The sequence below is a fragment of the Salmo salar genome, chromosome 15 (assembly GCF_965601325.2).
Source record: "Salmo salar chromosome 15, fSalSal1, whole genome shotgun sequence".
NCBI lineage: Eukaryota > Metazoa > Chordata > Actinopteri > Salmoniformes > Salmonidae > Salmo > Salmo salar.
In genome coordinates, this window is record NC_138305.1 from 87,374,454 (window position 1) to 87,481,183 (window position 106,730).

General features: G+C 43.5%; 2 protein-coding genes across 9 annotated transcripts; one reads left to right on the forward strand and one right to left on the reverse strand.

Moving 5' to 3' along the window:
* Nucleotides 1-10,330: 10,330 nt before the first annotated feature.
* LOC106572367 (twist-related protein 2) lies at nucleotides 10,331-15,225 on the forward strand. The gene is made up of 2 exons (XM_014146444.3): nucleotides 10,331-12,675; nucleotides 14,779-15,225. Exon 1 carries the CDS (start codon nucleotides 11,937-11,939, stop codon nucleotides 12,516-12,518), a length of 582 nt encoding a protein of 193 aa, XP_014001919.1. The 5' UTR covers nucleotides 10,331-11,936; the 3' UTR covers nucleotides 12,519-12,675; nucleotides 14,779-15,225.
* Nucleotides 15,226-15,675: 450 nt separating this feature from the next.
* On the reverse strand, nucleotides 15,676-84,847 carry LOC106572365 (histone deacetylase 7). 8 transcript variants are annotated; one of them, XR_014380676.1, is made up of 27 exons: nucleotides 84,525-84,846; nucleotides 69,406-69,474; nucleotides 35,609-35,790; nucleotides 35,241-35,328; nucleotides 33,634-33,754; nucleotides 33,019-33,119; nucleotides 32,272-32,394; nucleotides 32,002-32,126; nucleotides 30,655-30,756; nucleotides 30,311-30,482; nucleotides 29,765-29,967; nucleotides 29,367-29,567; nucleotides 28,890-29,100; nucleotides 28,504-28,637; nucleotides 28,248-28,368; nucleotides 27,562-27,611; nucleotides 26,632-26,739; nucleotides 26,448-26,503; nucleotides 25,271-25,358; nucleotides 24,457-24,576; nucleotides 24,125-24,222; nucleotides 21,011-21,129; nucleotides 20,209-20,342; nucleotides 19,910-19,991; nucleotides 19,417-19,555; nucleotides 16,626-19,289; nucleotides 15,676-16,560 (listed from the first exon to the last, which is right to left on the reverse strand). XR_014380676.1 is itself a non-coding variant. In XM_014146438.3 (26 exons), the coding sequence occupies exons 1-26, from the start codon at nucleotides 84,541-84,543 to the stop codon at nucleotides 19,247-19,249; spliced, it is 2,982 nt and encodes a 993-aa protein (XP_014001913.1). In that variant the 5' UTR covers nucleotides 84,544-84,847; the 3' UTR covers nucleotides 15,676-19,246. The 8 variants fall into 8 exon arrangements, 7 of the variants coding, with proteins under 7 accessions (XP_014001913.1, XP_014001909.1, XP_014001914.1 ...); XM_014146438.3 differs by having other exon boundaries at nucleotides 15,676-19,289; nucleotides 30,311-30,455; nucleotides 84,525-84,847; XM_014146434.3 differs by having other exon boundaries at nucleotides 15,676-19,289.
* Nucleotides 84,848-106,730: the final 21,883 nt, after the last annotated feature.

Consider the following 106,730-nt stretch of genomic DNA (forward strand, 5'->3'; position numbering starts at 1 on the left):
GGAGTCATGCTGAGACCAAGGTATTTTTTATAGATGAGCCCTGAGTAACATAAATGACAGAAAATACACACATGAAAATATAAATACAAAATGCAAGCAGAAAGAAAAATATGGTCATAAAAAACAAACACATTAATCAGCAATAAGGTCCTCAGTCAGCTTTCTGAATTGGCCTAGAAAAACCAGAACATAAAATGTAAGAACATTTTGAAGATTGTTCCACAAATAAGGTGCAAGAAAACTAAAAGCTGATTTCCTAACTCAGTAGAGACAAAAGGAATTTCCAGAGTTAACCATCCCTGAGACAGGGTGTGGTGATTTGTATGGTACAGTGGGACTTTTTGTAAAAGGGCTTTCATAAGGATGAATGTCTGTTTTGCTCTTCTGAAATCAACAGAGAACATTGAGGCAACCATAGGTTAACAATCAAATGTGATTATTCTTCATTGGAAGTTTTAGTACATTGTAGCCTTAGGACAATCACCAGCATATGTCCCTTTAAGAGATTATTTTTGCCTGCCAGGTCCTTTTAGTGTGAGAAATGTTTAGTGAACAAAAATATAAACGCAACATTCAAAGATTTTGCTGAGTTACAGTTTATATAAGGAAATCAGTCAATTGAAATAAATTAATTAGGCCCTAATCTATGGATTTCACATGACTTGGCAGGGGCGCAGTCATGGGTGGGCCCGGGAGGACATAGGCCAGCCAACTTGGGAGCCAAGAAGACCCCACAAGGGAGCCAGGCCCAGCTAATCAGAATGAGATTTTCTCCACAAAAGGGCTTTATTACAGACAGAAATACTCCTCTGCAGATTCTTCATATGCCACACCTGTCAGATGGATGGATTATCTTGACAAAGGATACAATGCTCACTAACAGGGATGTAAACAAATTTGCGCACAAAATTTTAGAGAAGTAAGATTTTTGTGCATATGGAACATTTCTGGGATATTTTATATCAGGTCATGAAACATGGGACCAACACTTTACATGTTGCATTTATATTTGTGTTCAAATCAATTTGTCACATGCGTCGAATACAACACGTGTAGACCTTACCGTGAAATGCTTACTTACAAACCTGTAACCAACAATGCAGTTCAGGAAATAGAGTTGAGAAAATATTTACTAAATAAACTAAAGTAAAAAATAAAATAAAAGCTAACACATTAAAATAACAATAATGAGGCTATATACAGGGGGTACCGGTACCGAGTCAATATGCTGGGGTACAGGTTAGTCAAGGTAATTTGTACATGTAGGTAGGGGTAAAGTGACTATGCATAGATAATAAACAGCAAATAGCAGCAGTGTAAAAACAATGGGGTGTGGGGGGGTCAATGTAAATAGTCCAGGTGGCCATTTGATTAATTGTTCAGCAGTCTTATGGCTTGGGAGTAGAAGCTGTTAAGGAGCATTTTGGAACTAGATTTGGCGCTCCGGTACTGCTTGCTGTGCGGTAGCAGAAAGAATAGTCTATGACTTGGGTGACTGGAGTCTTTGACAATGTTCAGTGTATTTACGCTGGTTTGTCAAGGTCGATTTGTTGTTCTAATTGAAGATGGGTACAGCATGTGAAAGTGACAACTGTTAAACTGTTTTGACCTTTCAGAGTGGGGCCTCATGGGATGTTATTCCTGGAAAGCATTGTTAGAGTCATCTCTTTCACACCCTCTGTCCTACTAAGTTACTGACTTCAACATTTGAACTGTGGACAGACATAATTTTGCTCTTTTAATTTATACAGGTTAAGTCTTCTGAAGCCTTGGATATCTCTTCATACAAGTTCTACTTCAGTTGTTTTTTGGGGTATCTGTACTTTTTACTTTTACTCCACTAGATTCCTAAGGAAAATATGTACTTTTTTCTACCATACATTTTCCCTCACACCCAAAAGTACTCGTTACATTTCAAATGCTGAGGCAGGACAGCAATATGGTCCAATTCATGCACCTATCAATATAACGCATTGTCATCCCTACTGCCTCTGATCTGGGAGACTCACTAAACACAAATACTGAGTTTGTAAATTATGTCTGAGCGTTGGAGTGTGCCCCTGTGCCGTCTGGTTTGCTTAATATAAGACATTTGATGTATAGCATTTACTTTTACTTTTTACTTTTACTCAAGTATGTCAACTGAAGACCACTGTACATGAGTACATTTAAAAACATATATTTTTAGACTTACTCAAGTAATATTTTACTGGGTGACTTTCACTTTTACTTAAGTCATTTTCTATTCATGTACTTTATCTTTACTTTTACTCAAGTATGACATTTGTTTTCCACCACTGTTTATTTGTAAGATAAACATTCAGCATTGTGTCTCCCCCGAAGATCAAGTCTTTCCTCAACAACCACTTTGAATCAATTCACAAAGTACAATATCATAGCCTTATAGCTGTTCATTGTGTATGAATCTAAAGTGAACTGATTTTCAAATACAATTACAAATCACACATGTTTGTTTAATCTTGTCCCTGATACAAATATAAATATAAAGTATCTAATATTCACATGTGCTGTAGGCCTGGCCTACTAACTGCAATGTAAGATGGGTGAACTCAGTATTGTACATACAAACATGTCCCCCATCTTAGCGTGTTTACTGTAAACACTTCACTTTAAATTACAATTCCAGTGTCTCCCAATTTGTGTTTTTTGTTTTGTGTTTTTACAGAAGTGGTGGAAAATTACAAGTTTTAAGCCAGGTCAACAGCGGATAAGAAGAGGTCTCTATTTTTTTGGTTTAGTTTAGTTAGGACAGCTAAAAACAAGCCAACACAGAATTCAGTGCAGGCTTAAAGTCATACTTCAGTCTCCTTTTCAGCTCATTTATCATGTGATTTACTTAACAAAAGGCACATCTCTATCGCTCCTTTATTGTTCCTAAGGAAAGGGGGGGGGGGGGGGAGATGACATCTCATGTGATCATACAGCATGACTAAAACGTATGGCCTAGATAACAAACAACAGACAGAGCAGAGTTGGGACATTGTCTTACATCAGATCGTGCGACGATTCCGCCTGCACTGATTTAGGGATGAGCGTTGCGTAGGAGTGACGTCACCTGTCGGTGGTTGTGGTCAATTCTATTTAAATTCTAGTCAATTCAGAAAGTAAACCAAATTCCAAGAATTTGAAGAATTTCAGTGTACTTCCTGAATCGACAGGAATTTAAATGGAATTGAACCCAACCTTATATCATGGAATATTGCAGATTAAAATTCTCCTCAAAATGATAACAAAATTCAAGGTGTTATGTAACGCTAAATAATAAACATACTGTTGTTTTCATGCAATTAATTGTATCTTGGATGTTGACATTTAACTTTTATTTATTCAGGGAACCCATTGAGACCAGGGTCTCATTTACAATGGTGACCCGAGGACAACAATACAACAAATTCAAAATGATCAATAAAAATAAAAGTAAACAACAAATTACAGAATCAACACTTACAACTTCAAACACCACAAGTACAGTTATTTACATTCAATCAAAACAGTTGTGATTCTCATTAAATTCATTCAACATTAAAGTCTTAAACTGGCCAAGAGGCACCAGAGTGTCAAGATGTAGGGAGTTTGGTAGGCTATTCCAAAAATTGGAGGCACTAAAACTGAAGGTGAATTTACCTTTTATCGGTACGTACTAGTGGAATGTCGAAAGTTGTGAACCTTGAGACCTGTGAAAGGGTTTGGTGTCTCATATTTTAAAATGTTAAGAGTAAAGTGAGGTAGGTTGGAATATTGTGTAGTAGAGATTTGTAAACAACAAGGGGATAATGAAGTGATCTACGGGACTTCAATGAGGACCAGACCACCTTTTGAAACTGGATGCAGTGATGCATATTAAACCTGTCGCATGTGATAAAGCAAAGGGCGCAATGGTAGACGGCATCCAAATGTCACCATAGTCAAGAACTGCCAGGAAATTTGTACAATCTGCTTCCTGCTGTTTAGGGAGATGCATGATCTATTTCTATAAAATAAGCCTACTTTCAATCTCAGCTTCTTAACTAGCTCATCTGTATGCTTTTTAAACTCCAAATGATTGTCAATCCAAAAGCCCAGATATTTATAGGTGGGAACCTGCTCAATGAAAGAACCATCCAATGCATAAATGTGGAAGCCATCTAAAATATTTCTATGAGAATTAGAAAACAGCATACATGTAGTTTTTCCTGCATTAAGTACCAATTTAAATCAACAAGGACTTTCTGCAAGGCAACATCATCAGATTACAGCTCCAACATAGCCTGGTCAGACATTGGGGAAATACCATACATAACAGTGTCATCTGCATACAGATGAATGTTACAGGTTTTTGCAGATAAACCAATATTATTTATATAAATAGTAAAGAGGAATATCGAGGTAACTTGACTTGACACCATCAGAGAGCACACAGGTGGCCTATGTCAGGGAGAGTACCCCAAAAACATTCCAGGCCACTAGCCACCCACTACTAATTCACTACTATAGTGCCTTTGGCATCCTCTGCTGGAGAGTTGGACTGGGACTTGACTTTGCTGTGCTACAGTGTGTTTGGAGAGAATCATTTGGTGCTATTGTGGCAGAGATTTGAGTTGTAATTTATAAATTGCCATTTAGTTATTAAGAGGCAGATTGGTTTACCTTTAGAGGCAGAGCCTGACTTGCGAGGGCGTGTGCCATTTCCCAGTGCATATTAAAACTCCTTTGGCACCACAGGTAACTTTAAACTCCTGGTAATATGCTGGGCTTTGAAGAGGCACCACTTTTTTATTCATTTCATTGCACCCTTTTCTCCAAAATACTGTAGCAATTTTCAATCAGACAACGAGGGAGAGACAGACAGACAGACAGACAAGGCAAGAAGGGCCTTCTATACCATCAAAAGGAACATAAAATTCGACATACCAATTAGGATCTGGCTAAAAATAAGTTAAATCAGTTATAGAACCCATTGCCCTTTATGGTTGTGAGGTCTGGGGTCCGCTCACCAACCAAGAATTCACAAAACGGGACAAACACCAAATTGAGACTCTGCATGCAGAATTCTGCAAAAATATCCCCCATGTACAACGTAAACACCAAATAATGCATGCAGAGCAGAATTAGGCTGATACCCGCTAATTATCAAAATCCAGAAAAGAGCCGTTAAATTCTACAACCACCTAAAAGGAAGTGATTCCCAAACCTTCCATAATAAAGCCGTCACCTACAGAGAGATGAACCTGGAGAAGAGTCCCCTAAGCAAGCTGGTCCTGGTGCTCTGTTCACAAACACAAACAGACCCCACAGAGGCCCAGGACAGCAACACAATTACAGTAGACCCAACCAAATCATGAGAAAACAAAAAGATAATTACTTGACACAATGGAAAGAATTAACAAAAAAACAGAGCAAACTAGAATGCTATTTAGCCCTAAACAGAGAGTATACAGTGGTAGAATACCTGACCACTGTGACTGACCCCAATTTAAGGAAACCTTTGACTATGTAGAGACTTAGTGTGCATAGCCTTGCTATTGAGAAAGGCGGCTGTAAGCAGACCTGGCTCTCAAGAGAAGACAGGCTATGTGCACACTGCCCACAAAATGAGGTGGAAACTGAGCTGCACTTCCTAACCTCCTGCCAAATGTATGACCATATTAGAGACACATATTTCCCTCAGATTACACAGATCCACAAAGAATTTGAAAACAAACCCAATTTTGATTAACTCCCATATCTATTGGGTGAAATACCACAGTGTGCCATCACAGTAGCAGAGAGAGAGGGGGTGGGGGTAGAGAGCAAGAGAGAATTATAATTTGTCAATCCTTAGAATCAGTAGGCCGGCATATTTTTGGGGATTATGAACTTTATCCATAAAAAAGCATTCTAAAGCCCCCATCTTGGAATAGTAAAGAAACAGAGTCTTTTTCGAACATAAGGTGGGGGGGGGTTTACAAGAGCCAACTTCAAAACAAATATCCCACCGCTTTTCAAGCAATGTCAGATATAAAGGACACTTTTTATGGATTTACTCTAAGACAGGTCTCTAGAACGGCCGTAAGATGTCTTAGATGCCTAAATATTCCTACTAGCTGTATATACTGTTTACTATACAGTAGTTTAATTTACACAGTGTTACATTTGATGTCTTACTGTGGCTCAGTTGGTAAAGCATGGTGTGTGCAACGCCAGGGTTGTGGGTTCGATTCCCACGGGGGGCCAGTACAACAACAAAAAATGCATGAAATGTATGTATTCACTCTGGATAAGAGCGTCTGCTAAATGACTAAAATGTAAATGTTACTGTATTTCTATCAAACAACACTGCTCTACATTTACTAAAATATTAGGAGAAAGTTGCAACCAATAATGGTCTGTCACTGTAGACTGATATTTTGAAACTTTTAAAAATGTTAAGGAGACAATGAGATTTCAGTAATATTCTTTACTGCAACCGTCTCTTATCCAGGCCAAGCCCATCCTGCTCTAACCATAACATTAGTTGATACCCCTCTGACCCTGAACTGTGTCCAAATCTATATCACCTCTGCCCCTGCTGCACCCTCAGCATATCCAAACATTAGACATGCAGTCCCTTTCCCCCTCAAACCCTGCCCACAGGAAGTGTCTCTTCGCTGGAGGAAATGGAGGCCAGATGTGGGGGTGTCCCACAGCTTTGGGCAGTGGGGTGAAGGGTGCCTGTGTGACAGGAGGGAGGGGAAAGTATCCCTGTTGGAATTTGTGCAATTCATCACTTTGTTAGCTTCCATTCTTTGGGATTGGTTTGAGTGTTATTTCAAAGTATCTGGCATGTGGGAAAATAATACGAATTTAACATGCAATGGAGTTTTTCTTCAAGGCTGCCAATGTTTCACACACAAAATATTGTAAGAATAATTGAAAAAACCCTGTGTAGAGTCATAACTCACTCACCACCGTATAATAGATCTATTAAATAGCAATTCTGAGTCCAAAATAACCTGTCGGGAAATTAGATATTAAAGCAGTGTGTTTGCAGTCATCATTAAAGCTTTGGGTTACACCATTGGAGATCTCTGCTTTACTACTGCTCATTTCTCTTGTTGAATTAGAATAGATGTGGACTGAGGTCATAGCTAAAGTATAGAACATTCCGGTGGATGTCAGCCATGCTATAACAGACATGTTCCCTCACACACAGCAGTTTCACTGTGTCTTATTATGACACGTTGGCTGTGAACTGCTTCATTACGAGTAGAACTGGAGGGTTCAGAACTGGAGCGTTCACAACTATTTCCAGTCAAGTTGTCTTTTTCCAGCATGTTTGATTTCAATGGTCAGTCTTTTCATTGTTTGGTGTGTTACCACTGCAGAAAAAAGAGAGATTTAGTAAAAAAGAGAAAATAGTGGCCGAAACATTATGTCACATCCCTGACAAGGAAATGAAATGTGCAACATCAATCAGGCAGAGTAGAGGAGATCAAAGAGCGCCCCCACACCCTCCATCTGGTTCTGTTTGGGGAGACTTTTTTTCTCCCTGCTTCTCTCCTTCGTTCATTCCCTTTTTCTACTCTGAGACAGGGTTCTTCTTGTTTTTTCTGTCAGGCATTTCTCCATGTTACAGAGACAATGACATAGTGGCACGCAAGGTAGAACCAGTCAGAAGACGATACCTGTCTCAGTTCTTATGCACCCCTCCGTTTTATATCTGAGCTGGAGATGATTTACTGTTTCTCTGATTGAGTAAAGGTCTCAGGTATACCCATATGCTGTCATCACATCTCTATATCCAAATGTGGAGTAATGTTTGTGTTACAGGGATGTTTGTGTGTATATGCGTGTGTGTCTATTCATGTGGTGCATGTGTGTGTCTGTGTGTATAAGGGCATGTAGGTGTGTATGTCTGTGCATATGCGTGAGGGTGTGTATATAACCTCCACATGTGATAACATTCTGCCGTCTCTCTCAGTGGAAATATTTAGGCTAAGTCCTCGTTTGAGCGTGCAGTTCAAACAGGAGAAGGCAGAGATTTCTTACCTTTTCCAGACGTCGGCTATCTCCAGGGGGCTTTCCATACAACACAGGGTATTGTGAGTACGCTTGGCCCCTCTTTGGAAATGTGCTGTGTATATGTGTGTTTATATCAACCCTGATATCCATTTTCCATTATTCCGTTAGCTCTGAGATATTTATTTTTACGGTGAGGGTGTTCAATGGAATTGTAATGTATAAATAGTTTGATCAGTCACAGGCGTCTCGATGACTCTGAGGAGGACACACTAACAATGCACTCCATTGTACCAATTAAAGCTAGAGTCTTTCATTGAAACAATAACAAAGCGGTCACCCCACCTCTGTTTTGGTAAAAAGCTAAGGGATGGGCCTGGAGAAATGTATCCACTCTCAAATTCATAGACGAGGTCAGCACAGGTGCATCAAAGCTGGGACAGAGAGACTGAAAAACAGCTTCTTTCTCAAGGCCATCAGACTGTTAAATAGCAGTCTCTAGCTGGCCTACACCCAGTAACCTGCCCTGAACTTAGTCACTAGCCGGCTACCACATGGTTACTCATCTCTGCACCTTATCGGCTGCTGCCAAACTCTATGTACATAGACATGGAACACTGGTCACTTTAATAATGGAACACTGGTCACTTCAATAATGTTTACATACTGTTTAACCCATTTCATATGTATATACTGTATTCTACTCAAGTCTATCCTATTCAACTATTGCTGTACATATACTATTCTATCCACGTATTCTTCAAATATACTATATATTCTATCCACATACTGTCCATAATGCCTACACATTCCATCACATATATACACTACCGTTCAAAAAATGTTGGGGTCACTTAGAAATGTCCTTGTTTTTTAAAGAAAAGCACATTTTTGGTCCTTTAAAATAACATCAAATTGATCAGAAATACAGTGTAGACATTGTTAATGTTGTAAATGACTATTGTAGCTGGAAACGGCAGATTTTGGGGGGAATATCTACATAGGTGTACAGAGGCCCATTATCAGCAACCATCACTCCTGTGTTCCAATGGCACGCTGTGTTAGCTAATCCAAGTTTATCATTTTCACAGTTGGTCGCAGTTGTAAAGGAGAACTTGTTCTCAACTGGCCTACCTGGTTAAATAAAGGTTAAATAAAACATTTAAAAAATGTAAAAGGCTAATTGATCATTAGAAAACCCTTCCGCAATTATGTTAGCACAGCTGAAAACTTTTGTTCTGATTAAAGAAGCAATAAAACTGGCCTTCTTTAGACTAGTTGAGTATCTGGAGCATCAGCATTTGTGGGTTCGATTACAGTCTCAAAATTGCCAGAAACAAAGGAATTCCTTCTGAAACTCATGTCTATTCTTGTTCTGAGAAATGAAGGCTATTCCATATGAGAAATTGCCAAGAAACTGAAGATCTCATACAACGCTGTGTACTACTCCCTTCACAGAACAGCACAAACTGGCTCTAACCAGAATAGAAAGAGGAGTGGGAGGCCCCGGTGCACAACTGAGCAAGAGGACAAGTACATTAGAGTGTCTAGCCTGAGAAACAGACACCTCACAAGTCCTCAACTGGCAGCTTCATTAAATAATACCCGCAAAGCACCAGTCTCAACGTCAACAGTGAAGAGGTGACTCCGGGATGCTGGGCTTCTAGGCAGAGTTCCTCTGTCCAGTGTCTGTGTTCTTTTGCCCATCTTAATCTTTTATTTTTATTGGCCAGTCTGAGATATGGCTTTTTCTTTGCAACTCTGCCTAGACCCTAACATCATTGCAAAAGGGTTTTCTAATGATCAATTAGCCTTTTAAAATGATAAACTTGGATTAGCTAACACAACGTGCCACTGGAACACAGGAGTGATGGTTGCTGATAATGGGCCTCTGTACACCTATGTAGATATTCCATAAAAAAATCTGCCATTTCCAGCTACAATAGACATTTACAACATTAACAATGTCTACTCTGTATTGCTGATCAATTTGATGTTATTTTAAAGGACCAAAAATTATATTTTCTTTCAAAAACAAGAACATTTCTAAGTGACCCCAAACTTTTGAACAGTAGTGTATATATACTGTATATATAGGATTAACCATCTAGGACATCAAAATGAACACCGTGTTTTGACGCTATACAGTGTTTGTTTACATTTTCATTGTTTACAAACATTGGAGTAAAACAAGCTTATATTTGGGGTACTGGTGTGGTACGACAGTTGACGTTTATTAGTTATATCTTTCAAGAATCAATGGGTATATATCATTATTGATGTCCAAAAATGAAGGATTTTAAAGGTAATGTTGCTTGTTATACTAGGCCTATACGCTGACCACTGTTGGGTATTCATTCAGGTCTGTTTCCTGATTATACCAAGATAATTATTTTAAATCAACAGATCACCGATTCCACCGCCTTTACTGCCCATCTGGACCGGACAGTGGAAGTCTGGCATGTGTTTTACCTAGAAAGTTTGGCACGTACTTAATCTTGGTAGGTAAAACAGATGTAGGTGAATTTTGTTTGTGTACTGTAAGTATGTTGACATGAAGTCTCTTTCCGCAGGTCCACATTTCTTCAGAGAATAACCCACACCACATACAAAATGCACTCAAGTGATTCCACGTATAAACATTGTACCCTAGTGCAACACAACCCAATGTCCCTGATGCATTCAGTGCACTTTTACATTGGAGGGCATTCATGGAACTGTTTTGGACTTAGGCATTTTCGAATCGAATCTCAAAAGTCAAGCAATAGATTTTGTTCTGGTGTTGTGGATGTCCGCAATGTTTGAGTGATGGTGGTAGAACTGAAGGGTATGTTCGTGTTCTGGCACAGAGGATGAAACAAATGTTCCCAGAGGCACCCCTTAGATTCAGAACCTCTCATTCTTTCCTTTACTTGAGCTAATTTTGCTATTAGACTTCACTGCTACTCTGGTATGCCAGTTTCCCCTTTAGCCTACCGCTCAGAAGACTGCGCCAGGTCTCCAGTAAAACAAAGCAAATCTGAACACACTGTCTCTGAGGCTTTTTCTGACTCACAAAACAATGGAACTGTGAAACTGAATGCAATGAAACTGTACAGACGATTCAGTTCGATGAAAGGCTAAGATAATGACAGCCTAGTTCTATAGTATCTATCTCTCTAGTACTACTAAAGAGTGTTTTTTCTCTTCCTCATGCAAAGGCTCTAATTATTCTTAGAAACCTGGGCACACTAATGAGGTCTGTCCTGAGGAGTTATAGTACATCATGTGAGGAGAATATTGTCTAGTTCCTACTTTCAAAATCCAAAGGAATTGATGATGGTGTTGAGTTGTGGAGACTTTAAGAAGGGAAAAGGAGGTATGGGGGAGGGGAGCTACTTGTTTTGGAAGAAATCTGGAACCTATAAACTTGGACAACTTATACGAAAAAGAACGGCAGAATATCCTCATCTGATTGGTCAACCCACGTGCCTTTGTCTCCGCCTCATCCCTTTACCCTTACCAATCACAAAACGCATTCTCTTCCTGTTATGCTTGGCCTGGCTGTGCCTTAGAACCCAGCTGGACCAATCTGTGGAACAGATGGGTGGGAACTTACAAGTTACATCCTCTTTCTTCTTTAAAAAGCCAGATGCAGGTTGGCTGCTGTCTTACATTGAGCTAGGATACTGGACGCAACTGCCGTTCTGAATGTAGCGAGCAGATTGTATTGTTACATTGTTGTCATGTCTAGATGTAGGCAACATATGGATTTCCAATACTGAGAATTGATTATTTTTCCATTTGCTTTCTATTGCTAGCAGACCTGGCAGATCACTTCTGGTATTTCTATATACAGGCTTGCCATAGAACAGAGAAACTAAAGGAGGCATAGCCCATTAGAGGCCCTGAATGAGATAACAGAGGAGTGGTATTGAAACAGTGTAGGTGTAGAAACAGGGTTAGGTAGATAGACTGCCATGAGAGAGGATCCGTCAAGCTGTGGTGAATACCCTGAGGGAGGGGTGGTGTCCAGCGAGGAAGAGCCAGACTGCGCTCCAAACAAATGCCCTGTGGTGGTGGTAACACCAGGGGCTGGCGGGCGTAAAAGGGTCACCAGGAAAGACAACATTTCATCGCCAACAGAGGACAACAAGTCAACAACAGGAGGGCCTCCCAGTCTGATCCCATCAGGACCAAAGAGGCCTAAGAAGAGTCCCCAGCCCTCCCTGTCTCCTCTCCCCATCCCAGGCCAGCCCCTAGAGGACCCTCAGCACCAGCGGGTGGTCGCCAATGTACGGGAGCGCCAACGGACGCAGTCCCTGAACGACGCCTTTGCCTCGCTTCGTAAGATCATCCCCACGCTGCCGTCAGACAAGCTGAGCAAGATCCAGATCCTGAAGCTGGCCTCGCGCTACATTGACTTCCTCTACCAAGTCCTGCAGAGTGATGAGATGGACGCCAAGCTGGCCAGCTGTAACTACCTAGCCCACGAGAGACTCAGCTATGCATTCTCAGTGTGGAGGATGGAGGGGGCCTGGTCCATGTCCGCTACCCACTAGCCCTCCCACTTACCTCTCTAACACCCTCTCGTCCTCCCCTCCTGCCCCCGCGCCCTCCCACAGCTGCGCCCTCCGGACCAAATCTCCCATGACCTCTGACCCCTGCTCTCTGACCCTCATCCTCACATCATCTAACTCCTTCACCACTCTACACCAGGTATGCACCATACAAACCATTCATACTCAATAGTATCTTTCCAAAACAAAATGTCACTGTTTTATATTGCATGCAAAGAAGTAGTAATTCAACAGATCTGCTGAAGGTGATCAGTGATTAACCTGGTGTTTTAATAAAGTATCAAATGCAATGCTGGACATTTGCTAGAATGAAACCTAATAACTTTGCACAGTAAATAAATCACAAGGGAGGATCATAGAACAGTACATCTTAGGTTACCACAAATCTCTTTTTACATTCAAGGTATACTGTAACTATTCTACAAGATCAGTTTGTCCTGAAAATTGATATACGATGGTAGCTAAATGTATCCCATGATTATCATCATGATTATGGACCTAATAGGAGGCCATAGAGCTGTTATTTCATACATTTTGTAAGAAATAGCCTTTGAACCCTAACAAATCACACCATACATAATCTTCTTTGTTTTCTAGTTTCTATACATGTACAAATTGTATTTGGACAAGAAATCATGAAATTAATCATATGCAACTTCTCAATAGACTTTATGTTTTTTTATATATATATTTATACTTATGTGAAAGGCATATAAGAATACATTCCTCCAGAGAGAGAGAGAGAGAGAGAGTTTTACCCAGCCAGCCATAACTCATTGTACCTCATAGTCTCATCATTTTAGATAATATTAATCGGCCTTTGAAGCCAAATGATTGCGGAAAAAGTAACATTACAAGTTTCACTTTCCTACGCCCAAACCAAGTCCCTTTTTTATTATTTTGGTACTAAAACTTTCCTTTGAAATTCTTTCCTTTCGTTTTGGCTTAAACTTGCTACACTGGACGAAAATGAGATAGATCTTGACGAGGCTCAACAAAAATAACCTGGTTTTGAGAAACCATGCAGCAGTTAGCCATCAAAGGAGAAGTGATGGCTGTCTACTGCACTCCCACAAACCACTAAGTTAGATGAAAGAGGTGCCATTGATGCTTCCAGTTCCACATCTCCATGGTAAAGATGGCTATCAGACGCCTCATCAGTGGCCGTGCCTCCCTTCACCAGTGGCAACACATTTGCCATTTGAAACCACTGCTTTAGCCACTTCACAAGAGGTACCGTTACCACGCTTCTGAGGGATATCTTTTTCATACTACAGTCAGCACAGTGTGTTCATACAACCTAGCCCACGTTGACATGTTACTCGCTGTGACATTCTCAAACACTGTCCTCTAGAAATTGTGTTTGAGGTGAATGAAAGCGAAATGTCCTTTGACCCTTTCTTAAATACCAGGTGAAATGAATATAGGAGAAACGGGCGGTTAGACATGAGAGATGCGTTCTCAGTGTTTGTGTTTGCTGGGATGGCCGTTGTTGTTGTGTCTGCAATCTGACTCTGAAGGAAGACATGCTTTGCTCCTTTCTCATTAGGGTCCCGTTGTATTCTCCAGTTAAAGTCTTCTTAACCTTTCTCATGCGAAGGTTCTCCCTGCTATTCTATGGGGTTGCTTCGGGATGTGTGTGTGTGTGTGTGTGTGTGTGTGTGTGTGTGTGTGTGTGTGTGTGTGTGTGTGTGTGTGTGTGTGTGTGTGTGTGTGTGTGTGTGTGCGTGTGTCGTGTGTGTGTGTGTGTGTGTGTGTGTGTGTGTGTGTGTGTGTGTGTATGCCACATGAATGATGTGTATTCTGTCAGGGAGGCGTCATTGTTCATCCCTGTCTTTCAAGGAGATCAAATATACATTGGTGTTTTAGCCTGCTTTGTTCTTGTTGCTGAACTTATTGCCACACTCTGGCTTTCGATTGGACATTTATACTTATTTATTGAGTTTACTTTTGCCTTTATATGCATGTTTATTGATATTGTCCAGTTGCATTTAATGAAAATACCACATTTTACAAGGACATGTTCAACAAAACACACAGCCCTGACCTCCAGTGAAAATGGACATGAACATTTTAATACTGGAGGGAGTTTACGCCCATTACCAGTTTAACTGTTAGAGAGTACAGAGATTTCATTAGGCATCATGAACTAAGAGTGTGTTTTCTTTAAAGCAAAAGGAAATAGCATATTTAGCATTTTGTTGTAGCACTTACAGAATGTTTCTATCTTGTGTCTCCCCAGCATCCGACCAAGGCGATTGAGAAGCCTTCGCGTTGGTCTGCAATCCCTTTGATTACTGGTTTGTACTTACACCTCTGGACCAACTAAATCACAGGTCTCAGCCCTGCCCTGCCTCTGGAGAGGTACTGTAGAGACACGGCTTCCTCGAGCGCACACAGAATCAGCGGGACAACAATTTTGAGCTACCAGCAGGCCTGGAAGAGGGACAACTATAGCTTTTTATGACCTGGAAATTGCAACTTTGACTTAGAAACAGTTTTGTACACAAATGTAAGTCATGTGAATGTTCCTATTCTAGTGTAAATACATGTAGTCACAACCAATAGAACATTCTTGATTAAAAGGGAATCAGTTGCTGTAAAGAATGTATTTTTATTACAATTGTAGATATGTGGATAAAATATGCCTTGTGATTTTCTTGTCCATATAATAAAATGTGTATTTGAGCATCTTTCTCAGTGTCGTCTTATAACCGGTCTCACCTTAAACCCTGTACTGCGACTACACCAGCATGGTCCACCATCAGCAGTCAACATTTGGAGATGGACGATGACACAGCAGCATTTCTAAACACCAAATACATATGAAATACATAGATTATTATCCTTCTTTGTGTTTGTGTGTGAAATAACCTGGGTTACCAGGGATCTATCGACGAGTTACCCTGTCAGCCTTAATTAGTGCTCTAGAACATACGCCTCGTTAAGAAGTCTGCTCTGGCAGACTAAGGTATAATTGCACATAAAGCTGTTGTTCTTTTGGGGGAAAATAAGGCCTCTAAAATATTTATTGGTTGGAAAGAAATCTTATCATATACCCAACCACAGAAGCACATGTGGATACATGCATTAATGGACCATGAGACTGTATATCAAACACGTCACACCTACACATGTACACACACAACATTTTCAATTTTAATTAAGAGAAAAACAGTACAAAATAGACATTCTTTCTATACATACATAGGAAATATGGAGGAAACAAACAAGGTGAAATAAAAGTATGAAAAAAGATTCAATGTAATTTTCTGTTATTCTAAACTTGTTAGTGAAGGCTACCAATACATGATTCAAGGCACATGTGTGATGCATTTTGGTCTTGAGTATCTATTTACAGTGACTTTAGCAAGTAGATCATAAAAAAGACAGCAAGTAGATCATAAAAAGGACAACATAAAAAGAAATGGAGAGGAGTGGCCCACTGGCCACTAAGACAAAATGAGCGTGGCCCATAGACCCCTGGAAAACTTTACAGGAGAGTTAATGTACAGTATTCAACACACTTTAACTCTAACAGAGTTAAACCCTTCATAGACAACAGATACCCACTGGTGCACTACGAGACAGACACCGCAGTCACTGTCAGTTCTAAGAGACAGACAACACAGTCATTGTCAGTTCTAAGAGACAGACAACACAGTCACTGTCAGTTCTAAGAGACAGGCACAACACAGTCACTGTCAGTTCTAAGAGACAGGCACAACACAGTCACTGTCAGTTCTAAGAGACAGACACCACAGTCACTGTCAGTTCTAAGAGACAGACACCACAGTCACTGTCAGTTCTAAGAGACAGACACCACAGTCACTGTCAGTTCTAAGAGACAGGCACAACACAGTCACTGTCAGTTCTAAGAGACAGGCACAACTACAGTCACTGTCAGTTCTAAGAGACAGACACCACAGTCACTGTCAGTTCTAAGAGACAGACACCACAGTCACTGTCAGTTCTAAGAGACAGGCACAACACAGTCACTGTCAGTTCTAAGAGACAGGCACAACTACAGTCACTGTCAGTTCTAAGAGACAGACACCACGGTCACTGTCAGTTCTAAGAGACAGACACCACAGTCACTGTCAGTTCTAAGAGACAGACACCACAGTCACTGTCAGTTCTAAGAGCGTTTGAATGATGGTGGCTGCTTCTATTTAATTTTATACAAGTCTTTGAGGCGACCTTATGGGCAAACATTGCCCAGAGTCTTGAAAACAAAACATATAGCTAGTACAAACAATAATGAATAATGAACAATGAAAACTGGCAATAGTTATTACTTTCTTGCACATACACGGTCTCCTAGACACACATAGCTATCCACAGTGGTTGGTACAGAGTATAAGAGGAAAGGGCTAAAAGACTTGTTAGCATGGTTACCATTCTCTCTCTCTCAATGCCAACTAGAGGTGAGGATGCAGCTGAGGTTAGAGAAGAATGTCTAGTTAAGACAACATTGATGTGTGTCACCAGTCAGAGCACCAGCACAGAGAGCATGTTCCTTTTAAAAGACGCCTTGTAAATATTGTTTTAGACAGAAGTGGATGCTCTCAGTCTTCTCTTTGATTTTGGATTAAAAAAAAGAACATGACTTCTTCAACATGGAAAACGCAATAATACGCAGTAATAGAGAGCGTATGATACATTTAAACATTTAGCCACACTCCAGAGGTACGGGGTCATATACAAAATAATATTGTGAATCTTAAAACACATTTCATAACTATGTCTTCTGAATTTGATGGTGGCCAGTCTCTCTTCATTCAGCGAATAGCTTCCAACAATGAGCGCAATCTAGATGAAACGCTCATTAAGACAAACTACATAACATCTAGAATGAATGTAGAAAATGGAACTGTGGAAAGTGGAATGTGGTAAACATTTCAACTCACAACAAAAACGATCTAAGTTGGATGTCATTTCATGAACACACAAAATAGGCTTGAGGAATTCTCACAAACTAGTTTCAGTTTGGAGCAGGCTTAGCGTGGCTGTGTATAGGTACAGTATATCTGAAAATGAATAATCAGCATGATGTCAAGTACTGTATCATACATTCGAGTGGAGATGGACTCTCTCCACAAGGTCTATAGGAGAAGTACGCACCATCCTAAAGCAACATCTCCATAGTGCGAACAGTAATAGTCTGTTGGATGGTCCATAAAGAAGGCTTTCATAGAATAACACACCAAACCAACCGTATTCAGCTCTACTTGATATAACCAACCGTATTCAGCTCTACTTGATATAACTGCTTGTGGATAACAACAAGGCAACTGAACTGTGAAATGAATGTACACAATAAAATAGGCATGTCTACAGGTCAAAATGCTGGTCCTGAAAAAACAAACACCAACTTAACACTGTAACCTCACTGGTCCACTGCAGTAATATGGTCACACTGCAGACATATTTAAGACAGTTTTCTTTGGGAGATGTCCATTAAGTGCATTAGAGCCTTTGACTAGCATAATAAAACGATACAATATAGCTACCGTAGGAATGAACATACATTTAGTATTTCCTCCCAAACAGTGGTGGGTCTTCAGCTCTTCATAAGATTCATTGGTTTATTTGTTTCAGTTTGGTCCTCATCATGTCAGTAAGACATAAAGGGAAATAGTGTGCGAATGAAATGCATTTCTGACTGTGTGTGTGTGTGTGTGTGTGTGTGTGTGTGTGTGTGTGTGTGTGTGTGGTGTGTGTGTGTGTGTGTGTGTGTGTGTGTGTGTGTGTGTGTGTGTGTGTCCATGCGAACAATGTATAAAGACACTGGTCTAAGAACAGCAGTGGAATAATCAGAATACAATCTGGGCAAACAGGAAGTTTTTGCAAATGCACTTAGAAATACTAATTTGTGTATACATGCATGAGTCTTCTTAGAATGTGAGTGAATTTCAGAGGAGAAAAATATCTTCCAATCCTCAAAGTTGAACAGATAATTAAATAATCTAGAGCCCCCCCCGAGGTTTGGAATTTTCAACGGTTCACATTACGGAATGCACAGTGCAAAAACGACAGATAAAACCACATCTTCATTTTCTTCTTTAGTGGTTCAACTGAATATTAATGACATCATCAAGGATTGACTGAGCCATTCAGCAGTTGCCAGGTGCTGGCCGGTCTCGGTCTCTCTCTCTCCAGGGCCATCCTCAGAGCCACTGACTGGTGTCTGCTCTGCTCACTGACACAACAACAGACACCCACAGACCTGGTGCTAGTATTGCTTTACTGTAAGTGCCTCAGTAAGACCTAGGTCGTCTGTACTTTTTTTTTAAAAAGGCCAAAAAGTGGTCAATATCACAGCACCGGGCTGGTATCCTTCTGACTACACACAATATAAATGACTCTGTATTGCTGGGGCTAGACCATGGACAGAGTTAATTTAATCATCAGTTGTATGAGAACATCTTTTATCGCACATATACACTGACAGGGCTTTGGTGTTGTGTCAGAAGGATACATTAGTTCCACTGTGTTGAGTTCATTCTTCACTGTGTTAAGGTGCGCTGCATATAGTCTGAGGAGAATGGACGGTGGTCTTTGAGGCACTGTGTGGTTTTAGGGCCTCATTGGTTAAGGCAGAGATCCACAATCTACACTCCTCCCCCTCATCGTGTGACAGGGAAGGATCTCCAAGGCTATTGGGATGTCCTGAAGGAGAGGTCTGTGAGGTCAAAGGTCAGCATCTTCTACATGGAGTCCTCATCTTGCTCCATAGGCTCGTCTGGGTGGCTGGGGGAAACACAGAGACGTTGGTTAGGGAAAACATCATGCATCACATTTGTAACATACTGTACAGGGGAGTCTGCCCTTTACTGTGAACATTTTGGAGTGTTGGGTACTGGTGGTCAAGTCATACCTCCTGCTGGTCAGGACCCCCACAGACAGAGAGGCCAGAGCATTGACAGCATCAGTCTCCTCACAGTCTCTCCTCTGAGCACCCAGGTAGGACAGTCCCACAGAGCTACTGAACAGCTTCAGGGACTGCCAATACTGACCTGAAAAACAGGTCACTTTATTTGCCTAAACCAAAGCCAGTAAGCACAAACACTTGGATGAGAGCAGTGGGCACTTCGGCTGCAGTCAGAAGGTCTGAACGTCCAACTGACAAATGCTAGTCCCTCCTACTACATGGGTCCATATAGTGAAAGATCAATATGATTAATAGCCTCGTAGCCTACTGTATTAAATCATTGTGTGTACTCAGGAAGTCTCTGCATTTTACAATAATTAGGATCAGACAAGAATAAAGGGATAGACAAGAATACAATAGAGAGAGAAACAGAGAGGGAAAAGGGGGACAGAGGTGTCCTTTATTTGAGACATGAGGAGTTGAATGACTGTTTACCTACCATGTATCTGTATGACTCTCAGTAGCGAGCGAACACTGTTAGCATTGGGCTTCTGCAGCAGCACCTCCTCTGACAGAGGCTCCTGTATGGACAACACCGTGGGACAGGAAGGCATCAGACCACTCATCAACAACATTCACCTTAACAGCCCTCCATAGATTTCCTCTTACTCATATCATTGAATATTCCTTATGAGGGAATACACTTCACATACACCTGTGTGGTGTACTTAACATGATTTAGGAAGGGGTTTTAAAGTCGTTTATAAACTGCTTTAATGCTCCTTAAACCAGTCTCACCTCAATACCCAGCAGAGCACTGACGCAGGCCTCAGAGGCGTCACAGATGGCCGTGAGGTCGTGACCTCCCTCCAGAGCCATGATCACCCGGCCTCCAGCCAGACCCATCAGCTGCCGGGTAAGGAACCCAAAACCTGACGGACACATCCACATCAACAGTCAATATGGGATGTGGTGGCCAATTAAGCACGGGAACTTTGCATGTTAAACTAGCCTAAATCATGTTCAATACGGCATGTCAACCCCTTTTCTAGATTGACAACATGGGAATATACTGCAGGGCATGTATCAATCTTAATGATATTTACAGCGCAGATTAACATACAGTAAATCCCTAAAGACACACACTTACAACACTAACAAAAATACAACTACAAATGTAGGATCTTCATTTGAGCCAGTTTGCTACAGCAGGAAAATAATCCTGCAGCAAAAGGGAAATGTAAATGATTATGTGGATTTTTGTAGATGTTGATCCATTTTTTCGCGAGGGGAAAATCAAGTCTGAAATTTCAAAGTGCAAAGTACTAACTTTAGGAGCCTTTTTAAACTTCAAATACACTACAAGTTGAACATTTCCTAAATTGCAGAAAAGCTATCCTGCAACAGGGGGATTACAGTAAGATCCAACATCTGTATTGTCCCTCCTACTTGATTTTTATCATGCCATTTTATATTGTGTACCAGGTCAATGCTTATAAATGTCTTACCTTCCATTTATCAAGAACTAACTAGCAAAGCTCTAAAACCACTTTATAGGCTAGCTCGGGGTCTAAAGTGTACTGAGGAAAACCTTGCTTACATTTGGCGGTGACCTTGTAACCCCCTAGAGGTGCAGGGTGTCCCTCTGCTGCATCGAACCCTGAGGAGACCAGGACCACGTCAGGGGAGAACTCCTGAGCTATGGGCATCACCACCGTCCTGCAGGGAGAAACATTAAACAACATCTATGTCATTTAGTCCACTAACAGCCCTGCCTGGCTGTTTCAGACAGTGAGGAGAGCATGGTTGGGGTTGAGCTGCTAGGGAGTGGGCCTCCTGTTGTTTTCTGGGCTGGTGTCCATCACCCCTCTCTGTCAGAGTCAACCAGCACAGTGCAGAGCAGAGCCGCCAGCTAGCAAGGAAGCTAACGCAGGCATCTCCGCTGCCGCCCGAGTTCAAAGCCGCCATAGGCGCGTCTGGTTCCCATTTGGAGCTTGTCACTCTCCTCACGTCACTGACAGCATGCCATCTGGGATCCATTTGGGTTCATTATCCTGCGTTTGGATTCCTCCAGCCCAGACCCCCCCACTCCCCACCGCACTAACTAACCCTGCCTCCCCTGTAGACCAATAAAACCTCCATACTCCCCTGTGAGCCCAGCTATAGACAGACTACAGGGAGAACAAGAGAGAGAGGGAGAGGGCTCATTAAAGATCAATCAGAGAGAGGGAAGGAGAGAGGCGAGGAGGAGAACAGGAATGAGAGAGAGGAGACAGGGAGGTGGGGAGGGGTGTAGAGGTATGTGGTGGATGGCAGCATTCCCTACCCCTGGAGTTTAGAGAAACTGACCGACAATATTTCACCAACAAATTTGTTGCGCATTCTAAATCTGTGTGGGACAGACGTGTGGCAACAAAATATGTATTTTCAGATAACAAAAACAGAGTTATAATTATTATTTCCAAGGATGGTGCATTATTGTGTGGAAAAGTAAGGTATATTAGGAATACTCTGGTTTGTTACTTATTAAGTTGAAGTTAAAAACTTTTGTTGAAACTTTTCCAGTACTATGTTGTCATTCTCATTTTGTTACGCTGGCTTAGAGGTGGGGCCCACCCACTTGGTTGTGTGCCTGCAGTGTGGACCCTCTTACGTGTGGTTGCTACAGTTTCCTATGGTTGCCACCAGACAGCAGACCAAACCAACATACAGAGACTTCATTAGAACTTTAAACTACCCACCGGTGGCAATTAAGTGCCATGGAGGAAGTGTCAGTGAAATGTCTGTTTAATACAACAACAACCAAACCTGGAGACAATTTAATCTTACAAAAAATCGTATTAAAATGTTAAATTGGGACCATACACATGCACTTCAAATTACTGGGATTCAGAAGTGCGTCAATCAATTTACAGTATATTGACAGCAGTGCTCGGTAAACTGGAGTGAAGGACACTGTGCCCCATGTTGTTTTGCCGGATTGTAGAGCAAACTCTCCCCAGTGAGCAGTAGACTGAATCACGCTGACACCCAGATGGTTACTACCAATATTGCAATTTATTTCTCGTGTAGGCTGCTATCCTGGGGATAAAAATCAAGTGGGATAGAACAAAATGGCCACGTTAGCTACGCCACGTTAGCTACCGCCAGCGACATGTCACAGTGACATCCAGATGGTGACCAAGATGTTTCTCCCTCACCCATCGAAATAAACATCACTTCATTTTACACCTTTTAACTAGCGTCATGCTGCATCATAAACTAGCTAGCTGGGAACACTGGCTGGGAAGGGGTTAACAGGACAACTGACGAAACTAACCATTCGTCTCCACCCGACTTTTAACTCTGAGACACACATCATTGATTTGTATCGTTTTGGAACTTGTGGGTGATGTCACTTCTTGCCACTGGGGGGCAGTAAAACAATGTGATGGGTCAGGTCAAGTTACATTAGGTTAAAATGTAGAGTCAGCGAGATGACAAAGACGCACCAAGTAAACAGTAGTAGTGGGTCAATTTCCTCAACAACCAGGAGCGTTGAAACGTGACGCTGTTTTGGTCCTGAAGCACCATGTTGTAGGAGAACAGTCTTGCATCACACTTAACTCAATGGGTACGTTGCTCTACTCAGACGTTGCTGGCGCCTGCCAGATCTTACAATACCTGGATAGGTATTTTACCTATCAGCTAATTACATCATGGTCGCATTCCCCTGCTTACACGCTGCATGCATCAACCAATGGTTGTGTGCATGTCATCGAATGTGGAGTCAGGCACCAGACTGCTATACCATATGATGTGGTTAACTGATACGTATATCTATCTATCTATCTATCTATCTATCTATCTATCTATCTATCTATCTATCTATCTATCTATCTATCTATCTATCTATCTATCTATCTATCTATCTATCTATCTATCTATCTAGGCGTTGTAAGATCTGGCATGCGTCAACAACGTCTGAGTAAAGGAACACAACCAACATGTTATCGCAATCTGGTGCCCGACTGCACAGTGGATGACCTGGTTGATTCATGCAAGGTCTGAGCAGGGGAACGCGACCAATAGCTGCGGCGCTCACCATGGCAACGTCATTTCACTGAGTCTACCTGTAACCCTTTCCTGCAGTCAATGACCAAAAACGCCCTCTTTGACCCTATGGGTGGAATGTTGTTCATATTGTTCATAATAAAAACACGACAAAAATCCGGTGTTTCTATGTCAAACAGTTTTGTTATATTTATATTCTGTGATTTATATAAAGTGTAATATTGGGATGCAAACTCAAAATGTTATACATTTCAACTCTATATCTGACATGGTACAAGTGTCTTTGTTTTTTTTAGGTCTATACTTTTATTTCAAAGTAGATTTGTTTAAGACTACCAATTATTCACTCCGTGTGACCCTGATTTAGCCCGCTGCAGTAAAAGTGAATCTCAATGTGACCTTGCTTGAAAACCCCATTACAAAAAAAGCTAGAAACCCCATTGAAAACTCCATTACATTTTTGCCAAAACTTTCAAGAAAGAGAACAAAAACTGAACATAATTCATCATGGTTTTTATTTTGGTTGGTTTTGGAGTCAGTCAAAGATAACAGTTTTAGTATTTTCTGTTGGTTCATTATTTTATTTCAGTTGACTTTTTTCATGATTGGTTTTAGTTTTAGTTTCTGTTCACTAGAATAACCTTGGTCGGAGCTGTCTTACCTAAAAGCAGTGATGTACTCAGCATTACTCATAGGGGGGTCCAGACCTCCAGTCCAGGCCACATTGACATTGAAGCCCTCTCCAGCACCAGATCCCACCTACAACACAGACACACACAGAGACCTACTGAGACAAAGCATTCTCCATGGAGAGGAGGATACAGTCAATAAGAGTAACAGAGGTGCTAGAGGCACAGCACATGTAGTTTAATCTCGACAGACGTCTCTCCACTGTAACTTTGGAACCTAGCTAGCTCTTTGAGTTTCTCTTGACGTCGTCTGGGCCTACTAGCAGAATTCCCCGTGTAGAGCTGAACCAATGATGTCAATTACCTCAGCCGGCCCGCCGCTGCCAGGGAAGAAGTTGCCGTCGTCATAGCGATGCAGTGAGATATACAGCACACTGGGATCATTGTAAAACACTTCCTGGGTCCCATTACCATGGTGAACATCCTAGCAACAGGACAGAGATGGAAGAGAACATTTGGTATCATTAAAACCAATAACTGCTGGCTTGTGTTATGTCATATCCTAGGCCTAATCAATAGTAACCAGTAACTAATGTGAGACAGAACTCATGTGTATACTGTACCTGTGTTTACATACATGTACACATACAGGTAACTGCCAGAATAAAGGAAACACAAGTAAATGAGGGATACAAAGTATATTAAAAGCAGTGCTTCCACACAGGTGTGGTTCCTGAGTTAATTAAGCAATGTAAACATCCCATAATGCTTAGGGTTATGTATAAAATGTTGTTAATTATTTTGGCTACCATGGCTAGAAGAGACTTCAGATCTCAAAGGACCATAGGGGGTTTAAAGGGATTCTGGAGTGGCGCCTGAGACAGTGTTTTCCACCTCCATCAACAAAACTAAATTATTGAATTTCTCATGGAAGAATGGTGTCGCATCCCTCCAATAGAGTTCCAGACACTTGTAGAATCTATGTCAAGGTGCATTGAAGCTGTTCTGGCTCGTGGTGGCCCAACGCCCTATTAAGACATTTTATGTTGGTGTTTCCTTTATTTTGGCAGTTACCTGTACATAATTCATGTGTTTATACATACAGTACATCATGAAGGTCAGTACTAGTAGTTATTGTCAAAATAGTACTAATTCAACTGAGACGAGGACACCCTTACCCAGTCAACGATGAGGATCTTGTTGGCACTCAGTTTCTGTTGCAGCTGTTTGGCTGCGATGGCCACTGAGTTGAAATAGCAGAAACCCCTGTATCAGAGAGGCAGAGAGAGAGAGAGGCAGAGAGAGAGAGAGGCAGAGAGAGAGAGAGAGAGGCAGAGAGAGAGAGAGGCAGAGCGAGAGAGAGGCAGAGCGAGAGAGAGGCAGAGAGAGGCAGAGAGAGACAGGCAGAGAGAGGCGGAGGCAGAGAGGCAGAGAGAGACAGGCAGAGAGAGGCAGAGAGGCAGAGAGAGAGAGAGAGAGAGGCCGAGAGAGAGAGAGAGAGAGGCCGGGGAGAGAGAGGAGGCAGAGAGAGAGAGAGGCAGAGAGAGAGAGAGAGGCAGAGAGAGAGAGAGGCAGAGAGAGAGAGAGGCAGAGCGAGAGAGAGGCAGAGCGAGAGAGAGGCAGAGAGAGGCAGAGAGAGACAGGCAGAGAGAGGCAGAGAGAGACAGGCAGAGAGAGACAGAGAGAGAGAGAGAGAGGCAGAGAGAGAGAGGCAGAGAGAGAGAGAGGCAGAGAGAGAGAGAGGCAGAGAGAGAGAGGCAGAGAGAGAGAGAGGCAGAGAGAGAGAGAGAGAGGCAGAGAGAGAGAGAGAGAGGCAGAGAGAGAGAGGCAGAGAGAGAGAGGCAGAGAGAGGCAGAGAGGCAGAGAGAGGCAGAGAGAGAGGTAGAGAGAGAGAGAGGTAGAGAGAGAGAGAGGCAGAGAGAGAGGCAGAGAGAGAGAGGCAGAGAGAGAGAGAGGCAGAGAGAGAGAGAGGCAGAGAGGCAGAGAGAGAGGCAGAGAGAGAGAGAGGCAGAGAGAGAGAGAGAGAGAGAGAGACAGGGTGGAGGGCAGAGAAACATACATTATCAATACAAGATGATAGTGGTTAGGATAAGAGAGAAAATGGTGGAATTCCTAGGAGCCAACTCAGCACACTAATCGGAGGAGAGTAGAGAAGAGGCATAAATCTTCTCTGTTCTTCTCCTTCCCAGCTTCACTATCAGCCCATAAATATCCATCGTCAGACAGGCTGCTGACACTGCAAAGCTCAGCAGAGCCCGCTGTGGTTAGCCTGGGCACGCACCACCACAAGGAGTATAGTATACACGAAAATCAACACACACACACAGTAGATATGAGAATATGAAACAGACTCACATTGGGTTGGAGGGGTCAGCATGGTGGCCTGGGGGTCTCACCACTGCAAAGCCATTCTGGAGAGAAACAGTCAAACAAAACAAAGCATTATCATTCAGTATTCTTTGTCAAGTGGCCTAAGGCAGCTGGTGAGGCAGACCAGAGTGTGATTGGATGAGGAATGGAGTCCAGATCGGTGTCTTACCTTGAGTTCTCCTTTGGCCACTCTGAAGGCCAGCTCTGTGACGCTGCCTGCAGCCATGCGCGATGCCGTGGACGTATGAGACTCGTTCCAGATTGTGTCATTATCCACCTGCCAATCAAAAACCAAAACAACATGAGGGTGAGTGACAGGACAGCAGTCAAGCTTGATGGAAGAGGTCATAACCATGTGTTTAGAATCTGCTAGCATGCTATAGGGAGTTACAGTGTATCAGGTGAGGTGTTTTTCTTTCCATGGTTTAAACAACACCGTCTAATAGTACTACAGGCACACTATAAACCGACCTCACCTCCATCATTTACCGGACTATAAAATAGCTGTCTGATATATTTACACAGACACACTCTGTGCCATAGAGATTTGCTATCCAAGCAACAGAGAAACAGGACCACGCATTCATGGTGTTGTATATACAGACCTGAGGGGTTGGCATTCCCTCAGGGACTTAAACATTCTCCTGTCCACTCCATTTTATCTATCCTTTCATTCTTTTTTTCTGTTTGTTCACAAACTCGCATTTCTAGCCGTCTGGCGCAGACAATGAAATTGGAGGCATTTCTTTTATCCCTCGTCATGCGCATATTGTTTCTATTAGTTTGAATTGTCACGGTCCGATGGAGATCGTCAGGCAATTTATTGACATGTCCCAACGCACTCATGTTTTCCTCTTTCATTTCCACCGCCTCGTCTTCTCATGGCCCTCTCCTGGAAACAACATCAACAACTACCATCACTCTAATCAATCTGAATGGACCGTATCATATAACCGTTGTCAAGGACTTGGAGGGAAGAATTGCCAACTGAAATCGAGAGATGTTGTGAGTGTTGTGAGTGAGAGAGAGCTAGGGGAAAATGTGTGTGGTGTGTGTGTGTGTGTGTGTGTGTGTGTGTGGTGTTGGGCCTCTCACGTACCCCTACTCCTCCACATGGCAGCATTACAAACATCCTTTGAGAGAGAATGCCTGAGGGAGAAAAATGCAAAGAGGTTTTATTAACCAAACAATCAATGTTAACAGCTCCTTTTCATACAATCTTACATTAGAAATGAGTATCACACATTACTGTACGTTTGTGTACCACCACTGTAGTGACAACTTAAATACATAAATGAGTTGACTACTAAACCTAACGGATTCCTAAGTGCTATCACTATCACTCAGCTGTAACTTTAACCAAAGACAAATCCCTAGTTACTAGGGACACCAGAGTTACTAGGGACACCAGAGTTACTAGGGACACCAGAGTTACTAGGGACACCAGAGTTACTAGGGACACCAGAGTAAGTAGCTTTACTTTACAGTGCTGTTGCCAAACTGTTACCAGTTACGTAAAGCAGTGGTTCCCAACTCCGGTCCTCGAGTACTCCCAACAGTACACATTTTTATTGTAGCCCCCGACAAGCACACCTGATTCAACTTGTCAACTAATCTTTAGGCCCACAATGAGTTGAATCAGACATGTTTGTCTAGGGCGACAACAAAACTGTGTGCTGTTAGGGGTACTCCAGACCAGCGTTGGGAGCCACTGACCTAAAGGCTTCTGGCACAAGGCCTGATGCAGTCGACCAGTACATCATAACATCTGTAGTGAGGACGTACCGGACAGCTTGCGGTTGTCCAGTTTGAGGCGGTTAAGAGGGTTGGTGCCATAGAGAAGGACATGACGCTCTGAATGGACCGACTGCAGCTCCTCCAGAGTGGCCTTCCTACCTCGGATAGTCTGTTGGAACACGGACCAGACAGAGCAACAGATAATGGACCAGTTGGAGACAGCTATGGTGTCTTCTAGTAACTTGTAATCAGTGATATGGATGTATGTGTAATACGTGTGTAATGATAATGATGATGTTTGTACCTCACACTGTCCCCTGAGACCTCTCTCCTGGAGACGTGACCAGATACTCTGGATCCTCCCAGCATGCTCTGGGTGGCTGCTGTTGTCACCACATGTGCACTGGTGCTTCAGCATCTGAGAGTCATAAACCAGACCTGCAACCAAACACAGACATTAACGTGACTATTTCCCGTGATTACTACCCATTTCCTCCAAATCAACAGCTATAAGACAGATCTAACCACAATGAGGAAGCTAATCAAACAAATGCAATGAAATAATATCAATTGATCAGAGAATCCCTGAGCAGGCCTCAGATTGAAATACGGCCACAGTAGGGTTAATAACCTACACCTAGGTAGGTCCTCGTGGTGGCAGTGTGTCTGTGTGTGTGGTTCACTTCTTACCTGTGGTGAAGCGTGGTTTGCTCTGTGGTTCTGGGGTGGACAGGGGTAGGGGTTTGTCTGGCAACGTGAGGGATGTGGAGGCTGGCGAGGACTGGGTACGGGAGAGGGGGCGGTGGGCACCGCCAAGCATAATAGGTACCGCCAGTGTCTCCATGTGGGCTGTCTGGCGACGCAGCTGCTGCAGCTGTTTCTGTTTCTCCCATAGCAACGACTAGAGAGAGAGAGGGAGATAGAGAGAGAGGGAGATAGAGAGAGAGGGAGATAGAGCGAGAGGGAGATAGAGAGAGAGGGAGATAGAGAGAGAGGGAGATAGATGGAGAGAGATTGTTGTGATTTTCAACCCACAGAAATCTATATACATAAGAGTATGCCAAACCTGCACCAACAAAATATCAAACCCTTTGCTGCTCTCTGCTGGAGGTTCAAGGAGACATGTTCTAGTGTTCCTCTACCATCCTCTGTGTGTCTGTATCTTACCTGGTTGAGTATGAGTGTGTGTTGCAGGTTGATCTGTCCTCCCTGGCTGTCTGCCGCAGACACGAGCTCCGCCTCCCTCAGTGACTCCGCCCTTGCTCTGCCCTGATAGATGTCGCTGGGCGCTGGCCCCACCTCCTCAGAGTCCATGTCCTCTGAGGGGATCTGTTTAAGACGAGGCTTCTCACTGGTCTTAGACATCAGCTTGAACACACATATAATGATCCATTTAGCTTTATTCATTAAATTCTATCGATGTATTTTTGCCAAAAAAGACAGCTGCTGGCAGATGAAGCCCTCCTTGGATTGTACAAAAATCGATAATCCATTACAACAGAGTGAGTGAGCATGAGAGTATATGTGAGCAAAGAGGGATTTGTGAGGGTGTGTAAGTCACTCACCTTTCCCAGATGTGTCTGCTGTTTAAGTCTCTCCAAAAGTTGGCAGTTGTGGTGCTGCTGCAGCAGATGGGGGTGAAGGGATCTGGGGCTCTGGGGCAGGGGCTCTGAGCGAGTCCGGCTCAGAGGCTTGTGAGGGCCCCCTTCCGGGGCCAGATGATCCGTCTGGGGGGAAAACTGCAGAGGAACAGGGCCCAGGCCTGGAACTGAGACCAGAGGAAACAGGCAGTGTGGCTGTAAGTCTGACTGTTTGTCAAGGCCACAAGGTGGCAGTGTCACAATACCTATGGCAGCAGCATAAACTTTTTCTCCATTGCTCTTTCACAGGAGGCTGAAGAAAAGTCCTAATGGCGACAGAATCCACCTTAGCAATTCAGTATTGTTTCATACTTTTATAACTAGCACATTCCTGGCAAGGACTTCTCCTGTTCTATGTCAAAGTCAAGTTTCATGTGAAAGGAATTTTCACTACCGTATACAAAGGCAATGTTTATTGGAAGTCAAACTTCTTACAAGCCAGAATTGTATGTGAATGCTGTGGTGTCTCACCAGCGAGCATTGGGGCGTGCACCAGTCCGGAGGGCTCCAGGATGAGGACAGGCTGGAAGTGAGGGGACAGCGACCCACTCTGCTCCTCCGTCCCCAGGGGAAGGTAGACAGACTGCCCTCCCGCCACCATAGGCACCCGGCCCACCTTCAGAGGGGACAAGTCTCCATCACTCTGTACACATACGCATAGAATGTGGCGGTAAGTTAACTAGTTGCTATCAAAGAACAATCTTAGTGTTGTTATTTTTTACAATTGCTCTCTCTCATTATAATTATGAAAGGCATTGAATTCATAACCTCCATAACATCTACATCTTTTTCTTCAGGTTGTGTGATATGCTTACCCTGGCGTTGGCTGGCAGGCCCAGGGTGATGGTGGGTAGGACAGAGGAACTCTGGACGGTGAAGTGGGCTAGAGACCCATCCTGGAGCAGTAGTCTCTGGGCCTGAGGGGACACAACAGTAACACATGACTGTGTTACTCTCAAACCTGATGGGTACCTCAGCAGGTGCAGGTCTTGTGTGTACTGTACATGTATGTGATTATGTGATTTTATGTTAGTGAATACATAGTGAGTGTGTGTGTGTGTGTGTGTGTGTGTGTGTGTGTGTGTGTGTGTGTGTGTGTGTGTGTGTGTGTGTGTGTGTGTGTGTGTGTGTGTGTGTGTGTGTGTGTGTGTGTGTGTGTGTGTGACAGAGAGAGTGTGTTTGTGTAGTGTTTAAGTGTATACACAAGTGAGAGTATCATACAAAATGCATGTGGGACAGCCTGCTTATTCTGATAGGCCAAGGCTAGACGACGAGGTGGAGAGAGTTTGATTAGGTGATCTGGTGTTGTGTTCAACGAGGTGGAGAGAGTTTGATTAGGTGATCTGGTGTTGTGTTCAACGAGGTGGAGAGAGTTTGATTAGGTGATCTGGTGTTGTGTTCAACGAGGTGGAGAGAGTTTGATTAGGTGATCTGGTGTTGTGTTCAACGAGGTGGAGAGAGTTTGATTAGGTGATCTGGTGTTGTGTTCAACGAGGTGGAGAGAGTTTGATTAGGTGACCAGATCTGGTGTTGTGTTCAACGAAGTGGAGAGAGTTTGATTAGGTGATCTGGTGTTGTGTTCAACGAAGTGGAGAGAGTTTGATTAGGTGATCTGGTGTTGTGTTCAACGAAGTGGAGAGAGTTTGATTAGGTGATCTGGTGTTGTGTTCAACGAGGTGGAGAGAGTTTGATTAGGTGATCTGGTGTTGTGTTCAACGAGGTGGAGAGAGTTTGATTAGGTGATCTGGTGTTGTGTTCAACGAGGTGGAGAGAGTTTGATTAGGTGATCTGGTGTTGTGTTCAACAAGGTGGAGAGAGTTTGATTAGGTGATCTGGTGTTGTGTTCAACGAGGTGGAGAGAGTTTGATTAGGTGATCTGGTGTTGTGTTCAACGAGGTGGAGAGAGTTTGATTAGGTGACCAGATCTGGTGTTGTGTTCAGCTATAGGGCTACAGACAGATGTCCTTATCCAGTATCACTGTTTTAAACATTTCATTACCCAGACCGCATAGCTTAGAGAAACACACTGAACAAACAGTCCAGAAACTAAGGCTCTACTGGTCCCATCTCCACACAAACACACTAGAGGAGAATCAAAGCTTCATGTATATGTATAGGTGTATGTGTGTGTAGGGGAAGGGGAAGGGAGGCTGGGTAAATACCAATCGGATAATAACCTCATGGGACAGCCCGCCAATAGACTGCAGCACTCCGTTCTCATTGGGTAGACTGTCGTTAGGCGAGCTGCAGCCAGACACTGGTGTGCTACTGCTGCTGGGGGACGAGTCTGCAGAGAGAAAAGGGGGGAAAGGGAGGGAGAGAGAGAAAGGGCGAGAGAGAGAGTTCAAAACACAACATGTCCCAGTCATTCTATTAGCCCTGGCACCACAGAGCCTAGCGGGCAGCAGTGTTAGGGGGAGTGAGGGACTTACCCAGAGTGTCGGGCACCCGGTGTTTGATGGGGGAAGGGGCACTCTCCTTGCGTGTCAGAGGACTCTTACGAGTGTTCAGGTGTTTCTTCAGCTTGTGTTTCACCTTCAGGTTGGGCTCTGAGGCTGCTCAACGACAGAGATAACGTCATTAGTATACATTTACTGTCTCCGAAAACTATCCAATACAAAAGAAAGTTACTAGCCGAGCACAATGTAGAAATCAGGATCAATACCATTGAAAGAAAGAATTTCCTTTCCATTCATACATTCTCAGCAGTTTAATTCTGCTGATGTACAGAATGTACCATATGTAGGAAACATCTAGATTTACCGTGAGCTTCTTTAAAACAGGTTCTACAGGCATTGTGAAGCCTAGATCCGATTCCAAACAGGTATTATGAACAGGATGACAGTGATGAAGTAGTGTGCAGCCACGTGGCTAATTAACTGCGTGTCAAAACTGTGTTATAATGAATACTCTGTCAGTCATCTCTCTGGGCTGTGTGTAGGGCAGGGACCGTGCTTCAGCTGACAGCATTACAGCTTTGCAACAAGGATCTTATGGGCTAATTATAGAGTGTAACCTCATAGCATCAGGGCCTGAGGCACAAGGCATGTGAGAACTAAACATTTGCATGGCAAACACCTGGTTTAGTGTGTGTGTGTGTGTGTGTGTGTGTGTGTGTGTGTGTGTGTGTGTGTGTGTGTGTGTGTGTGTGTGTGTGTGTGTGTGTGTGTGTGTCTCACCTGCCCTGCGTAGAGGAGTGTCATCTGAGCCGTCGCTGGAACCCTGTGCGGGGGGGGACACTAGAGGCTGGGGGGGCCCACTGGGGTCTGGAGCCAGCTCCCTACAGAAACAAAACACAGACACACAACACAGTCAGTCGGATAATCAATTGGAAACTGAAATCAAGGTGAAATGACTCAGCACAACACACATACTGACACATATGTAATGGTAAAAAATGAAAGCATGCTACTGAAGGTGTAAAGAGTTCTCACCTGTAGCCCACATGCTACTGAAGGTGTAAAGAGTTCTCACCTGTAGCTCACATTCTACTGAAGGTGTAAAGAGTTCTCACCTGTAGCCCACATTCTACTGAAGGTGTAAAGAGTTCTCACCTGTAGCCCACATGCTACTGAAGGTGTAAAGAGTTCTCACCTGTAGCCCACATTCTACTGAAGGTGTAAAGAGTTCTCACCTGTAGCCCACATTCTACTGAAGGTGTAAAGAGTTCTCACCTGTAGCCCACATTCTACTGAAGGTGTAAAGAGTTCTCACCTGTAGCCCACATTCTACTGAAGGTGTAAAGAGTTCTCACCTGTAGCCCACATTCTACTGAAGGTGTAAAGAGTTCTCACCTGTAGCCCACAGGGGGACCACTGAGAGGGTTGGAGCTGGTCCTCTCCAGGGCTTGTTGTTTCTGCTTCTTCAGAATCACCTCCTGGAGTTTCTGCTTCACCAGGGAACTGGCCACGGCACCTGTCAATCAACACAGATATAGAGGCCATCAGACCAATCACACTGCAGGGTCTGGTAACTGAAGATAGGAGGAGTGTCATACTGTATATAGTCTATAACAACTACCTCATCCCCATACTGTATTTATTTATTTATCTTGCTCCTTTGCACCCCAGTATCTCTACTTGCACATTCATCTTCTGCACATCTACCATTCCAGTGTTTAATTGCTATATTGTAATTACTTCACCACCATGGCCTATTTATTGCCTTACCTCCCTTATCCTACCTCATTTGCACACACTTTATATAGACTTTTTCTACTGTATTATTGACTGTATGTTTGTTTATTCCATGTGTAACTCTGTGTTGTTGTATGTGTCGAACTGCTTTGCTTTATCTTGGCCAGGTCGCAATTGTAAATGAGAACTTGTTCTCAACTAGCCTACCTGGTTAAATAAAGGTGAAATTAAAAAAATTAAATAAACAATGGGAATGGCCCTCTATTAGTCTCTCCCTCTATCCACAGATGGACCTGGCCTTCCCAGTGTGTGTGTGTGGTGTGTGTGTGTGTGTGTGTGTGTGTGTGTGTGTGTGTGTGTGTGTGTAAGGCAACGGGAACAGTGGGCTCTGTGTGAGGACGAGGTAACACGTGAAGTCTAGCATGCCTCAGCTCCAGCCCACAAAACACAGAGATAAGCAGCTCAGAGCCACAATGGTCCATTGACAGCCACTCACAGAGAACCAGGTTTGGGACCCACAGGGCAGAGGTCAAAACAACATTACTCAGCTCATCCCCTCCCCTCCTCTTCAGGGCCCTACCAGATACTGTCTGACTGGAGGAGTGCTCAGAGACCACACAGATGTATTTATGGCCACACAAAGACAGAGCACAACATTACTGTTTTAATTGATAATTGATGATGACTCAGTTTGCTGGGAAAAGGCAGAGGGAAATGCCTCTCAAATGGGTGGGTTTACATGGTTTTTCTGCACAAGGCATTCTTACGTTAGTTGGGGTGAAAATGTACATTTGCAGAGGTGTGTGTGTGTGTGTGTGTGTGTGTGTGTGTGTGTGTGTGTGTGTGTGTGTGTGTGCAGGATGTTTATCTTGTGAAAGTGACATTGATGGATCTATTTCTCTTTACACCAGAATGTGCAGAACATTTTCAAATCAGGGCAACAATACTACAATGTACAAGCGCACACACACACACACACACACACACACACACACACACACACACACACACACACACACGTATGTTTTTCTGTCCACGTGGGGACCAAACAATTGATTCCCATTCAAAATACTATTTTTCCTACACCTAACCTACCCTTAACCACTAACCCTCATTTTAAATTTGCCTAAAATAGCCTTTATCCTTGTGGGGACCAGCGAAATGTCCACACTTGTCCGAGTTGTCCCTTGTTTTCCAGTCTTTGTGAGGACTTCTGGTCCCCACAAAGATAGTACAACTAAACACACACACACAGTAAAACTCACTCTGTTGGCTCTTGTCCTTGTGCCACAGCTGCTGCAGCTCTTGCTGTTTCTCCTGCTCCTGCTCACGTCTCCGTTGTTCCATGTTGAACTGAAATACGATGAGACACTCAGTAAAGTATGTGTGGAAACAGGAAAAAGTGCCCCTCTGGACTGGGAATGTGTGACATATGGGTGACAGAAAGACTTGGACTAATGAGCTTGAATGGAGCATGAAAGTCATTACTAATATGATTTGCACAAATGTAAACATTACAGGCATTAAACATTAAATACAGTACATGTAATGAAATGCATGGATTCCAGTGGCATCAGGGTGAGAGTGTTTGGGGACTGTGTGCTGGGACTGGGCATAGCCATACAGAACATACCCGTATGTGCTGGTGCAGCTGCTGCTGCGAGAAAGGGGTGCAGGCCTGGGGGGAGAAGGGGCTGAGGAGCAGCGGGGGGTGCAGGGGCGTCAGCAGGGCTGTGTCCGAACCCGGCCGCATCACACGCTCCGTCACACGCAGGTCCATGGGGACTGACCCCAGGGGCGCCGACACCGAGGACTCTGATAGTGGGAGGGAGGGAGGGAGGGAGGGAGGGAGGGAGGGAGGGAGGGAGGGAGGGAGGGAGGGAGGGAGGGAGGGAGGGAGGGAGTTGAGTTTCTCAGAAAATCAATTTCTTACTACCAACCTCTGGACTTCAGTTCAAGTGTTTTCTTACAGTACAGCAGTAACACTTAACTCTCCCAGGGCTCTATTTTCTTCCAATGGGCTGCACTCCTCTCCTAACTCTACATTCTTCAGTGACATAAATGGCAGATGTTTATGGCTTTGCATGCTGCTCCGGGACATTTGCATTACATGGGGGAGTCAGTGGGAAAGATGCCTCACCACGTTCTACAACAGGATCCAGGAAGGGTTTGGGAAAGAGATGCAGGTCTTCCTACACAGTATTGACACGTGCACACGCACTCGCATACAGACAAAAAATAAAATAAAAAGACTTGCCATGACATTTCCCAGCCAGTCTTGGGTAGAGAGTTTATAACTACATGCCAGGTCTCAAGTGTCTGAGTCAAATTATGTACATGTCACTCATGAAAGTTGACTTGGCCTGTGTCCAAATTATGAGCAGCACCAGTAAAAAAAAAGGTGAAAGGGGAAAATCCTGTATAAACACTGAGTGTTTCTGTCTAGTGTAAAGATCTGCAGGCAGTAAATCTTCACCTCACAGCTGGGTTAAAGAGGTTGTGTTGTGACTGAGGGTGAGAGACCGTAGATTCCATTAACACTGCTGTTGAATTGTGAGACTCGCAATATATATTGTCATCGCCACCTAAGCATTGTGATAATATCGTTTCGTGAGGTCCCTGGCAATTGTCAGCGTTAGTGTTTAGCGTGGTGCACACTGTGTTTGAGGAGAAAAGCCTCCTTCATACACACTGCTATAGCCAGCTGTGTGCTCTCAACCCCTGAATGGGGAAACGGATGATGTAACTCATGCTTTAGTTCGGACGTCCATGGAAATCAAAGGGCTGTTTACAGGCCCTCAGTGCACAGCATCAACATATACTGTATCATTACACAAACAGTCCATTGTTCACTAGACTAGTACTGTTACATCAATCACTCCCCACTGCTAATGAACCAACAATAAAACGCTGCGTTTATCAATAGAATGAAAGATTCGCTTTTCACGACCCTGTTGTACGAATGAAAAGGAGCTGATGAGGTGTGTGAGTGTGTGTCTGCGTGAGTGTGTGTGTGTGTGTCTGCGTGAGTGTGTGTGTGAGTGCGCACGCTGTAGTGTGTTTCTGTGTAAGAATGTGGTGGTGGGGGGACGTTCTGATAGACATTTCTGTCTGTCAAAGTCCAGTTGTTGTTTGTGTGTAAATGCAGCTGTAACACCTGTGCACTAACATGTTCTGACACAGCCTTGGGTTTAGGGCATCCATATTAGGAGGCTGGAGTGGAGGGAGGAGAAAGACTTGGCAGGGGCTGCATGAACGCCATCAATGTTTGGAATGATTTAAATCCTTCTTGACGAGGAGTCAACAGGCTCTGTGGATGCGATCAAATGGCACCCTGTTCGCTATATAGTGCACTACTTTTGACCACAGCCCTATGGGCCCTAGTCAAAAGTAGTGTACTATATAGCGAATAGGGTGAGATTTGGGAGTCAGAGGAACACGTGGATTATTCCAGGAACGTAACAGCAGCGTCTCATACAAGGAAACAGAGGGGCCACTCATCAGCAGAAAACACCAGTGTCTTTCCTGTTTCCATCTCTCACCCACTACCAGCTATATTTAGAACACAAAGAGAGGGACCACATTTACCTACACAACTAGTTTGTTTCTCACAAGAAAGACACTTAAGACTCGCCTTTAGTTTCCACAGTAATGGATCCTACTGGGAAAGGGGGTGAGTGTGTGGGTGTGTGTTTGCCTGTGTGTCAGGTGAGAAAGAGACCCTGTTTGTCTGACCATGGCAGTCATGACATTTTGTCATCTGGTTATTGTCATGCAAAAGATTGCCGCTCTCACGGTAATTGACCGTTAATGAACATAACACGTTTAGCATCTCCAGGCCTCCAAACGTACAAGCAGCTGACGCCTGCCTCTGGAACTAATACATTTTAAAAAGTATAATAAATCAATTGAAGACACACCATCACAATAAATCCATTATTTATTTTAGGCAGGTCTAAACAAACATTATGATATGAATAAAACGTATTTCAGAAGAACAGAAAATGAGTTGGTGTACTGTATGTTATCTGGCTATGCTCCATGCCATAGGCTGTAGACTTGTTCATTTAGCAGAAAATATATACTTACAAGTCCCTTGCCTCTGTTATATTATATGATTTTATAGTAAGAAAAATATAATTGAACTTAGCTGAATAAAATAGAAAGGCAATTTTTCCCATTCCGGAGCAAGTGTGCATATGAATTGTCTATGTCGACCATAAAAGTGATCATTTGAAACAGGTCCAATATGCTAGAAACTTTAGTTGTGAATGATACAAACCTTACAATGCCTTGGAAATCAAGAGATACACTACCGTTCAAAAGTTTGGGGTCACTTAGAAATGTCCTTGTTTTTGAAAGAAAAACAAATGTTTTGTCCATTAAAAAAACATCAAATTGATCAGAAATACAGTGTAGACATTGTTAATGTTGTAAATGACTATTGTAGCTGGAAACGGCTGATTTTTAATGGAATATCTACATAGGCGTACAGAGGCCCATTATCAGCAACCATCACTCCTGTGTTCCAATGGCATGTTGTGTTAGCTAATCCAAGTTTATCATTTTAAAAGGCTAATTGATCATTAGAAAACCCTTTTGCAATTATGTTATCACAGCTGAAAACTGTGCACAACTGAGCAAGAGGACAAGTACATTAGTGTCTAGTTTGAGAAACAGACGCCTCACAAGTCCTCAACAGGCAGCTTCATTAAATAATACCAGCAAAACACCAGTCTCAACATCAACAGTGAAGAGAGTTTTCAGCTGTGCTAACATAATTGCAAAAGGGTTTTCTAATGATAAACTTGGATTAGCTAACACAACGTGCCATTGGAACACAGGAGTGATGGTTGCTGATAATGGGCCTCTGTACACCTATTTAGATATTCCATTAAAAATCAGCCGTTTCCAGCTACAATAGTCATTTACAACATTAACAATGTCTACACTGTATTGCTGATCAATTTGATGTTATTTTAAAGGACAAAAAGTGTGCTTTTCTTTAAAAAACAAGGACGTTTCTAAGAGATCCCAAACTTTTGAACGGCAGTGTAAATATACTGCATGATGTGACTATAGGCTATTGATGAGCCTCAGGCTGCACACGCTGTTCTCTCATCAAGTGATCATATTTTCACCCATCAGACTATTCTCAATTTAATCTTGTCTTTACTGAAATGTCAAATTAGTTTAGATTTAGAATGGCCCATCATCCAATGGGCAGGAACAAGGGCAAAAAGAGATATCGTCTGTATGCACTGGAATAGTTAATGGAGGCTGCTTTCCCATTGGTTCATTTCACTCATGTCAAATCTAATCAAATGTTATTAGTCACATGGCTGAATACAGCAGGTGCAGACCTTACAGTGAAATGCTTACTTACGAGCCCCTAAACAACAATGCAGTTTAAAAAATACGGATAAGAGTAAGAAATAAAAGTAACAAATAATTAAAGAGCAGCAGTAAATAACAATAGCGAGACGATATACAGGGGGTACCGGTACAGAGTCAATGTGCAGGGGCACCGTTTAGTCGAGGTAATATGTACATGTAGGTAGAGTTATTAAAGTGAATATGCATAGATGATAACAACAGAGAGTAGCAGCGGTGTAAAAGAGGGGGAGGGGAGGGGGGCAATGCAAATAGTCTGGGTAGCCATTTGATTAGATGTTCAGGAGTCTTATGGCTTGGGGGTAGAAGCTGTTAAGAAGCCTCTTGGACCTACACTTGTCACACTCCGGTCCAGAGTTTTTTTCCCCTCTGGTTGCACATTTACATGCGGATAGAAATTTGGTAAAATAGATTTCAGTTTCTCTACATTAAAGTCCCTGGCTACTAGGAGCGCCGCCTCTGGGTGAGCGTTTTCTTGTTTGCTTATGGCGGAATGTAGCTCGTTCAATGCAGTCTTAGTGCCAGCCTCAGGCTGTGGTGGTATGTAAACAGCTATGAAAAATAGAGATGAAAACTCTCTAGATAGATAGTGTGGTCCACAGCTTATCAGGTAGGCTACTCCGGTTAGTTCACGTAAGGCAGGTGATATTCCTCCCACACTCTGTATGCCATGGGCTCTCCACCCTGTTCCTGCAGCTCCCCAGTGCTTAATTTGGGAAAATAAGTGACATCTGTTGGGGAACATCGATAGTAACATGTTTTCACAATGAAACATATTTGATTAAACTGTTGACAGCCCCTCTCTCTGCGCGCTGGAAAAAGGAATGAAGGAGAGAGAGGAGATGAAAACACATGGTGGTGAGATATTCAGTAGCTAAAAGGTCATGTGTCAGCGTATTAATTATACACATAAATTCTAAATAAAATACAAATTCACTGTAATTGTGGAATAACTTTGAATTTGTTTAATTTAGGCTAGACCAATTATGTGCCAAAGATATCTTAAATCAGTATTTTTGTTTTATTTTTCTGCCATGTGTAATACGCAGTAGGCTATCTATCGTATAACGGCACAATCATTCATTTAATTCAGGATTTCTGGGGGGGCTTGGACTCATATAGACCAATGCTATGTATATGGGTGTTTTAAATGAAATCATCACCTTAGAAAGCACTGTCCATTTCATTGTGTTTGGCTTTGAAACAACATCCACAACGACCATGTTTTCCACTCAGTTTCAACCTGCTGTTGAACTTCTTCAAATTCTTCAATCACAGTGAGGTGAGTTTTAAAAGCATGTACTGTTCTGATTATGTGTTTGATGTGCTTTTCGATGGCATTTGCATTCATGTCAGAGTGGTTAGAGGGACAATAGAGCCCTGAGTACCAGGCCATTAGGACCTGATGGAGGGACAATAGAGCCTTGAGTACCAGGCCATTAGGACCTGATGGAGGGACAATAGAGCCCTGAGTACCAGGCAGTTAGGACCTGATGGAGGGATAATAGAGCCCTGAGTACCAGGCCATTAGGACCTGATGGAGGGACAATAGAGCCTTGAGTACCAGGCCATTAGGACCTGATGGAGGGACAATAGAGCCCTGAGTACCAGGCAGTTAGGACCTGATGGAGGGACAATAGAGCCCTGAGTACCAGGCCATTAGGACCTGATGGAGGGACAATAGAGCCCTGAGTACCAGGCCATTAGGACCTGATGGAGGGACAATAGAGCCCTGAGTACCAGGCCGTTAGGACCTGATGGAGGGACAATAGAGCCCTGAGTACCAGGCCGTTAGGACCTGATGGAGGGACAATAGAGCCCTGAGTACCAGGCAGTTAGGACCTGATGATCGTTAGTGAGTTGGGTACTACTAACGCATGTCCAGAGTGCATAAGAGGACATTTCCGTGACTCAACGGTCACCTAGAATTTTACTGCGTTCATCAAAGCAAATCAAATTTTATTTGTCACATACACATGGTTAGCAGATGTTAAAGCGAGTGTAGCGAAATGCTTGTGCTTCTAGTTCTGACCATGCAGTAATATCTAACAAGTAATCTAACAATTTCACAACAACTACCTTATACACACACAAGTGTAAAGGAATGAATAAGAATATGTACATAAAAATATATGGATGAGTGATGGCCGAACGGCATAGGCAAGATGCAGTAGATGGTATAGAGTACAGTATATAATCAAATTTATTTATATAGCCCTTCTTACATCAGCTGATATCTCATAGTGCTGTACAGAAACCCAGCCTAAAACCCCAAACAGCAAGCAATGCAGGTGTAGAAGCACGGTGGCTAGGAAAAACTCCCTAGAAAGGCCAAAACCTAGGAAGAAACCTAGAGAGGAACCAGGCTATGAGGGGTGGCCAGTCCTCTTCTGGCTGTGCCGGGTGGAGATTATAACAGAACATGGCAAAGATGTTCAAATGTTCATAAATGACCAGCATGGTCAAATAATAATAATCATAGTAGTTGTCGAGGGTGCAACTCATCTCATATACATATGAGATGAGTAATATAAACATTATATAAAGTGGCATTGTTTAAAGTGACTAGTGATACATTTATTACATCCAATTTTGAATTATTAAAGTGGCTACAGATTTGAGTCAGTATGTTGGCAGCAGCCACTCAATGTTAGTGATACATGACCGTCGGTGTGGCGATAATACGGTCAGCCCTACTCACAGGTCAACTGTGCGTCTTGACAATGAGTGTCTGAAATCTGAACCTGGCCGATGGACAAACTGTTCCTCAGAGCCAACAAGTCATGGTGTGATGTGATGATGAAGATCAGATGTGTCTGTTGAAGTCTGGTTCAGGGCTAGGATGAGTCCCACTGGACACTGAACAGACAATCAGTCACTCCTCCTCATCTCCTTCCCAGAACTCTATCGTTCTTCGCCCTAGATCGGTTCTACCAGTATGACCAGTGTGTACGGGAACTTCTATCCCTCTGGTCCCTCAAGATTATTAGGCAGAACACAGAATGACTGATTGAGAAAGTATGAAACCGAGAGTCTTTCTGTAACTTGACCCACTTTACCTCTTATAACCTCTATCACCACTCATGAGCTGACGTGTTCATTCTGCATGAACAAGTTATTTGTACACCATCATAACTGTAGTACGAACCTGGAGTAAGTACACACATCCAGGGGAAAAAACGAACAGATGTGAACTGCTGATTTGTGTCCTTATTTTGGGGTTAAAAAACAAGTAAAGTCTGGTAAAAAGATAGTTGTGGCAAGTCTGTGGTGATGGAGGCAGGCAGACAGACAGACACACTGAGCTGAAGCTGAGTGATGTCCTCTGTGGTCAGGTCTGCTAAGAGAAAAGGGAAATGGGAACAATGGGAGCCAAAGTGTCAGTGTAAATCTCAGGCCCAGCTCCACACAGAGCCAAAGACTCAGCGACTGGTTGGCCCTCCAAATTAGCCGTCTCAAAATAAAAAGGCCAACAAAACAGGAAGTGTTGACCAAGTGACATCTGCTCCACTTTGGTCAGACACCTCCCCCTCCATCCCCCCTCCTCCCACTCCCCCTCCCCCTCCTCCTCTTGTTGATCCTGACTGGAATGGAGGCTCTAATTGGCATGGATTCCACATCTATTTTGGGGTGGGAGGAACATTTCTTTCAGGCTTTGCTGCTAATTTCAATGGTGACTTTTGTTTGTCCTCCTCATCAGAGGTCCTGATCCATCGGCCGAGAGGATATGTAGCACAAACCACATCCTCCAAGGAAAAAAAGGCTTGAATATGTCTGAGCATAACGTGTACGCAGTTTTTAAAAAGTAACCTTGCTGAAGATATTCGCAGTTGAAATGATAACAAAGCGAACCACAGTAGAAAGCAACAACAACAGAAAAGGAACAGTCCATCCATGACATAAAAATATGTTGAGGCTATACAGTGTGTTTACATTGACTTTGTTTACAAATATTGGAGTAAAACAAGCTTATATTTTGGGTTCTGATGGAGTATGACAGTTGAACTAACTCATGAGGCATTGTGGTGCTGTAAAGGGCAAACCCTCTTACCACGCCCTTCTAGAACCTTCCCAGTTAGGAGGCTAATAGAGTCCAGCTGGGGTTCTGGAAGGGCGTGGTAAGAGGGTTTGCCCTTTACAGCGCCACACTCATTAATAAGTTATATCCTTCAAGAATCAATGGGTACATGTCATGAACAAGTTATATCCTTCAAGAATCAATGGGTACATATGATTAATACGTCCAAAAATGGATGTAGCAACTGCAAAGGAGTGTGTCTGAGTGTAAGTGTGCACAGTTCCTTAGTGTTTGTAGATAAGTCTTGTCACTCACATTAAAGTATTGAAGGCAGTCTACAGAATTGTGTCAGTGGTGACAGCCAGGTGTACAACCACCACTGTATCCTCTGGTCTACATTCCAGTGTATGCTAATGTATCAATTATCTGACTGTCTCTTCCAAAATGTTCCTTTTTAATACAAAATGTACTCTACTACGACACACTACACTTGCCCAAGCTGAAAACACAAGTCAAGTTCAACAGTGGAAGGGTTCAGTTCCGTTCACGCTGTGATTATTATTTGACTCTGCTGGTCATATATGATGGTTTGAACATCTTGAAGAACTATCTGGCCTTAATGGTCATGTACTCTTATAATCTCCACCCAGGGAGAGAGGAGAGGAGGAGAAAGGAGGAGAGGGGAGAGAGCAGAGGGGAGGAGAGGGGAGAGAGGAGAGGAGGAGAGGGGAGAGGAGAGGAGAGGGGAGAGGAGAGAGCAGAGGGGAGGGGAGGAGAGAGCAGAGAGGAGAGGAGGAGAGGGGAGAGGAGAGGGGAGGGGAGAGAGCAGAGGAGGAGAGGGGAGGGGAGAGAGCAGAGAGGAGAGGAGGAGAGGGGAGAGGAGGAGAGGGGAGGGGAGAGAGCAGAGGGGAGGGGAGAGGAGGAGAGGGGAGAGAGCAGAGGGGAGGAGGAGAGGGGAGAGAGCAGAGGATAAGAAAAGGGAGAGGTCGAAGCAGGGGATTGTTATGACAACCTGACACCCCTGAGAAAGTCACCGTGTTATTATGATCCCACCCTCTATGTGTGTGTTGTACTTTCACCATCTCTCAGTATAATTCAACACCTCCTTTCCTCTTCCCTGTTCCTGCAGGCCCACCTGTTGCTGTGTGTGTGTGTGTGTGTGTGTGTGTGTGTGTGTGTGTGTGTGTGTGTGTGTGTGTGTGTGTGTGTGTGTGTGTGTGTGTGTGTGTGTAGTGCATTAGGTCAACCCTGGCATGCCATTCCTGTCTGCAGCACAGGATTTCCTGCAGGGTTAGCTGTGCTGTGTACGTCTCGGAGCTGCCCTTTGTTTTCAACATGTGGAAACATAACGGAACTGTTCCAGCCAAGCTACAACAGGTAGCATAGCCCTGCAGTAAACTTAAGGACTGAATAGGGCTGTGACGGTCTTGGAATTTGAGGATACGGTACTTGGCCAGGCCAATGTACACGTTCACCGACATAACTATTCAGAAAGAAACAAGTGGCTTTTATCTCTGCAACTTTACTTTTACCATTATTATCAGTAACATCGAAATATAAGTATTCAAGTTATCACCTCTAAGTATTAGTCTAGTCTACTGATTAAGAAATGTAAGATTGGAGAGGATTGTCACTGGCACAACGTCACGCATAGGCAATAAGACTCAAAAGAAACATGCATTTCACTATTGTATTACACCTTGTTACTGGTTTTTCCTTTTTGTTGAAATGTTAGTTGTCTTAGGCCTATAAGGCCCTATGTAAAAACGGGAGGTAACAATTCTGTTTTTACACTTTTATATGAATTTACTTCCAAATATTTTATTTTAAAACAAGCCATTACACTTTTTTATTATCATGGCATTTCATTATTATTATTTAGGTTATTACTTATAATTTATATTAATATAGAAAGTAAGAAATGGCAGATTGAAGAGGATCTGTTGCATTTTCGTATGTCAAAATAAAGATATGTCTACCTTTTCTACATATAAAAAAAGTATACTTATTCTATTTTGACACACCGAACAAAAATCACTCTCACTTCTAACGTCACAAACCCTGCTGCTGCGGTCATTCGATGGCAGTGTAGAGAGGACACCGTAATGAGAGAAATTGTCACACCCTGATCTGTTTCACCTGTCTTTGTGCATGCCTCCACTCCAACCTGATCTGTTTCACCTGTCTTTGTGCATGCCTCCACTCCAACCTGATCTGTTTCACCTGTCTTTGTGCTTGCCTCCACTCCAACCTGATCTGTTTCACCTGTCTTTGTGCATGCCTCCACTCCAACCTGATCTGTTTCACCTGTCTTTGTGCATGCCTCCACTCCAACCTGATCTGTTTCACCTGTCTTTGTGCATGCCTCCACTCCAACCTGATCTGTTTCACCTGTCTTTGTGCATGCCTCCACTCCAACCTGATCTGTTTCACCTGTCTTTGTGCATGCCTCCACTCCAACCTGATCTGTTTCACCTGTCTTTGTGCATGCCTCCACTCCAACCTGATCTGTTTCACCTGTCTTTGTGCATGCCTCCACTCCAACCTGATCTGTTTCACCCGTCTTTGTGCTTGCCTCCACTCCAACCTAATCTGTTTCACCTGCCTTTGTGCTTGCCTCCACTCCAACCTGATCTGTTTCACCTGTCTTTGTGCATGCCTCCACTCCAACCTGATCTGTTTCACCTGTCTTTGTGCATGCCTCCACTCCAACCTGATCTGTTTCACCTGTCTTTGTGCATGCCTCCACTCCAACCTGATCTGTTTCACCTGTCTTTGTGCATGCCTCCACTCCAACCTGATCTGTTTCACCTGTCTTTGTGCTTGCCTCCACTCCAACCTAATCTGTTTCACCTGCCTTTGTTCTCGTCTCCACCCCCCTCCAGGTGTCGCCCATCTTCGCATTATCCCCAGTGTATTTATACCTGTGTTCTCTGTAGCCAGTTTGTGCTTTCTGGTCAAGCCTACCAGCGTGGTTTTCATATTTTTAACAAGAGTAATAGTTAGTATATTACATTTACGCAAATCATGAATGCTTTATATATATATATATATATGTTCCCTTAATTTTTTTGAGAAGTATATATATATATATATATATATATATATATATACTGCTCCAAAAAATAAAGGTAACACTTAAACAACACAATGTAACTCCAAGTCAATCACACGTCTGTGAAATCAAATTGTCCACTTAGGAAGCTACACTAATTGACAATACATTTCACATACTGTTGTGCAAATGGAATAGACAACAGGTGGAAATTATAGGCAATAAGCAAGACACCCCCAATAAAGGAGTGGTTCTGCAGGTGGAGACCACAGACCAGTTCTCAGTTCCTATGCTTCCTGGCTGATGTTTTGGTCACTTTTGAATGCTGGCGGTGCTTTCACTCTAGTGGTAGCATGAGACGGAGTCTACAACCCACACAAGTGGCTCAGGTAGTGCAGCTCATCCAGGACGGCACATCAATGCGAGCTGTGGCAAGAAGGTTTGCTGTGTCTGTCAGCGTAGTGTCCAGAGCATGGAGGCGCTACCAGGAGACAGGCCAGTACATCAGGAGATGTGGAGGAGGCCGTAGGAGGGCAACAACCCAGCAGCAGGACCGCTACCTCCGCCTTTGTGCAAGGAGGAGCAGGAGGAGCACTGCCAGAGCCCTGCAAAATGACCTCCAGCAGGCCACAAATGTGCATGTGTCTGCTCAAACGCTCAGAAACAGACTCTATGAGGGTGGTATGAGGGCCCGACGTCCACAGGTGGGAGTTGTGCTTACAGCCCAACACCGTGCAGGACGTTTGGCATTTGCCAGAGAACACCAAGATTGGTAAATTCGCCACTGGCGCCCTGTGCTCTTCACAGATGAAAGCAGGTTCACACTGAGCACATGTGACAGATGTGACAGTCTGGAGACGCCGTGGAGAACGTTCTGCTGCCTGCAACATCCTCCAGCATGACCGGTTTGGCGGTGGGTCAGTCATGGTGTGGGGTGGCATTTCTTTGGGGGGCCGCACAGCCCTCCATGTGCTCGCCAGAGGTAGCCTGACTGCCATTAGGTACAGAGATGAGATCCTCAGACCCCTTGTGAGACCATATGCTGGTGCGGTTGGCCCTGGGTTCCTCCTAATGTAAGACAATGCTAGACCTCATGTGGCTGGAGTGTGTCAGCAGTTCCTGCAAGAGGAAGGCATTGATGCTATGGACCGGCCCGCCCGTTCCCCAGACCTGAATCCAATTGAGCACATCTAGGACATCATGTCTCGCTCCATCCACCAACGCCACGTTGCACCACAGACTGTCCAGGAGTTGGCGGATGCTTTAGTCCAGGTCTGGGAGGAGATCCCTCAGGAGACCACCCGCCACCTCATCAGGAGCATGCCCAGGCGTTATAGGGAGGTCATACAGGCACGTGGATGCCACACACACTACTGAGCCTAATTTTGACTTGTTTTAAGGACATTACATCAAAGTTGGATCAGCCTGTAGTGTGGTTTTCCACTTTAATTTTGAGTGTGACTCCAAATCCAGACCTCCATGGGTTGATAAATTGGATTTCCATTGATTATTTTTGTGTGATTTTGTTGTCAGCACATTCAACTATGTAAAGAAAAAAGTATTTAATAAGATTATTTATTTCATTCAGATCTAGGATGTGTTGTTTAAGTGTTCCCTTTATTTTTTTGAGCAGTGTATATATATATATATATATATATATATATTTATATATATATATATATATTACTTTCCAAATAAACATATTTCCATGGAAATACATGGGTAGCCATGAGAAAGACCCCCACTATGGGGCGCAATCGGGTGATGTAGGCTTGTACACAATACCCAACCTTAACATACACACACACACACACACTCTGTAGGCTCACTCTGTGTGTTTGGTTACAGTAGGCTAACGTATGTCAATGGTTTTAGGAACAGCAGTAACATCAGGCAGGATTTAGGCTACCAACTGCCTAGCCAGTTGTAGCTCAATCCTGGGTGCAATGATTACGTTCCCGCACTGATTGACTGTGTAGAGGCTCGTTGACTTAATGTTACGTTAGCCTACATGCTACACAAGCAAAGTTATATATAGCTGTCGGCTATATTAGCCACGACTTAACATTCTTTGTGCAGCTTCAAATGTCGAACAAAGTTGGAAGTTGTTGCTCCTCCGTCTGTCATTTTCGTCCCGCATGTTTTGCAAGTTGCAATCCGTTTTTTGTTGACTACAGCGTAGTCTTTATATCCGAAAATAATACTTTTGGGTATCATCTTTCCAGGGGCTCCAACTGAATTCACCCACCATTCCTCTGCATTGCCACGTGCAACTTTTTCTCAGCTGGCACAATTTGATTGGCTGCTGTCCGATTCAAACGGTAATCCGTTATATGAAGAGTTGATGCACTGCACACTTTTTTTAATAGCATCATTTTTAATATTTTCTTGGAGAGGGTATCAAGTCAGTTCGAGTCAAAAGGCTCAAGTCCAAGTTAAGTCACGAGTCATTGGTGTTAAAGTCAAAGTCAAGCTGCAAGTCATCATATTTGTGACTTAAAGTGAGTCCAAGTCATGTGGCTTGAGTCCACACCTCTGCTGCCTGCCCCCCTGTACCTTTCGGGTCTCTGACCTGGTTAATGAACTTCTGCCTGTCCTCGTCATGGCCCTTGTATTTTAATAAATATCAGAGATTCGAACCATCTGGCTCCTGTGTCTGCATCTGGGTCTCGCCCCGTGTCGTTATAGTACTAACTGGCCCACCATAGTACTCTTACCTAGCTGATGAGTCTGGTCTTTTACCAGACAGGCGGATTTGTAATGGCCTGTAGCACCACAACAGGCAACTGTTGGAGTTAAGCCTCTGTAGTCGTCCCTGAAGCGACAACCTAGCTCTGCCCCATTGCGTAGGCACAGTAGAAAATGAGTCGCTCGTTCCCGATGATTCCCGAGGGGACTGCCTTCGGATGCCTTCGGATCCTCTCGGAAATGCAGGCGTCGGGGACTTCCGGGTTCTTGGGGGGTGAGCAAGCAGCCGTGGACGAACGAGTGGGGCCGAAAACAGACCTCTCCTTCCTGCGCTCCCATAGACGTCCATCGATCCTTATGGTTAAGGCTATGAGGGAATTGAGGTCCAGGGGTAACTCCCGAGCTGCGAGCTCGTCTTTAATCTCCTCGGATAGTCCATGAAGAAAGGTAAGGAACAGAGACTCCGGTTTCCAGGCACTCTTGGCGGCTAACGTGTGAAAGTCTACTGCGTAGTCTGCCACACTACGCGGTTCTTGGCGTAGTCGAAGTAGCTTTTGGGCCACCTCTCTCCCAGACACCAGAGAATTGAATACCTTCCTCACCTCCGCAATGAAATCCTACAAACGAACGCAAATGGCGGATAGTTGCTCCCAAACCGCCGTTGCCCAGGAGAGCGCCTTACCAGACATTAGCGTTATAAGATACGCTATTCTCGAATGGTCCGAAGGGAACAAAGAGGACTGCAGGTCAAAGATGAGGGAGCACTGGGAAAGAAACAACTGGCAGGTTCCAGGGTCCCCAACATAGCGCTCAGGAGGAAGTAAGCGGGGTTCTCGGGAAGCCGGGTAGGCTGTACAAAATCATCACTGGCTGGGGAATTACTGAGCGTCCGGGAGGTCTCCGTTGGCATGCTGCCTGATAGATAGTCCATGGAATTGCTCTAGTAACGTCTTGAAACCCTGGTCATGGCATCCAAACAGCATATGGAGACCTTCCATAAGGCTCTGAAGTAGCTTATCGTGTTTTTCAATGGTGGCTCCTTGCAGGGAGACAGCGTTGCGGAGTCGGTCCGAGTCTGCTGGGTCAGTCATGGACAGTTCATACTATCTTGTCAAGCCTACCAGCGTGTTTTTCTGTGCTCCTGTTTTTCCTAATCTCTGTTTTCTAGCCCTCCTGGTTCTGACCTGTTCTGCCTGCCCTGACCTCGAGCCTGCCTGCCCCCCTGTACCTTCGGACTTTGACCTGGTTTATGAACTTCTGCCTGTCCTCGACCTGCCCCTTGCATTTTAATAAATATCAGAGACTCGAACCATCTGCCTCCTGTGTCTGCATCTGGGTCTCGCCCCGTGTCGTCATAGAAATAATGTAGCCTAAGCTACTAAAAATAGGCCTTTTATAAGATGAAATCATGACAGAAGCGTTTGATTCTTATTAAAGAGATGGAGTCCAGACATGCTAGTTTAGGACACTTTCTGAATTTACATAATATAATACTACTGGTATATAGGCCTTGTGACGTTGCTGTCTGGAAGCATTCTTACATAGGTATTCCTCTTGTCCAGATGGGATTGTGCAGTGGGATGGCGACTGCATCGTCTGTGGATCTATTGGGGCGGAATACAAATTGAAGTGGGTCTAGGGTGTCAGGTAAGGTAGCGGTGATATGATCCTTAACTAGCCTCACAAAGCACTTCATGATGACAGAAGTGAGTGCAATGGGGCTATAGTCATTTAGTTCAGTTACCTTTGCTTTCTTGGGTACTTGTAGAGTCGCCGGCTTTACAGCTTCATGTTTGCTAATAAAATCCTCACATTGACAAAAGTCTTCCTCGATTTGCCTCCTCACTGCTCCAATCCAACCATTTGGTCAACCTCACAGGCCTAGAGAGAGAATCAGCGAACTCACAAACGAACACCCCATAAAAAGGACCCGTCAATTAAAGCCACCAGCGTCTGTCATACACAAGAGCAAATATTTCTCCTTTACTTAAAACATTTTAAAAATAAAACTAGGCCTCCATTAGGCTTTCCGAAAGTAGGCTATAAAATAGGAATTAACAGGGAAAGTATGAAGGGGAGAGACAGCTATGTTATAGTATGACAATCATTAAAAGAGAAACAAATACACACATCCATAGCCTATTTATCAGCGATTATTAGACTATAAATTAAGAAAAGATCTATATCAAATTATACCATGGCAGGTTGGAGAGGATTGGTGCATTGTCCATTTGACACAACATTAGCGCATTATAGGCCTCAGAGCCAGAATAACCTTGAAAACGTGCATTGTACAAAACAAAGTCCACACATCACAGGATTTCTTTACTGAAGTGCCATGGCCTATAGACTAGTGTTTCTCCACCCCCATGTATCTAGCGGATTAGCTGCTCGACCATCTAATGACAGTTGGAAAGAGGAGGAGATGTAGACAGTTTAACAGACTAAGTTAACAAAACATTAGTAAACACTCCCGCTCTTAGGTAAAGCGTATCTACATGAAAAGAAAGTAACAGTTTTTTAATAGATTTTTTTACAAATGAAGGCCAAAAACAGTTTCGACGGTTGTTTTACTTTCATGGCAGTCTTCATCTATAACTGTCAGTTACACGGTTATTCAATTACTGTTACAACCCTAGGACTGAATGCATACAAAATATGCATACAAAATATGCATACAATATAGCGGTATTCTTGATCATTGTAATGCAGTTGTTGACAACAGAAGCCTATGCATCTGGCTGTGGGTCAGTCAGGGTAGGTGGTCACTAGTGAGGCCTATCCGTCTGGCTGTGGGTCAGTCAGGGTAGTTAGTCACTAGTGAGGCCTATCCGTCTGGCTGTGGGTCAGTCAGGGTAGTTAGTCACTAGTGAGGCCTATCTGTCTGGCTGTGGGTCAGTCAGGGTAGGTAGTCACTAGTGAGGCCTATCCGTCTGGCTGTGGGTCAGTCAGGGTAGGTAGTCACTAGTGAGATATGTGTTGCTGTGATGGTTGGCCTGGATCCTACTGGGAGTGCTAAACTATGTTCCAGTCCACTGCTAGAGGATGAAGGGCTTTATTGGTTTGAACCTTTCAACAGGACCTTTCCCCTCCCCTCCACCCTGCTCTTTCCTCCCGGTCAACTCCTCTCCTCTCTATTCTCTTATCCTGTCACGACCTCCGCCGAAGTTGGTGCCTCTCCTTGTTCGTTCGGCGGACGACGTCCCCGGCTTTCTAGCTGCCACCGATCTACGTTTCTTTTTTCCATTAGTTTTGTCTTGATTGTACACACCTGGTTCCCATTAAGTTGTAATTTATTCCCTATTTAACCCTCTGGTTCCCACATGGTTTTGTGTGTGTTAGTTCTTTGTTTAGTGTTCTAGACCTCTGTGAGCTGGTGTGTTTTTCCCTGCGTGGAAATCATTGTTGTTGTTTCTTTTCGAGTAAAGTACGTCTTTTACTCAGTTCTGTGTCCTGCGCCTGACTCTGTCCTAACCGCTGCACACTGACACATGACATATCCTCTCCTTCCTCTCCTTCCTGTCCCCTCCTGTCCCCTCTATTCTTTTATCCTCTCCTTCCTGTCCACTCCTGTCCCCTCTATTCTTTTATCCTCTCCTTCCTGTCCACTCTATTATTTTATCCTCTCCTTCCTGTCCCCTCTATTATTTTATCCTCTCCTCCCTTGTCCACTCCTTTCTCCTCAGTTATCTTATCCTCTCCTCCCTGTCCTCTCCTCTCTTCTCCTATTCTCTCATCCTCTCCTCCCTGTCCTCTCATCTCTTCTCCTATTCTCTCATCCTCTCCTCCCTGTCCTCTCCTCTCTTCTCCTATTCTCTCATCCTCTCCTCCCTGTCCTCTCTTCTCCCATCCTCCCCTCTCTCTGAGCTGTAGCAGTATGATAGACAGAACGTCGGGTCAGATAAAAGAGGGGTTTGACAGAGAGCAGCAGTATGTATATTTTCTCTGCAGGGAAAGTATGCCAGGAATTACAGCAGGAATGTTCATGGCCCACTGTGTCCATCGACCTCCCACTAATACACTTTAGAACAGAACTAAAAACAAACAGCACACATAACAGGGACATCAGAAAAGAAACAACTCCAGCTTGATAAAGCACTGGAGATTAGTATGACTTCTGAAATACAATTGCTTAAACTTTCCCATAGGAAGAAGATATAAACAAGCCCAAAATAACCGCTGTGGAATAAGACATTGTATGGGGTCCTGTGAATGGCTTCTCTCAGGCTGGCAGTGTGACTGGTATAGTGTGATCCTGTCGGTGTGACTGGTATAGTGTGATCCTGTCGGTGTGACTGGTATAGTGTGATGTGATCCTGTCGGTGTGACTGGTATAGTGTGATGTGATCCTGTCAGTGTGACTGGTATAGTGTGATCCTGTCAGTGTGACTGGTATAGTGTGATCCTGTCAGTGTGACTGGTATAGTGTGATCCTGTCAGTGTGACTGGTATAGTGTGATCCTGTCAGTGTGACTGGTATAGTGTGATCCTGTCGGTGTGACTGGTATAGTGTGATCCTGTCGGTGTGACTGGTATAGTGTGATCCTGTCGGTGTGACTGGTATAGTGTGATCCTGTCGGTGTGACTGGTATAGTGTGATCCTGTCGGTGTGACTGGTATAGTGTGATCCTGTCGGTGTGACTGGTATAGTGTGATCCTGTCGGTGTGACTGGTATAGTGTGATCCTGTCAGTGTGACTGGTATAGTGTGATCCTGTCAGTGTGACTGGTATAGTGTGATTCTGTCAGTGTGACTGGTATAGTGTGATCCTGTCAGTGTGACTGGTATAGTGTGATCCTGTCAGTGTGACTGGTATAGTGTGATCCTGTCAGTGTGACTGGTATAGTGTGATCCTGTCAGTGTGACTGGTATAGTGTGATCCTGTCAGTGTGACTGGTATAGTGTGATGTGATCCTGTCAGTGTGACTGGTATAGTGTGATGTGATCCTGTCAGTGTGACTGGTATAGTGTGATCCTGTCAGTGTGACTGGTATAGTGTGATCCTGTCAGTGTGACTGGTATAGTGTGATCCTGTCAGTGTGACTGGTATAGTGTGATCCTGTCAGTGTGACTGGTATAGTGTGATCCTGTCAGTGTGACTGGTATAGTGTGATGTGATCATGTCAGTGTGACTGGTATAGTGTGATCCTGTCAGTGTGACTGGTATAGTGTGATGTGATCCTGTCAGTGTGACTGGTATAGTGTGATCCTGTCAGTGTGACTGGTATAGTGTGATGTGATCCTGTCAGTGTGACTGGTATAGTGTGATGTGATCATGTCAGTGTGACTGGTATAGTGTGATCCTGTCAGTGTGACTGGTATAGTGTGATGTGATCCTGTCAGTGTGACTGGTATAGTGTGATGTGATCCTGTCAGTGTGACTGGTATAGTGTGATCCTGTCAGTGTGACTGGTATAGTGTGATGTGATCCTGTCAGTGTGACTGGTATAGTGTGATCCTGTCAGTGTGACTGGTATAGTGTGATGTGATCCTGTCAGTGTGACTGGTATAGTGTGATCCTGTCAGTGTGACTGGTATAGTGTGATGTGATCCTATCAGGCCAGCTCATTTGATTGTGTGGTAGGACAGGGCTGCCAGAGAGCTATTTATAGACAACCAAGGGAAGGTGTGCTTCCAGCCCTCATCGTTATGTAAATCACCTGAGGCCTACCTCTGTGTGTGTTATCTGATTGCAGCAGCTCTAGCATAGAGAGAGAGAGGGATCAGCATTGAAAGGTTCTGCCCACAGGGCAGCTTGTATAACAAGGATAACAAACATAGTGAAGTGAAATGGATCTGTCAACAATGGCTGACAGCTCCAGGGAAAACACAGACCAGTTTAATTTCTGAATAAAAACAGAGACTTTCTCTCTAACTTCTCAGCTAAGACAAGCACATCTCATTATATATACACTGTTCAAGACAGAATAGATTACAGGTACCTGTAGACAAGGGAAACAATGTCAAAGCTAACAAATATCAACTCACAATGTGTGTGTGTGTGCATGCGTGTGCATGCGTGTGCATGCGTGTGCATGCGTGTGTGTGTGTGTGTGTGTGTCTACCTCTTTCTTTGACAGTGGAGCAGAGGTTTATGCATTATGCATTCTGTCCAGGCTAAGGTTTCCTCTGTCCTGACCTGAGTTTCCAGAACACCTCAGGTTTCCTTTTGCAGGTTCAGGAGGTGCAGGGAGAAAACAACACAATGGGCCATGTATTACGAGGGCTTCACCGTCTCTCCATACAGTGTGTTACTACGGAACATTAGAAAGATTCCATTACCGTAACATGGGTGATTGAAATACTACTGGTATTAATTGGGTGAGATTTGTCACTGTACAAAAAGTTGGACAAAAGCTCTCAGAACTGGGCCCTAAAACCTCCTGCGCCGCTCTTAAAGGGGCCACAACCAAGAGTCTGCGTCCGTCTGCACTTATCCAGTTTCTCTATACCCTCTCTCCCTTTCTCTCTCCCTTTCTCTCGCTCTCGACAGGCTTCTGTTCAGGTTTTGTATCCAGCCATTACTGCCTTTACAAAGACGGAGCAGTGTGAATATGGGTTCCAGAGAGCCAGACAGCCCCAGAGAGCAGGGAGAACAGAGCAAGTGCTTTAATCTTCACCAGAAAAGCACTCAGACATTTTTTACATTAGACATACGCACACAAACAAACACACACAGCCCTCCCCACCAACTGCTCCCCTGACATCGTTTTTGATAGCAGTCTATTGTTTGGTTTCCTGCTCAAGCAAGGACGTCTTAGTGATCAGAACTCATGTTTCAGCCACATACAGGGGGACAGAGACGGAGACAGAAACAAGGCCAGGTCCCAAACAACAAGCCAACCACGCTTCAAAATAGCAAGAGATGAAAACACACACAGCAGCACTTCTGCCTCTGTGCTCTATAATTAGTCAGAGGTGCTACACCCTTCTGTAGTCATCTTTGAGCAGACCACATCCTCCTCCTCTCACTGCCGTTATTCAGGCTCAGCTCGACACAGACAGACAGACAGACAGACAGACAGACAGACAGACAGACAGACAGACAGACAGACAGACAGACAGACAGACAGACAGACAGACAGACAGACAGACAGACAGACAGACAGACAGACAGACAGACAGACAGACAGACAGAGACAGACAGACAGACAGACGAGCCTTGCTCTGCTTTGCCCTGGGCCATCCCATAAACACCACCAGAGATCAGGGGGCAGATGTAACCATGGCAACCACAGCAGGCAAAAGGAAGTGCAGTCTATAAAAATACAACAATGAGACAGAAAGAAACACTTCCTGTTTGCAAAGTTTAGCCTCGGTTTGGTTTCTTCCCAGCCAGTAACTTCTGGTGAGATGGTATTATGTAAAGCTATAACCAAAGCCAAGCTCACAGTGGCCAAATGAACGCAAATACACACTTCAGATGCAAACATAGAACATATGCACTTTACTACTGTTGTTAAATAACCACGTGACGCTGTTATGAAATGAACAGTAGTAAACATAATGTACACCAGATATTTCTACAAACAAACCATGAGTGTAGAGATATAACTCTACATCTATTCAGACAGGCTGTCAAATGATTGTGTTGCTAGTTCAGTATTGTCAAGACCAAAAAAATACTTTCTTCCTCACATGGAATTTGAGCTGAAAGACTAGGGGCCAGCAGGACTCTCCTCTCCCATCTCCCCATCCCCAGCTTCATGCAGCCAGTAGCCCAGCCAGTAAATGGCTGAAGGGGAGCTGCTACCCATTCAACTGAGTGAATTAATGGATAACTCACTACATAGGCGCCAGGACAACAAACAAATTAACCAACAGCAACAGAGAGAAGAGAGATGGAAGAGTTAGTAAGGGATTGATAGTTAAAACCTACTCTGTTTCATCAAGGCCATTGACTCCTATAAACCTGAATGTATTAGTAATGTAGTGTAATACATGTGTGCTTCCCCAGCATTCAGTGGTGTCTTACCACAGTCATGATATTGGTGTTTTTCTCTTAACTGTTGCTAAATCAACCTTGTGCAAGACAGGATTTCCAATCATAACACCTGTCACTCACATACTGTATACCCTGATAGCTCTCTCTCTCTTTTTTGTTGAGGGTCTGAAGGAATCCACAGCTGTCAGGGCCATTCAGACCCTCTGCTTCAGCAGCAGCTGGTGAGGCTATCCGGTCAGTCACTCCCTTAAAGGGATAATCCACCCCCCCAAAGAAAATCATGAAATTCCTGTCAATTTGGTGAAAGTCTATGCTCTGTCAGTGGTTCAAATAAAAATGGTCACCATGATTTTACTTCTAAGTGGTCCATCTGTGAAATTAGGAAATCGTGTAGGAACTTGTCATACCTAGAAGGTCCTTGTTAATGAAGAGAGTGTTATCCCTTATCACATTTCATAACACTTTAAAATGATGACCTGTACTTCAGATCACCAAATCAGCCAATAGATGGTATGGGCATACACTGTCTAGAACACATCCATCAGTCTATATCGTCATGACATTCTACATTTTAGTCTTTTATCAGACATTCTTATCCAGAGAGACTTACAGGAGCAGTTAGGGTTAAGTGCCTTGCTCAAGGGCACATCCACAGATTTTTCACCTAGCCTGCTCAGAAATTCAAACCAGTGACCTTTCGGTTACTAGCCCAACGCTCTTAACCGCTAGGCTAGCTGCCGACCCACAGGACAAAGTTTATATTTTGCTTAGATGTGTTCAATCTAAACATTGCACCAAATTATTCAACTCAGTTTCTTCTTCAAGTAACCTACCACCTTGCAATGCGCCTGCTGTGTCTGTGGGAAAGGGCCATTGTTGCCGTAGCAACATACTCGGCACTCGAGACAAACTGCAGGTTGAAATTCTTAAATGAATAGTGCAGTTGGTTTAGGTGGTTTTACAGCTAGCTAGCTACTTCACATGCTGATATTGACTTTGGTCATTTTGTGTGTAGCTAGCTAGCTAGCCAGACAGCGTAAGAGAGCATTGCATTGTGGTTTTTTTTTGTCCAATTGAGCTGCAACAGATTTCCACAACTATTTTCACATGTTGTTACCAACCTTGTTATAATGACAAAATGAAACATTTATCCACAAAAAATATTGTTTTCACATATTAATGTTATTTATCACTGTTTAACACTGTTAATCATAAGAATTAGTGGTTTGGATTATCCCTTTAAAGCCAGTGTGTGTGTGTGTGTGTGTGTGTATGCGCGCGGGTGTGGATGCCTGCTTGTCTGTCTCAGAGTATTTCGAGGGTATCTCCGTTTGTCCATACCTTAGTCTTCCAGTGAATAATATAGTGTGTGTCCTGCCATAGCGTTTGTCTTAGTGGTGCGTGCAACCTACGCTAACCTCTGTGTGTAATTTAGTCCAATTGCATTGCAGGTTTCCAAAATAAAGCTTATGAAGATGTGTAAAGTGCCTTTAAAAAGCTGAACTTATTCTGAGCAGTCATAAAAACAAGATGTAAATCATTGCGTTTGTCTTGACAGGTGTTTTTAGAATCATTTTTACAAGGCATTCCATGCACGGCAGGCACGTCAAAGCTATACCAGGCCATTCTAAATTCAGACTCAGTCACATTCACTACATAAACATTCCAGTCATCGCCGTCCCTCTGTGTCGAAATGACCCTAAAGCGATGGCCCTAGTGGACCAACCACATCATTTCCATTTCCATTTTAGTCATTTAGCAGACGCTCTTATCCAGAGCGACTTACTGTAGTGACGGCATACATTTCATGCATTTTTATATATATATATATATAATGAAATGTATGCCTTCACTACAGTAAGTCGCTCTGGATAAGAGCGTCTGCTAAATATATATATATTTTTTTGGTTCGTTTTTTGTACTGGCCCCCCGTGGGAATCGAACCCACAACCCTGGCTTTGCACACACCATGCTCTACCAACTGAGCCACAGGGAAGACATTACACACAGTAAAAGTCCCATGATGGTACTGACTGCCCATTACTACTTATCACTTATTAAGCATCATTTATTCACAATACTATACAAAATATTTCAGTTGTGTATACTACATTTTTACATTTTATTATTTAATTCTAAGTCATCATCTCATCTCTATAGAGCTGCTGTCTGACAAAATCACTATTTTAGTAGTTCTTCAAAGTAAATAAGGCATACTTTTACCACCTCTGAATACCAACTATCAATCACTTAGATAATGTATTTTTTTTTTAGGTAGAGATACCTCGCGAAGCAACTGCTTTCTATCCCTCAATCACGCCTTCTTCTCTCTTTTATGTATCAGATATAAAAGAAACACAGACAAGACAAGTAGGCGCGCAATGGATTATGGTCATTGTAGTTAATTTGCACTTTTCTGCGCTAACCTCTGTTGAATATTGGCCTGTTGGAAACTACATCACACAGTTCGGGTTTGATCTTATTTATCTCTAGAAAAACTGCCATTGAGCTCACAGAAAAAAAATAACTAAATTGAACAGTGGTGAATCAGTTGTTTAAAAACAAAAATAACCGAAATTCTGGTTAATCGCTCAGCACTAAGACACACACACGCACACAAACACACAGGAACTGATGAACAATAGATGACATGGTTCCCTGGAAGTGAGCTGTAGCCAGGTGTGCTGTAGCTAAGACGTGACAGATGACATCTTTATATCAGTCTTACCCTACACCCTCCAGACCTCCGGGTCTGCTCACCTCCCCCATGGCCCTTCTTGTGTCTCCACCCACCTCCGAAATCAAACACATTCCCCACAAAGCCCCAGTGAGATAGGACACTCAACACAGCAGCTCTTTCAAAGGAAAGGAATCGGCATGGTCCCCTTGTCAGCCTGGCCCAACACACCCACATCAACAAACCACACAACAACACACACCTGTTTCAGCCATGCCACCACTGTATCAGCACCCTATCTCTTAGAGAGAAAATAAAAAACTTAACATCGTTACTGACAGACGAGACGCATCAAGTGCCGCTGTGCTGTGCCGCAGCCTACGTGGTATGATATGGAAGGTTGCACTTGTCTTGCATGTTTCATTCTAGGTCATGTTGTTTAGAGAATGCACCCAGTAACGGCCTCCATAGCAGCCTCTCATCCCAGGGTGGGTGTGTCACAAGCCTGTTGCACTGACAAATCTGAGATTGCGCGGGAGGAGATGGCTGCCGTTTTATGGGCTACTAACCAATTGTGGCACTGTGTTTTTTTTTCGTAATTTGAAACTAATTTTCTACATAATGTTTCTACCACCGTCTCTTATGACCAAAATACCTTCTGGGTATCAAGACAGCGATTACTCACCTCGTACTGGATATACATGTTTTCTTTAACGAGTCGGACGCCAAGGATTTACTGCTGATACCCGACAAGGCCCAAATCCCTGTGATTCAAAAAGAAACGGAGATATCGGGGACGTAGGTCGGGGTGCCTTGTAAGGATCCGACGGCGAGTGGGTAATCCACCTCTACCATCAGTCCTATTAGCCAACGTGCAATCATTGGATAATAAAATGGATTAGCTCCGATCAAGACTATCCTACCAACGGGACATTAAAAACTGTAATACCTTATGTTTCACTGAGTCGTGGCTGAACGACGACACAGATAGCATACAGCTGGCTGGGTTTACGCTGCATCGGCAAGATAGAACAGCTGCCTCCGGTAAGACAAGGGATGGTGGTCTATGTCTATACGTCAATAACAGCTGGTGCACAAAATCTAATATTAAGGAAGTCTCAAGGTTTTGATCGCCTGAGGTAGAGTATCTCATGATAAACTGTAGACCACACTATATTTTTCATAGCTGTCTATTTACCACCACAAACCGATGCTGGCACAAAGACCGCACTCAACGAGCTGTATAAGGTCATAAGCAAACAAGAAAATGCTCATCCAGAGTCAGCGCTCCTAGTGGCCAGGGCCTTTGATGCAGGGAAACTTAAATCCGTTTTACCTCATTTCTAACAGCATGTTACATGAGCAACCAGAGGAAATAAAACTCGAGACCACCTTTACTCCACACACAGAGACGCATACAAAGCTCGCACTCCATTTGGCAAATCTGACCATAACTCTATCCTAAAGATTCCAGCTTACAAGTAAAAACTAAAACAGGAAGTACCAGTGACTCGCTCAATACGGAAGAGGTCAGATGAAGCAGATGCTAAGCTATAGGACTGTTTTGCTGGCACAGACTGGAATATGTTCCAGGATTCATCCAATGGGATTAAGTAGTATACCACCTCAGTCACAGACTTCATCAATAAGTGCATTGATGACATCGTCCCCACAGCGACCGTACGTACATACCCCAACCAGAAGCCTTGGATTACAGGTAACATCCGCACTGAACCAAAGGGTAGAGCTGCCGCTTTCAAGGAGCAGGACTCTAACCTGAACGCTTATAAGAAATTCCGTTATGCCATCCGATGAACCATCAAAAAGGCAAAGCTTCAATACAGGAATAAGATTGAATCGTATTACACTGGTTCTGACGCTCGTCAGATGTGGAAGGGCTTGCAAACTATTACGGACTACAAAGGAAAGCACAGCCGCAAGCTGCCCAGTGACACGAACCTACCAGATGAGCTAAATTACTTCTATGCTCACTTCAAGGCAAGTAACACTGAAGCAGGCATGAGAGCACCAGCTGTTCCAGATGACTGTGTAATCACACTCTCCGCAGCTGATGTGAGCAAGACCTTTAAACACGTCAACATTCACAAGGCCCTAGGGCCAAACGGATTACCAGGACGTGTACTCCGAGCATATGCTGACCAATTGGCAAGTGTCTTCACTGACATTTTCAACCTCTCCCTGTCCCGAGTCTGTAATACCAACATGTTTCAAGCAGACCACCATAGTCCCTGTGCCCAAGAACACGAAGGTATCCTGCCTAAATGACTACCAACCCGTAGCACTCACGTCTGTAGCCATAAAGTGCTTTGGAAAGCTGGTCATGGCTCACATCAACACCATTATACCAAAAACCCTAGACCCACTCCAATTTGCATACCGCCCCAACAGATCCACAGATAATGCAATCTCTATTGCACTCCACACTGCCCTTTCCCACCAGGACAAAAGGAACACCTATGTGAGAATGCTACTCATTGACCACAGCTCAGCATTCAACACCATAGTGCCTTCAAAGCTCGTCACTAAGCTAAGGACCCTGGGACTAAACACCTCCATCTGCAACTGGATCCTGGACTTTCTGATGGGCAGCCCCCAGGTGGTAAGGGTAGGTAACAACACATCTGCCACACTGATCCTCAACACTGGAGCCCCTCAGGAGTGCGTGCTCAGTCCCCTCAGTCCCCCCCCCCCCCCGTACTCCCTCTTCACCCATGACTGCGTGGCCAAGCACGACTCCAACACCATCATTAAGTTTGCCGAAAACACAATAGTGGTAGGCCTGATCACCGACAACGATGAGACAGCCTATAGGGGGAAGGTCAGAGACCTGGCAGTGTGGTGCCAGGATAACAACCTCTTGCTCAACGTGATCAAGACAATGGAGATGATCGTGGACTACGGGAAAAGGAGGACCGAGCACGCCCCCATTCACATCGACGAGGCTGCAGTGGAGCAGGTTGAGAGCGTCAAGTTCCTTGGTGTCCACATCACCAACAAACTAACATGGTCCAAACACACCAAGACAGTCATGAACAGGGCACGACAATGCCTATTCCCCATCAGGAGACTGAAAAGATTTGGCATGGTTCCTCAGATCCTCAAAAAAGTTCAACATCTGCACCATTGAGAGCATCCTGACTGGTTGCATCACTGCTCGGCCTCCGACCGCAAGGCACTACAGAGGGTAGTGTGTAAGGCCCAGTACATCACCGGGGCCAAGCTTCCTGCCATCCAGGTCCTCTATACCAGGTGGTGTCAGAGGAAGGCCCTAAAAATTGCCAAAGACTCCAGCCACCCTAGTCATAGACTGTTCTCTCTGCTACCGCATGGCAAGCAGTACCACAGCACCATGTCTAGGTCCAAAAGGCTTCTTAACAGCTTCTACCCCCAAGCCATAAGACTCCTGAACAGCTAACCCGGACTATTTGCATCGACACCCCCATTTTTACGCTTCTGATACTCACTGTTTATTATCTATGCATAGTCACTTCACCTCTACCTACATGCACATTGACTCTGTACCGGTAACCCCTGTATATAGCCTCGATACTGTCATTTTTTGTGTTGCCCTTTAATTATTCATTATGGTTTTTTATTTGTAATTCGTTTTTTTCCCCAGTAAGAACTTTCATTACACTTATGTTTCTTAAAACGGCATTGTTGGTTAAGGGCTTGTAAGTAAGCATTTAACTATAAGGTCTACACCGGTTGTATTCGGCGCATGTGACACAACATTAGATTTCATTTACTATATAACCATGACTTCAAAGAGAAACACTATGCGAGATGCTTTCATTAAAGTAAAACTTTATGTGGAATTTGTCATTACAAATAAAACATGGCAGTTACATGGTAGTTACAAGTCCAGTTCCACTGTTGGAGTACTATTCTTCCCTGAAGCCTCTTCTTCCCTTTCGCCCTCTCTTCCTACATCACCCTGAGAGCGGAACAGGTAAACAAAAGTTCTGACACTTAACTCAGAGGTCAGAGGTCAGCATTATGGGAGTGTTGTGTATTGAGTCGTGGTCTGGCTCCTGGGTGGGGAATGCTGGAGGAGAAGGCGGCCCCTGTGTGGGGAGAGATGGAGGAGAGGAAGGCCACTGGGTGGGGAGAGATGGAGGAAAGGAGGGCCCCTGGGTGGGGAGAGATGGAGGAGAGGAAGGCCCCTGGGTGGGGAGAGATGGAGGAGAGGAAGGCCCCTGGGTGGGGAGAGATGGAGGAGAGGAAGGCCCCTGGGTGGGGAGAGATGGAGGAGAGGAAGGCCCCTGGGTGGGGAGAGATGGAGGAGAGGAAGGCCCCTGGGTGGGGAGAGATGGAGGAGAGGAAGGCCCCTGGGTGGGGAGAGATGGAGGAGAGGAAGGCCCCTGGGTGGGGAGAGATGGAGGAGAGGAAGGCCCCTGGGTGGGGAGAGATGGAGGAGAGGAAGGCCCCTGGGTGGGGAGAGATGGAGGAGAGGAAGGCCCCTGGGTGGAGAGAGATGGAGGAGAGGAAGGCCCCTGGGTGGGGAGAGATGGAGGAGAGGAAGGCCCCTGGGTGGGGAGAGATGGAGGAGAGGAAGGCCCCTGGGTGGGGAGAGATGGAGGAAGGCTCCTGGTGGGGATAGATGGAGAAGAGGAGAGGAAGGCCCCTGGGTGGCTAACCCTAAGGTACTGTGAACACAGAACAAGCAAAGGCCAGCTTGGCAGAGAGAGAGTCATGAAGGAGAGTTTCTGCTACGTTTACTGCTTCCTGAGCAGGAGAGGCTACAGTATAATTCAGTGGTTAAGTTAAACTGCACATGAGCACACACAAAAATGCAGATAATGACATATTTCTGACATCCTTACATCTGCCTACTCTCTTCTCTCTGCCTGCTCTCTTCTCTTCTCTCTCTGCCTGCTCTCTTCTCTTCTCTCTCTGTTGCTCTCTTCTCTTCTCTCTCTGTTGCTCTCTTCTCTTCTCTCTCTGTTGCTCTCTTCTCTTCTCTCTCTGTTGCTCTCTTCCCTCTCTCTCTGTTGCTCTCTTCCCTCTCTCTCTGTTGCTCTCTTCCCTCTCTCTCTGTTGCTCTCTTCCCTCTCTCTCTCTGTTGCTCTCTTCCCTCTCTCTCTCTCTGTTGCTCTCTTCCCTCTCTCTCTGTTGCTCTCTTCCCTCTCTCTCTGTTGCTCTCTTCCCTCTCTCTCTGTTGCTCTCTTCCCTCTCTCTCTCTGTTGCTCTCTTCCCTCTCTCTCTCTGTTGCTCTCTTCCCTCTCTCTCTGTTGCTCTCTTCCCTCTCTCTCTGTTGCTCTCTTCCCTCTCTCTCTCTGTTGCTCTCTTCCCTCTCTCTCTGTTGCTCTCTTCCCTCTCTCTCTGTTGCTCTCTTCCCTCTCTCCTGCGCTCTCTTCCCTCTCTCCTGCGCTCTCTTCCCTCTCTCCTGCGCTCTCTTCCCTCTCTCCTGCGCTCTCTTCCCTCTCTCCTGCGCTCTCTTCCCTCTCTCCTGCGCTCTCTTCCCTCTCTCCTGCGCTCTCTTCCCTCTCTCCTGCGCTCTCTTCCCTCTCTCCTGCGCTCTCTTCCCTCTCTCCTGCGCTCTCTTCCCTCTCTCCTGCGCTCTCTTCCCTCTCTCCTGCGCTCTCTTCCCTCTCTCCTGCGCTCTCTTCCCTCTCTCCTCGCTCTCTTCCCTCTCTCCTGCGCTCTCTTCCCTCTCTCCTGCGCTCTCTTCCCTCTCTCCTGCGCTCTCTTCCCTCTCTCCTGCGCTCTCTTCCCTCTCTCCTGCGCTCTCTTCCCTCTCTCCTGCGCTCTCTTCACTCTCTCCTGCGCTCTCTTCACTCTCTCCTGCGCTCTCTTCCCTCTCTCCTGCGCTCTCTTCCCTCTCTCCTGCGCTCTCTTCCCTCTCTCCTGCGCTCTCTTCCCTCTCTCCTGCGCTCTCTTCCCTCTCTCCTGCGCTCTCTTCCCTCTCTCCTGCGCTCTCTTCCCTCTCTCCTGCGCTCTCTTCACTCTCTCCTGCGCTCTCTTCCCTCTCTCCTGCGCTCTCTTCCCTCTCTCCTGCGCTCTCTTCCCTCTCTCCTGCGCTCTCTTCCCTCTCTCCTGCGCTCTCTTCCCTCTCTCCTGCGCTCTCTTCCCTCTCTCCTGCGCTCTCTTCCCTCTCTCCTGCGCTCTCTTCCCTCTCTCCTGCGCTCTCTTCCTTCTCTATGTTGCTCTTCTTTTTTTGCTCTTTGAGTTTGAGTCCCTGAGTCCCTCTGCAGTTATCAAGTTTTTTTTCTCTCCCTCGTTATCTATCTCTCCCCCTCTTTTCTCTCGAACTCTCTGAGACTTTAAACTTTAACAAATGTGCTGGGAAAACCTTTGAAGGGAACACACCTCATGAATATGCAGTCACACTTTTCTGACTGAATGAACAAAAACAAGAGGGCGTTAACATTCTTGGTAACACACACACACACACACACACACACACACACACACACACACACACACACACACACACACACACACACACACACACACACACACACACACACACACACACACACACACACACACACACACACACTGAATACATAACTGCAAACCCACAGTCGTTATCAGAGACCAGAAACCTATCAATCTATAAATCCAGTAAACAAGCCTCCCATCTAGAAGTAGATTTATTTTCTTGGTTCCTGGCATTTAAAGTGACCACAGGAAGGCCATGTTATAGACTAGTGGTGCTCTGTGAACAGCCATGTTCTAGTAAAGCAAAGGGGATTTTGTCTATCGGAGACATTGCGGTATCAAGCATAAAGTTTAAGCAAGAGAAAAAAAGAGAAGGTGTGATGTGGAGGATAGAGAGACAGGTGAGACTATGATTCCCTGCTTGTCGTTATAGCAACAGCCTCTCACACGAACTGATCTGACTACCAGAGAACGGTAAAGAGGAGAGCCACAGTGCATCCTGGGAATGCAGCTCTCCATGGCCTTTGCTCTTTTCTCGTGGTCTGCATTACACAGGCCAGACGCCGGAGACTAAAGGGGATCACATGACCTGCCTGGCAACAACAGGCAATCGGATCCTAGACCAGTACAAGTCACCCACGGTCATTGGTCTTTGAGTCTGACTGCCACCACCAAACCATTGACAGACAACAGACCAGCGCCCAGACCGCCGCAACCTGAGTACAGAGACAGAGCTCCTGGTGCAGAGCTGGAAGTTGAACTTTCTACCATGTCCAACTGTCCTCAGAGGGAAATGCTATAGGCATATGCTGCCATTACCAAAGCAAATTCTGGACAACTTAAATAGGGGCAAGTCACCAGGTTAAACCCTGACTAATTGATTTGACACAGCAGAATTTACAGGCCTAGCTCAGGGATCCAGACTCACATTTAACGTTCAATAACGTTTGGTTCCAGAGATCACAAGGTCTGGCCCTACAAGGACAATGAAACTCTAACCATATCAAATGACTTCATGGATATAAGGCACCGTGAACGATCACTCCATCCTTCAGTAGTGTCGTACATACAGTAGCAATAAGACAGGAATAAAAGTCTCCAGCTCCCTGACTAAGAATAAAAGAGTTAAGTTCAACCCTCTGGGCTTTTTCTCTCAAGACAGCAGCGATGGTGTGGAGGGAAGGAGGGAGTCAGCTGACCCTGGTTTCAACCAGAAACCGGAAACTTTATCTTTACTGCAGCTCCCTGCAAAACAATCTTGCTATTGTGATCACTCTACATTTTCCTCCTCTCCTGGTATGTTAAGGAAATGTAAGACCATATGTTTATTAGGTTCCCATCCTCTTCACTCTCGGTATCACAACCCTTCACTACGTGGTTTTACAAGCAACAGATACCTTGTCCAGGCAAGGACCAAACCACAGACACGGTTCAAGTCTCTGAACAGGGGGGCATGATCCAAATGACTAGAAAAGATATTTAACTGATGCTGAGCTTCATGCTATGGAATGATACATTACTATTACCTGGGCACATAACCCACCACGGAAACATTATCTTCCCTCTACAAAAACCCATTGTGGCGGTAGAATCACACCAGGAGGAGCTGAGTAACAACCACAAGGTACTGACTGACCACAGCCTAGTTTTAATAACCTCGTTGACTTCGTTAAGGGGGATTTGGTGCGTTTCATCGGAGCAGCATTAACAGCTACAGGAGAATGAGAGGCAGAGTGTTCTGATGAATAGGGACAGATTAGAGGATTGTAAAGCTACCGGTCATTTACCAAAGTTAACGAAATCTTCAGTAATTTTGGTAATTAACAGAAAATCTATGGCAATCTGTCGTAACTTTGGTAATTTATACTTGAATAAAACATTTTTTTAAGTATTAATATATAGTATTCATTTATTATATTTGTGTCCATATTGTCTATGAGTTTGTAGTAGATAAACCAGATGGTTCAATAGAATATAGCCTAGTTAATGAAAAATGTATCTTAAAACTATTTTAATTACCTCTGTAACTCGTCCAACTATTGCCTTTTTTCACAACTGCCACCAGTTTGACGCCAAATACATAGAAAACAAATACATATTGACATAGTCAAATAAACACACCATATTAAAACAAATACATATTGACATAGTCAAATAAACACACCATATTAAACCCCAATGGTATTCACTAAGTTGGAGGATAATGTTTAACAGCTTTGTCATTCAATTTTTTTTATCGTCTTATTTAATTATTTCAAATACTGTATTTTACATGTGAGACGGCCACACAGAAGGCCAGACATTATTACAGACACCTGTGATTATCGGAAGTACCAAAAGCGTCACTAGATGTCTTGTGATAGATTACATAAAATCCTTCAAAGATACCAAAATGATGATAGTTTACTGGTCAACTAATATACCGTCGTTTTCCAACCCTAGACAGATTAGAGGGACACAAAAGAGAAGAGCCGTGTCAGTTGGCCCGGACTGACACATGAAATGGGACACTGCAGCTTCGGACATGACCTCACTCTGTTTTTCCAGGAAGATGGACTCTTTTGCATGGATGGAACATATGCCTGGCACAGCAAGAGCTAGGGCTATCACTCAGATCTAACGGACAGTCAGACTTTAGCTCTCAGTGCTAACTATTCCACACACATATCAGCCTTTCTAAAAGTACAAAATAAACAGATGCTGAACATGTTTTACTTCTTCATATGTACTGTGTTTACTTTGTTATTCTGGTAGTACTTTGTGGTGTGAGAACATAAGAACATAGCCAATGTCCCCCTACTGTAGTCTTGTGGTGTGCTTGCATGCTCTCGCTTCTGTGTCTGTGTTGCTCTAAAAGTAAATATATCTAGAGAATCGTGCTAGTGACAAATTATGAAGTAAAAATAAACATGTTCATTAGCAGCATATACCACAACAAAATGTTTCTTCTGAATATTTCCATATTTGTCAGTGCATAGATTGTTATCAACATACAAAATAGGCTAGGTCTGACAGTTTCTGAAAACTGCATTACTTTTGAGACCTGTTCAAACAACCTTGAATAGTTGGTTGGGGATGACTAATTTGCAAACAGACGTAGCCTATCTAAACATATGGCTCGTTCTGGAGGAAAAAGCGATAATATTTGTAAGTCTACTATTCTGAAGACAGTGAGGTGATGTGTGGCAATGAGTTGTTACATATTTGTCAGTGCACGGTTCAAGTGACAAGTTTAGGGGGGCTACCTGACACTCCTGAAAAAAAGCTGTCCCGTCGGTCTTTGTCTACGGTAGGTCCCGGCGCCGTGATTCCATCTGCAGACGGGGGAGATCAAGTTTATTACTCACAACCACCAGCAATGAATTATCCATGCCCCCTATATGATAGCTAACTTAAAATAAAGTATATGAGAAGTGTAGGCTGTTTAAAACAAAGAACCTGAAAATTGTAAGAGACATTTTCCCGAGAAATGTGTAACAATTCAGCAGTGGAATGCAAATTCTCTCACTCTGAAAAACAACTGCTGCCCTGAACATCTGCTTCGAGGGCAGCGTTTAAAAGACATCCCACCAGGATACGATGCTTGTAGCCCCTTTGAAATGGACTTATGTTTGGAAATGTAGCCTAGCTGCCTATTTCTAGAATGACAGACCTAACTGCACGTACCAATAATAGGCTACATTCTCAGATTCATCTGGTAGGTAGGTTAACCTACTGCTGTAATACTGTATAACACAGAACAATTAGCTGATATCCACAAGTTATGCACATGAAAGAAAATGTTACCTTGTAAGAATAAGTCACAACAACGCAACAGGTTCTATATCCACATTATAAATATTCCTCCAAAAAGCCAGTGATGTCTGTTACTCGTCCTGTGATGCCTATTTGTGAAAGGACTGTCTAGCAACATACAGGGAAAGAGACCAGTGGCCAAGGATGAGATTCGTCAGTAGGCTACAAGTGAGGGAGAAATAATTAGTTATCGCAAGCAACTTGGTATGTCCAGCCGCTGAAGAAGACGAAAATAGAAATCTAAGCGGGTAGCACCAAAAATAGCGTCACACGAGTTCTCTCTACCATTGTTTCCGCATAGGAGCTTTCTATTGGTACACTGTGTAGCCAATCCGAACCACTACTTATCAGTGTCTGAAACTTTGTTCACAGTTGATGTTGTCAGATGGCTTCTACAGCTCCACCTGCTGACATAGCAACAGCTGTTTATTGCAACAGAATAACTGTTACAACAGTCCTTTACTTGCACTTTCTGGACAACACTACTATAAACATGTTACAACTTGTGTAGTAACGCATATCCACTCTTCCAAAATGTTTCTCAAAGTAGCATTTGCATGTATGGTTAAAGCTTAATTTGTACATTTATGACCACAATCAAGTAAACTGCACAGTATGATAAAGATTGTTTACAAGTGGTCAAGTAGTTATTGGCTCATGAAGCAGGCAGCATAGCAGGGAAATATGAAACTGTGAGAAAAGACTAAAGTGAAAACGTCATGTTTGTCAGCTTTATCTAGACATTTTTAATTTTCACAGATGAATTCTACAAAATGTCTTAATGAGTGCATAGCCTTCTAGGAAACGGTGCTCCTTGACCAATACCTTTCTCCTCCTGTTATGAGTCACATCACAGATTAACGTTTCTTGGAAGAGGAAGGAATAGTTACCAAGGGCTTCCTGTGTATTTCTCAGACAAGGTAACCCATACACGTCCCTTTATCTGTCACATGATGCACAGGCCTCCCACTGCCTCTTCATGTAATCCTGAGGCTTTGTATAACAGTAATGATATAAACAGTGACGTTTATATTAAAACATTTGAATGACAGAGTTGTCTGCATCGTTTGTAGAGAAGCGTAGAATACAATGTGAGGGTTTGAGAAGGGAGTTGACCATCACCTGCATGGACAGTGTGTGTTTTGAGGACAGGAAATGACAAAGTGCTCAATGAGATGAAAGAGTTTAGTTAATCTTTCAAAGGCTGTTTTCCCAGCTTGAGCACTGCTTTTATTTCCACTCAGCATCTGTGATCCAGTTTCCAAGCCCAACAGTAAAACAAACTGTTCATGCACACCAAAAACGAAACCTAATGCAAGCTGTGCTCTAGCCCATACTCACCTTTAAATGCATAAGCTCAGGGGGAGCCCAGCACCCTTACCAGAAATCCTCCCAAAGTGTGGGTGTTTATGAATGTGTGCGCGTGTGTGGTTTGTCTTGTCAATTACACAATCCCCCAATCTGAATCACATCCGGTATGAGCTGAAAATAACGAGACCACAGCCTGTGTGTCAGTGAAATGGCACAGCAGTCTAGCAGCCCACAGCGAGGTACACACACACCAGTGTAGGCTCCTTAAAGGAGGAAGGGGAAAACCATCCTCCTCAGTGAATTTCATAAAGATAAAAATAGTGAAACATTAAAAAAGTTAGGGTTAGATTAAACTATAATACATATAATCACGTCACCAAATAATTAACTCAAAACACACTGTTTTGCAATGAAGGTCTACAGTAGCCTCAGCAGCACTCTGTAGGGTAGCACCATGGTGTAGCCGGAGGACAGCTAGCTTCAGTCCTCCTCTGGGTACATTGACTTCAATACAAAACCTAGGAGGCTCATGGTTCTCACCCCCTTCCATAGACTTACAATGTAATTATGACAACATCCGGAGGATGTCCTCCAACCTATCAGAGCTGTTGCAGCATGAACTGACATGTTGTCCAAACAATCAAGGGATCAGAGAATGAATCTAGTACTGAAAGCATAAGTTGCAGCTAGCTTAGCACTGCAGTGCATAAAATGTGGTAAGTAGTTGGCTGCTAAACTGCTTGCTGTACACTGGACTGCATGATTGTAGCGGGTTTACTAACGCGTTAGTTCTAGTAGCTATGTTGACTAGGACGTTAGCTAATATGGTGATAACAATGTAGGCTGTGTGTAGCGGTAAGCGATTATGGTATGAAGGTTTGGCTTGGAAAGGTTTTTTCGCCTGGTCACTGTTGTGTTGTGTTGTGCAAAGAGAAGGGAAAAGGTGAGAGGAGAGCGCGTAGATGCGAGAAGGAGTTATACAATGAGCAAAGTGATCATGCTGTTTATATGTGGCTGCTATGAAAGTGAACTGTGTTTGCGGGTGATCAGGGATGTATTCAATCTGCCATTACTGTTAAAAAAAACATTTCTTAAACAGAAGCAAATGTGGATAAACATACCTGAATTTGTCCAATAGCAACTCTCGTTTGCAATTGTTGGACTAATGATTACACCTGTAGATGAGCTAGATGCAGGCAAGAGTGTGCAAGGCGTTATTGAATGTCATGGTCTGTCACCTTAATTACTAAGAATGTTCACGACCTGTGCCCCTACATTGTAAACCATAATTTGTTGGCTAGGTTGTAGCAACCTCATGGTGGGTATAGGGAAAAATCAAGTATCATGTAGTAGCCTAAACCAGGGCTCTCCAGCCCTGCTGCCTTTCTGTAGGTTTTTGCTCCAACCCCAATCTTGCACAACTGATTCTAATAATTAGCTGGTTGATAAGCTGAATCAGGTTAGTTACAACTGGGGTTGGAGTGAAAACCTACAGGAAGGTAGCTCTCCAGGAACAGGGTTGGAGTGAAAACCTACAGGAAGGTAGCTCTCCAGGGACAGGGTTGGAGTGAAAACCTACAGGAAGGTAGCTCTCCAGGAACAGGGTTGGAGTGAAAACCTACAGGAAGGTAGCTCTCCAGGGACAGGGTTGGAGTGAAAACCTACAGGAAGGTAGCTCTCCAGGGACAGGGTTGGAAAACCCTGGCCTAAACCTATCGATGTTACATTGAGCTGTGTGAATCCAAATGCTGTAATAGAAATAAGGCCACGCTCCTAAATAAAGAAAATCGTCCTCCCTCATCTTAAACGGCACCGACCGCCACTGCACACACATATGATCAAACACAGGCACAAGCTTAGGTTCCCAGGAGGCAAGGCGCTGGCCAACGTGAACCACGCTGTATGTAACACCCAAATGGAAAAGACAGCAGTGGCCAATCTGTTTCTCTAGACTGATGCTAAACTGTTTTATTTTCCCCAGATGAAGCAGTGCCTAATTCTTAAATACCAATCTTTGAAAGCCAATGCAACACACTCTTAGGATTTCCAAGAATATAATTGAATCAAATGTATCCAAAATGTCCAAACAGAAGCTAGAATCAGAGAGGACACTGTGAAAACATGTTGAAATGTATTTTTTGTAAGATTCTTAGCAGTGTTCAGATGTCAGTTAATTTGAGAGGAAGAGGCCTCTATGTTAATTCTATATGTACAGGATGTGGTGCGCTGGGTTCTATATGTGCGTAGTTAACTCCCACCTGCACAATTACACAAACTGACAAGGATTCACTGTCTCACACACAGTTTTAAATGTCAGATCACTATGCAAAATAAGTCAAAGATTCCAAAAAGATGCAAGATGAGTACTCTCAAATACATTCCCCAAACCTAGTTCCACGGCAAGATCGTGGGCTTCCTCTAAGTTACATAAGAATAGGCAAGATGTACTTTTCTGTATATTCCAAGTCATTTAACTAGATACAGATATTATTTTAGGCCTTTCAGGATCAGACCTGGCAACCTCTGCCCCAGATCACAAGGTGGTCCAGAGAGGATGGAGGCAGGGCAGCAGACAGGGATGGAGGAAGGAGGAAGCCAGGATGAAGGCAGCCATTGTCTGGGTACCAGGCGGGGCTCAGCTGGGCCCCTGGGACACCAAGCTCCATGCTGTGGCACCATGCGGCACACGGGTTAGAGTAAACACTGAGCCCAGCCTCTAGCCTAAACCTTCAGTACTGGTTATTGTCTCTGAGCAGGCAGGCAGACACACACACACTCTAAATCATGTCCCTCAATGAAATGCAAGGTCAAATTTAGATTCAGCTAACTTTATCCGTTTAATTACATCGTCTTTGTCAGCCCTACTTCTCAGAATGACAGCAACAGCGCAGTCAACTGTTAGCCAATGTCTTTTTTCTGAGATGTAGCTCCTGATAATGACATGTCTGATGTGTTCATTTAAGTCAAAGTCAATCATGTGAGTCGAAAGGGATTGAAACCATGCTAAAACTGAACAAAAACAACTGCACAGAAATCAATGGCACAGGGATCTAAAATATATAAGGTTCTATCTGCAAAAAGATGATTCTGAGATAACTGGCTTCAAAGTTCCGAACCCTCATTGGTTTGAATGGTGTCAGCAATTTGAACTGTGGTTTTTAGAGAACTATATAGGTAGAGAACATTGAACAGAACAAGGCTACGTCAATAATTACATTTTGACAAAAATGCAGATAGAACCTTAACCTACCAACATACACTACCGGTCCAAAGTTTTAGAACACCTACTCATTCAAGGGTTTTTCTTTATTTTTACTATTTTCTACATTGTAGAATAATAGTGAAGACATCAAAACTATGACACAACACATATGGAATCATGTAGTAACCAAAAAAGTGTATATCAAAATATATTTTATATTTGAGATTCTTCAAATAGCCACCCTTTGCCTTGATGAAAGCTTTGCATCATCTGTGGATCTGTTGGGGCAGTATGCAAATTGGAGTGGGTCTAGGGTTTCTGGGATAATGGTGTTGATGTGAGCCGTGACAAGCCTTTCAAAGCACTTCATGGCTACAGATGTGAGTGCTACGGGTCGGTAGTCATTTAGGCAGGTTACCTTAGCGTACTTGGGCACAGGCACTATGGTGGTCTGCTTAAAACATGTTGGTATTACACTCGGACAGGGAGAGGTTGAAAATGTTAGTGAAGACACTTGCCAGTTGGTCAGCGCATGCTCGCAGTATAGGTCCTGGTAATCTGTCTGGCCCTGCGGCCTTGAGAATGTTGACCTGTTTAAAGGTCTTACTCACATCGGCTGCAGAGACCGTGATCACACAGTCTCCCGGAACAGCTGGTGCTCTCATGCATGTTTTAGTGCCATTTGCCTCGAAGCGAGCATAGAAGTAGTTTAGCTCATCTGGTAGGCTCGTGTCACTGGGCAGCTCTCGGCTGTGCTTCCCTTTGTAATCTGTAATGGTTTGCAAGCCCTGCCACATCCGACGAGCGTCAGAACCAGTGTAGTACGATTCAATCTTAGTCCTGTATTGAAGCTTTGCCTGTTTGATGGTTTGTCGGAGGACATAGCGGGATTTCTTATAAGCTTCCGGGTTAGAGTCCTGCTCCTTGAAAGCGGCAGCTCTAGCCTTTAGCTCAGTTTGGATGTTGCCTGTAATCCATGGCTTCTTGTTGGGCTATGTACGTACGGTCACTGTGGGGACAACGTCATCGATACACTTATTGATGAAGTCAATGACTGATGTGGTGTACTCCTCAATGCCATAGGAGGAATCCCGGAACATATTCCAGTCTGTGCGTGCAAAACAGTCTTGTAACTTAGCATCTGCTTCATCTGACCACTTTTTTATTGATCTAGTTCATTTTTGCTTGAAAGCAGGAATCAGGAGGATATACAGTGAGGGAAAAAAGTATTTGATCCCCTGCTGATTTTGTACGTTTGCCCACAGACAAAGAAATGATCAGTCTATAATTTTAATGGTAGGTTTATTTGAAGAGTGAGAGAGAATAACAACAAAAAAATCCAGAAAAACACGTCAAAAATGTTATAAATTGATTTGCATTTTAATGAGGGAAATAAGTATTTGACCCCCTCTCAATCAGAAAGATTTCTGTCTCCCAGGTGTCTTTTATACAGGAAATGAGCTGAGATTAGGAGCACACTCTTAAAGGGAGTGCTTCTAATCTCAGCTTGTTACCTGTATAAAAGACACCTGTCCACAGAAGCAATCAATCAACCAATAAATCAGATTCCAAACTCTCCACCATGGCCAAGACCAAAGAGCTCTCCAAGGATGTCAGGGACAAGATTGTAGACCTACACAAGGCTGGAATGGGCTACAAGACCATCGCCAAGCAGCTTGGTGAGAAGGTGACAACAGTTGGTGCGATTATTCGCAAATGGAAGAAACACAAAATAACTGTCAATCTCCCTCGGCCTGGGGCTCCATGCAAGATCTCACCTCGTGGAGTTGCAATGATCATGAGAACGGTGAGGAATCAGCCCAGAACTACACGGGAGGATCTTGTCAATGATCTCAAGGCAGCTGGGACCATAGTCACCAAGAAAACAATTGGTAACACACTACGCCGTGAAGGACTGAAATCCTGCAGCACCCGCAAGGTCCCCCTGCTCAAGAAAGCACATATACATGCCCGTCTGAAGTTTGCCAATGAATATCTGAATGATTCAAAGGACAACTGGGTGAAAGTGTTGTGGTCAGATGAGACCAAAATGGAGCTCTTTGGCATCAACTCAACTCGCCGTGTTTGGAGGAGGAGGAATGCTGCCTATGACCCCAAGAACACCATCCCCACCGTCAAACATGGAGGTGGAAACATTATGCTTTGGGGGTGTTTTTCTGCTAAGGGGACAGGACAACTTCACCGCATCAAAGGGACGATGGACGGGGCCATGTACCGTCAAATCTTGGGTGAGAACCTCCTTCCCTCAGCCAGGGCATTGAAAATGGGTCGTGGATGGGTATTCCAGCATGACAATGACCCAAAATACATGGCCAAGGCAACAAAGGAGTGGCTCAAGAAGAAGCACATTAAGGTCCTGGAGTGGCCTAGCCAGTCTCCAGACCTTAATCCCATAGAAAATCTGTGGAGGGAGCTGAAGGTTCGACTTGCCAAACGTCAGCCTCGAAACCTTAATGACTTGGAGAAGATCTGCAAAGAGGAGTGGGACAAAATCCCTCCCGAGATGTGTGCAAAACTGGTGGCCAACTACAAGAAACGTCTGACCTCTGTGATTGCCAACAAGGGTTTTACCACCAAGTACTAAGTCATGTTTTGCAGAGGGGTCAAATACTTATTTCCCTCATTAAAATGCAAATCAATTTATTACATTTTTGACATGCGTTTTTCTGGATTTTTTTGTTGTTATTCTGTCTCTCGCTGTTCAAATAAACCTACCATTAAAATTATAGACTGATCATTTCTTTGTCAGTGGGCAAACGTACAAAATCAGCAGGGGATCAAATACTTTTTTCCCTCACCGTAATTATGGTCAGATTTGCCAAATGGAGGGCGAGTGAGAGCTTTGTATGCATCTCTGTGTGTGGAGTAAAGGTGGTCTAGAGTTTTTTTCCCCCTCCTGGTTGCACATTTACATGCGGATAGAAATTTGGTAAAATAGATTTAAGTTTCTCTACATTAAAGTCCCCGGCTACTAGGAGCGCCGCCTCTGGGTGAGCGTTTTCTTGTTTGCTGTCTTAGTGCCAGCATCTGACTGTGGTGGTATGTAAACAGCTACGACAAATTCAGATGAAAACTCTCTAGGTAGATAGTGTGGTCTACAGCTTATCATGAGATACTCTACCTCAGGTGAGCAATAGCTCGAAACTTCCTTAGATATCGTGCACCAGCTGTTATTTACAAAAATAAATAGCCCGCCCTTGTCTCACCAGACGCCGCTGTTCTATCCTGCCGGTACAGCGTATAACCAGCCAGCTGTATGTTGATAGTGTCGTCGTTCAGCCATGACTCCGTGAAGCATAAGATATTACAGTTTTGAATGTCCTGTTGGTAGTTTAATCTTGAGCGTAGGTCATCTATTTTATTCTCCAAAGATTGCAAGTTTGCTCAGGAATGGAAGGAAGAGGGGGGTTTTATTCGATCACCTAGGAATTCTCAGAAGGCAGCCTGCCGTTTGGCCCCTTTTTCTCTGCCTCCTCTTCATGCAAATCACGAGGATCTGGGCCCGTTCCCGAGAAAGCAGTATATCGTTCGCGTCGGGCTCGTTAAAGGAAAAAAAGGATTCTGCCAGTCCGTGGTGAGTAATCACAGTCCTGATGTCCAGAAGGTATTTTCGGTCATAAGAGACGGTAGCGGCAACATTATGTACAAAATAATATTTTAAAAAATCTGTTACAAAAAACACAAATAAACAAACAAAAAAATTATCTGTTGGGGACACGTAAAACCTCTGCCGCCTTCTCCAGCGCCATTATCACTTGAGAGACAGTTTCATCATAGCACTGGTAGTTTTTGCGACTGCACTTGAAGAAACTTTTTTTCCGCATTGACTGACCTTCATGTCTTAAAGTAATGATGAACTGTTGTTTCTCTTTGCTTATTTGAGCTGTTCTTGCCATAATATGGACTTGGTCTTTTACCAAATAGGGCTATCTTCTGTATACCCCCCTACCTTGTCACAACACAGCTGATTGGCTCAAACGCATTAAGGAAATACATTCCACAAATGACCTTAAGGCACACCTGTTAATTGAAATGCATTCCAGGTGACGACCTCATGAAGCTGGTTGAGAGAAAGCCAAGAGGGTGAAAAGCTGTCATCAAGGCAAAGGGTGGCTATTTAAAGAATCTCAAATATATTTTGATTTGTTATATCATAGTTTTGAGCTCTTCACTATTACTCTACAATGTGGAAAATAGTACAAATAAAGAAAAACCCTTGGTGTTCTAAAACTTTTGACCGGTAGTGTACCTTCATACACATACAATATACAGAAGTGTATGTCAGCATTCAGTCAGTCATGCACACACAACACAAGCACAGTGTGTCTTTGTCATTGTGACCTTTATTGAAACCTCTTGGCCCCTGAATGCCAGCCAGCCTGCAAACCCGGTCATATGAAACAACTATATCCGATTACATCTCTCTCTGCCTGCCCTGGCCTCAATGCATCTACTCTACACTCTTGTCTCCAACACACAGAAACACACGCACACACTCATTCACAAACAGGGACTTTTAATTTTTCTGATGTCTAGTACAATGTCTGATCAAGATGACCAGGGAAGGGGTAGCATAGCTATAAAGCCGTCCATTTAGGGAGTTTAATCCGATTCGATGTGGCGTTCAGCTACCGGGAGACCAGAGATTGCCAACAGTGGTGGTTGTTGTTTAGTGTAAAATGTCAGGCAGACAGCCTGCAGCTTACCACAACTCATGTAACACCCTGCCTCTCAATTGATCTTTACACACACACAACTTAACATTCTGTTGTATAAATTATGCCTTGTAGGCCTACTCCATCACCACTGAACAAATGATCAAGATAAGAGATATCCACAGTAATTCAGCATCTCAGTGTATATGGTTTAAGAAATAATAAAAATGTTGTTTTCTCACTATTTAAATATAGACATGGTTGTGAATGGGTATCTTCCTGAATAGAGCTTTTTAGAATTTACATTTGTGAATTTTCATCTATATATTAGTGTGAAATATGTTTTCCTGCCTTGAATCACTTCTGTTCTGTGCTTAAAAGAGAACCACTTCTGTTCTGTGCTTAAAAGAGAACCACTTCTGTTCTGTGCTTAAAAGAGAACCACTTCTGTTCTGTTCTGTGCTTAAAAGAGAACCACTTCTGTTCTGTTCTGTGCTTAAAAGAGAACCACTTCTGTTCTGTGCTTAAAAGAGAACCACTTCTGTTCTGTGCTTAAAAGAGAACCACTTCTGTTCTGTGCTTAAAAGAGAACCACTTCTGTTCTGTGCTTAAAAGAGAACCGAGGCACTAAGTCCTCCTAAAGCAGCAAGTTGGTAATTACGAGCATTTTAATTCAATATAGAAACAGATGTAACTACATTAGAGTTCTGTGGACCAGCTGTTAAGAGACTTTCCACTGAATCAAACTTCATGAGGCTGTTTAGATCAAGGCACTGTTGGGCTTTATGTTAGCTACATGTGTGGACAGAATGCATTTGTCTGCTTATGAAAATTCAGTACTGTGCATTTACTTGAGTGTATATAAATGAGATAATTTTAAAATCTGTGGAGTATGACTCAGTTCACCAATATGAAACACAATACACAATGGTGTGAATAGTATCAGTAGTGTAGTGACTATATGCAGAAAACCTCCTGGTAAATATCCTTGAACAGAAACACTAGCCCGTGGGAGCGTGAAACAGAGAAATATACACTTACAAAACATTAAGGACACCTTCCTTATATTGAGTTGCACCTGGTCAGTCATGTCAAGGAAAGAGCAGATATCCTTACTGTTTTGTACACAGTGTATGTCAATTGATAGGCTTCTACCTTGTTACTGCAGTGTGAGAGAAAGAAACTAAAAGATGGAAAGGGAGAGGAGGGAGTAGAGCGTCTGCTGTGAGGTCCCAGTGACCAGCATGGTCCTTCTCTTTAAGAAGCCAACAGGAATGTGATGAATATTGGATAAGGAGTTATGGAAGCAGCCATACAGTTATAACCAGCCATACAGTTATAACACTAACAGTATTTTGAGAGAGAGAGAGAGAGCAAGCGAGAGAGAAGGGATTTTTATGCAGTGACAGTTTTTTTGAGAATGAGATCAGTGGAAGTTTAGAGAAGGGTGGAGTCGCATGTCTGTGTGTGCATGCGTGTACTGTGTGTGTGTGTTTGAAAGAGGTTGACAGAAATTGGATAACAGGGTGTGCTAGCTTTGTAAAAGCAGGGAGCAGCAGTGAGGTAGGGTGTGGTCTGGGTTTACAGTACAGGATTGTGAGTCATTCCACATCTACACCAAGCCAATATTTCAATGCTGCTGCAAGACTAAATCACATTCTGTACAACAGTAAGGCCTGGCAAAGAATCTCAACTCTCTGCCAAGCACTCAGCACCTTGGTGGAAATCCCATGTTACACGTTTTAAATGAGAAAAGTGCTCAGTCGGTTAAGAATGGGCCATTTTTTGGGGCTCTTCATTGGTTTTATGATAAAACAAATATAATGCTCTCCTCTTAACCCTGTGTGTGGTTCTGCACAATATGGTCAAACTACTGTGCACACTGTTTGTAGTAAAACGATGCACTCTGTTCTCTGTTATATGGCTACATGAAGAAACAGTCGAACCAGAACCAGTTCGGTAAAATCCTGTCACTGAGGCAAAGTTCCATCAGGTTTATTTACAGTAGTATCCCTTCATCTTACAGTACAGAAACCAAAACATCCCTGTACACATACATGACTAACTGCAGTGGACACCAATTAGGCGCATGATGGTGAGCATACTGTATGTCAGTTGGCCCTGGCTTATCCGTCACACGTACATCAGACACTTCATACACACAAATTCACAGGGACACGCAGAACACATTTTCCATGTTTTTTTTAGTGTCCATTTATTCACTAACGTGGTGGGCGGGTGTGTGAGAGCGAGCGTCTGAAACATACGGCTGTGTCAGAGGCCCAACTGGAAAGTCTTGGTTACAGCAGCTCATCCTCGACATTATCAGCAGCTCTGTTCACACTCAGTACCCCACCAGGCTCATCGAGTCACTTTCCAAAACCAACCAAAACAGCCCAAGCGGCGGTCTCTCTAGAACAGTTATCAACCTCAACTGTTGTCATGAAAAAAAATAGTTAAGCAAATCTCCTACTCAAATGGAACTTGACACTGATTTCATGCATTTTTTTTGTAGACAATATCAATATGGTACGAGAGAACAAAATAGCCCAGGGGGAATCCCAGAGGGGCACCAAAATATCTGTAACGACATTCAGAATGAGATTTCATATCTCAACACACCATTCTCAACGATAACAAGACAAAGGAGGTGGGTGTTGGAAACGGAGATCCAAAAACAGCCTTTCACGCTTTCTCCTGCTGTCTTTCCTTTGTCTCTCTTTGCATCGGTTACTTGTATGATGCCAAGGAAACTGTTGCCTATCTAGTCCTTGTATGTGATAACTGTATGTACCTAGAATTATATAAAATGTCACACGAGTACTAAGTTAAAATACTTTCTGATTGTAACAATCAACACTGTTTGTTATCAGGCCTGAATTTCAGCATCTGTAGTTACAGTCTATCACCAGAGGGGGGCAGGCAGTAAGATAGGAAATCACCCCAGTGTTTTATCTGTCTCCTCTGGACCATCTGCTGCCCTGTAGCTTCATCTTCTCCATGACCCCTCTAACTCCACCTCATTACTCTCAACCCTGGCCTCTCAACCCCTTCATCTGAATCACCTCTTCACTTAAAGACTTCATGTGGACTCCACAGGGATAAGAATATCTCTGGAATACCAAACAAAACAAAAGGTAGGCTATAATTTCCCAACTTCCATATTGATTTACTAGGCACTAATCAGGCCTACCATTGTCTATTGTTCAACATCAAATACGCCAAACAAGTTTGCCATAGATACACAACCCTTGGATGGCAATGTGTAAACTTTGTGTCGCTCCATGTGTTTTGAAACATGAGGGACATTTTACACCAGGCCAATACCCACCCTGCCCCCTGCCTTCACTCTCAGCTTTGACTCCAAGCTCCAACACAGCCCCCCGTGCCTGGGAATAGAGGGGAGAGAGAACCATATCCTGACAGGATATCCTGCTCTGAACTCCTGCTCCTGGGCTCCTTGTGACCCCTTAACCCTTCCTGACCTACAGCCATAGACACAGCTCAGACCCAGCACACACAGCCACTGTGCACCCTCCACACCACTATGCTACCTCCAGTCTGAATGAGGTGTTACTCAGTAGGGCATGAAATCACAGCCACTCTGATCAAAATAATCGTGTGTGAGTGTGTGTGCATGTGTATCCATGTGTGTTGCGAGCTGTTCACATGCTGAGAGTGGAAGGAGGTTCCCAGTGGACGCAGCACAGGGTTGCCCAGAGACTAGAGTGGAAATCAACACTTCCTGCCAGGACAGGAAGGGCTACTGCTGTTGCCCCTTATCACTGACTACACAGGCTGCCCTTCCAGCAGGGAGGAAGAGGGCTGGGGAGAGAGATGGATGAGTGACAGACAGCAAGTCAGATTGAGGGAGAAGACAAAGGCTACATGGATAGAAAGTTAGATAAATTGATAGGATCAAAGAGTGGATGTGGGATGTGGACAGGGAATGATAGGCTACTCTAATGATAGGCTACTCTAAAGTGAGGTGCATGCCACATTATCAGCCTGATTAAGGTATTTGTTACGGTCGGTGACAAAAATACACAAATCTAACAACTAAGATTTGATAGAAAGCATTCTTTGAGATTGTCTGTTTGTACAGTATATGAACGTAAAACAAATCTGCATGCGGTTCACTGTGGAGAGTGATCGATTTTGAGTTTGTAGTGACAAGGTGGTTAAATACTGTATGTATCGCCATAACAAACCCCTGGTGTTATTATGATAACATATGCACTGACTTCCCCCAGCCTACGCACAGTCAAGTTAACTCTGCTACCCCTCCAACAGTTGTGTATGCAAAGGGAAACAGTGTTTGGGAGCAGGGTGGGGAGCAGGGTGAGGAGCAGGGTGAGGAACAGGGTGAGGAACAGGGTGAGGAACAGGGTCTCAGCACTCAGCACTTGGGATTGTCCCAGATGAACACAAGCCACTCCCTCCCTTTGAAAAAAGCCCATGGCAGAGGCCAGAGCACCCTCCTCTCTGGTTCCTAAGCACATGTAAACTAAGGGGATTAAGTGACATCAACAGAATAACCAAAGACAAATTCCCTCTGCCTTTAGCAGGTCCTCTCTTCGACAATTTTTCTGTCCTCTTAAAGTTAACACTCCACAAATGCAGGCTGACTCACTAAAGTGTGGGTGGGTCTGTTTCCAATTTTCTCACCCCTCTGCCCCAAAAAGAAAACGTTCTTCCAAAAACAACAAAACAAGCAACAAAAAAAGCCACACTTAAATGTTCCACTCTATTAAAGACACAGGCCAAACTAAAGCAGCTCTGTCTCGTGGCTCCGCAGACGCTTCTCATTGTTTTCCTTCCTTTCTTTGAGGGAGCGTGGGAGCACACTCAGAGCAGAGGAGAAACCTGTGCTGAAAACCACAGGAGGAAGCCGGTAACATGAGCAGGGGGATGCATAATGAGCCGGGGGAGAAGAGAAGAGAGGGAAAGAAGCCAGGGAAAGGGCGAGAATGATAGAGAGAGCACTTTTATTGGGTACAAAGTTAATATCTAAAGCACGGACTTAAAAAAATAAAAGTTTACATAGAACATAAAGTTATTACACCAATGACTTGTTATATTAACAGCCAGTTCTCACACACAAAATAAGGCATTTCTACAGAGACTTTCTCCTTCCACAATCGTGGGGAAAAAAAGTTATATCTAGAACCTTAAAGGGTTCTTCGGCTGTCCCCATAGGAGAACCCTTTGAAGAACCTTTTTTGGTTGCAGGTAGAACCCTTTTGTGTTCCATATAGAACCCTTTCCACAGAGGGTTCTACATAGAATCCAAAAGGGGGACAACCGAAGAACCCTTTTGGAATCCTTTTTTTCTAGTGCATACTATCACAGTTAGAGTAGAGCTGAAGCAGGGTCTTACCAGTTCGTAGGGTGAACATCCAGTTTGGTTAGCGTCAGGGTGTCTCTACGCCATATCCAGTCCACAGCAGGCAGGCACAGTGTCAGCTCCCTCTATCCAGGCTAGCAGGGAGAAAGTGAGGGGCGGGAACAAAAGGCACAGAGGGAGAGAGTGAGGAAGTGGGAGAAAGAGATGAACCACTCTGAGCTGACTGGTGGACTCTCCCTCTCTCTCTCTCTCACACACACACAGTCACACGTATGCCCAGCCTGTACGCCGTTGCCCCCCCCCCCATTGCTGACTCTGGGGCAGCTTATGTCAGAGTTGCATCAGAAGCTGAAGCGGAGAGTAGAGAAAGAAAAAGGGAGGATTAGAGTGTGGGTAGCGATGTGTGTAGCGGTGTGAGTGAGAGAGCAGAGCTGCGGCGGCGGCGGGGGGGGGGGGTTAAGGTAGGAGGGACGTGCACTGCTCAGAGAGGGCCGGAGGCAGTCTACTAAAGACAATGGCAGGAAGCACTATATCAGGAGGCAAAACACAGATGCAAAAATCATTTAAAAGAGCAAAAAGAATGACATCCACATGGAAAACAAACTATGCCTCGACTGCAAACAATGATATACAAAACAACAATGGTAAAGATAAGAGATCTTTAGCCCTGCTGTTTGTCCTACTGTATACCAACATCACTGTTTCACTGCTAGGAATGCACACACACACACACACACACACACACACACACACACACACACACACACACACACACACACACACACACACACACACACACACACACACACACACACACACACACACAAATCATATCTTGTGATAACAGTAGCTCCCCCAGTACTCCCTGTTTAGCCTTTCCTGCTGGGCCACAACAGGCAGTATTCTGTCCCCAGTCTGACTGCACACACAAGGGGATGGATTTCACCCTAATTCAATTTCTTCTCCAGGGGGAAAGGTGAACCAGGGGGACATGGATTAACATGTCTCTTGTGGAGCTGCCCGTCTCACACTGTGGAGAGCTGATAGTAGATGGGATGATTAGCTAATTGTTAGTAAACTGTTGACTGGGTCAGTTTGACTAATTAGTCTGCAGTTTTGTGGATCAAACTAGAGAGCAGAGTTCCACATACAGAAACATTCATTAATGTAATACGACTTGATAAATTGGCTGCAGGTTATGAAGGCTGTTCAAGCCAGATGAATTTCATTCTGGAAAAATAAAACAATGCTGTGCGTCACTGTCGGCAGAGCAGCATGGCAAACACAGAGAATGTGTTTATCATTAACATGACTAAATGCATTGGTGAGGTCCTACTAGAGTGGGTATGTAACACACACAAATACAGTGAATGTGTTTATCATTAACATGACTAAATGCATGGCTGAGGTCCTACTAGAGTGGGTATGTAACACACACAAATACAGTGAATGTGTTTATCATTAACATGACTAAATGCATGGCTGAGGTCCTACTAGAGTGGGTATGTAACACACACAAATACAGTGAATGTGTTCATCATTGACATGACTAAATGCATGGCTGAGGTCCTACTAGAGTGGGTATGTAACACACACAAATACAGTGAATGTGTTTATCATTGACATGACTAAATGCATGGCTGAGGTCCTACTAGAGTGGGTATGTAACACACACAAATACAGTGAATGTGTTTATCATTAACATGACTAAATGCATGGCTGAGGTCCTACTAGAGTGGGTATGTAACACACACAAATACAGTGAATGTGTTTATCATTAACATGACTAAATGCATGGCTGAGGTCCTACTAGAGTGGGTATGTAACACACACAAATACAGTGAATGTGTTTATCATTAACATGACTAAATGCATGGCTGAGGTCCTACTAGAGTGGGTATGTAACACACACAAATACAGTGAATGTGTTTATCATTGACATGACTAAATGCATGGCTGAGGTCCTACTAGAGTGGGTATGTAACACACACAAATACAGTGAATGTGTTTATCATTAACATGACTAAATGCATGGCTGATGTCCTACTAGAGTGGGTATGTAACACACACAAATACAGTGAATGTGTTTATCATTAACATGACTAAATGCATGGCTGAGGTCCTACTAGAGTGGGTATGTAACACGCACAAACCGAAACACACACACAAACACCTACAGATGTGGATGTGTGATGTTTGCAGTGATTGATCTGTGTCCTCTCCCCTCTGTTTTGTTTACCAACCCCTCTGCTAAGCCTTAAATCTAACGCTGCTCTCCAACTGTCAGGAGAGAGGAGGCACTAAGTCTAGACTCCCTGTAGCCCTGCTTACAATGTACACCGTTTTGAAAGAGATGTGGAATGAATGTACATGTTCTTCTTATGCAATGTTTACGTCCAACAACTGGGACCATGCAACTGTGCCGTTGATGGAGAATGTACAGTATTTCATAAATGACTTAATCTTTCAATCTGAGTTTTGGGGATGTAATGTGAAAATATTATTTTCTGAATGTAGATTCCATGATACTGGAGATCTGTCTGTTAGAGAACATGGTGTGGAATATATATCATTCTAGTCTAGGTGGATGTTGACTCGATGCCAAAGGCCACAGTTATACGAGTGTAGAAGTAGAAAGCCACTAAGGATGGGTACTGATCTCAGTCAGACTGGGGAGTCTGTGGAGCGGAACCCATACACTCTTAGAAAAGGTGCTATCCAGAACCTAAAAGGGTTCATCGGTTGTCCCCATAGGAGAACCCTTTGAAGAACCGTTTTTGGTTCCAGGTAGAACCCTTTTGAGTACCATGTAGAACCGTTTACACAGAGGGTTTGATATGGATCCCAAAAGAGTTCTACCTGGAACAAAAAAAGGGTTTTCCTATGGGGACAGCCGAAGAACCCTTTTGGAAGCCTTAGTGTGTATGAATGGAATGTTTCTCTGCCGGCTAGGGGGGATGTCTTATTTTACATTCCCCTCACTGTATCCTGAAACGAGCTCCGTTACAATCCCCTTGTAAAATGCAACATTTAAAAAAAAAAAAAATCGGCATGTAACGACTCCCCTTTGGGAAAGAGGAATTCCTTCACTGGGCTGGAACCAAGTCAACCTCCCTTTCTCCTGCTTGATTTAGGCTTTCATCTTGTTTAATATTGGCCTGTACACAACCCTTACAACCAGTGAAATAAATCTACCCCTATGATAACAATACTCAGATTGTTTTTGGATCACTGTGCATTCAGCTGCAGACTCCTATTTCATTTGTAGTATAATTTGTCGCTTCCTCTTCCGCATACTGACAAAGAATCTTCAACATTTAGATAAAAAGACGGTGGAAAGAAAAACATGGGGAACTGAGGACAGAGAATGACAGAGGAAACAGTCCAGTGGGATTAATACACACACAGCGAGAGCAAGAGGGAGAGATTCTGTGAGAGGCGGGCAGAGAGTCCCAGCGGGGTCCTGGTGTCTGTGTGGTCTGGTCCGGCTGTGTATGTGGTGCTGTTGGGAAACAGGCCTGACTCACCACAGCACACAGAACCACAGTAACGCAATATAGCCTTCAGCTTCACATGCAACCAGAACAGAGCAAGAATGCATGCTCTTCTCTCCTCCTCCGTGTCCAATCCCTCCCTCCCTGTTGCCCAGGCTGCAGATGCTTGCCTGGGCCTGGGTTAAAATCTCTGTGAGGCCCATCTTTAAGGCCATATCTGATGATTGTAGCAGACAGAGCTCTCAGCTCAAGGACATAGTGGTGGGTTTAACAGCATGCTTTGGATGCTTCTGCACCATGTATTAGACACCAATATCAGTCACACAAGAGGATGTTTAACATCTCCAGAGGACTGTTTCCTTGGGTTAAAATCTGGTACATCATGTCCCCTCTGTCGTCATCAACTGGATCACATGGTCAAACCATGGTTGAGCACAGGTTCGATCGGCCTGGTCTGGTCCTGAGAGTAAAGAAAGTTGAGTTGAGAGGCCATGATGGATAATGCTAATTAACACTGGTCGTGGTTGTGATGTAAGAGCAGACATAACCCTTTGACCCCCTGACCTTAGTAATGATTCTGAGATTCATAATGGATTCCGTGGAGACAGAGAGCCTGGGCTGCTGCTGCTCACTCAGAGGAGACCCCACTCTTTATGTTCCATCAAGTGGAGCATATCTGCCTACTGTTGGAAAAAAGAGCAACAACAGTAGGATAAAACATGTTTTATTCTATCGCTTTGTTTCACGGAGGAGGAGGAATTTGTTGGGAAATAGTTTATATCCAGTTTTAATATTGACACGGCCAGAAATCAAACTCAAAAACATTAAGAACAGAAAAAAAGTGAACAGGACATAACGGTGTGTTGAGAAGGCGATTTTTAAAGGGCCGGTGCTCTTTTTCTCCTGTACAGCCAACAGGCATTTGGGCCAAAACAGCCAGGCGACTGTAGAGGGCCCCCAACCCCATCTGCTTTTGTAGGTCACCATTACATCAACATGTTTATGGAAAAGACTTGGAAACACTTTTCATCTTGACCTACTTTTAGATTTATGTATGTGGCAATACTCTGGTTTCTCAACATTATTCACTGTATCAATTATGGAGTAAGGTTACCTTGGTTTCCAGTAATAAATAAGAGAGAAATTGCATCAATGGATGCGCAGATTAGAACATTCCCTTAATGAAGTTCAAAGGTAATATGTAAGAAGTTAGGGGGCACATATTTTGTAGGGTGCACATTATGTGAAGGGGTTGGGACTCTACGGGATCGGTGACCCCCCCACGGGACGGTTTAGCTAACGTGCCCTAATGCGATTAGCATGAGGTTGTAAGTAACAAGAACATTTCCCAGGACATAGACACATCTGATATGGGCAGAAAGCTTAAATTCTTGTTAATCTAACTGCACTGTCCCATTTACAGTAGATATTAGAGTGAAAGAATACCATGCTATTGTTTGAGGAGAGTGCACAGTTATGTACTTGAAAATGTATTAATAAACCAGTTAGGCACATTTGGGCAGACTTGATACAACATTTTGAACAGAAATGCAATGGTTCATTGGATCAGTCTAAAACTTTGAACATACGCTGCTGCCATCTAGCGGCCAAAATCGAAATTGCGACTAAACTGGAATAATACATTCTGGCCTTTCTCTTGCATTTCAAAGATGATTAAAATATATATAACAAATATGCCAGTTTTTTTCTTTGTATCATATTTTACCAGATCTAATGTGTTATATTCTCCTACATTAATTTCACATTTCCACAAACTTCAAAGTGTTTCCTTTGAAATGGTATCAAGAATATGCATATCCTTGCTTCAGGTCCTGTGCTACAGGCAGTTAGATTTGGGTATGTCATTTTAGGCGAAAATTGAAAAAAAGGGTCCGATCCTTAAGAGGTTGGCTATTGGGAGAGCGCTCTCAGACAGACGAGTAGGGGGGTTTGGGTCTGGTATTATGTGATGAATGACTCCATGTTGACTGGTCCCAGGGTTTAAGTACTGACTCTGGCCTCTCAGGGAGTGCAACCTGGCCTCAGAGCATTTCGTATTATTCAGTAAATGTGACCAACTGCCTTGATTCAGTCTTATGTAACAACATTTGAAATTGTGTTTTTTACATTAGATAAAAGCAGAGACACAGAGCTACAAAATGGTATATCATATACTGCATTTGAGGAACAATGGGAAAGTAATTCCGCTTTGAAAGTTGATAAACTTGTAACTTCACTTTTGAGAAAATGACCTTTGAATATTTGGTACCTACTGGAGAGCTCCTCTCTGTCTATACCCATTCAACATCGTTCACACCCTCTTAAGCTTTAGCCCCACCCATCTCTTTTTTTATTTGTATTTGTATTCTTTATTTAATTAGGCAAGTCGTGCACCGCCCTGTGGGACTCCCAACCACGGCCGGTTGTAATACAGCCCGGGATCAAACCAGGGTCTGTAGTGACGCCTCTAGCACTGAGATGCAGTGTCTTAGTCCGCAGCGCCAACAATATTTGATCTGAGCATTCTGTTCTAACAACAGTCAATTACTTAAGCTAACTAGCTAACGTGAGAGAACTGCACACTGACCATTTCTCACCCTAGCAGGCTGTTTTTATGTTATCCAGAGTGTTGGTGACTGCAACTGTGCTGCTGGCAACAATTTACGCTTTTTTTGCCAACGTTTACTGACACCGGCCATATTCAACGGGTGCTGAGCATTTGTACATTTGTCAGTTATTCTGCACTCCGGCACACTCAGACGAGAGTGCTCTGATATCGGGGTAGATAGCCAGAGTGAATTTACGAGCTACCAGAAGACCAGAAGCTACCAGAAGACATTTCTGTCAAAAACTGCATTTTGAATTTAAAAAAAAAAGTTTACGTTCAAATGGCTCTCCTGTGAAGTAGTGACCCGCGACATACGCATAGTTTCCTGAAACGAGTCACAAATGTGAGACATTCCATTTAGTATGATATCTTTCGGTATGTCTTCATTTGTGTATGTGCATCACCCATTTCGTATTATATGTTACGAATTTGCTAAACATACAATATGTTACGAATTTGGCCCAATACTGTATGTGACAAATTCTAGCTAGGTGGCTAATGTTAGTTAGGCTAGGGGTTAGGGTTAGGGGCTGAGGTTAAGTTTAGAGGTTAAAGGGTTAGGGAAGGGTTAGTTAACATGCCAAGTAGTTCCAAAGTAGCTAATAAGTACAAAGTAGTTGAAAAGTTGCTAATGAGCTCCAATCCTAAAGTTGTCTGTGATGAGATTCAAACTCGCAACCTTTGGGTTTGCTAGACTTTCGCGTTATACGGCAACCCATCCATCCTGACCAACCACCATAGTTTTGTTTTTGACTTAAGTAACCATCTCTCTTATGCAACCATACCAAACGTAAAATATCATACTAACTTGAGTGTCACAGATTCACTTTTATGTTACGTCTGGGCACAGAAATCAGTTCAATGTCTAGTTTTGATTTCCATTTGCTTCAGTTATCAACTAATGTGAATTCAACGTGTAATCAACAAAACATTTCACCATGTCATTGTGAAATGGTTATAAGTTAGGTGAAAAAAATATAATGAAAAAAATATACAATGGCCTTACGTTGAATACTTTTTGCAAATCCAACTAGTTTTCCATGTTGATTCAACACCATCACATAGATTTTGGGGGTTGAAATGATGTGGAAACAACACTGATTCAACCAGTTTTTGCCCAGTGGGTCATGTTTTCTCTTCCCTACAGAGTAGTGCTAAACTAGAGCATGGTTTCTCTCGCCACACATAATACTCTCTCTAGCACGCACGCACACGCACAGACGCACACACCTATACGAAAGATATGAACAAACACACCCTGTGCATACTCAATGTCCTACTGTCCTCCTAATATTAACGTATCTGACAGACTATTAATTGACCTTTATTGTTATTATGTCTGTGCAGATTAGCTTCCATTACTTCATCCCAGTAGACATTGGTGTAGCATTTCTGGTCAGGAGGAAAATCCTTTTTCCCTGTTACTGAAATTCCCATGGAAAGAGAGAGTCTGGGAGAAACAGAGGAAGGAAAATGGCAGCAAGGAACCAGAGGCTGGATCTTCCAGGGGCCAGCAGAGCCAGTTGTCTCAGGGCATGTAGTGGCTGATTGGATAGTGTTCTCCCCACCGTCCCGTTGGTCCAGCCATAAATGTAGAGGAGGAACATGGAGGGGTTTTAGAAAGCCATCAGAAAAGGCTTTGGTTTGGTAGAGACAAATGTGCTTTAGACACAGTAAGGTATTTGTGTGAGAGACTGTGTGAGGGATTGTACGTGTGTGTGCGTGGGTTGGGGTGTGTGATGGGGGATTGCTGTTCCAGTCAGCTGTGGCCTGTCTGTCAGAGACACAGCTATTTCAGATCCTCACCCAAGTAAACATTTATCTTGCAAAATAATTATAACATCATGTAAACATGGTGATTGAAGAGATTTGGCAGATTAGCACAGTTGGTAAATGCCATAAGCGTGAACACACAGAAATGATAATGCACAGTGCCACCTACGTACAGTACATTACCAAAAGTATGTGGACACCTGCTCGTCGAACATCTCATTCCAAAATCATGGGCATTAATATGGAGTTGGTCCCTCCCTTTGCTGCTATAACAGCCTCCACTCTTCTGGGAAAGCCTTCCACTAGATGTTGGAACATTGCTGTGGGGACTTGCTTCCATTCAGCCACAAGAGCATTAGTGCGGTCGGGCGTTTAAGCCTGGCTTGCAGTCGGCGTTCCAATTCATCCAAAAGGTGTTCGATGGGGTTGAGGTCAGGGCTCTGTGCAGGCCAGTCAAATTCTTCCACACCGATCGACAAACCATATCTGTATGGACCTCACTTTGTGCACGGGGGCATTGTCATACTGTAACAGTAAAGTTCCTTCCCCAAACTGTAGAAACAAAGTTGGAAACACAGAATCAACTAGAGTATCATTGTATGCTGTAGTGTTAAGATTTCCCTTCACTGGAACAAAGGGGCCTAGCCTGAACTATGAAAAACAGCCTCAGACCATTGTTCCTCCTCCACCAAACTTTAGCGTTGTCCTGGCATCCACCAAACCCAGATTTGTTTGTTGGACTTCCAGATGGTGAAGCGTGATTCATCACTCCAGAGAACGCATTTCCACTGCTCCAGTCCAATGGCGGCGAGCTTTACACCACTCGAGCTGATGCTTGGCATTGCGCATGGTGATCTTAACCATGTGTGCGGCTGCTCGGCCATGGAAACCCATTTCATGAAGCGACTGACGAAGAGTTATTGTGCTGACGTTGCTTCCAGAGGCAGTTTGGAACTCGGTAGTGAATGTTGCAACCGAGGACAGATGATTTTTACGCGCATTGAGCTTCAGCAAAGGTCGGTCCCGTTCTGTGAGCTTGTGTGGCCTACCACTTTGCGGCTGAGCATTTGACCAACTAACTTGTAGGAAAGGTGGCACCCTATGACGGTGGCATGTTGAAAGTCACTGAGCTCTTCAGTAAGGCCATTCCATTTACAATGTTTGCCTTTGGAGATTACAATCAAACACATAGTCATGCAAACACCTGTCAGCAACGGGTGTGGCTGAATTAGCAAAATCCACTAATTTGAAGGAGTGTCCACATACTTTTGTATATAGTGTATTAAACATACATATTATAACAACTGCCCCAAAACCAAATTCTCTCTCTCATGCAGCAGCATGAGTAAGAGGAGCAGCTGCAGAGCTCAGGCAGGAGGAGGGAGGAATGTGAGGGGGGGGACAGACCCAGAGGAGGGAGAGAGACAGGGGCCAAGGCTCTGTCCAGATACAGTCAGTTCCCCATTCACTAGGTTAGCAGCAGCAGGGCCCCACAGGGCTTGGCTGGGGGGGTTCAGACAGCTTTGATGGTGTGAAGCTGCAGACAGAGACTGAGGCACTACACACTGTCTCACATCCCCACACTGTCTCACATCACCAATTCTGCAACTGCATAGAGGCACTACTGATGAAGTAATCAAACGACCCTGTCACGTGCAAAGATACAGGCATTTTAAGACGCACAGTACACGTGATACAGGACTGTTTCTGTTTCCACACTGAGCTAAAGGCTAGAGCTGCCGCTTTTAAGGAGCGGGACACTAATCCAGACACTAAGAAATCCTGCTACGACCTCCGATGAGCCATCCAATAGGCAAAGCGTCAATAGCCGCAACCCATAAGATTGCTAAATAGTTCATCAAAAAGCTACCTGGACTGTCTGCATTGACCCCCCTTTGCACGTAACTATTTTGACTCATCACACGCTCCTACTAATGCTTATTATCCATCATGTTGCCTAGTCACTTTAACCCTACCTATATGTACATAGGCTATCTACCTCAATTACCTTGTACCCCTGTACCTCATGTATATAACCAAGTTATTGTTACTCATTGTGTATTTATTCCTTGTGTTATGTTTTTACAATTTTTCTCTCGGCATTGTTGGGAAGGGCTGTAAGTTTTTCACTGTTAGTCTACACCTGTTGCTTACAAAGCATGTGACAAATAACATTTGATTTGATTCAATTGGATAAATACATTTTTTTGCAGACTATCACTGCTCCTTTTTGAGAGACTTTTCTGCAGAGGGAATGCTTTCAGAGGGGGAGTCATCAAAACAGGAAACCTTTAATGTTGCTGAAACATTCCTTTTTTAACTCTCACAAGCGAACTAAAATAAATAACCCACTTTAGGCTGTCTGAGGCTGAACTGAAGGATGCGGCCCAAGAGAGAGAGAGAGACCAGAGAGACCAAAGAGACCAACCCCGGAGCGGGGTGGAGGTCCCAGCACCTCGTGAAGTCATTTCCTGTAAGACACACAGCACAGCCCTGACTCTGTGGCTGCTGCAGCCTGCCGTCTTTTGCCAGTCATGACTGCAGTTCTCCATACTGTAACAGGTCTGGGGGCTACACCCTCATGTTCAGACCTAGCAGTAGTAGCACCACCATCTAGTCATCAAATACATCTGGCTGCTCTACTATAGTCTATAACCTTATTTTACACTTCTACTCACAGATTGAAGGTGGCTGATATTCTTATGGCACCTTCAATAATATTTCCTAGCCCCTTTGAGAGGAATCCATATATACTATATCCGCTATAAAAATATGAAGACATTTTTTTCTTCCAGTTGACCAAAGTGGGCAAAGTGGCAAACAATCTACACAAAATACTCTGTAATGTCAAAGTGGAAGAACAATTTTAGCATTTTAATAGGAATTAAGATTAATAGGAATTAAATAACTAAAATATTCAGTGCGCTGAGTCAATACATGTTATAAAACACCTTAGGCTGTGATTACAGCTGAGTCTACTTGGGTACGTTTCTAAGCGCTTTACACACCTGCATTGTGCAATATTAGCCCATTATTCTTTTCATAATTCTTCAAGCTCTGTCAAGATGTTTGGGATCATTACTAAACAGCCATTTTCAGGTCTTGCTATAGAATCTCTAGCAGATTTTAGTCAAACTGTAACTTGGCCACTCAGGAACAGTCACTGTCTTTTTGGTAAGCAACTCCAGTGTACATTTATCCTTGTGTTGTAGGTTATTGTCCTGCTGAAAGGTGAATTCATCTCCCAGGGTTTGGTGTAAAGCAGACTGAAGCAGGTTTTACTCTAGGATTTTGCCTGTGCTTAGCTCCATCTCATTTCCTTTTATCCTGGAAAAACTCACCAGTAATTGCTGATGTCAAGCATACCCATACCATGATGCAGCCAGGGGCGAAAATCTGATATCAACTTTGGAGGGGACAATTACATGACATTTTCTCAAGAGCAATTCCTGAGGGGGACACCAAAAGTAGTGCTGTAACACATAGCCTACATTGTAATATGGTAAATGTATATTGAGGAAACAAAGAAATAAGGTGTTTGCCGTACTCCTAACTACCGGTACCCAAAACTACACAACTAATCACAACAGCAATACCATTGCCTTTAACAAATCTTAGTTCAGTTACCAGTTTAAGTTGAGTGGGGGTATCCATGGCATTTTCCAATTATGTTCCTATTTTACAAGTAAAAAAAATTGAGAACCTTTCATAATGTTGCCAAACAAAGACTCAACAAACTTACCTGAGACTCCCTGTCTCTGCCAGTCTGTCCCTACATATCTGTCCCCAACTCTGCTGTCTGTGTGCCATCTGTTGCCTGCTCTGCCTAATGACATCATTGTGAAACATTTCCATTAGAATTTCATTTCTTTCTTATGAACATTTTATCAAGTAGTCTTTGACATATTAGGCTACTAGGGTTCTTACTTTGCGTTTTGGTGTACTGAAAAATACTCTGATGTCCGTCTTTTATTTTTCTGCCATTTTTCTACCTGGCTGGCTGGCTACACACACACATAGGTTATTTACAGTATGATATGGGCTTCTATCATCTTATCTTTTATCATTCTATTTGGGCTTCGATCTAAAAGGTAGCTAGCAAATGTGAAACGGATTAAAATGACAAGAGTTGACAGCTGTATGAGTTCACCATTTACACAACATATGCTGCAACCTTTTGTAATTTTAATAGTTTGTTTCATATTGGCTGGCTTCCAACAATAGCTGAATTTGCAAAGCTAGCAAGCACCAATTCCGTTTCAGTGGTGTTTGCTATAATCTTTGCTACCCGGGTTAAATAAAGGTGAAATAAAATAAATAAATAAAAGTTCCCTTGCGACAATTTAGCTTTTGCAACGAGACCATTAAATATATTTAAGACAATGGTAGAAGAGAGTGTAGTTCTGTTCAGTTTGGACTCCAGTTTATCGCTAACCTTATCACAGGGACTTTGAAGCACTAACTTACATCATTTGCATGCTGATCTTGGAATAAATTGACGATAGCAAAGATTCCATCTTTGACGAGGCCACATAAATGGAATAGGTACTAGCTAGCTTAATAGTTCATATTTGCACGCTAGCTCTGCATATTCAGCTAGTGTGTGTGCGCGATTGACTGGATTAACCTCACGTCAGTTACGTTCATTGAGTGCCTTTCAGACAGTGGATACGACCCCTCTGTTACCTTGCCAACTAAGGAACTGGCAGTGGATCGAACCATTGTGAGGCAAAGAGTGGGGGGGGGTCGCAATCTTTTGAAACTTAAAAACGCGCTATTAAGTGTCTATAATCAGCACAGTTGCTTTCATTGCGTATTATTAATATTATTTAAATTACATAGTTATGTTTCAGTGATATATTGGGGGGGACAAATCATATTTTTCCCAGGATGGGGGGGTCGTGTCCCCCCCGTCCCCCCCGGGATTTCCGCCCCTGGATGCAGCCACCACCACGCTTGAAAATAAGGAGGCAGTTACTCTGTGATGTGTTTAGACCTAAAAGTGTATTCCTTTGCAGTGTTTTTTTTGCAGTATTACTTTAGTGCCTTGTCGCATACAAAATAGTGTTTTGGAATTTTTCCTCTGTATATTTGTATTATTTTCACTGTCATTTAAGTCATTATTGTGGAGTCACTACAATGTTGTTGATCCATTCTCATTCTCCCATCACAGCCATTGAACTCTGTATCTGTTTTAATGGCCTCATGGTGACATCCCTAAACAATTTCATTCCTGTCCTGCAGCTCAGTTCAGAAGTACGACTGTATCTTTGAGCTGTTTGGGTGGTTTATACATAATCCACAGCATCCTTATTAACTTGGCCATGCTTAAAGAGATATTCAATGTCTGATTTGTTATTGTTACCCATCTACCAATCACTGCCCTTCTTTGAGGCTCACCCTGTTCTTCGTAGTTGAATCTGTGCTTGAAATGCAGTACTTGACTGAGGGCCTTTACAGATGTTGTATGCGTGGGGGACAGAGGAAAGGTTAGTCATTAAAAAAATTATGTTAACCCCTAATTATTTCCCACAGAGTGAGTCCATGTAACTTATGTGATTTGTTGAGCCAAATTTTACTCCTGAACTAATGTAGGCTTGCCTGAACAAAGGGGCTGAATATGTATGCGACAACTATATTTTAGTTATTACATTTGTATTAATCAACCACTTTGACCTTAGAGTATTTTGAGTAATCCCACTTTGTAACACAAAATGTGAAGAAATCCCAGGGGTATGAATTATTTTGCAAGGCACTGTAGTAAAGTCTTACAACTGGAGAGTATGAGGACATGCAGAACAAAATACACAGATACAAAACCCCTCTATATGAAATGGAGCGGCAACTGTGGAAATGATTTCCTCTTGCAGCCAATCATCTGGGCCATTCCCAGCTCTGGAGACACACAGGCACATCTTTGTTTGTGCACGCTGCATGATTCTGTGTTTTCTATTAGTCACAGTTACACTATCTGGCCGGCCCCTACAGAGGACCGGCCAACCGTCCGCACCCTGACGGACAGCGGACTGCTGCCGAATACTATGATCTCTGAGGGAGATGACAAGTCATTGAGGAAACTGTCACTAACAGAGACAAGCCTCTAGATGTGACACTAAGCCCATACGAACCTGTTATCCCCAGCCAGGTCTTCCTCCCATCCAGGAGCAGCAGAGAGACTTGACTCACCAGAAGATCCAGCCACCAATCCAGCGGCGACAGCCACTTCTCTCCACTCCATCTCCCAGCCGCTGCAGTGATATGATGACAGGCTGTGGAGTATAGACCAGGTCTGCAATTTGGAGCTGGACAGAGAGGAGACAGACACACTGACAGACAGATGGACACACTGACAGACACTGGCATACACACAGACTACAGACATTCTAATTATGGATAACTTAGAGTGGAATGGGCCTTTGAGTCCTATAGAATTCTCCTTTGTTAACTCAGAGGTAAACATGGTACAATAGGCCAGTCCCAGACTGCCAGTTATCCAGGGTGTGTTGGTATTTGTTGTGCTGCTGTGCTTAATGTGGCCCTTGAAGTAGTGACCATGGATTCCTGAAATTAATAAGGACCCGCCGCTTTAAAAAAAGAATTCGCCTGAAATGACATACTCAAACCTAACTGCCTGTAGCTCAGGCTTTGAAGCAAGGATATGCATATTCTTGATACCATTTGAAAGGAAACACTTTGAAGTTTGTGGAAATGTGAAAGGAATGTAGGACAATATAAAACAATAGATCTGGTAAAAGATAATACAAAGAAAAAAACAACCGTTCTTTTGCATTTTTTTGTACCATCATCTTTGAAATGCAAGAGAAACGCCATAATATATTATTCCAGCCCAGGTGCGATATACATTTTGGCCACTAGATGGCAGCAGTGTATGTGCAAAGGTTTAGACTGATCCAATGAACCATTGCATTTATGTCCAAACTGTTGTATGAAGACTGCCCAAATATGCCTAATTTGTTTATTAATACCTTATGTTCAAAATTGTGCACTCTCCTCAAACAATAGCATGGTATCACTGTAATAGCTACTGTAAATTGGACAGTGCAGTTAGATTAACAAGAATTTAAAGCTTTCTGCCAATATCAGATATATCTATGTCCTGGGAAATGTTCTTGTTACTTACAACCTCATGCTAATCGCATTAGCCTACGTTAGCTCAACTGTCCCGTGGAAGGGACACTGATCCCGAAGAAGTTTTAACTTAACATAGTTCAAACCAAAGGTCAGAGCAGAGGAGGATTTTCCAATGACAGAATTCCTCTCAACCCACACATACTTCCTACAGTTCCAGCCGTCAACATGTAATTAGCTGGTATGGAGAGCCGTGCAAGTGAGTGGAATTGAGGAAAAAGAGTGGCTGTTCCATATGAAAGTTATACAATAAATCATTGGGATATCAAATGGACAATTACAATGTTCCAGTTCCTATTGTCTTGAGGGTGAATGTTTTTTTTACAATTTTCTGTGGAGTGAGAAGAGTATGATTCCCCATCATGCCATCTGAGCAAACCCCCTGGGATACACATTTCAATCCCAGTCCCCAAAAAAGACGTCCTATTTTTACCAGCGTTACACTCCATAGAGGGAAAGCACCAGCCCTGAGCTTTTGGTTTTCCCGCAGATATGTTGTTCCTCCAGAAATGAAAATAAACACACGGAAAACCGCAAGGATAAATTTGGCTGCTTGTGTGGAAAAGACGTTTTTTATGTCTCTGTGAATGCTCTCTTGCGTGCATCCTTAAAAAAAGATAGTTGAGGGGAAACTTTGGGGGATAAAAGTAGTGTATGATTAAGTACATTAATGGCTGGCATTGAGTGTCCACAGAGACAATAAAGAGGGAATCATTGATATTTTGCTTATAAACATGCAAGGAGGGATGAATACTCCGCAAAGCATAGATCACCCAGAATATCTATGGTATACATGTAATTCAAAACTAATAAATGCCAAGTAAAAATGTTGGATCATATGAGTATCATAAGACATAGCGTAATGCAAAAGATAGAAACAGAAGTGATGTTAAATTAAATTACACATGCAAAACTGTGTTCATCAGAGGGTTGGCTCTCACTGGCTAAATAGGCTGCTGATATTTGTTAAATTCTGTCTGCTTTGTGTTGGCTAACGGACACAGTATCACCTGTTGCTCCATATCTAACTGGGAATCCCACTGGGTAATGGGGGAAATGTCTCGCTGAAATAACTGAAACTGTCCAGCTTTGGTATCACAAACAGATAGATACATATTTTGACAAATTCCTCCCAGTGCAAGCCAGTGATATAGCAGCTACATGTACTGCAACTGCCAAAATAAATGAACCACTTCAGTAAATGAGGTATACAAAGTATATTGAAAGCAGGTGCTTCCACACAGGTGTTGTTCCTGAGTTAAACAATTAACGTCCCATCTTACTTAGGGTCATGTATAAAAATGTCTAGTTGCCTATTATTTTTGACTATCCTGGCTAGAAGAGATTTCAGTGACTTTGAAAGAGGGGTCTCAAAAGGAGCATAGGGTGTGTGCCTGTCTGTCACCAGATCTCAAACCAACGTAAAACTTGAGCCTGAGAAAGCGTTTTCCACAACCATCAACAAAATACCAAATTATGGAATTTCCAAACACTTGTAGAATCTATACCAAGGCGCATTGAAGCTAGTCTGGCGGCTCAAAGCCATTTAACACACTTTATGGTGGTGTTTCCTTTATTTTGTCAGTTACCTGTATATTGTAGCTGGTGTGCAGGGTGGGGCTGGTATAAAGTAGAGTCTGCCTCTTGGCAGTGACAATGGATGCTTCGCTTCTTCAGCTGCAGTAACAGTTGTCAGCTGCTCTTCCCGGATCTCCACGGTAACGTGAGCCACGCTGTTATCGGATCCAGGGCGCTTTTCCTCCCCGGGAAAGAAAAATATGTAGGGGAGGAAGAGAAGAAGGAGAGAGCGAGAGCGAGAGAGGGGGGCAGAGGGTTTGGTCATGGTCCCATGTGGGAGTATTTAATAACAAACATTAAAAATACCACAGAAATCCTTAACCACATTCCCACGGTCTGACTGTAGCTAGGCCCTGACAGCAGGGTTAGAAATACCAGCCACTGGACCTGCTCCAAGAGTGTGCAAGCGCGCACGCACGCACGCACTCACGCACGCACTCACGCACGCACGCCCACGCACGCCTCACGCACGCGCAAATACTGTTGAGTGTGAAAAACCCAGCAGCGTTGCAGTTCTTGACACAAACTGCTGCACCTGGCACCTACTACCATACCCCATTGTAAGGCACTTACAATGTATTCGGAAAGTATTCAAATCCCTTCAATTTTTCCACGTTGTTACATTACAGCCTTATTCTAAAATGGATTAAACAATTTTTTTTCCTCATCAATCTACACACAATACACAATAATGACAAAGTGACATTTTTGTATTTTTTTTTTAAACAGAAATATCTTATTTAGGTAAGTATTCAGATCCTTTGCTATGAGACTCGAAATTGAGCTCAGGTGCATCTTGTTTCCATTCATCATCCTTGAGTTGTTTGTACAACTAGATTGGATTCCACCGGTGGTAAATTCAATTGATTGAACATGATTTGGAAAGGCACACACCTGTCTATATAAGGTCCCACTGTTGACAGTGCATGTCAGAGCAAAAACCAAGCCATGAGGTCGAAGGAATTGTCCGTAGAGCTCCGAGACAGGATTGTGTCGAGGCACAGATCTGGGGAAGGATACCAAAACATTTCTGCAGCATTGAAGGTCCCCAAGAACACAGTGGCCATTATCCCTTTGTTATTTTTTTTTGGTACTTTATTTATATATTTTTATTTATAGACTTCCAGTGAAAGAGGACAAGGCGGTGTGCTAGCAGCGAGGCAAATGCTATTGCATTCGCCTGATGCGTGGTAGTATTCTGGTCTAGGGGAAGTACCCCAAAAATGGCGGTGAATGAGTTGAGGCTAACAGTTGTATTACACATATGTGAGAATGCCTCAAAATGGGGTCCCAGAAGCCACTCAAAGATTGGCATGACCAAAATGTATCCCACAGTCACTGGACACTGGTGTCATGTCAAACACTTGGTCATTATTTTGATATATTTTTGCCAATCTGTCATTTGAGTAATGGAGACAGTGAAAAATGTTTAACTGAATGAACCCATGCCTTATGCAAAATGAAGAGATGTGGATATGCTCAATACTTTGTAACCATACATCTCTGGGTAGCTTGCCACCCATGTCTTGCTCCCATGCAGATTTAGAATTTGCCAAGGAAGGCGAGATTAATGTTCTGTATTATGTGATATAATCTGGAGATGTGTGTGCCCTTCAGATACGGGTTAAGATCTAAGCACCTCTCGACTGGACACTTAGTAGAAATGAAGGGAAATGTTTTTTGGCAAAGCTGAGAGTTTGCAGGTATCTAAAAAAGTGGGTATTGGGAATATTAACCCTCAGAGCATCGAATGAGACAAATGTGTCATCAACAAATAGGTCACAAAAACACCAGTCCATTCCTATGTCAGAACTGGAATGCCGTGTCAATCTGTGACGCTGGTGTAACCGATGTGAAATGCTTAGTAGTTAGCGGTGGTGCGCGCTAATAGCGTTTCAATCGGTGACGTCACTCGCTCTGAGACCTGAAGTAGGGTTTCCCTTTGCGTTGCAAGGGCCGCGGCTTTTGTGGCGCGATGGGTAACGATGCTTCGTGGGTGTCAGTTGTTTATGTGTGCAAAGGTCCCTGGTTCGAGCCCAGGTTGGGGCGAAGAGAGGGACGGAACCTACACTGTTACACTGGGAAAAGATTGGCCTATTTTATTGCCTTACCTCCTCACGCCATTTGCACACACTGTATATATACTTTTTTTTTCTGTTGTGTTATTGACTGTACGCTTGTTTATTCCATGTGTAACTCTGTGCTGTTGTATGTGTCGAACTGCTTTGCTTTATCTTGGCCAGGTCACAGTTGTAAATGAGAACTTGTTCTCAACTAGCCTACCTGGTTAAATAAAGGTGAAATATATTTTTTTTAAAGATTAGATGTTAATGGAGAGAAGCAGCTTGCTTGTTTAAGGCTAAAGTGATTTTGGGAATTGGGACCAGATTATAAGGGAGTTCTTGACAGTGGGATTCAAAACATGGGTGCCAAGCTACCTAAGAACACTGAGCTCTCTTTCCATGTCTTAATAGGATACCCTACTAACATACCATGAGCATGTATAATACTAACAAGTTTGTACTCCCAAACGTGTATTATTCTTTACCATTTGACTGGTCGGTCTACCTTGGTGCTTAGTGGCTGCTGGCACGGGACCACAGGTTGTACAGCCGGTAATTAATACTGCAGGACAGGTATTATTTACCAAGCATTTGCCAGTCATTTTTCGGTGTTCTGGCTTGTTAGGATGTTTACATTTATAATAATGTTGAATTATACTGGGTTTGTTTTCCAATTATTGTATATATATTTTTATGGATTCTTTAAGTCATCCCAAGTGGATGGGGTTGGTCGGGGGGGGACATACATAATAGTGAAGACATCAATACTATGAAATAACACTTATGGAATCATGTAGTAAACTAAAAAAAAGTGTTAAACAAATTAAAATATTTTATATTTGAGATTCCTCAAATGCCCACCCTTTGCACACTCTTGGTATTCACTCAACCAGCTTCACCTGGAATGCTTTTCCAACAGGCTTGAAGGAGTTCCCACATATGCTGAGCACTTATTAGCTGCTTTTCCTTCACTCTGGTGCCCGACTCATCACAAACCATCTCAATTAGGTTGAGGTCGGGTGATTGTGGAGGCCAGGTCATCTGATGCAGCACTCCATCACTATCCTTCTTGGTCAAATAGCCCTTATACAGCCTGGAGGTGTGTTGGGCAATTGTCTAGTTGAAAAACAAATGATAGTCCCACTAAGCACAAACCAGATGGGATGTCGAATCGATGCAGAATGCTGTGGTAGCCATGCTGGTTAAGTGTACCTTGAATTCTAAATATATCAGATATAGTGTCACCAGCAAAGCCCCCCCACACCATAACACCTCCTCCTCCATGCTTTACGGTGGGAAATACACATGCAGAGGTCATCCGTTCACCCACACCACGTCTCACAAAGACACGGCGGTTGGAACCAAACATTTGGACTCCAGACCAAAGGACAAATTTCTACCGCTCGAATGTCCATTGCTCATGTTTCTTGGCCCAAGCAAGTCTCTTCTTATTATTGGTGTCCTTTAGTGGTAGTTTCTTTGCAGCAATTCAACCATGAAGGCCTGATTCACACAGTCTCCTCTAAACAGTTGCTGTGTGTTACTTGAACTCTGTGAAGCATTTATTTGGGCTGCAATTTCTGAGGCTGGTAACTCTAATGAACTCATCCTCTGCAGCAGAAGTAACTCTGGGTCATCCTTTCCTGTTTATATTTTTTTCACCTTTATTTAACCAGGTAGGCCAGTTAAGAACAAGTTCTCATTTACAACTGCAACCTGGCCAAGATAAAGCAAAGCAGTGCGACAAAAAAACAACAGAGTTACACATGGGATAAACAAACATACAGTCAATAACACAATAGAAAAATATATGTTCAGTGTGTGCAAATGTAGTAAGATTAGGAGGTAAGGCAATAAATAGGACATGGAGGCGAAATAATTACAATTTAGCATTAACACTGGAGTGATAGATGTGCAGATGATGATGTGCAAGTGAGCTGTTCTTGCCATAATAAGGACTTGGTCTTTTACCAAATAGGTCTATCTTCTGTATACCACACCTTCCTTGTCACAACACAACTGATTGGCTCAACTGCATTAAGGAAAGAAATTCCACAAATTAACTTTTAACAAGGCACACCTGTTAATTGAAATGCATTCCAGGTGAGAAAATGCCAAGTGTGTGCAAAGCTGTCATCAAGGCAAAACCGTGTGGCTATTTGAAGAATCGCAAATATAAAATATTTTGATTTGTTTAACAGCTTTTGGTTACTACATGATTCCATATGTGCTATTTCATAGTTGTGATCTCTTCACTATTATTCAACAATGTAGAAAAGAGTAAAAATAAAGAAAAACCCTTGAATGAGTCGGTGTTCTAAAACTTTTCACCGGTAGTGTATATTGTTTTATTATCCTTCAAATATTATATTGCATAAGATACATTAGAGAAGTGAGTTGGATAGACCTCTACTGAGGTTCGGTTTAACATGGTAGTATTTTGCTCTAGTCTAGGAGAGGTAGATGCAGCAAGGCCAGCATATGGGTCCAAGGTTTTCTGGGTATTTTCTTGTTTTTATTTTTCTTTATATTTCATTACTCTGAACTTTTCAGCACACTGGCCATGTGATTAGAATGAATGTTAGTACGATTACTATGACTAATACACAAACTCCAGGCACCACATGCTTTATCACCTGGAACTTAAAAGGAATTAACCATGTGGTCAAGCATAGCCGAGTGTATGCTTATCTTAAGTCTTTAAATCCGGACATTGTTTTCTCCAAGAGACCCATCTCCAGTGCAGCGACCATGATAAACTAAAGAGAGGATGGGTAGACCAAATATTTCACTCAAACTTTGGTGTTAAAGCCAAAGGGGCAGCCATCCTTATCAGAAAAGGCACTTTGTGTTTCTCCTCCAACGTCATTTCAGATACTAATGGCAGATATATTATAGTGATGGGGAAATTGTTTAGCACACAGGTTACTCTGGCTAACCTCTATGGTCCTTATTGAGATGACGCTCAATTATGCTCAGACCACATTGCAACACCTCCTGGCCTTATCTCTCATCATTTTATACTGGGTGGAGATTTCAATTGTGTATTACATCCAAGTCTAGACAGATCCAGACTGAAGCCCAACAATGTTATTTCAAAATCAGGTGCAGTAATCAACTCATTTCTAGAATCCTATAATTTGTCTAATCCATGCAGGAGGAGCAATCCCACTGCTACACAGTACTGTTTTTTCTCCAGTCCACCACTCATACTCTAGGATTGACTTTTTCCTGCTGGAAAATATCATTCTTCTTTTTCTAACTAATAGCCAATATCACAGCATCATTATCTCAGACCATAGCCCTGTCCCGTCTCAGACCATAGCCCTGTCCCGTCTCAGACCATAGCCCTGTCCCATCTCAGACCATAGCCCTGTCCCGTCTCAGACCATAGCCCTGTCCCGTCTCAGACCATAGCCCTGTCCCGTCTCAGACCATAGCCCTGTCCTGTCTCAGACCATAGCCCTGTCCTGTCTCAGACCATAGCCCTGTCCCGTCTCAGACCATAGCCCTGTCCTGTCTCAGACCATAGCCCTGTCCTGTCTCAGACCATAGCCCTGTCCTGTCTCAGACC

Coding starts and splice junctions, on each gene's coding strand:
- LOC106572365 (XM_014146434.3), bottom strand. Junction 35,791..69,405: donor CTTTTTTTCAGGAGTGTCAG/GTAGCCCCCCTA, acceptor TCCCACTATCAG/AGTCCTCGGTGTCGGCGCCC. Junction 33,120..33,633: donor GGTCCCCCTGTGGGCTACAG/GTGAGAACTCTT, acceptor TTGTTTCTGTAG/GGAGCTGGCTCCAGACCCCA.
- LOC106572367 (XM_014146444.3), top strand. CDS start 11,937: ATGAGAGAGGATCCGTCAAGCTGTGGTGAATACCCTGAGGGAGGGGTG.